Raw genomic sequence first — 144179 nt, 5'->3', positions numbered from 1 at the left:
TCCTCCGTCTGGCAGTTACCCGTGTTGAAGCAAGGAAATGGTTTGCGAAGAGCAGCTGGGAGGGGAGCAGCGTATGGCCTTTCAGTGAAGGTGTGCCTTGAATGGTTTACTAATCAAGTCGCCATCAGACCCCTCCTTTCCCAGGGCAGCCCGTCATGCGCTCCTTGGCTCTTACACGCCACAGCCTCCTCCTGAAATGCTTCTGTCTGGCTAAGTAAGTCCTGTTTAACATTGGTTACTTCCAGCAACGTGCCCAAAATTAAAAGCAGGTTTGTTTGGTTTTGGGGTTTTTTTTTAAAAAAGAAGAAAGAACACGCCTGCCCCAAGATCTGGGGTGTTTATCTCATGGCTGGTTTTAGAGTGAAAATCTTTGGTTCTCCCTGTCAAGGACTTTGAAACGACACAAGTCTGAGCTGCTTTGACGTGGCTCGGTGCCTTCACTGGCATCTTTTATTTCTGTAAGAATTTCTTATAAAAACAAAGTGAAAACAAGAAACTCTAATGTAGTTAGAAGTAGACAGGATATTCTGTCATCTGAACCCATGAGAGCTTTGATATTCTATTGTGGACCCTTAACCAAGGGCTACGTTATTGCCAGTTTACCCAAGCTTAAAAGCCCCTGGCGGGTCTTGTCGGGGCATTGCTGGCAGAGAGGTGTGTGAGTAACAAGTCTTAAAGATGACAAGAAGGGGAAAACATCAGATGCAGAAGGCCAGAGGTTAAGGTGTCTGGCCGCGACGCCCGTTACTGGGAAACTCGCCTGAGCCGCGGCGCCGTACTGCTGCTCCCACTCCTTCCGGGCTTCCTCCAGCCGGGACTCCCACGTCGCCTGCGGACTCCGCATCAGCCAGCAAAAACCGCACCTCTTGTGAACAGAGAGACAGCTTTAACCAGGGTATCGACGTGTAAAAGAGCAAACGCCATGAGAGACGAGGACCAGCAGCGAGGGAGCCGCGCGCTGGGAGGTGGTCTGGCCTCTTGCAGAGCAAGCCCTTCCTAGCTGAACCTCCTAGGGACCGTGTGGCACGCGGGGACATAAACCCACCCTGCTGCCAAACAGCCGAGATGTTTGCTGCTGCTGCTGTCAGCATCCCGAACTGGAAATGAAAGCCGCGCTCTTCCTTGTCCTCTTCTAACCAGAAGGTGATCAATAAAATACTGTGGCCAGAGCATGCACAGGAACCAACCCAGGTCAATCCTCTTTAAAGGGATTTGCAAATACTTGCCAACTGCAACCGCTTCCACCTCTTTCTTCAGCTCTGATGTTTGCCCGCTCTTGTCCTGTTAGAGCATTCCTTACTTTTAAAGTTGAAACATTTTTCACTCCTGCCTGCAATATCCTTGCTTACACTTGTTTGGGGCTTTTGCCTTGAGCAAACCATCAACACTTGACAAGGGAACTGACTTTGAGCAACTGGATGTGCCCATGCCAGTGCTGCAAACGAGTATAGGGACCATTTCTCAAAGGCAGAGGTTTGGGGTTTTTTTCTTTTTAAGTTCTTAAAAGCAATGTGTCTGGGGAGAAAAAAAAGCCTGTGGAAAAAATCCCGTCACAGACTAGTAAGTACTACTCCCATATCGACAGGCAGAAACACAGCAGTGCTGTTAGGCTGCCTTAATAAAGCAGAGCACGAGCTGGCCAGCGGGCGGTAAGGGGAGAGCATCCACCTTCGGGGAGTGCCCCCCCGGGACAAGGCTCCTGGAGGCCTTGGTTCTCACGTGCCTCCTCTCAGCGTCAGATGGAGTCCTAATCCAGACAGGGGTGGGGTGGCACAACAAGGCGTGTGCTCCTGCACGTGTGTCAGGGCTGAGCAGGAGCAATGCAGGTCTCCTCTCTCCCTCCCAAGTATTCTGAAATACTTGAAATGGGCATACCGGCGTTAATATTTTGTAAAACGCCTCTGATACGAGAGGCTGCATGAGAAATGGAAATGGAAATCTTACGTTCCCGTGTGTATCGCCGTACACAAACAGGGTAACTACAAGGTTTAACTCAGAGATTGTTCAAAATGGTCTCTGCCACCCACTTTGTCAGAAATTCACCTGCGGACCTACCTCAGCTGCATTCCCACCATACTTCTTCAACGTTACAGATTACCAAAAATGCCTCCTGACAACGTTTTGGGAAGTTAAAATCTACTTGCTCTTTGTAGCTATATTCATGCTGAAATACGTACGTGTTTCATCGGCTATTGGTCGCCCCGTGCTCCCGAGCCCAGCCAGTCTGGGCAACACTCTGTTATTTTCAGCCTTCAAGTTCGCTTATAAGCTGCTCACTGGGACTTGCGTTTGCCACTGCTTTGTTCCTGACCTTTTTTGTCCTTTTCAATATGAAAATACACAAAAGACAAAAAAGAAGCTGTTACCCAGACAATCCCAGCAAACAGCAAGATTTCCTGTCGAACATGACTTTCCCCCCGACCCCCCCGACCCCTCCTTCTTTTGTTCTTTTCCCTGTTCAGAAATATCCCATGTAGCTCTGGAACTTCACAAGTGAAAAAGTCTCGCGGCCACTTTGCTCCTCGGGTGGAAGCATCTGATGCCCTCTCTTGTACTGCTACCAGCAATCACAGCAATCACAGCCTGGTTTGGTTTTACCCCCTGCCAGCCCAGGAACATCCTCCTCTTCTCCAGCTAAGCCTAACTTGCAGCAATGTAGCCATAGCTGTTGGGCCTCTGGTATGTGGGGCCTTAAAACCAGAGCTCATCCACTGTAACTGCGGGTACGCCAGGTAGGCAGACAAATCCACTGAAGAGACAACTCCAGCCGCCCCTGCATGGAGCTGGCTCAGGCGTGGGGAGTTTGTTGGTCTGCGTTCGTCGGCACGTGAAAGCAACTCCGCTCTTTGCGGGACTGAACTGGGGCCGGAAACATTAGATCTTCCGCTCCTGACACCCGCTAACAGCCAGGCTGCTGCGGCTACAAGGTCACTGAGCCATGACCCGCTTTGCCATAACTGACGTGTGAGCGCCTGACCTCTTTTTACGGGAGCTGGAATAAGGAGGAATTAGTGCTGGAGTCCCAGCGAAAGCCTCCCTGAACGGACTGCAAAGAGAGCGGTTTTCAGTCCTGAGCCCCAGAAAGGGCAGGAGGAGAGCAAAGGGAAGGAGGGAGGGAACCTTCTCCTCCAGAAGGAGCCGACGGACTGGGAAAGTGGCCGGGAAGCAAGCTGCTCCTGGGCAGGAAGGAATAGCTCTGTGTGGCACTATGGCTGGGATCTGGGACTGGGAAGCAGAGACGACAAACGCCTGGCAGCAGGGATCACCTGTACGCTCTACGTTTCAACCACGTTTGGTCCGGGGGACCCCAAACTACAGCTTAGTTTTAGAGGTGCTGCATTACTGGGAGAGAAAGGGAAGGAAAGAAGCTGAATTAAGTAAGTCACACGTATGAGAGCGAGCCAGAATTCTCAGGAAGAATCGTTACCTCTGTCATACAATTTAGTTGGAAAAATATATGCCGTTTGCTAACAAGAATAAAGAATAAGCTCTCGATATGCGTGCTGCCCTTGCTCATTGACAGATTCACTCTGTCTTCATCCCGAGCCGTCAGTCACTTTGAACTGGTATCTTTTGTCACTTTGCCCAGCACCTGACTGCAATTTGCACCAAGACCGGAGAGGGACAAATTATGAAAGTGTACCTGTCAGCGTAGCCTAAGGTTGACAAAGTTTCTTCGTAGCAGGTGTCTGCTGGACTCACGGCCGCAATCTGTAAGCCTATGAAAAGTATTAACTGACATTAGATTTTGAAGGAGGTTTTTCCAAACACCTTTAAACGCTACCAAAAATCAGATAAGGATTAACACGGAAAAATAGGCCATTAAGTCCTTAAACATAAAGGGAGAACCCTAGTGTCTTAGCAATCTGGCTAGAAATTAACTCTTTTTAACACTTTTGCAAGAAACGAGAAAGAAAAAAAGACAGAAAGAAAGATGAGAAGATACAGGTAGTTGTTGCAAAAATTAATACTGAAGGCGCTTGAATCCTGGTAACGCTGGCTTACGCTAGCATCAACGCAAAAAAACCTCCCAAAGACGCTTTGATGGTATTTGTACGAGTAACAGTTGAAGAGTCTGTCCTTAAATTCGTTCAAAACCTCCTCGATGAATTACGGAAGTCAGCACGTGAAGAAACCCAGGTAAGCTGTTTTAAGAATACCGGCATTTCCAGTCGACATTTCCACGTGGGCACATTTTCTACTCATATTCTTCCATCTTTCACTTAATTGCACTGTCTTTGAAAAAGTACCTCTTCAGAGATGCTGGAGTATACCGCTAATTCAGCTGAGACAAAGAAGAACCTATGGGAGTTTCATCTTCTTGAGGAATGCAACATCTGGTGCACAGCACAAACAATACTCTCAGAATGCAGGAAAAACAATAGTTGTTTCGTAATACTGCCTAGTTTCATGTAAAGAACATGGCTTTTATATAAAACAGGTGCTTATGAGTTTCAGAGCTACATTTACCTATATCTAGATAAATTTTTACAAATACGCAGAAAACTCTTTCAGAAGAAATGGGGTTTCTATCTCTAACGGGGGGGGGAGAGAGAGAGATTTTGTGCCAGCCACCTGTCTGTTCCGAAAAGAGAAGTGCCCTCCATTTGAGTAACGCGTTTAGTAGGGGCAAGAAACTTTTGGCCAGCAGAAGGGTTCTCACCTTTATGTTGCATAGAAAGCAATCTTCACTTTTAAACTACACCCACTTCCACCCATGTCAGAGCCATGCAATTCTATTTCAACAGGTAAACTGGGTTATAAATTCAAGAACCCATTGACCATGATGGTCCTGCTCTTTCCCCCCAGAGCAGACCGCAGGAGTTTCGTCAGGACCGAGCCCCTGTGTGGGATATGCAGCACTTTCTTTCCTGTAGCAACCTCAGCCAGAGCACTAAGGGAAAATAAAGTGAACCGATGTGAACGATATAAGCGTAACTATCAAAATCAAATTTACATTCATTTCTAAATAAATCTAAATCGAAAAAAAAGCTACCGGATTAGATACTTCAGTATATTCGTGCGTATGTACACGCTTCAGTATATTCGTGCCTACCTACATCCCAGGCTTCATTCATTTAAGTAATTTCATTAACCACACAGCAAGGAATCCTGAATGGAGGAAAGGTGGGTGGGTTTTTATATAGATAAAATATATATATAAAAAATATATTTTTATATATATGTATTTTTTTATATATATATATATATAAAAAATGTATTTTTTACTTCACAGGAAAGGATTTTAAAAACAATACCTGATGACACTGCCTAACGTGGTTAGACTTAGATTTACACGCGTTCCTTCCTTCAGTCTGTCTCTTTCAGATCCTGAGGATTTTTGCCTTTCGCTTCCTGCCAAGTCCACCAGATTGGTAACTGACTGACTGGTGATCGCTTCATCGAGAAAAATCCATTAACATACGGTATCAACAGCAGGAAAGATTGCCAAATCAATAGCTCAGACATTATCAAGTAAGACAGAGAAAACAACGCTCTGCAGAAACGCAGAGGAAATAGGTTGTGAGAGTTACCAGTATTGGTAACGCCAATCCTGGTCTCACAACTTCCTTCCCGGTGGGATTCGGGCGCACGTGGCCCTCTGGCCTCATGTCTTTGCAGCTGCCCCACTGCAGCGCTCCCTGACGCGGGTCGGGGATAAGTCTGTGCCACAGGCTGCCCCACACTTGCGCCGCGCTGTATGAGCTTGCTCGCTATAGGGCCGCTTGTTATACCCAGCCCAGGAGTTCTGCATAGCGCTAACGGGCAAGCAGCAGCTACCAGAGACAAACGGTGACCGTAGGTTGTTTCTGGACACCAGTGAGAGATTTTCAAAGACCACTTGTAATATTTGGGACATGGAGAATCATAGAATCATAGATCATAGAATCATTAAGGTTGGAAAAGACCTCTAAGATCATCGAGTCCAACCGTCAACCCAACACCACCAGGCCCACTAAACCATGTCCCTAAGCGCCTCATCTACACGTCTTTGAAATACGGCCAGGGATGGTGACTCCACCACTTCCCTGGGCAGCCTGTTCCAATGTTTCACCACTCTTTCAGTAAAGAAATTTGCGGAAAGTGAAGGATCTTACACACGGAGTCAACCTGCAAGCAGGCAGTGGTTTAGGACACCTCTGCCTCTGGCGAGCCTCACTCCGAGAGCAGCAGTGGTGGACAGGGCGCGAGCGCCAAAAATGTGGGCTGGCAAGGCTGACCCTGCAGCCCAGGGTGAGGAAACCCAACTTGCTCTCATCCGCTCGCTGTCACGGAGGTGGCAATAAACAACGATGGGTCTAGGTAAATCAGAGCCACCCTGGATTTTGTGCCTGCATAAACTTCCACGAGTTCGTTTTATGCTGCACCTAACGGGACTAAATTCATTAAGAGCGCTAAACAGCTATACTGAACAGTGGAAACAGTGCCTGCGCGCTACACCTGTTTGAATTGGATGGTGATGACCGTGTGAGACCGACTGCTCACCACTGGTGGCATTGATGGCAGTCGTAGCTGTTGTTCTCGTCTTCTTCCCTTGTTCCACCAACCTCTCGATCTGTGCGTAATTATCTACAAGGCACCAGCTTCAAACCGTCCACATAAAAACCTTGCTGCTGGTCTTCTCTAATCTTGAGCCCGCCAGGCTTCCTGGTTTTAGAGAGTGAGTCTGTTACCTGGGGAGAGACATCGGTAGTCAAAATTTTTTACTAAAATAAGAAAAAAATTGCGACACTTAGTAAGGATAGAACAAAAATTAAGATAGACTGCGGCTGAGCACGGGGTAGTTACTCTGGCTTCACCGTGTTCAGAAACTCATTCCCAGAGAGTCCCACTTTCCAGGTAAACTTAATCTACATGGAGAGCTCACATGTGTAGACTTAAGACGCTTGCACAATTCAGGATACAGGCGCTATTTCCCTCTGCTTCTGTTACCATCATTGGATGAGGAGTTTAACAAAGCTTATTCCGTGAGCTGCTAAAACTAATGAAGTTTGTTCTCCTGAGTATTCATTTTTTTCCTATCATCTCTCCCGCCCATTGCATCAAATTTGTCTGAAACTGGCCACATGGCTCAAAACCAGCGAGGAGCAAGGTACAGGGGAAAGGAGTTCACAAACAAGTGGCAAACTGTATAAACCTTAGAAGGAAAGCTAAAAACTCCACCCTCTGAGACACAGACCACCTTCAAAATCCCCTCCCAGCTTAAGAGAAACAGATTCCCCGTTTTCAATTAGTAATGAGTCCTGTGTCTGCCGACACAGGAGACAAACAAGAAGAGGAACACGGGGGCGGGGGCGGGGGCGGGGGCGGGGGAGTGAATAAACCCGCTAACTTTCTTCTTCACCCCTTTTTTCTTCAAAAAGGAGCAAAACACAGAAAGGAGAAAGAGGAAAAGTACTACAAGGGATGAAACAACTTAGCCAGCGGTACGGCAGAGCAGCCGGGTAGCTCAAGCAGCAAAAAGATGCTGTTAGGTCCAGGTAGCACCCACACACTTCAGCCAACATGCCCAGAAGGATCACGTGAAGACAGCATAAAGGATGATTTTCAAATTACAGTAAGCAAAAAAGAAATAAATGTACACAGAAAACTACGATTTATTAATACTGAAACAAAGCGAGTTCGTTACCTGCTTGTTATAAATTTCCAGCATACTGCAAGCAATCTGTAAAGACAAGAAGTAACTCAAAGGTAAAACGCCTTTGAAAAAACCCCACAAACTTAATGGACTGTCATCCCACTGCAAAAATAACGCAGGTTGCACGGATCAAAACTTCCCTTCCTCCCAAGCCATTACATAAGCTTAATGCATGCAGGTATTTATCAGATCCATCCTGTTTCATCACAACTCTCTTTCTTCTCCAGCATTTCGTCAGCCTACCCTTACGTGCATAATCCTTACTGCTGCCTAGGCAGACTCCATCATGAGATGCGTTTCAATAAATCCTTTTACTTAGATACTAAGGTATTAAGCGTCTAGGCAGCATTGTAGAGAATTCAAGAACGGCAAATGTTAATTTTTGACAGCTGGGCAGGGTGGTTCAACCCGTATTTATTTTCAAGGCTATTAAGATAGAAAGAAAAAGCCAGTATTTCTGGTTTCTGAACTAACAGCTGTGGCCGTGTGTATGACCTGCGTAAGGGTACGTGTAACGTGAGAGCATCTGCTACGTTGCGGTGATCAGATGGTACGAGGGTCCCAGTGCCAGCAACCGGTGGGACCACAGGTCATGGGGCGAGTTAAGCGTCAGCAGCCGAAGTCAGGTCACGGGTGACCGGGGCCCGTCTGTCTGTGGTGTCAGCAAGTGGGGCGGTGAGGGTCTCAGTGCCAGCAGCTGGACTGGGGACCACAGTCACGGGGCACATGTGTCCAAGGTGCCAGCAAGGGGAGGGAGCAGGGTGGTTGTGCTGTCCCCTAGCCACATGGGCACGTGTAAATTGCTAGCAGACTTCAGGGTGGGCTAGCCAGCGAGTAGGAGGAAACCCCGTCTCTGGAAAGACTCAGCCAGAGGTGAGGGAGGGAGCCCAGGGCCCGGGCACAGAGGGTAGCTGGGCCGGAGGCTGTGCTGATCTTCTGGGGCTCTGCAAACGTGGGTGTGCGTGGGAACCTACAGAGTGACAGCGTGCCTCTGCTGTCACTCGTGAGCTTAAGTTGCAACAAGCCGGAGAGGAGGCTTTCGGTGAGTTGCCATAGTGCCAGGCGGGGGGTGTTAAAGGCATGGCCCCGCCTCTGGCAGCCTGCGTAGCCAGCCATGTTGTTGTCATGCCTGCGCGTGGTTCACGCTCAGCCTCGCTGCTGGCCTGACCTGCAAACGGGAAAGCAGCAGCCACATCCACGGGTCTGGGACAGAGACACCCCCAGGTCTGGGGTGCACCAGGCCGGGCTCCTGCGGCCAGGAGGGAGGAAGCCCTGGGTTAGCAGATTTGTAACATGCCTTCGCTGCTTGGCAGGCACTGGCCTCAAACGTTAAGCTTCGCAACAATAAACCCACTAACTTAAAAAAGAAACCTCTTCCGTAACAGTAAGGCTATGGCTAAGATTAAAAGGAACAATAAAGATCCAGGACATGAGTTTTTCCCTCTGTCCAAGAACTGTCTGTAATAGCAGTGCCTCGACTTCAAAGAGGGTTTTGCATTTCCACGTTGGTATGGCGAGCGAGATGGGAAGGAATGAGTTTTCACTCCTGTGTTTATCACAGGGGCGCACAGTGGATGATGCCAAAGGAAAACAGAAACCTGTTCGCAAATGGCATCCCTGCATCCTTTCTGCTGGCACAGAGCTGGGGAGGCTGGTTAGGGAAAACAAAGGGCTCTTTCTTACGGGAAGTAACACAGGAGTAAATCACAAGCAGCCTTCAGTAATCAGGGTGGCATTTTTGTAGACAGAAGGCACTACTGCACGGGAGCGAAGCTTTCTGCTTACAGCAGTGCTAGAATCCACTGGACTACAGGCGCAGAAGGATGCTGGTGGAGTGGGAGCATCCAGCAGCTACAAAAGCTGTACTGCAAGGCTAAAAACATCGCTCCTACTGTGTAGGAGAGGTACGGCACCCTAAAGCTTCTGAACACTATAAGGGCGTGCAGAAGAAAGCATGGATTTTCTTTACTGAGGTGCTGGAAAGACTTTCTCATGAATACCCTCTGCAAGAGTGAAGCTAGGAAGCATAACGGAGATTAAAGACCAGCTCACTTTATGGGAGGTAAAGGAAGATCAGTGTTTGAACAGTTGTTAAAAAAGGGGTCTACTAAAAACTAACATTTTTGGTTCTCATGTTAGGGATCCATTAACTACACCTGCGACAAATTATCATTTTAGGGTTTATCTGTAAATCGAGCTGTACTACATCAACTTTTTATTCAACGCTGTTTTATAGGATCCACTACGGCTCGTACTGTAAGTTGCTCCATATAGCCACAGTTTCTGGTTCCGCTGATTTGAAATTAACTGAGTCTTTTCAAGTACAACCTGGAAAGATCTTGGAAGTAAATGACACTTTGTGCCAATCCCACCTGGTACTGCTTGTTCTTGGCCCGATTCCGGGTGGCTTTGAAGAGCTCTTCGCACACAACGGGCACCAGGCCTCTGTTTGCACCGTACCCGATCATCGAATAGCTCTTCCCTCAGCCGGTCTGACCGTACGCCAGCAGAGTAGCATTATAACCTTGCCAGGCGTTCTCCAGCACTCCTTGACCAAGATCACGAGGGACCTCTCTCTCAAAAACGATCAAGTGCACCCTCTTCATAGATGAGCAAGCAAATGCATACGCAAGCACCGCTGTCCGGTAGGAGCGCCCCCACTAATAGTTTAAATTAGGAATCAAGATTTGCAAGCACGCTTGCAAGTAATACTGACTTCCAGGATGACAGAAACGTAGAAAAAATCCAGGTAACGCTTCAAACCAGTAAACTGATAAATGCCAGTCATTGGCATTACACTACACTGACATGACTGCTAATAATGGGAGACAAACAAACTGACCAGTCTACAACTGTGTATTAGCTAAGACTGCTTTTAGCTGGTTCTTTGAATAAAATCTTACCTGGCCTGCGTAACTGTTGGATGCGGCTGAGACGAGCATACCATTCTCGTCCTTTAGGAAGCTACTGTGAGACCAGTGGGCTAGATCAAAAGTAAAGGTTTTCCTGTGCCCTGGGTTCCTAGGGACATATACGCTTGTGCTGTTGGTGTTCATAGAAATCACACACCTGCTTCCTGCATCCTTCTCTCTCTCTCTCCCTGTATCAAAATTACAGTTGGTGTACCAAAATACAAGCAGTCAGTCATTCGCTAATAATTCATGCTTTAGTCTGGATTTAAACCAAGTTCAACAGCAATGCACACCACACCAATGACTGCTGCGGGATAAGCCCCCTCTTGAACCATGCCAGGTGATACACAGCCAAGGAGTAAGTGACCTGAACGAACGGACACATCAGTGACTGTAACTTGCGTTGTTCCCTCTATGTTACACCTTGGTCATCCGCACAGCACAGTGCATTGGAAAATGCATTTTATTTTAGGAACAGCTTTAATGCAAAAGGAACCACAGTACCTTTGGTACCAAGCATACCAAAGAGACTCATTGTCTTGACTGCTTTGGTGAAAAAAGCATTCCTGGAATGGAAAGCTGGAAGTTTTGCACAGAAGACAAAAGCACAAACAAAATAAGAAACAAATGCTATCTTATTACTGGAAATTCTGTTATTTCATAGTATTTTCAGATTGGCCTAGACTAATAGGTTACAAGCATTGCCGAACAACTCACGAGAAACTATGGATTGGCTTCTGCCTGCAGCTTGTTTCTTCCCCACCAGACATCAACAACTTAGTTGTTGATTAGTTACACGGGAACCGATGAAATTGCAGCAAATAAATTTGTTGCGCTGACAACCCTGAGAGTAGTCTTCCATGAGAGGAAGTTCTGACGGGGGATTAAACTACTTTGTTATCTGCGGCCTTGTTTGCACACTGGGCATGTTCTTGTAATATAATCTGTTAAAATTTTAAGCAAAGGACTGCCACCAGGTCCTTGGGGGAAGGCCTCCTCCCCGGTGCTCTCCTCAAATATCGATCGTCTCTTTCTGCCCCGACGTCCTGTCCTTACTGTAGTCCCGGCTGTGGCTGATTCCTCGTTTGGCTGCGCAGGTGTTGGCTCATGAGTACCCGTTTTTCCTGGTTTAGCGTGTGCAGCTCTTCTTGTTCTTCTCCCAGCAGTATCAAGGACTTCCACTTTCCCACCCGAATGTATGTCTTCCTGCGTAGCGACAGATTCTGCGTCTGCCAAGAGATTTTGTGCCCCCTTCCTCGCACTTCTTCTAGGAGTGACAGGAAGTTTAAATCCTGTTGGAGGAAGCGATGGTTTAGACAGATCAAGGCCAGAATTTTCTGAAACTTCTGAGGAACTCATCTTTCTCCTTCTGCCTCTTTTAGTTGGCACAGGTAAGAGGAGTTGGTCACTAGGCTGCACCTCTTGATCCTTGACCATATTTAACGGAGGGTCTCCCACTTCCGTTTCACCTTCTTCACCTTCCCAGACTAAAGTAAAATTACTCTGAGATGTAAAAAGCTCTCCATCTCCCTCAGCCGCATCACATTCACCATCTTCATTATCAGGCAAATCACATGCAAACTGTTGCTCGATAGTATCATAGCTGTATTGAAGAGCGCCCGATGGCTGCAGTTCACTATATGGTGATGGTTCAGGTGCCTCCTCTGAGGTTTGTGCCTTAACCGCACTATCTTCAATAACCTGAAGTTAAAAAGTGTCTGTTAATGCACTATTAATTACCAAACAGACTAACTTCAAACTGAGGACAGTGAAATGCTGCTTCTCCTTTCAGATCACCACTGCATGTGAAGTTAGAAACCTACGATGGACTCCCTACTACAGATGAAAGTTAATGCGTTTAAGGGACAGAGAAGAGAGCATTCAGTGTATGCAATCCCATGCTCCATTTCTGATACTTCTGTTCACGACTAACGATTTGCCACCACCCGTGAGCAAAGGGAGCAGTTTTACAGTACAAGCTGTGTACACAACTGGCAGTAATCACCACACTGCAGTGCTTTCTGGACTGACTGCAGATCCACACAGAGTGACCGGCTCTGCATCTAACAGGCTAAAATACAGTTATGTCCCCAAAGTTTAACGTTTCAGTCACGACAGTTGTGACGGCAACAGGTAGTCAAAGTGGCCACGTATCACACGCGACAACTCAGCGCTGCACTTTAAGGAATCACTTGGATTGCATGAGACAGCACATACACTCTAAATACCTCCATCTCATGTTTTGTAGTTCCCTGTACCGAGCAATTATTCTTGCCTTCTAGATCCACATGAGATACTCAAGCTCTTACGCTGAGCACAAAAGCAGTATCTGTTACGTCTGCCAAGTGACTCAAACGGTCAAGCTAATTTAATCAATGCGTAAAGACCTTCGCCCAGCCCTCTAAGTTCTAGTGCTAGCCAACGATGGCAGAAGGAAGAAGCCACTCAACAGGAGTCTCCGTAGAATCTGCTCATTTTCTTGCCTCCTGCCTTGTCAAAAGTTGCTGAGCATCATAGTATAGCAACGTGTCATGCCTCAAAACTCAGTTCAAGAAATACTAGTCTCCATAAACTTTCCCTTTATGCTTACAAAGCTACGAACAAGAGAGCAGTAAGAAGTTTGTCCCAAATTCAGTGAAGGTAGACAAGCCAAAACCAGATGTTTACATACAAATCCGTAAGAACCAGTTACAACGAAAGCAGAAAAACCTTCACTGTACTGCTACCTGAATGACTGCAGAAGCTTTGTGACCGTCTCCTGTCCCTGCTCCCTTCTTCCCATCACAAATTTTCCACTTACTCCCTCCCATAAGTGATTTATGTATTCCCAAGTCTAGAAGCATCTTCTCTACAGCGTTGTCCTAAATCCCAAAGCTGAGACGAGCTAAAGAAGTGACTGCCTATTTAACTTCACTGGAAACCTGGAACGCTGAAAAGCGTTTTCTCTTCCTTAAGACCAACCAATTTGTGGTACGCCTACCTTTCACTTTGTGTTTCACTCCAACTACTGTTGATTCCTGTGAGTATAAGCCTACAGGAAATTGACAGTATGCTCTATATGGTACTTAGAGGACATCCACAAAGAATCCAGATAACTCACCAGCCCCAGTAGAAGAAAGAACAATGGGGGAAAACCTGGGACACCTGGAGAACCTCTAGTTCCAATTTTCAGTCCATGTCAACAAGCTTTTAACATTCGTATTTTGCAGAGTTTAGATGTTAAAAGAACGTGGTTTTACAAAAAAAAAAAAAAAAAAAAAAAAAGAACAAAAGAAAAGAGTTTGAAGAAGCTGGAAATATCCCTTCCAACTTGTATGCACTACTAAAGTCTTTTAGTGTTCACGATGCCTGTAGCAGGGAACACGTAAATTAACCTGGCCACACTGCATTGTTGGCAAGAACTTCAGACAGGAGAGCGAGCCTCTTGTTACAATTGAGCAGCTCTTTGTATCAGGCAATAAAAGGTATAATAAAAACAGAGTATGGCAATTTGTTAGTACACGTACGGAAAGCTCATACGTGTAGATACTAGCACATGCCCCTGTTCTGCCCCTGATTTTGGAACGTCACGTCGGCAACTGCACCATGAGCTGAGTCAGGGAATCCAACTGACAGAGCAAAAGGAGGAGTAGAAGGGGGCAACTTTCAGAGGGACCAAATTCATTTGACAACTCGGCGAACACTGTCCCTGGTGCAAGGCAAGAAACAAAACCGAGAACTTTAGGGCTAGAGAACAGACAACAGTACAGCTCTCTTCATCAGGAGTCTCTTTTTACCATAATTCAAGTAAACCCAGCCTGGCAAAAAGAGAGACTGAAAGTAAATGCAGCTCATGACTTCTGTTGCTTTCAAAGATGTTGAATTCACAAAGCTTAACAAACCCAAGCAACTGGCTCAATCTATATTCCTTACCTTCCTGCCATACCACCGTTTGAAAAGGTATAGCGGGAAGCTCAACTACCAATTTGGAACAATCACAGCTCCTAACACCGCTTGAGGAAAAAACGCCAAGGTCACTGGCATTTATTATGAGCGGGTTCCTGCAGGCACCTGATGTTACAGAAGGTCTAACACAACCGTTTTTGACCAAATTCAAGTCCCCCGTTCTGATTTGCAATTCCAATTCTCAATAGAAGGAGGTTTTGGCAAGCTTAAAAACAAAACAAAACAAAACCTTAGTCAAATCACAGTCTATAAAGCCGTTAACGGTAAAAATCACTAACTACAGCCCAGCTTACCCCAGCAGTCCATTCTGCATTCGAGTTCTCTTCCCTGAAAGATACTCCACGTTCCTTTGCTCGTAGAGGAGGAGTAACTGATCGTCCCGGAGATGCAGAGGGAGTCGCTAGGGGTGTGGTGCGAAGGCTGGATCTGAGAATAGACCGAGGAGTAAACCCAGGAAAACCAGAAGCAGATGTGGCCAAAACTTTCGCTCTCTATGAAAAGAAATAAAAACATTTAATTTAAAACCAGTTAAATCTGCAAAACAGACGACTTCCCGTGTCAGAAGTGTTAGCTTAAATTACTAACTGAGTTTGGACCAGCAGGGAGGACAAAGTTTAGCCTCCGCACTGCTCTTTTTCCAAAGGTACGGAAATCTACATGAGAAAACCTCACGCTTTTCATGTGTCTTTTGGCTTCTGGGGCTTTTTTTAATGCCAGCATCAAATGGTATTTTTCAAATTAATTTCCCGAAGAAACAAGGATAGGGCATCTTGTTGTCTGCAATGTCATCTCCCACCCCAGGAAATTTTGCAGTTTCTACTCCCCTCTTCTAAAAGGCGTACAACTTCAAATGTTACCCCAGATACAGCGACTGAAACCCTGCCATGCGAAATGGCGATCAGCAAAGCAACAGCGATATAGCTTATTTTTTCACTAATTAATCAATCCGCGCACTAGACTGAATTAAGTGACGCTGCTGTGAAAACACCTACACATCTTCACCTAGAAGCGTTCAGGTCTGCTTACCTCAGCTCAAGAAAGATTTTACAGTATTGACAGGGTTTAAAAGGAGGAGGATGAAACTAGCTTAATGATACGGACAGTATTTGATAAGAAGAAAGAGGTTACGACTCAGAGAGATCACAACTGTGTTGTTCAGGTAGGCAACGGCAAAAAGGTCGGCACCAAGAAGATGATAGGCCCAACGTTACTTCCTTGCATGATAAGAGTTTGATGGCAGTGAATGGAAATACAGTTTAACACAAACAATCAGTAACTAAAATTACTGCAAAAAGCCATCACGGAATTTGACAGAGACTGATGCCACTTAGCTGACATCACTTAGTTGTCATTCACTTAACTGGATGAAGAAACTGAAGCATACACGTTCTTGCTTGTAGGTATGCAAGTCAAACTATAGAGAGGGATTGAGCACTTAAACAATGAGATGGTTAAGCTGCAAATCGCATCTTTACGTACCTAAGCATATTGAAAAGTCCAATTTTAACTGACTTTGTTCCGTGCAATAAACACAAGTGTATTTCACAAAGCTATGGGACAACGTGCGTCCTGCAATTAACTTAGAACTAAACTTGCCCTCTTCAAGACTGTTCCTGACGTACTGCTTCCAAACGGACACTGTATACAAGAACCACACGCAGGCTGAAAACATTCCACAATTCGCATCCAACGCTGCTTGTGTTAACTACTTGGGTGGTTTCATTTTCAACGACGTTTACAGGCTTTTGGTTTGGTTGGTTCTTAACTGATTCTTAAAAATACAAACCTTAACCACAAGAGGAGTCTCCAGTAAATTCAGCTCCGATGCTCTTGCAAAAGTCGTTTGTGAGACGGAACCATGCGTATTTGATTTCAGTGGGCTGGATGCCGTGAATGAAGTAGAAGCTCTGCATGGTGACTGCGCTGCAGAACATGAAGGAACCGGGTGAACCACCAAATCCAGTGATCTGTTAAGACACACAATTTAAAATATGAACATAAATAAAGAAATGAAAAAAAAAAAAAAAATCACGCTGCGTTCAAGAAATCTGAGGCAGAACAAAAACATTCCATGAACAAGAAATACAGGGGAACCCTCACTGGTGGGGTGATGTATCAGGCCCATGAACAAGTTGCAGGCATTTTCTTTTTTTTCATGATTTCTTCACGTTTCCTACTTAGTTTCCTAAATCGCTGCCTCGGAGGCAAGAGTAATCCAATTTTAAGTTGCACTAGTGATGTAATTCTCACAGCAGAAGAAAATTTGTCTACGTTTCAGTGCTGGGACCACTTCAAGTTCTCCACTTAGTTGTGTCCCTAAGTTGACCTTGTCTTTAACAGATTGTCCTGGTTTCGGCAGGGATAGAGTTAATTTCCTTTCTAGTAGCTGGTATGGTGTTTTGGATTTAAGATGAGAACAAAGTTGATAACGCACCGATGTTTTAGTTGTTGCTAGGTAGTGCTTACACTAGCCAAGGACTTTTCAGCTTCCCATGCTCTACTGACTGAGAAGGCTGGAGGTGCACAAGAAGCTGGGAGGGGGCACAGCCAAACTGGCCAAAGGGACATTCCATACCATGTGACGTCATGCTCAGTACATAAACTGGGGAAAGCTGGCCGGGGGGGGGCCGCTGCTCGGGGACTGGCTGGGCATCGGTCGGCGGGTGGTGAGCAATTGTACTGTGCATCACTTGTTTTGTGTATTATTATTATTATCATATTATTATTATCATCATTTTATTTCAATTATTAAACTGTTTTTATCTCAACCCACGAGTTTTTCTAACTTGTGCTCTTCCAATTCTCTCCCCCATCCCACCGGGTGGGGGGGAGTGAGCGAGCGGCTGCGTGGTGCTCAGTTGCCGACTGAGATTAAACCACGACAGTCCTTTTTGGCGCCCAACGTGGGGCACGAAGGGTTTGAGATAATAACAGATTAACCGGAGTGTATTAAGGAACTTATATCTGTTAGTAGTTGTGGGTCACAATGTTGGTTTCTCTGTTCTCGATTTTAATTTGTATAATCTGCATCGCGCTCTTTTTCCTGCTGTACATGTTAAAGATTGGTGTTGGGTTTTGCAGTTTGCTGTGGTCTGCAGTGAATAGTAATGTTTCGCTTGTGAGGTTTGTTTTTAGAACATTGACCTTGACGTTAGTGTGGTATGTAAACTTCGCAATGAAGCCGTTACTGTACCATGGATACCATTTCGTGGAGACAACTAGCAATTGCAGTAACTTTTCTGAGAGTTTCTTTTCGGAGGAAATACAGAATGGCAGTGTCACTACCTTCTTCTATGATGTTTCCTCCTTCATTACAGTAACTTTTCAGTATTTTGAGCATCCTTGGGCAGTTAAGATACTTCTATTAATACTTCTTGGGAATATTGTTTCGGTTTTGTCTAAAGTTGGTAAGCAATTTAAGAATATCATCCAGAGATCTGCCCCAAGGCTGAATAATTATGAGTGGCAGGGTGTGTGGGACAAGATGGGCAAGTACCTAGGCCAATGGGCACCCCCAGTGTTTTGGAACTTCACCCCTGAGCAAATGCAGAATCCTGAAAAGTTAGTAGAATATTTGGAAAAAGTATGCTGTCACCCTGGCAACTCCAGAGAGATGCAGCTCATTGCAACGTGCTGGGGCCTGGCCCATGCCTACCGAGCCCTGTTCACTGATGGGTCCTGTCGTCTTGTGGGAAAGCATCGGAGGTGGAAAGCTGCTGTATGGAGTCCTATGCGACAAGTTGTAGAAACGGCTGAAGGAGAAGGTGAATCAAGCCAATTTGCAGAAGTAAAGGCCACCCAGCTGGCTTTAGACATTGCTGACCGAGAAAAGTGGCCAGTGCTCTCTCTCTACACTGACTCATGGATGGTGGCAAATGCCCTGTGGGGGTGGTTGCAGCAATGGAAGCAGAGCAACTGGCAGCGCAGAGGCAAACCCATCTGGGCTGCCGCATTGTGGCAAGATATTGCTGCCCGGGTGGAGAACCTGGTTGTAAAAGTCCGTCACGTAGATGCTCACGTACCCAAGAGTCGGGCCACTGAAGAACATCAAAACAACCAGCAGGTGGATCAGGCTGCTAAGATTGAAGTGGCTCAGGTGGATCTGGACTGGCAACATAAGGGTGAATTATTTCTAGCTCGGTGGGCCCATGACACCTCAGGTCACCAAGGAAGAGATGCAACATACAGATGGGCTCGTGATCGAGGGGTGGACTTGACCATGGACACTATAGCCCAGGTTATCCATGAATGCGAAACATGTGCTGCAATCAAGCAAGCCAAGCGGTTAAAGCCTCTGGTATGGAGGACGATGGTTGAAATATAAATATGGGGAGGCCTGGCAGATCGATTATTTCACACTCCCACAAACCCGCCAAGGCAAGCGCCACGTGCTTACAATGGTGGAGGCAACCACCGGATGGCTGGAAACATATCCCGTGCCCCATGCTACTGCCCGGAACACTATCCTGGGCCTTGAAAAGCAAGTCCTATGGCGACATGGCACCCCAGAAAGAATTGAGTCAGACAAGGGGACTCATTTCCGAAACAACCTCATAGGCACCTGGGCCAAAGAGCACGGCATTGAGTGGGTGTATCACATCCCCTATCATGCACCAGCTTCTGGGAAAATTGAACGATACAATGGACTGTTAAAGACTACGCTGAGAGCAATGGGTGGTGGGACGTTCAAACATTGGGATACGCATTTAGCAAAGGCCACCTGGTTAGTCAACACTCGGGGATCTGCCAATCGAGCAGGCCCTGCCCAGTCAGAACTTTTACGTACTGTAGATGGGAATAAAGTCCCTGTAGTGCACATAAAAAATATGCTGGGGAAGACAGTCTGGGTTATTCCTGCCTCGGGCAGAGGCAGACCCATCCGTGGGATTGCTTTTGCTCAAGGACCTGGGTTGCACTTGGTGGATAATGCGGAAGGATGGGGAAGCCCGATGTGTGCCTCAAGGGGATTTGATTTTGGGTGAGAATAGCCAATGATCTGAATTATGTGATGTTAAGTACTAATTATAGTTATAATAGTTATACTAATAATACACAGATATACTAATAATACTAATAATATTATATGCCATACTAATGTTATTACAATAAGAACCACCCAGATTAATGAAGAATAACTTCAGTGAAACCAAGCAAAGCACAGTGATGATGGTACCAGAACTGACTTCAACATGAAACAATCCAACACCACATACCATCTCCATTTTTCCTGCCCTGAAAGATTATTATGACAGATGGAGCCTGAAGTCATGGACTAAATTAACTCACCGAACATTTTAGAGGGATGGCCCACAGATGAAGGGAATGATATCTGTGTGTGTGTGTGTGTGTGTGTATATATATATATATATATATAAAAGGGGGTGGTGATTAATGAAAATGTACTGGAAAATATGAGACTTGAGCATGACGCAGATGGTATAGAATAAGGGGTGGATATTGTCCTGGTTTCGGCAGGGATAGAGTTAATTTCCTTTCTAGTAGCTGGTATGGTGTTTTGGATTTAGGATGAGAACAAAGTTGATAACGCACCCATGTTTTAGTTGTGGCCAGAACGTTTCTGTGAAAATTTTGTAACTGGTGGCCCAACAAATGCATCGCGCAACTCTGCTAGCTTGATGGTAATCACAGTTTTGGTTTCAGCTATCTTAAATTCTGTAAACACGTTGACCGTAACGTAAACACGTGTATTTGCATGAATAACATTATCACAGCAGAAAAACTCTCTCTCCAAATACTACTTACGATGTATGGATCCTTAAATGTTATCTACTGCGTGCGCAAAAAAGCCAAACAAGGCTTTATTCAGGTGCACCTTCCCTCCAAAACACTGTCATAAGTCAAACGGATCTCTCTCTCTCTCTCGCCAAACATGCAGCTCAACACTAAGCTTTGTCAAAAGGCTGCTTACCTATCATATTGTGAGAGACTCGTCTTCTGCTCATGTCCTACCCGTACTTCTCCAATTGTGGACAACACGTTCTTGATGAAAGTTACTTTTGCACGCACATTTCCTGTATTAGCTCCTTGTGGTACTGTTGATAATGGCTTTGGTCTTGCGACTGTAAAGCAAGAGGGAAAGCATATCAGCCTTGTGTAACCAAAGTGATGGTTAGCTGTCCATTACATTTCTCCCCCCTAAAAATTACCTTCTCTTAAGACCGATGAAGGCAAATGGTAAGGCTTGGCTCTCTCTACAGCCAGCGTCCTTTGAACTCTAGGAAGGATCTTGCCGTATTGGTCTAATCCAGAATTTCTGGCAACTGCTCTCTCTCTCAAGCGAGGATCACGGTCATTCTGAGGAATGAAAAGCGTAAAGCAAAGCGTTAACTCCTTTCAAGAAGTTCACTGCACAGAACTGTCTGTGCCGTTTCTAATTAGTGACTAAATTTCCTCTACAGACACAGGAAAAACCATCCACTGCACAGAGCAGCAGCAAGTTCTACCCATCAGCACACGCCAATTTCACCCGGTATTTTTAGCAAAGCGGAAGGAAGACTAGAATAACAACAGAACCTACACCTTGGAGGTAGAACAATTCTGGCACCCTGCAGAACCTCATTCTGATGTGCTTGTTGCCACCTGCAATTTCCAAATGGCTTACAAAATAGCAGGCCTTCCCTTGTTTTTCCTGAAACACCAGTGTCCGAGATGACTGAATATACAGGGCAACTGCAAATTACGTTGGACAAAAGGATGCCAATTTTAATACGAGTAAGCAGCAGCTACCTACACACGCCTTCTGGCTGCATGAAAGCTTTCAAATGCAGGCTCTAAAACTTCCCAAACCACCTGATAAGTTTCATTCACTGGAAAACTGTGGTCCCGGAAAAGAGCAAATGCATCACAGATTCATAACAGAAGTCCACATAAGACAAAATTTAGGCTGGCTATTTTGAGAAAGCTGGAAATATCCCTTCCAACTTGTATGCACTACTAAAGTCTTTTAGTGTTCACGATGCCTGTAGCAGGGAACACGTAAATTAACCTGGCCACACTGCATTGTTGGCAAGAACTTCAGACAGGAGAGCGAGCCTCTTGTTACAATTGAGCAGCTCTTTGTATCAGGCAATAAAAGGTATAATAAAAACAGAGTATGGCAATTTGTTAGTACACGTACGGAAAGCTCATACGTGTAGATACTAGCACATGCCCCTGTTCTGCCCCTGATTTTGGAACGTCACGTCGGCAACTGCACCATGAGCTGAGTCAGGGAATCCAACTGACAGAGCAAAAGGAGGAGTAGAAGGGGGCAACTTTCAGAGGGACCAAATTCTTTTGACAACTCGGCGAACACTGTCCCTGGTGCAAGGCAAGAAACAAAACCGAGAACTTTAGGGCTAGAGAACAGACAACAGTACAGCTCTCTTCATCAGGAGTCTCTTTTTACCATAATTCAAGTAAACCCAGCCTGGCAAAAAGAGAGACTGAAAGTAAATGCAGCTCATGACTTCTGTTGCTTTCAAAGATGTTGAATTCACAAAGCTTAACAAACCCAAGCAACTGGCTCAATCTATATTCCTTACCTTCCTGCCATACCACCGTTTGAAAAGGTATAGCGGGAAGCTCAACTACCAATTTGGAACAATCACAGCTCCTAACACCGCTTGAGGAAAAAACGCCAAGGTCACTGGCATTTATTATGAGCGGGTTCCTGCAGGCACCTGATGTTACAGAAGGTCTAACACAACCGTTTTTGACCAAATTCAAGTCCCCCGTTCTGATTTGCAATTCCAATTCTCAATAGAAGGAGGTTTTGGCAAGCTTAAAAACAAAACAAAACAAAACCTTAGTCAAATCACAGTCTATAAAGCCGTTAACGGTAAAAATCACTAACTACAGCCCAGCTTACCCCAGCAGTCCATTCTGCATTCGAGTTCTCTTCCCTGAAAGATACTCCACGTTCCTTTGCTCGTAGAGGAGGAGTAACTGATCGTCCCGGAGATGCAGAGGGAGTCGCTAGGGGTGTGGTGCGAAGGCTGGATCTGAGAATAGACCGAGGAGTAAACCCAGGAAAACCAGAAGCAGATGTGGCCAAAACTTTCGCTCTCTATGAAAAGAAATAAAAACATTTAATTTAAAACCAGTTAAATCTGCAAAACAGACGACTTCCCGTGTCAGAAGTGTTAGCTTAAATTACTAACTGAGTTTGGACCAGCAGGGAGGACAAAGTTTAGCCTCCGCACTGCTCTTTTTCCAAAGGTACGGAAATCTACATGAGAAAACCTCACGCTTTTCATGTGTCTTTTGGCTTCTGGGGCTTTTTTTAATGCCAGCATCAAATGGTATTTTTCAAATTAATTTCCCGAAGAAACAAGGATAGGGCATCTTGTTGTCTGCAATGTCATCTCCCACCCCAGGAAATTTTGCAGTTTCTACTCCCCTCTTCTAAAAGGCGTACAACTTCAAATGTTACCCCAGATACAGCGACTGAAACCCTGCCATGCGAAATGGCGATCAGCAAAGCAACAGCGATATAGCTTATTTTTTCACTAATTAATCAATCCGCGCACTAGACTGAATTAAGTGACGCTGCTGTAAAAACACCTACACATCTTCACCTAGAAGCGTTCAGGTCTGCTTACCTCAGCTCAAGAAAGATTTTACAGTATTGACAGGGTTTAAAAGGAGGAGGATGAAACTAGCTTAATGATACGGACAGTATTTGATAAGAAGAAAGAGGTTACGACTCAGAGAGATCACAACTGTGTTGTTCAGGTAGGCAACGGCAAAAAGGTCGGCACCAAGAAGATGATAGGCCCAACGTTACTTCCTTGCATGATAAGAGTTTGATGGCAGTGAATGGAAATACAGTTTAACACAAACAATCAGTAACTAAAATTACTGCAAAAAGCCATCACGGAATTTGACAGAGACTGACGCCACTTAGCTGACATCACTTAGTTGTCATTCACTTAACTGGATGAAGAAACTGAAGCATACACGTTCTTGCTTGTAGGTATGCAAGTCAAACTATAGAGAGGGATTGAGCACTTAAACAATGAGATGGTTAAGCCGCAAATCGCATCTTTACGTACCTAAGCATATTGAAAAGTCCAATTTTAACTGACTTTGTTCCGTGCAATAAACACAAGTGTATTTCACAAAGCTATGGGACAACGTGCGTCCTGCAATTAACTTAGAACTAAACTTGCCCTCTTCAAGACTGTTCCTGACGTACTGCTTCCAAACGGACACTGTATACAAGAACCACACGCAGGCTGAAAACATTCCACAATTCGCATCCAACGCTGCTTGTGTTAACTACTTGGGTGGTTTCATTTTCAACGACGTTTACAGGCTTTTGGTTTGGTTGGTTCTTAACTGATTCTTAAAAATACAAACCTTAACCACAAGAGGAGTCTCCAGTAAATTCAGCTCCGATGCTCTTGCAAAAGTCGTTTGTGAGACGGAACCATGCGTATTTGATTTCAGTGGGCTGGATGCCGTGAATGAAGTAGAAGCTCTGCATGGTGACTGCGCTGCAGAACATGAAGGAACCGGGTGAACCACCAAATCCAGTGATCTGTTAAGACACACAATTTAAAATATGAACATAAATAAAGAAATGAAAAAAAAAAAAAAAATCACGCTGCGTTCAAGAAATCTGAGGCAGAACAAAAACATTCCATGAACAAGAAATACAGGGGAACCCTCACTGGTGGGGTGATGTATCAGGCCCATGAACAAGTTGCAGGCATTTTCTTTTTTTTCATGATTTCTTCACGTTTCCTACTTAGTTTCCTAAATCGCTGCCTCGGAGGCAAGAGTAATCCAATTTTAAGTTGCACTAGTGATGTAATTCTCACGGCAGAAGAAAATTTGTCTACGTTTCAGTGCTGGGACCACTTCAAGTTCTCCACTTAGTTGTGTCCCTAAGTTGACCTTGTCTTTAACAGATTGTCCTGGTTTCGGCAGGGATAGAGTTAATTTCCTTTCTAGTAGCTGGTATGGTGTTTTGGATTTAAGATGAGAACAAAGTTGATAACGCACCGATGTTTTAGTTGTTGCTAGGTAGTGCTTACACTAGCCAAGGACTTTTCAGCTTCCCATGCTCTACTGACTGAGAAGGCTGGAGGTGCACAAGAAGCTGGGAGGGGGCACAGCCAAACTGGCCAAAGGGACATTCCATACCATGTGACGTCATGCTCAGTACATAAACTGGGGAAAGCTGGCCGGGGGGGGGCCGCTGCTCGGGGACTGGCTGGGCATCGGTCGGCGGGTGGTGAGCAATTGTACTGTGCATCACTTGTTTTGTGTATTATTATTATTATCATATTATTATTATCATCATTTTATTTCAATTATTAAACTGTTTTTATCTCAACCCACGAGTTTTTCTAACTTGTGCTCTTCCAATTCTCTCCCCCATCCCACCGGGTGGGGGGGAGTGAGCGAGCGGCTGCGTGGTGCTCAGTTGCCGACTGAGATTAAACCACGACAGTCCTTTTTGGCGCCCAACGTGGGGCACGAAGGGTTTGAGATAATAACAGATTAACCGGAGTGTATTAAGGAACTTATATCTGTTAGTAGTTGTGGGTCACAATGTTGGTTTCTCTGTTCTCGATTTTAATTTGTATAATCTGCATCGCGCTCTTTTTCCTGCTGTACATGTTAAAGATTGGTGTTGGGTTTTGCAGTTTGCTGTGGTCTGCAGTGAATAGTAATGTTTCGCTTGTGAGGTTTGTTTTTAGAACATTGACCTTGACGTTAGTGTGGTATGTAAACTTCGCAATGAAGCCGTTACTGTACCATGGATACCATTTCGTGGAGACAACTAGCAATTGCAGTAACTTTTCTGAGAGTTTCTTTTCGGAGGAAATACAGAATGGCAGTGTCACTACCTTCTTCTATGATGTTTCCTCCTTCATTACAGTAACTTTTCAGTATTTTGAGCATCCTTGGGCAGTTAAGATACTTCTATTAATACTTCTTGGGAATATTGTTTCGGTTTTGTCTAAAGTTGGTAAGCAATTTAAGAATATCATCCAGAGATCTGCCCCAAGGCTGAATAATTATGAGTGGCAGGGTGTGTGGGACAAGATGGGCAAGTACCTAGGCCAATGGGCACCCCCAGTGTTTTGGAACTTCACCCCTGAGCAAATGCAGAATCCTGAAAAGTTAGTAGAATATTTGGAAAAAGTATGCTGTCACCCTGGCAACTCCAGAGAGATGCAGCTCATTGCAACGTGCTGGGGCCTGGCCCATGCCTACCGAGCCCTGTTCACTGATGGGTCCTGTCGTCTTGTGGGAAAGCATCGGAGGTGGAAAGCTGCTGTATGGAGTCCTATGCGACAAGTTGTAGAAACGGCTGAAGGAGAAGGTGAATCAAGCCAATTTGCAGAAGTAAAGGCCACCCAGCTGGCTTTAGACATTGCTGACCGAGAAAAGTGGCCAGTGCTCTCTCTCTACACTGACTCATGGATGGTGGCAAATGCCCTGTGGGGGTGGTTGCAGCAATGGAAGCAGAGCAACTGGCAGCGCAGAGGCAAACCCATCTGGGCTGCCGCATTGTGGCAAGATATTGCTGCCCGGGTGGAGAACCTGGTTGTAAAAGTCCGTCACGTAGATGCTCACGTACCCAAGAGTCGGGCCACTGAAGAACATCAAAACAACCAGCAGGTGGATCAGGCTGCTAAGATTGAAGTGGCTCAGGTGGATCTGGACTGGCAACATAAGGGTGAATTATTTCTAGCTCGGTGGGCCCATGACACCTCAGGTCACCAAGGAAGAGATGCAACATACAGATGGGCTCGTGATCGAGGGGTGGACTTGACCATGGACACTATAGCCCAGGTTATCCATGAATGCGAAACATGTGCTGCAATCAAGCAAGCCAAGCGGTTAAAGCCTCTGGTATGGAGGACGATGGTTGAAATATAAATATGGGGAGGCCTGGCAGATCGATTATTTCACACTCCCACAAACCCGCCAAGGCAAGCGCCACGTGCTTACAATGGTGGAGGCAACCACCGGATGGCTGGAAACATATCCCGTGCCCCATGCTACTGCCCGGAACACTATCCTGGGCCTTGAAAAGCAAGTCCTATGGCGACATGGCACCCCAGAAAGAATTGAGTCAGACAAGGGGACTCATTTCCGAAACAACCTCATAGGCACCTGGGCCAAAGAGCACGGCATTGAGTGGGTGTATCACATCCCCTATCATGCACCAGCTTCTGGGAAAATTGAACGATACAATGGACTGTTAAAGACTACGCTGAGAGCAATGGGTGGTGGGACGTTCAAACATTGGGATACGCATTTAGCAAAGGCCACCTGGTTAGTCAACACTCGGGGATCTGCCAATCGAGCAGGCCCTGCCCAGTCAGAACTTTTACGTACTGTAGATGGGAATAAAGTCCCTGTAGTGCACATAAAAAATATGCTGGGGAAGACAGTCTGGGTTATTCCTGCCTCGGGCAGAGGCAGACCCATCCGTGGGATTGCTTTTGCTCAAGGACCTGGGTTGCACTTGGTGGATAATGCGGAAGGATGGGGAAGCCCGATGTGTGCCTCAAGGGGATTTGATTTTGGGTGAGAATAGCCAATGATCTGAATTATGTGATGTTAAGTACTAATTATAGTTATAATAGTTATACTAATAATACACAGATATACTAATAATACTAATAATATTATATGCCATACTAATGTTATTACAATAAGAACCACCCAGATTAATGAAGAATAACTTCAGTGAAACCAAGCAAAGCACAGTGATGATGGTACCAGAACTGACTTCAACATGGAACAATCCAACACCACATACCATCTCCATTTTTCCTGCCCTGAAAGATTATTATGACAGATGGAGCCTGAAGTCATGGACTAAATTAACTCACCGAACATTTTAGAGGGATGGCCCACAGATGAAGGGAATGATATCTCTGTGTGTGTGTGTGTGTGTGTGTGTGTATATATATATATATAAAAGGGGGTGGTGATTAATGAAAATGTACTGGAAAATATGAGACTTGAGCATGACGCAGATGGTATAGAATAAGGGGTGGATATTGTCCTGGTTTCGGCAGGGATAGAGTTAATTTCCTTTCTAGTAGCTGGTATGGTGTTTTGGATTTAGGATGAGAACAAAGTTGATAACGCACCCATGTTTTAGTTGTGGCCAGAACGTTTCTGTGAAAATTTTGTAACTGGTGGCCCAACAAATGCATCGCGCAACTCTGCTAGCTTGATGGTAATCACAGTTTTGGTTTCAGCTATCTTAAATTCTGTAAACACGTTGACCGTAACGTAAACACGTGTATTTGCATGAATAACATTATCACAGCAGAAAAACTCTCTCTCCAAATACTACTTACGATGTATGGATCCTTAAATGTTATCTACTGCGTGCGCAAAAAAGCCAAACAAGGCTTTATTCAGGTGCACCTTCCCTCCAAAACACTGTCATAAGTCAAACGGATCTCTCTCTCTCTCTCGCCAAACATGCAGCTCAACACTAAGCTTTGTCAAAAGGCTGCTTACCTATCATATTGTGAGAGACTCGTCTTCTGCTCATGTCCTACCCGTACTTCTCCAATTGTGGACAACACGTTCTTGATGAAAGTTACTTTTGCACGCACATTTCCTGTATTAGCTCCTTGTGGTACTGTTGATAATGGCTTTGGTCTTGCGACTGTAAAGCAAGAGGGAAAGCATATCAGCCTTGTGTAACCAAAGTGATGGTTAGCTGTCCATTACATTTCTCCCCCCTAAAAATTACCTTCTCTTAAGACCGATGAAGGCAAATGGTAAGGCTTGGCTCTCTCTACAGCCAGCGTCCTTTGAACTCTAGGAAGGATCTTGCCGTATTGGTCTAATCCAGAATTTCTGGCAACTGCTCTCTCTCTCAAGCGAGGATCACGGTCATTCTGAGGAATGAAAAGCGTAAAGCAAAGCGTTAACTCCTTTCAAGAAGTTCACTGCACAGAACTGTCTGTGCCGTTTCTAATTAGTGACTAAATTTCCTCTACAGACACAGGAAAAACCATCCACTGCACAGAGCAGCAGCAAGTTCCACCCATCAGCACACGCCAATTTCACCCGGTATTTTTAGCAAAGCGGAAGGAAGACTAGAATAACAACAGAACCTACACCTTGGAGGTAAAACAATTCTGGCACCCTGCAGAACCTCATTCTGATGTGCTTGTTGCCACCTGCAATTTCCAAATGGCTTACAAAATAGCAGGCCTTCCCTTGTTTTTCCTGAAACACCAGTGTCCGAGATGACTGAATATACAGGGCAACTGCAAATTACGTTGGACAAAAGGATGCCAATTTTAATACGAGTAAGCAGCAGCTACCTACACACGCCTTCTGGCTGCATGAAAGCTTTCAAATGCAGGCTCTAAAACTTCCCAAACCACCTGATAAGTTTGATTCACTGGAAAACTGTGGTCCCGGAAAAGAGCAAATGCATCACAGATTCATAACAGAAGTCCACATAAGACAAAATTTAGGCTGGCTATTTTGAGAAACGGAAGTTAGAGAAGAATTTCTGCCATGAAAGTGGGAAAATGAAAGCTCTGGAATACATCCGCGTGTGAATAACTGAATGATAAGCTTGGCTGAGGGAAAAGATATCTATTTATTGCTCAGATGCAAACAAAGTATTTTAAGTGGAGTCAACAATGGCCTGTAACATTTGATTTACAACTTCACAGAGTACCTTTGGAGTAGTGAAATAGTTTGTTCAACCTTTAGGTTCAGCTGCGACTTAAGGTGTAGGAACTTATTCCTAGTATTTCAAAGAGTGGAACAAAAAAGAAAGCAGGGGTTTTATTGAGTACTATCAAAAGCGGTTGGTAACACCTAACAGAAACTTGCACACTTGGCAGAACTTCTACGCTTACCGTAAGATTAACCTTCATCGACCGATTCAACTGTAGGGCTGGGATATAGCTGGCACGCTGCAGGTGGTGGACTAAAAGAAATTCATGATTCTGAACACCCGCATTGGTCTGTAAAAACTTCTCCAAACACTCCTATGAGAAATAACACATTTCAAAAATCTATTATGATTCTGCCTCTTCTCTTTTCAAAGGGACGATTAAGATTTTTCTTCTCGTCCACACTTACTTGTTCAGTGTCTGTGAAAGGCAGCTTCAGTAAGTCTTCCATTAGTCCCATCTCCTGACAGATTTCATACATGTGCTTTAGCAGCTCTTCTATATTTGACCTAGTGGTATGTCGCTGCAACAGACCCCAAGCCTCCACCACGCACCTGCAATTAGTTTTTTTGAGATGTGAAGGAATAGTAATAGTATAACCAAAAAGATGCCCCAAAAGTATTGCATTCAAAGTTGAAAGGGAATTTAGGGAATCGTGATTTATATTATTTGTTCTCCACCTTTCACAACATTTGAATGCCAAAATGGTGGCATATCTTCCTTTACCTATTGGACAGCAACACAGTGAGGAAAAGCCGCACTTCACTACTGCTTGACGTGGATGGCTTCATCACCTGTATGTATCTGAGGGCTCGCCTATGCTCTCCTTGGCACATGAGGGACTGAAGAATTCTCCGATGTTGCCATGACACAGTTTTGACTGTAGCTGGATGAAAGAGCAGGGCCAGTGAACTCTGTGGGAGGTAGAGATCGGGTTTATTAAGCTACATACATACATACACGCAGGCAACAAAAATATTCAAAAGCTTCTTAAGTAAGGGTGAATGTGTGTTAAATACGCTTAGATGACTAACTAATGAAACGCTTGATACAGGACATGTAAATAACAACGCTTAAGTATTTGCAGGAAAAAAAATTCAGTTAGCCATACCGAACAAAGCGAGTGCTTTAAAAGGAGTAATTCACACTTTCCTAGGTTAACCAAGTCGCTGTATACAAACACCACTTTTTATAAACACATTACTAAATCATAAGCTACTCTCCCAGACAAACAGATAACATCAACATCGTGACAGGCAAAGAGCAACCTTCAGCATCCAAAAGAACGTGAACTGGGCTGAACAGTCACTTTTGCGGTCTTCTGTCTCAAATCCTGCTGCTATGATCATAGTTTTAATATTTAAAGTACCTAAACCACTGTTTTTGAGAAAGCGCTCGACTGGTCTGCTGAAAACAACCTAAACGGATGGCTTTGAAAGTTCAAATATCAAGCATTCTTAAAGTTGATGTCTTCTTTTTTAATCAAATTCCTGTCAAAGTAATTAAACCAACATTTCAAATCTTAATTTATTGCTGAAGATGTCGTAGCAGTATTACAAAGAAGCTTCTAGTGTTTTATCACCTGTTATTAGCCAAGCACCAAATTTTAAAATCCTTTTCTAGATTATAGCTTTGTACTGCAATGTATGTCTAACTAAGCGGTAACTTACGTACTTCATAATCATTGTGATCGAGAAGCCAAAAACCTTGAATAAGCCTAACAAGACCCCAAGGGATAGCAAAGGCAGTTGGGAAGGAGCCGACTGAAGTTTCCGTTTTCTTCGGAAAGGAATGCATGATATCCAGCAGCAAGTAAATTGTCTGATATCAAGTACCGAATTAAGGCTAATAGATTTCTAAGACCAAAAATTTATCACACCGCATTTAGAAAAACATAATGAAGCAAGACTATAAAAGCGGTAGGAAGCAGAAGAGACTAATGCGTTAGTTTTACCATTTTAAGCTATTATAACCTGAAGATAGTCAGGTCCTAACCACAGAACTGCACTCCGAATAAATAACCCAAAAGAAAGACTCTTTGGTTTCTGTAAGGCATTCAGAAAGGTTAACTTTAGGTATGTAAATACTTCAGTTATAAACTCGGGCTCCCTCTTTAGTCAGTGGAGCTACCTGTCGGACATTCAAAGCATTTGAACATCCAATGCTTAGTTATTAAAGCAAAGAAATGCTACAGTTGGTTTTTTCCAGAGGATATAAAACGATGTAAATTATGGCGTCCTTACAATACAACTTCGCTCTGAATGACTAAAACTGGATTTAAAGCAGTATGTGGATCACCCATCGGTAGTGTCATTTTCTCTTTCCGACATCCGTTCTCAGGGACACGTTCTAAGAAGGCAGCTCTGGGGTACAACAGCTAGCAAACCCCTTGCCCTCTAGGCTCCCCTCTCAGGTTAGGCAACAAACAGCAAAAGCAGTTCTGTCCGTTTCGGCAGCTTAAAAATTAAGTTTCTGCCCAGTGACTTTTCTCTTCTCTCTGCTTATTATTCTGTGTGCCTGCACTTTTAAGAGAACAAAAGCAAGCACTGCTGGAAAACGGATGATTTTGGCAAAAATCAGGTCCTGGTAAACCACCGTTAGAAACCCTTTTGCTCTGAAGCAGCACGTTTTAGCGCATCATGCTAGTAAGTAGCCATTTGCTACGGGTACGGGTGCTTTAAAAAATTAAAACCTGTGTTTAAGCTTTGAGAAAAACTACAGAGGCTTTTTATCTTTAACGTTTCGTAGTAAACCTGCTTTCTCACATCAGAAGAGACTTTGCAACAAAACATTAAAAAAAAACCAACGTAAAAAATCCGCAGTCCAAAGAAATAAAACAATGCTTCTGCCTACGACTTAATTCTAAACTAACTGTTTTCGCTTGCATTGTGTTTGAAGCATAAATTCAAAAGTGTCATTAAACACGTAGGCGACAAACATTTAAGAACATTTATGTGCATATACTGAAGGTGTAGTAAAAACAACTGGAAAGGATACAATTGCATGTTTGTAGCTTTCTTCAATGTTTTCTAGCAAATAGAGATCCAGCAGTGCCTGAAATAAAAAATTAGGTGGTCTTTAAAAACCCCTGTCTTGCATAAATCACTGGCTCTTGGGTGGGGTTGGGGGGGGGGCGTTGTTGTTGTTGTTGTTGTTGTTGTTGTTTTCAGTGAACACCACACTCACATGTAAAGTAGCAGGTGGATATTTCCCAGTTCCTCCTTCATCTCTCCGCCACAACTTCTCAACTTGGTCTCCTAACTGGGAAACCATTCCATCAATCATCAAGCAGTCAGAATCCCATTTTCCTCTGGAACAAAAGGTAGCAAGGGTTTGGACAGAGTAAAACACTAATTCCAGCCTCTCCGTGTAACAAATTTCCTCCAGTCAAAACAAAAAATAAGCCAGTCAAAGAAAGGAACAAACATACAAAGGCGTGATTACGACTCGAAATGCACATGGAAAAAATTTCTGAGTCAGATGGAAGACAGAGGTCCCTTCCAACCCAAACTATTCTATGATTCCATGATTCAACGACCGTTAGGAGACATTCAGCTATTAAAGGAGTTCAAAATAGAACTACAATTACGGATGGCTGAACTTTTAAGAATTACGCTCTTCAAAAGCCCTTCACAGTCTTCTGCCGACTGCGACGCTACCCTTTACTTTCCCGCCGATAAAAAGCAGAAAAAGCACGCTAGAGGCTGTATGCTTCTAAGGAACACATGAGCCTGTAGGTAAGTTACTTGCGACGTAAGCTAAGTCAGAGGAACTTTCAAGTCAATACCTAATCCACTGCAGCTTCCACCTTAACTCACCTGGCAGCATCTTGTTCACAGTGCCATAGCCTAAGCTTGTTTAGGTCTTTATTTAGCTCTCAGTACAACTGCCAAAGAAAAATCTATTATCATCTAATCCAAGGCATATCACCTATATGCCAGCAAGCTAGTCCAGGAAAGAGAGTTTACAGTAGGAAGCGACTTCTAGCCAATAGCCAGTAGAGTGCTAGGTGTGCCAACGACGTGTAACTCTGACTATCTTATTAAATCACACAAAGGTACTTGTGAGTAGGGGATTTAGGCCAATACAATTTTTACCATCCATTACTAGTCAAGAAGAGAGAGGATTTTTTTCCACAACACGCTTTCTTCTGTGCCCAGAACAACTGTTCTGTGAACGCCGTGCTTTGCTGAGCTGGAGATGACTGAGCCTCTCCTAATCACACGATCTTCTTCAGGAGTAACAAATTATACAGATTAGCCAATGAGTTAAGTACGCCACAAAAAACTGATGATACCAGCAAATGGTACTAAGCAGAGGTGTGTGTAAACATTTTAACACAGGAGAGTAAGCTCTGCGTTCAACAGAACACACGCATCACCGCAGTCAAGAGTATTGCCGGCAAAGGCATTAAGCGTGGCAAATACAACCGTCGATACAAAAGCCATTCACTTCCACTTCCGAATTGGCAGTGGAAGCGTTCTAGAGTTTTCCAGTAAGTCCTACCTCGATAAACGCTCAAGTTTCTGCCGATGACCAGTATAGTAGCTCTGAATCAGAGGATAATTGTAGAAAGGTCTAGACAAACGCGTCTCGTCATCTACAGGCAATAAAGTAAAAGCAAGTTAAAGAAGCAATATCACATTTTTAATCTAAAATTTTTGACTAAAAAGACAGACGATCGTACAAGCTAAGCATCAAGAAGCCTCCAACTCTGAAAGCAGCCAGTCCTGTTTCTGCCTTTGCTAAAGGAGACGTAGGACACGAGACTCAATTCCTTCCTGTCTCAAGTGCCATTTCAAGTTTACAGTTGACGCCGCATTCAGAACATGTGGTGTAAGCTGGAGTTCACTATAAGAAAAAACAGTTCTCCGAGGGAATGGTTTTTTCAACGTGTCACGTGAGCATTTGTAAGACAGTTAAGGCTGGCGACAGAATTTATAATCCATCCAAGGAAAGAAGTATTTCCGAGGTGTAGATTTCCCTCAAGCAATAAAGACAAAGTTCAAAACATGCAGGTAATGCTTTTACTGTAAAAACAAGCACTCCAGTATTGGTTGTTCCACAGTTATTTGTTTCAAATCCCAAGTATTTCAAGCTGTGGACACAAGCAACTCCTTGAATAGCAACAGAGGCTTGTTGCTATTTCCAAAACACATCCCGGAAAGAAACCGCTTGCATTACGCTACACTAGGTGCCTGAAAAACCTGTAAAATCTCCGTTTCACCAACGGAACGTCAGCACACGCTGTCGCTGGACCGACACGACGTGTTACGGACAAAACATTTACCAAAGCATGGCTAAGCATGTGTTCGTAGGAATCACTTCCTGGAGAGTCTCCTCGTTACAAACGTGTTACAGTTTATGCTTACCTAAACCCTCTGGAAGGAGGCTGGATCGACAGAACCAGGTGACCACTTGTGCATACAAAGAAATGAGGCTAGTTACCACCTGCTTGTTTGTCAAGTCTGCAAAACCTGAAAAAAGGCATAGAAGATGATTCTTGTGATGCAATTCCTCCCATTTTTACAAAACTCCCTTCATCATACTGAACAGAAAGTATAAAAATAACACGGTAGAAATCTTTGCCTTTGCAGTTTTCACTCTCTGTCACTTCCTCCTTTGAAGAAAAACCCCACACAATCGCCACCAAAACAAAAAGCAACCCCTACAAAGAAGCACATTCACTAAAGGTTAGAGTAACAAAAATAAAGCCTGAACTAATAAATGCACTCACGAACAAGACCTCGGGTTTTCACGTAGCAGAGATTTGTACTACAGCAAAGGGATACGCCTCTTTTTTCTCAACATGCCAAGGACAGTTTATAATATAAAAAGCTACAGAAACCCAAGTAACTTACAAGTTACTCATTTCTGCTTCCTTCATACGTTTCAGTCATTTGCAATACCAGACTTGCATGCAATTACAAATTGCTAGCTAAGAATTAAAGAGAATACTTTTCGGCATTAGCACATTCAGTTGCTGTAATGTCGACCCAGTTGCTTACATCGCTTCTTGCTGAATGTAGCCTCCCCTAGCCACTTGCATGAACTCCACAACAAACTGTTTCCCTGAACTCAGGGCATGTTAAGTGGTCCTCCCAGCTTCTCAGATTTAAGCCCCTTCTCCCAGCTAAATTTGGCTTTGGCTGTCTTCCAACCATCAAAAACAACAAAAGCTCATGCTTCCACAACTGCAACCCAAGCATAATTCCAAACCTTAATAAAACGTGCCAAAGGCTTAGTAATACTCTTACACACCTTTTTCAGTAAGCTCCTGTGCTTCCGTTAGAAAACAGTTTAAGACTGTGCTAAGGTTGCTCAGGAGCAACTGGCAGTGCTGAAGAGACTGTAATGTCTGTGGGTCAATGAAGTTGCAAGAGCCATCAAACAGCGGAACACCTTTTTAAAGAACAAATATTAAAGCGTTAGCCGGCAGAGCAATTTCAGAGTTTCAAAGTACACTTAAAGAACCGCGTGCAATATCCTATACCAGCAGATTACTGAACAAGCTCAGTTAGAAAGAATGGTTTTATGTTTGCAGAATGACTACACTAGGACTCACATGTTTGGTCCAGTTCGTCTTTTGTATAGATCACTTTGTTCCACGTCCACTCAAGAACAAACCGTAAATTAGCAGCAGAACTTGGCTGCTCTTTAAAAAAAGAGAACAAAAAAGAACTGAATCAACAATTTCAAACCAAAAAATACGTAACATCAAAACAACATAAGAAGCGTTACCTTCAGATGTCCAATGCTTAATGCATCCAGTCAGAAGTTCTAAAGAACCTGCCTGGACAGCAGCTGACAATACCGCTTCTAACTGCTCCTCCTAAACGTAACAGACAAACTAAAATGAGCATCTCACATGCTGTCAATACCTGAACCATCAACAGGACGTGTTTGCTTCTAACCGTATACTCATTCAGACGTCACAAAGGCAGTGAGTACACATGCAACTAATTCCACATTCTTTTTCTTAATTCTAGCCACGGGCTGGACTGCTGCTTGGTCTGAGGAACACATTAAACTTTTCCTCTGCCAGTTCAACTTACTGAAGGCTGATTCTAACCTTTATTTGCATGCCTCTGCATTGTAGTCTCAGTTTACTGAGTTCCAACTAACTGTTGTCGGTAACATCCTCTGCTAGACCCACTACGCGTTTTGTGCGTGAAGCTTGCCATCAGGAATGCATGAAGGGGACAGACCAAATACACTCTTTGCGTGGAAACAGTGAAGCTAAGGGCAAGCAGCTTTCTAGACTATGAAGGCGTCAAGCAGTTCTGACGCCCAAAACGTTAAGTTACAGTTTTCTAAAATGACAGGAAAGAAGTGAGACATTTAAAGTCTAATAGGTTTACATTTTAGGCCGTTCCAACACTGTATTACAGCGTAGCGGTAATCCTTTAGAAGGATAATGCACAGGTGTGCACAGACATGCGATGTTAAGTAGCAGCTTATTTCAGCTGGTGTTCTGATACTTCTTTCAGGTGAAACGATCCTTCATAAAATTTTACTTGCTTGCTTGTTTGCTTGTTTGGTTTTTTTAAACACATTCAAAACTATCTTTCCCTTCTAGGTAAAATCATTCCAGTCAAAGCCATTTCTACACATTGGAATACACATGTGATAGTTCCACCTTTGTCTGAAAAGTGGTTGCAGACAAGGAAACACACCAAATGCTACTTACGGTGGCAAACAAAACTCCAAAGCAAGCTTCTTGACCCGAACCCTGAAATTTGTCTTACTGACATGCAAACGAAATCCCTGCTCAAATGCCTAACAAGTCTCTGAACGAGATAGTCCCAGTTCAGCAAAGGTTATTAGAAAAACTTCTTGATTTCCCAAGTTATTTCCAAACTGGAGTTGACGCCAGAACATCTAATCTGAATGCAAGAGTCTACATCAGGCTTGCAAAATAAACAGTCTATGGGCTAGGCCAACTTGCCAAGAAATTTACTTTAGCTACCGCACTGTGCAGAAGCGTTACTTGCCCTAACACGCTTCCACAAATCCGGTGAAGAATCCAGTAGACAGGAAGATGAGGGCAGTGGGAAGACTGCTCTCCCCTCCCCACTAACTGCTCCACTGTGGGATGACTAGCTAGCTGATCCCTTAGCTTAGATCCTGCCTGGGTGAAGACGCTCCATCTCTCACGAAACTCTTTGCATGAGAGAGAGAGGTTGGTGCACTGCAAACGGGAAACCTACGAAAGAGGCGGGTGAAGTCACTATGGTGGGATAAAGCAGGTAGAAGGTAGTGGGTGTCATGAGATAAAGGTGATTAAGGTGTTGCAGCAACAAGAGGGCACTCTAAGAGGAGTAAATTGGGCTACTGTAGCACAAGGCAAAGGCTACAGAGGTGAAGATCTGCTTTGAGAGGATGCAGAAGCGCCTACTGATGAAGGGAAAATGAGCGGAAGCGGTGATGAAAGTCTCAGGTAGAGCTGACCACAGTAATTGTTTACCACAGCCCACTTCCTTGGAAGCAAATGGTCACGTATCGTGCAGCAAGCTGATGTCTGCAATAGCTTGCATCCGAGCGAGACACCCCCTTCGTCAGCTACTGCACTGAACCTCGTGCTTTGAGAAGCTGACGGGGATGAAGGTTGTTCTGAGGGAAGGGTGCTTTCTGCTGCGCATGACCAGCACTGACTGCACGCGTCCTTGTGCGTATCTGGGGCACAGAATGAAGAGAGGGGTCTCTAAAGACTGTTCCCAGTCAACCTCAGTAGTTTGGATCGAAGACTACTACTACTTCTGCTAACTAAAGTCAAGCCCTGCATTTCAGTGCAGCTTGCAAATAACAGGAAAATCAGATCATCATGTCCTGTAGCCTCTACAGCCCCGTCAGACAAGAGGGATGTATTTCCCCCTTGATTCCCTGATACGCACTCACCTGGCTCAAACTGGATGGCTGGGCATCAACTAGCCTTGGAGACAGCAAGCCAGCTACAAGACACCTATTGTAGCTGTCATGAATGGCTTCGCTTATCGAAGGACCAGATTTCTTTAAAAAATTCAAGGTCTGAAACACCAATCAAAAACTACAGGTTAAGACAGCATTATTAGGCAGTCGCTAAGGTTCTGGATAACCACTAAGAGAACTAATACAAACGTTCACTTAAACTGTCAGAAAGCTTGCATCAATAATGTGCTTTAGGTTGGCAATCTGAGCAAGCGTTACTAGGGAGAGTCTTAAAGACGGCAGCCAAACTAACAGTTACAGTTTCTAAACCAAATCCTGTAAAACACAATAGCAGCCCTTGCAATGCTTAAGTATTTTCGAGCTGCTCTGTCACGACACAGGCCTTTCTCTTTCCCTGAACACTGACGCAAAATACATTCTCTACAAGCTAGAACTAACGCACAACTTCAAATCACACTTTGGAAGACCCTTTCTGTGCTTCTTTGTGCAGAAGCTGGTTTATGTTGGAAATATTTGGCGAGCTGAAACTTACTTCAAAATTATTTGTTACAATCCGTGCAGTGGCTCGGAAGTTACAATTTGGCCAAGTTTGGGAGAAAAAACAAATTCATTTCTTCTTAAACAGTTAAGTAATTTCTCATTTTCTCCACTCTGTCCTCCTTTTTCAAGTTAATCAGGGGTCAAAACCCTAAAACTCGGGACTATGCAGGCAGTTCGACTGATGGGTAATAAAGCAGTAACAGCTTTCCCCGACTTCCACAACATTTTTGTTCTTGCCCTACAGCAACGTTCTACTCCTTTCTAGACATTCAATCCCTGATCGTGCTTCAACAGGAGACAATGGTAGTTTTACAGTCCCGAGAGTGGACCTGAAACATGACCGTTTGCATAAAACTGGCAGGATACGATTGCAATTATGCGTGCGGATGGGCAGGATGAGCGTAAAACGGTCTCTGACACCGAAAGCAGTGCCACAGAAAACTTAGAAGAGGTACATCTCTTGACAGTCTCAATAAAGACACAGTAAAAGATCACCTCCTTCTGGAAGCCGGTGCAAGTCATGCGAACGACTCCGGAGTTCAGCAAGCACGTACCATCTGCAGAAACAACGAACGTTTGACAGCACTCCGTACTCTCACAGTTATGTTATGACCAGTTCACATTTTCGAAATAGCCGTATCGGGAAAGATATAACTGAGTACCCATTTTCTTCATCACATCACTTACAAACTTGTTAAAAAAAATTACTGCGTGTAGGAATTTTCTCTCTAGCGCTGCCGAGGTGCTGTGCTTTCAGCTTCAGTTCAAAGTCGTTTCATTTTATAACCATCGCCACTTCACAGGCTACGTTACAAAAGCACCCAAACCCAAAACGCAGCAGACCGTCAGATATGTTTCACAACACTAAATGCTTTCTTAGTACAACGTCATCAGAGTTGGGTTTGTGGGGGGTTGGGGTGTTTTGGCTTGGTTTGGGTTTTGAGTGACAAACAACGAACAAGAGAACCAATAAATGGCATTTGACCTCTGTTTAAGCTTATCGCTATTAAAAGCGGTGAAATACCTACCAAAATTATAGGTGCTTGGATGAAAAAACTGCTCAGGTGGTGGATAAGAAGGAGGAACTCCCCGGCTTAGACTCCGCTCACGTACCAGAATATCCAAAATGAGGTTTGGAGAAGTCACGCTTACCACAGTATCCAGCGACCACAATGCGAAATAGGGGCAATCGTGAAGGAATTCTTCTGGCCTTAAAGAAAACAAGCACATAAGCTGAACGCCCACTTTCAAACGAATTGTTTGTAGGGATATTGAAAACAACTTAACAAAAATCTACCTTAGCGAATCTGGCATTTGAGCATGGTACCAGCGATTAATGTCAAATACACCCAAATAAGTAGATGGTCTTCCCTGACCATGTGTATTCACTTGCCAACTGAAGATTGATACGCTGGTCTCAGGAGACACTACTGTAAAAGACAAGACATGGTTTCTTATTTGTAGAAAAGACGATAAACCTGATAGTTTTAAAACACCGCTTTCTGTTTTGGCTTGATTCTGTTCCATCACTCATGAAACACAGCACTTACTAAGAATAATAAAAAAAAAAAAGTACAGAATAGCAAACAGCTCCGTGATAGCTTTCAGTCATACTGCCCCTTTTTCTTGATCCAATTGTATCAGTTCCAAGCCAAACCAAACACACAGTTACCAGCTAATTAAGTTTTCCATCCATCAAGAGCGGATCAAGACGTTTAGCTAGATGAATAGTTTAGCAAAAAAACTATGCTAGGGACACGTACATTGCTACTTTTAGAAAGCATACCAGTCATTATCGTATACACTTGTATCACTCAGCTGGCATTATTAATTTCCAGATTTGACGCAATTACAAGTCTTAAGAATAGCTCCTTTCCAGCACATTCAGAGGGAAAGAACACAATTAGCACACAAAATACGTAATAAAAACCCCAAAACCAACAAAGAGGAAATTGGAATGAAGTCTTTAACATAAGACGTTCACAATGGTATACTCCGGTTCTCTCAACGAGTGGCATGGTCTGTCTTCTCTGGGGAGAGTGCCTTCTCCAGGTGGAAGCAAAGAATGTGGTATACCATTTGCCCTAACAGAGTAAGGAAGAAGGAGACAGCTTGTTTGGCAAAATGTTTCTCTGTTCTCTGTTGAATTCATCATTACCGTTTAGGGATCCTCACACACTTTACTATGTTTCATTGTGAGCTCCTGTGCCATTTCACTTTTGTTAGCCGCTGAATCTGCCTTTGAAGATATCCATGATTTTCACAATTCAGAAGACAGCTTCATTGCCAGCCTCAACCCACATCCAACAGAAGCTCACGAATGCCTAGAACTTAACTTGAACAGAACCTGAAGAAAAGCTAATTAGAAACCATGCGAAAAATCACAGGTATTTCTCCATGCCTCATACTTGGTAAAAAGGAGACAGAAAGGCATTTTTGTTGTTGTTGTTGTTGTTTTGGGTTTGGGTTTTTTTTTCTTTGGGGGTGGGGGGTGTTGCTTGTTTGTTTTTAACAAGTTTTTAGAAGGCACTCTCCTCAGAAACATGACACAAGTGGAGAAAATCCAAAGGCGTTTTTGTTAGATTTTGACACACGGTTGATAGAGGATGGCATCACAGAAGAGGTGGAAGTTGCCACTTCAGGACTAAATCAAAGACAATAAACAGAAATAGCCTAGAATGATCATGCAAGTGTCTTCCTTCCAACATCAGACATACGTTAAGGCCAGAGAGGGAAGGTGAATAACGCAGTCAAAACAAAAGGCTATGAAAGTTCTCGCTGCAGCAGGCTCAAAGATATGGTCAGAGCATAACTGAATTTGTAAACCCAGAGATGTATGTTGACTTATTGCAAGGTAAGGAAAGACATCGTAAGAGTTTTAACTGTGTATATGGACAAGGAAAGCTGCTGCTTTAAGAACTCGTGTACTCCTAATAGGTGCAGGAACCTATTAGGTTTAGGAGAGGACAAACTGGACAGGCAGATCATAGAACTATACAACGATTCAGGTTGGAAAAGACCCTTAAGATCATCAAGCCCAACCGTAAACCTAACGCTGCCAAGTCCACCACTAAACCATGTCCCTAAGTGCCACGTCTCCACGTCTTTTAAATACCTCCAGGGGTGGTGACTCCACCACTTCCCTGGGCAGCCTGTTCCAATGTTTAACCACTCTTTCAGTAAAGAATTTTTTCCTCATGTCCAATCTAAACCTCCCCTGGCGCAACTTCAGGCCATTTCCTCTCGTCCTATCGCTTGTTACCTGGGAGAAGGGACTGACACCCACCTCGCCACAACCTCCTTTCGGGTAGTTGTAGAGAGCGACAAGGTCTCCCCTCAGCCTCCTTTTCTCCAGGCTAAACAACCCCAGGTCCCTCAGCCGCTCCTCATAAGACTTGTTCTCCAGACCCTTCACCAGCTTCATTGCTCTTCTCTGGACACGCTCCAGCACCTCGACGTCCTCCTTGTAGTGAGGGGCCCAAAACTGAACACAGTATTCGAGGTGCGGCCTCATCAGTGCCGAGTACAGGGGCACGATCACTTCCCTACTCCTGCTGGCCCCACTGTTTCTGATACAAGCATACTGATGCCATTGGCCTTCTTGGCCACCCGGGCACACTGCCGGCTCACATTCAGCCGGCTGTTGACCAACACCCCCAGGTCCTTTTCCACCAGGCAGCTTTCCAGCCACTCTTCCCCAAGCCTCTAGCGTTGCATGGGGTTCTTGTGACCCAAGTGCAGGACCCGGCACTTCGCCTTGCTGACCCTCATGCAGTTGGCCTCGGCCCATCGATCCAGCCTCTCCAGATCCCTCTGCAGAGCCTTCCTACCCTCGAGCAGATCAACACTCCCGCCCAACTTGGTGTCGTCTGCAAACTTACTGAGGGTGCACTCGATCCCCTCATCCAGATCACCGATAATTATTTCAAACAGAAACTGACCGGCCACCAACTGGATGCAGATGCAGACATAGGTTTGCACAGGAAAAAAAACATTCAGGTAACATTCCTAAGCAATGGAGAGGATGATCTTATTGCTCAAAGAAGACAGCTGGAGGAATAAAACGACTGACAAGCATTACACAGATGACCCCACCATACGTCGCTGTAGCGTGTCAGCAAGCATAAAATAAAACCTATTTTGTCCTTTAAAGCAGCCCCACGTAACTTAAGCACCCAATTTGCCTTTTTCAAGAAGCCCAACAAGCTAGTCTATACAGATATTTAAGACTTTCACACTGCGGGTACAGAACAGCGTTCATTGCTTGGATTCTAAAACCGTTTCTTTTAGAATAGCCAAACACGGACATCAGAACAAACCTTCATTAACGCTATCCTCTCTGTCAACGTGGTTGCGAAATTTTTCTACAGTCTGGCAGCTGAGTAATTTGGCATTGCTGGTCTGCCCTCTCAAGGGAAAGACTCCACCCGTGAGATCTAAACTGTACCTTTCATCACAGTATTCCAAACCCTGCAGAAAAAATAAAAGGAGAGAGAAAAGGTCATTTGGGGCTAAAAACATACGTTATACCGAAACATGAAAGAACGTATACCTCTAGTAGAATATGCACAGTACAGCGTGTATTTCCCATGAGCTTATTTCTGATGGCCAATAGAAACGACATCTGACGTGCAAGAGAACTAAGTGTCAAATCGTAACGGGCAAGTTTGGCTGTAAAGGCTTTGCACATTTTCAAAATCTAGCATTTCCCTAACGTTATTCAGTTCTAAACATGTTTTGCAGAATTCCTTGCAACATCAAGGTTCCTTTACAAACCTAAACATATGTCTACAAAGAGATATCTGAAATAGCGTAACACATAAGCACGCAAAGCTCTTTGCTCCGTGTCTTGATTACAGAACTGATGAAGTTAGAGAAGTCATGGCATTACAGCAGCTAAAGCTCTGTCGAGAGGTATTATTATCCGTAGGCACACCACTAGAGCGAAAATGCATCTCTCTCTAGTAGCTATGAGAACTTCTTCCTGGTTAACGATCTTCTTTCAAACCGCGTAAGCTCTTACCAGCTCCTCCTCTAATCTTGCCAGAGACTAATGGGTGAAATATCCCTCAGCTCCTCCACCAAGCACAGCCAACAGCAAAAGCAGAACACAGAGGGGACGTGGGATGCACATGGGCAACGCGTTTAGGATCACAAATTACTACTGAGTCAGCAAACTACTTTGAGATATATACAAACTCCAGCAGGGTTGTGTTGAACCTCCGATACCACCATTTTCTAAGTAAGCATTAACTGAAATACTGTCTTTCCAAATACAGCATACATTCAAACTGTCTACAATGCAACACATGAATTGTGTGTGTTGTGGACAAACAGCAGCTCTACAATTAAAAAAACCCAACAAGCAAACCACCAAACAAAATCAAAAACCAACAAAAAAACACCACCAAACAAAAACCAACCAAAAATCCATCGTACCACATTCGACCCAAGTTTCCCAAACTTTCAGAGCTCTAAAATGAACTGGCACGACACAACACATTCTCATATGATTTGATGTGATACCTCCAATTCACCTAATCTGAGAAGAGACAAGCTTTCTCTCAACCGTTCTAGGAAATGTTACCTATAAATATCGAGACTGGCTTTAAAAAAAACAAAAAATTCTGACATGACTAAAAAGAAAAATGCTAAATTTTGCTCTGAAGCATGCACAGTTCATTCTATTTTATCAAGTACCTTTGGACATAACAGACACGTGCAGAGTAGATAAGAAAAATCTAAACCGCCTCTTTGAAAAACTAGCATGAAGCCCAAGCAAAGAACCTCATTTTTATTGTAGAAGGAATAATCACTAAAGCCAATTTTAATAAAAGTTGTCCTGAACAAGTCCACCATTCGAAAGACCGCTTCATCAGATGAAGTACTAAAACTCCATAAACCTGTTAGAGGTGAATTTTCACTGCTAGAAATTTCAACTTTTATTCACATAGAAATGTTGGGGGGGAGCCAGTCCCCCCCAGAGTTGGGGCGGAGGGGAAGGGGGAAATAATATCAAACAAGTCCTGCCTAAGACAGCTTCTAAAGCAAACCAGTATAGTTTACATTTTCCACGCTGGGGCAAGCAAATCTCAGTTAAGGAACCCCACTGTATGGAAGATGTTCAGTAACGACTTTACTGACCAGTAAAATACGAAGACACTTCGCAAATGAGGTGCACTGGTCAGACTCTGATACGAAAGTAGGGGCTGTACACTCTGTCCATCCGCAAGCATTGTGTAGGACAAAGGTAAAGATGTGCTCCGTGACCATGACTGGATGCACGAGATTTAGCAGCTGCCGAGGTGGTATAAAAAAGATCTTTGAAAGCACAACTTAAACACACCCTTAGGTTGATTTCTTGAGCACAGACTTAAACCAGCCTTGAAGGCAATGGAGACAGAAGTTTGAGGCTCATTTACAAAAAGACAGTGCCACATGTTCCAAAAGTCCTATTTGTGACCTTTTACCACGACACAAAGTCAAAGATGCGCTGCTTCATAGCCTCAAGTCTGATTCCTGGAAAGTAAAGCACTGCTGTAGTAGAAAAGTCTTTCAAGCTCCCATGAACTCTATTCAATGAACGAGGGTCAACAGTAGTCCTCCTTGTTTACTCAGACTTGGCCTGGCAATTGGGAACACCTCTTAAATTTTCTGCCACGGAAGACAGACAAGAAACTTGACTCAGCCAGTCATGCAGGCAGACAGCCACGTAGTACTGAGCAATCTGTGACTACAAGCAAGTATTCTGAGACCAAAAGTGTCCGCTGTGGAGCACAGATCCTGTCCTAATGCATCTTTTGGGGGTTTGGGGGGGCTGGGAGTTAGTTTTGGGGGTTTTTGGCAGTAGCTGTTATCAGGTCTTGGTATGAAGCTACATGTGTAAGTGGCTCATCCGGAAGCGAGCTGAAGAGCCCGTCTTTTTGCCCCAGAGGGTCCAGCTGTTTAGTTCTCTCTTCAACTACCTCGTAAGATTGGTTCCTGTTTCAGTCTTCCACAACACTCATCACAGGGAAGCAGAAACAGCAGGGGAGTGAAATATCTCAAATCCAGAGACTGGTGCCTGACACCTCTTATAAGCCTGTGAATGCATTACTGGTTGCATAGTCTGTAGAGGGTTAAAAGCCTCACATTAACTACACCACAGCTTTCTCAGGTCACAAACACAACAACAACAACAACAGTATTTAATCACTTTGTGTGCTTTTTTAAAAGAGTGGCAACGGGAATTTCTAGGAGACGCATGTTTAGAAGCTGCTTTTAAACATTTCAGCCTTCTGAGGTGGAAGCTGACACTCGTCACGTCTTACTCAGGAAAATAAGATGACCAAGAATTGCTGCATAGTAAAAGGTCCCACACTTTAACATTAAAGTGTTGAGACAGAACAAAGCAGCCACGAGAGAAACGGCTATAGACCAATGGGGTTTTTTCCAAAGAAGCACACAGTACAAGGTACGGTCTTTGCCGCTGCTAAGGCTGTAGCTACAAGTAACTTTAAAAGAGGATAGCCCCGTCTTCTCTTCCTACGTGCCATTAATTTGGTGTTTAAATGAAGAATAATTTTATTTGTAAAAGCTGCTTCCTCTTCAGGAATTGAATTCAGTTGGGCTCTTTGCAGGTGAATCCAGTTGGAACACTCAACACTGCAGTATGAAATTGTACGACTTGTTTTCAAAACCTATGGACAAAGGCCATGCCCAAGAAGACTCAGCAAGAGATTACTTCCTTTTCATTCATCTGTGAATTTTGATGGTAAATATTACCCCTGCCAGCTTAACTGATACTCACTTCGAGAAAATTTAGTACTAGTTTCATCCTTCCACACACATGCACGTCTTACCTCGTACATGACTTGTCCTGATGCCAAGCGTTTTCTGTCACCAAATGCTAACTGCAACAGATGTAAACTCACAACATCACCTTCACTGAAAAAGGTATAAATTATGACATTTGATTACAAAGCTGCTTTATAGTCCTCATTACCATTTTATTAGATCGAGACTGAAGTTTTCCTAATAGCATGCTCTTGCTGAAAAGAAAAACAGCACTTCCCAAAACATGGCAGTCGGTCACATTTGGACGCTAAAACATAGAGGAGGAAATTTTGACACTAACAGCTTCAGGGGCAAATGCTAACCATACAGTTTGAAAGCTTTTAGATGTTGTATGGACTAAACCTTGTTGGAAAGAGCTCTGCACAGTGAAGAGTTCTCGATCAAAGCTGCTTTAAGGTCAAACCTAAAAAGATTGCCACGCTGTGAACAGCTGAGCTGATGAAATAGCTTGCTGATGCTGAAGGAGGGAGATCTTTCTCCCCTTCCCTTACCACCAAAGTCCCAGTCCCTCTCTTGCATACGCTGCACCCTTCCACACGCTCATGTGATTCATCAGCCCAGCAGGAAACCATTGACTTTTCTGCTGAACAGCGATCGTGCTCTGCCACGTGAGCTGAACTGGCTCATGAAGGCTCCAAAGACTGCTAAAGTTGGCACAAGGTAATCGGCAATACCCTCACCTCCCTCCTTTAGGGGCAGGTTGGCAGGCTGTCACATTGGCACGTCTAGTGTGTCTAGATCTGCAGCCTCAACTACTTTTAATGGTATTTTAATACCACGGTACGAACAGCAAACAAATCGTGAAGCAGTCATCAAGAAACAAGAAGTCATTTAAGAAGGCAAGCACAAAACTACAGCCACTGTTGCTTTGCCTTCTGTCAGAAGGTAGGAACTAGGAGGTCCCTCTTCACGTCTGTTAAATCCTGTAAAAAACGGCATCGTAGGCTTAACACCTTCCGTACCCGAGAGAATCTCCTGCACAGCTAAATAAACAAAACAAATACACATGTATTAACTGTATGGGAACAAGTATATATAAAAAAGAAGAATTCAGTGGCTTATACAAAGTTTTTATTCACCTTTCTTGCGTAGACTGGACAGCCCACAAGTAGCAACAATTGCGAGGATCATTCTCAGGCTCTTGAAAAGTAACAGCATAGACAGGAATCCGTCCTCCTTCAAGCTGAGAGTGGTGCCTACGGGTTTAAAAAAGAAAAAGAAAAAAGGTGAGCCTACTGGCCCTAACTGTTTGTAGACGGGTAGAAGCATCTTCTGAGAAAAGAGCACCTTACATGCTTATCCTCAAAGTACAGAAGGTCATACTTGCATCTCAAACAAGTGAGTCAAGGAAGCGAGAGGTGAGGAAATTACTGACCGTCAAATGCAATAACCTGGGCTTATGCCCTCCTCTGCCGGAGGAGGAGGAGGAGAAACATAAACGATCACTTCAGCTGCCAGGCAAAAGATTGTCCAAACTGTTGTAGCCTACTCCAATATCGAACTTAAAATGCAGCATATCTTCTGTGCACAAAGTTAAACCAGCGCCAAACAGAAGTAGTTTCTCGTTGCTTTACTTGGACTATGTAAAGCATTTTTCTTCCAGACTTCTGAACCTTATTTGTACCTTCACAATCTATTCTTGCCACCTAATTACTGCTCCACTCTCTCTCTTTATGCATCCAATAGTTTCTGGAGAGTCACTGCAGATTTGCTCAAGTGAATCCCTATCTCAATTTGGTCAAATATTTCAAGTGAGATTGCTCTTTGGCAGATTTAAAATCGTCTCTTAGTTTTTCTGCTGCTTACAAATTCACATGTCCCTTGTGCTCATCTCCAAGTGTCCCAAGCAAACTTTCATTCACATGCATCGTTGCCTGAAACGTAGGAAAGAATATATTTTCCGGCACACATCAGCTATTGATTTTTCATGTCTCACTAGTTTCATCCTGGACACTTTAGAGAATATTGTCACCAAAATCACGTTATTGGCATACTTAAGCCTTCCAATGTATGCCCTAATTGCAGGAACTGGTCCTGAAAAATAGTTTTTAAAACCGGTTTCATCGAAATACGCACATTGCCTGCTTTCACTGAATACCACGGGTAGAACAAACGGTCTCATACAAATCAGCTCTGTCACATCCTCGCTGCTTGACACAACCCAAAGCAGCATGCTTTCCACAATTCCTCAATCCACAGGCACACTAAGGAAAACAGTCCTAGTCCACTGGGGAGAAGGCGGTCCACTTAATCCATGTGTGACTTAATAGTTGTTCCACAAGAGGATTTCTAAACATTCCAAGATTATACTCAAAATTCCAGTCCCTGAAAAAGTTCTCTTGACATTAACATGCTTCCTTAGGCAAAAAATTGAGACGCCGGCACCTCCAGGCATGGCCAAGTGTAAAGGCCTACTTACTCCCTCTCCAAAGTTTTCATATCCCATAGTGACAGGTAGCCGTCCGAAAAACCCACAACGAGCTGATTGCTTCTGCTTATGTAGCATAGGGTTGATATCGCTGTTCCTGAAGGATTTTGTAATTGAAAACAGAGATGTCTCCCTTCTCTGGTCACCGTTTCTCTTCTTTGTGGAACTTCAGCAGGAATTCTGGTGACAACTTCTAGACCTACACACACAAAACCACGCAATAAATGAACGTGTTATGCCATTTAGGTTGCATTTTAAACGTGATAACACGCATAAATTTATGCAACACTTTTTTTCCTATCTCCATTTTGTATGTATTCAAAGACCATAAGAACTCTCCGACTGGACAGGTATTCTCACTCGTCTTTCAAAACCAGGTAAAAGTGTAACCTTCACAGGCAAATTCTTCTTGGACTCTGTAAGTCAGGACTTTGGGCCTCATGACGAAGCTCTCTGAAGTGGCATCAGCTCCTGAAGCCACTGTTGTAATGGCCAAAACAGCGTATGCAAGCTGAATACACAAATTAGAGATCTCATTCACCCGAATGCATGACTTTTGGTAAGTCGGATTTATTTCAAAAAACAAGACTAAAATTTGCCCCGAGCCAATTAACAGAAGCAGAAGAACATTCCCAAGAAATAGGGCACCTCTGACACAACTTCCTATCAGGCAGCTGCACGGACTCAGACGGTAAAATTCCCACACCTCACTGGCAAGAATCAGAGTGACACAGGGATCTTGGTGGCAGGGGGGCATTTCCAGCATTAGAAGGAGTATTAAGCCACTCCCATTTTTAGTCAGTTCAGGACTGTAAGGTGTCAAACCGCCACCTGCAATCAGGGGTCATAAATGTCTGCACACTCGTATCTTCAAGGTGGGGGGCATATTGTTTATTTACAAGGCACAAGTTTTCTTACTTCTAAATTCAAGTTGAAAAACTGCAAGCTTACCCGATGCTTCTGTTTCATTCTGACTGCAAGCTAAATCATCCAAACAAAGGTCAACCAGAAGTAGGTGACCAACATCTGTAGCCACTGCTGCCACTCCAAAGAGCCATCGCAGACTCTGATGTAGGTGCTGAGTGCTCACACTGGGTCCTCCGTGATTAGTTATGGGTTCTATAGCAGTTACCTACAGGAAAACTACAAGTTACTGTTTAAGCTGCTTGACAAGCCAAAGAGAAATCACTCAAGAGTGGAGCCAGAATTAGCACATCGGAAACAAGAAAGTACATACAGGATCATAAGACATAAAAACAAAGCATTGTTCCCAATTGTATCAAGGCGGGGGCGGGGGCGGGAGGGAAGCCCTGCACAAAAATCTGTTACTGCCTTCCATTTACTAGATTTCCTACAGTTATTTAACTGAACTAACTTCAACTTCAATGGTGCATTCTAGTATTACAGCTTACCAATTTCCATTTCCTACCTAGAAACAATTAGCTCTAAGAAACTTAGAAAACCAGTTATATGCCAGAAACTTTACCATATTTAAGGGACTTAAGTTTAAGAAAGACAAAACTACATCTAGTTCTCCCACTGCTCACAGCCCACCAGCACTGTGATGCAGTCTATGCCTTCTTTGCCAAACAGGTATTAGGATGCGTGGTGGCGGTAAGTCAGGCGGGACAGCGGCCAAGTCGCACGGTAGACACACCACTTCCACGGGGACGAAACATTTTCAGAAAGTGTTGAAGGGACACGCTGCCCTAGTGAAATTTACACTCGTCCTCATTTAGAAGAAAAATAACCACCAGAGAAAGTAAAAAAGGTTTTAAATGCGCACCAGCACTTTTATGAATGTGAACAAAAATTTAAAAAGCCAGCCTAAAACAACCTGTGTCCTGTCTATGCTGATCTAACTAATCTAATAGGAAAAAGATAGGAAGCAAAATGAAAGCAACAGACCAAACGTGCTTGGAATCAAGAGCATTCAGGGCAGAAGAGCAGAAATTCAGGTAAGCTTTGGCTTTATTCCAATATTCATAACCTTTACCACACAACAGCCAACTTCCCCCCCCCACCCCCAAGGCTTCTTCATATTTTCTCCTGAACCATCTTTTTGTGGTGTAGACAAACTCCCCAACACAAGTGATAGTTATAACCACGTTCTATTCCAAATCACTGCTGCAGACACAGATCCAATATGTGACGTGATCCTTCTTAACCTTTCCTTTTCCTATTCCCAGCTTACTTAGATTTAAGAAAGAAAACCTAACAAAGCTATGTCATTTTTCACAGCCACAATTTACTTACTGATTATAGGCTTATGTCAGCACACAGCTTGCCTCTCCGTCTGAAACGCCCAGATTTACCCAGATGATAGGCAAACTAACACAGAGGAGCACCAACCCGGCTCCTATCTTCAGAAATTACCACCGTACAAATGCTTACTACTGGTAACCGCACTGTAGCATTACAAACAAACAAAACTCCACCTGTATGCTAGCAAGTCAAACCAAATCACGTTAGGGAAAGCTGAGTAATAAGTAAGTATTTATTTGTTGCCGATGCTGAGAGGATAAAGATGGAGTGAATCTTGATGTTCTATTAACTTACGCTGGTTCTTGTTTACATGAAGATAATGAGACTAGGGGACATTACATCATTGGAGTTTACGGGTTATAGAAGACAGAAAAAATTAGTAACGTCACACCAGTGTATCCCACCTACACAAACACAGTCGTCAATAAGCAGAGATTCAAGGACTGCAGACTGAAAGTCGATCTTTCAACAGTCTGTCGGATAACTCTCTAAAGGCTCTTTTTTCCTACCCGAACTCAACAGAAAAATGTGTTCTGCTCTCAAGTCACCTGCTTGCTAGCCTGAGATTCATGGGAATGTGTCTAAGTCACGCACAGCTCAGCTACGGAGGTTTGAGATATTTTAAAGAAAGACGGTATTTCTGACAGAAATTAACCGTTTAGGAAAAGTATGTTACAGGCTCTTTAAAGAGTGGGGTCTTCCTCTTTTCACTCTGGCCCAAAAAAGGTATCTTTCAATGCCTTTTTGTGGAAGGGGAGAATTAGGTAACTACGTGCTCTACCACAAAACCAGAAAACTTCTTTTACGATCAGTAAGCTCAAAAGACAATGGTGCCGTTAAGGCCGAGATTTTACATCAAGGCTCTCTTGACTGGATCCTCTGAAGTGGCAGTATGTTAGTGCAATATAGAAAAAATACCTCCTACAAAGAGACGCTCCAAAGCTTTTCCCGAAACAGGATTATGCAGCGCCTAACAACATAAAGGCTTCGTTTCTCCAATTAAAAAGGACGTACCCTTCCTGGAAGAACAACTGCTTTAGCCACTCTTGATATTCCAAGGTCGTACAGACAGAGAACACTTCCCTCTGCTTCTTCCAACCCAACCAGCAGTCCAGTTCTCTTCTGCCAGGAAAACTCCTTTACCACACGAACAGTGGGAGGCTGTTCATTTACTCCACTGAAACGATATGCAGAGCGCCGCTCTCCTGTCACAGAGTTCACTACCTCGAGTTGAGGACCACGCGCCAGCCATGCTAGGCCATTTCTCCCTGTAAGAGAAAAGAAAGCTGACTAAAGCAAATTTCCAACAGAAGATGGAAACAACTGAAAAAATCACAGTCACCGCCCCTTCCCTTCAATAAAAGTACCTAACAGAGGAAGACCGACTTACCTAATTCTGGTCCATTATTTAAAATCACCCATTGAAATCCTCAAGCAATACATCTTAAAATTAACAACCTTATTACTTTGCATCTCTACTTGTCATTCCTGCACTGAAGAACTGTGGTGGTTTGGGATAAAGATTACAATACCTTGATCTATACTCTTATACCGTTATACTCTTATACTCTTATACCGTTTTCGGCTTGTTTTTGCTGGAAATCCTCTCAATCCCTACGGGAATACAAGCATATTTCAAAGCATACTTCAGATATAACCAATCTAAGCCAATTCATTTCTAGTGTATTAATTTTACTTGACACATGCCGACTTTGGGCAGGGATTTGGACTTCAACAGGAAATTATCTTAAAATGGGCACCGTGTTAGTAAATTTAAACTCTTACACGTGCTGATTACAGAAAGAAATTAACACATTTTGTTCCACTGACCTACTTCAAACTCAAAGGAAGTATTAACTCGATCACTGCCCTTACAGTCAGGCAGAGAGACTCTACCTGGTCTCAACAGAAGCCTAGACATCCCGGTAGGCACCCAGCTCTACTTTCAGGTCACCCAGAAAGTCAACTCCCTAACCTGCTTAGCCACCTTCAGCAACTCTCACTGGGTACTCATCTGCATCCTGTCAAATACTTTGGAAATACGGCTGCAGCGCTTAACAGTGCTATCCTCTTCCTTCTGTTTTTAGTCAGACTCAAAAGGAAAAACCAGGGGGGGTTGCCTCTGTAACACTGTAGAAGAACTATTCCTGCGTGCGATGGCATGACGGTCACAGAGCTTGAGCTGGTGCAAATAAATAGGGCCCAAAGCAACGCTTTTACCTTTTTGAAAACTGCCTTTTGTTTCTTTAGAAATTGAGGAGGGCTCACTGACTCAGCATGTTTAAGTAAACTATTTTCATAGCACAAGATTGGTGCGGGTGGTTGTAATGTCAAAGTTCAACTCTACTAACATTTTAATATTAGCATTTTTAATAGTTAAAACATCCTTTTTGTTCTCTCGATACCTGATGCATCTTAACAGCACCACCCGGACACAGCTGATACTATGACCCTATGCTTCAGGTAACCTCCGGGCAATAACAACTTCATACCAAGACCGAAGTTAAAGGAAAATGCTCACCTCCAGAAAACTTCCCGCGCAGCACAGAGTCGAGGCTTATCTCATCTTCCCCAAGTGCCTGAATAGTCCCCTCTGGAAACCGCAGCAGACTGCTCGTTACCTGAGCCGTTAGGTCTCGCATTCTTCACTGTAAATAAGGAAACAAATGCAAAAATAGACTCCTGCCAGCCACAACTATTTCTGAGATTGACAGACGTTCCATCAGTCTGCAGTGAATAATCTCCTATCCATCTCCTGTAGCTCTTTTCCTTAAAAAAGTGGCACTCAGGACGGTTTTTGATCTCACAGCAGAGCAAAAGGAGAATCCTTGGCTTTTCTGATGCCTATGAGATCACCAACAAGAAGTGATGCAGAGGTATCGACAAGACAAATAACAGGGGAAAATAACCCCAATAGACTGGGTTCAAGTCGACTCACATAGGTTAGTAAGAGGCGATCTGAGAAAAACCGTATTTTAAAAAGCTTCTCGGCAACAGGTATAAGTCTCCATTTGTGCTTTCCCTTGATTTTATACTTCATTATTTATTGTCAATTGTCTTCTAGCAGATTTCACGCATCATTTACGTCTTGTCCGCTTTTTGCGTGTTTATTTTGCACATTAAGGAATACCGAGTTCTTAACTACCTGCATTCTCAAATTCTTCCAGAAAATGTACTCTTGAGATGTTCACGTTACAAGCGATACAGACTTTCACAGCTCATCAAGCAGAGAGTAGTTTTCCACACACTTATGACGTAAACACCACACAAGCACTTTAAAACACTGATTTTCTTCTATACTTAAACCCTCCTATTCCTTACTCCAGTCCTTTCCTTCCTATTGCCTGTCCTTATCACATCTCTGCAGTCTTCTGCAAAAATTTCTAGGCCTTTCAGCCAGTTTCCACACTTCTGTAGGTGCTCCACAAAGAGGTCACCTTTCAGCATGTCAAGAGAGATGCTTTTTGTGGAAAAACTTAAAAGCTGAAGTGATTTGCAAGACTAAAGAGGTGGCTAAATAAGAGATATTCCATACGCATGGAAATACAAACCACTTTAAGTAGCAGTGTTTTGCAAGTTCTGTGGGTTATTGAAAAAGCCTCTGGAAGACAAGACAGATTTAGTTATCTTGTTCAAACAGCACCGCTTTCGTCATGAAGCCTCAAAAGGAAGATAGTAGACGTAGTTCGCTGTTCCTGGGTGTTAGGCATGCCGACCAGCTCAGGCATCAAACAGAACCCTTACCCTGTGCTACAAACCAGTACAGCCAGCCACTTCAATGTGCACACAAAGCCTACTGCATTAACTGTACCATACATGTTCTCCTGCAAAGAAAGTTTTATGATTGTTTCTTCCAGCGTGCACTAATTGGAATTGGCATTGGGATCTGCTGTACTTCAAGTCACAAGCACTCCATTTGAGACTCTGTTCAGTAACTTCTGCCAGCACGGAAACAACGAGCGCGTGAAACGCAGGAAGAGTAAGTCAGGGTCCGCGCTAAGCACAAGTCAACATTTGGAAAAAACTGTTGCCGATGGCAAAGCCAGTATTGCAGGACGCGGCTGCAGCCGGCCAGCCTGACCACTGCCAGCAGCCACAGCTGGCACAGGTCAAGTTCCAAGCGGGACAACTTCTTTGCAGTAGTTTTGCTGGGTTTGCTTTTTGGTACTTGTCATCATTTCAAAGCGACAGCGGGACGAACTTTTGCACTGCCTCTAGGGGCTCCAGAGAGTAAAAAGCCCCACAATTTGATCAGCACGCTGGCTTAGCTTAGTTGGAATGCTTTAATGAATATGTTTTACGAGTAACCCTTAGTACCAAATACTAATACAGATCTATCGGGTTGGTGAAGAGCGTCTTTTAAATGTTTCCGCTTGTGCCCATTGCCTCTGGTCCTGTCACTGGGCACCCCTGGAAAGTACTTGGCTCCGTCTTCTTTACCCCCTCCCTTCGGGTATTTAGATGCATTGATGAGATCCGCCCTGAGCCTCCTCTTCTCCAGGCTGAATAGTCCCAGCTCTCCCAGCCTTTCATCACAGGAGAGATGCTCCAGTCCCCTCTAACCATCTTTGTAGCCCTTCGCTGGGCCCTCTCCAGGACCTCCATCTCTCTCTTGTGAGACTGGGGAGCCCAGGCCTGGACACAGCACTTCAGGTGTGGCCTCACCAGTGCTGACGGGAGGAAGGGTCACCTCCCTCCACCTGCTGGCAACGCTCCTCCTCAGGCAGCCCGGGATACCGTCAGCCGCCTTTGCCGCAAGGGCACGTTGCTGCCTCACGGTCAACTTGGTGTCCACCAGGACGCCCAGGGGCTTTTCTGCCAAGCTGCTTTCCAGCTGGGCAGCCCCCGGCATATACTGGTGCATGGGCTTGTTCTTCCCCAGGTGCAGGACTTTGCACTTCCCCTTGTTGAACTGCACGAGGCTCCCGTCAGCCCGTTTCTCCAGCCTGCCGAAGCCCCTCTGGATGGCAGCACGACCCACTGGTGTACCGCCACTCTTCCCGGTTTCCTATCATCAGCCAGCTTGCTGCGGGTACACTCTGCCCCATCATCCAGATCGTCAATGAAAACACTGAACAATTAACGCCCCCTCCCCGCCCCCGCCAAAGTAGCCTACTTTCAAATATTCGGTTCGTCAGTCCGGCTTTAAGGGAGAACACTGACTATGACAACGTACATGAAGGAATTTTAGGCAACAGCACAAAATTCCACAAAGAGCACCTATGATTGCAGTGAATTAAAAACAAATGAACCTTTTTTGTAAATAAGCACGGAGATGTCTGAAAAACAAGTCTGTGTGGTAAGTACTTCATGAGTGCTACTGTAATATATTACAGTAGAAGCAAGAGAGTTTTAAGAAAAAGAGTGAACAAGTATCTTCCCGTAGGGCAGGTCATAGCATTCCCGGAAACTTCTCATCCGCATGCTCCCCAGGAGTCACCCCGAGTCACCCTGCCTTTGCCACTGCCTACCTCAACAGGCCAGGAGCACAGAACTTTGTGTGGCCAAATTGGAAATCAAACTCTACTGGGGAGATTTGAGTTTAAAACCAAACCACTCACCACCCCAAACTCCCCACCAAAGCAGAAAGAATTCTTCTCTGGCGGATTCTGGTTTACTCCTGAACACAGCTCGCACCTTGACACAGCGTAGTCCCGTCTACAGTGCACGTCGAATGTGCTTATCAGTCCAATACCACCGCTAAGAACCATCAAATAAGTAACACTCCAACACCTGGACCATTCACGTCACTTTACATTTAATCATGCTGCAGTTATTAACTGCGTATAAAAGCGTGTGAAAGTATAAAAGCTGGAGCATCAGGCACGCCCAGGCTTCCGAAGCTAGTAAGCCAACGGGCGTTTTAAACATTTTTTCTCTGGACACCTGGCTTGGCAATAGGGAGCCAGGAAGGTAAAATCCATGACAAATTATGAACAATAGAGATATACATATAGCAATCTGGTTCTTAGGATGTCTGACTTGCATCATTCTGCTAAGTTAAACCAAGGATGAGTGGGAAATCAAAACAGTGGGAAAATAGTTAGATGGCGATAGGTTAAAGGCATGAAGCCTCTCCTTTAAGAGATCTATCCAACACTAACGGCTTTTCTGCTCTCTTTGAAAACAATGACTGCAACCACATTCCTATTCCTGTCTCTTAGACATCAGATTAGTCTAAAGCGCCACAGGCTTACTCCATGTTGAGGGGTAAACCAGAATCCAACCTCCCAGCTGTATCCTATACCAAAGTGGTCTGTGTACAACTTGCCAAAATGACCATTCTTCTTTACCCTAGGTGCTTATGACTTCCAAACATCGTGAACCATTTCCAAAGAAAGGAACATGCCACCGCTCGTAGACTGATGATTGACTTTTGGATTAAAAAGCTCCAGGGAAAAAAAAAAAATTGAGAAATTACACATTCAAGCAGAATCACGTACAGCCATGACGGTAGTACACGAAAATCAGTTTCAAAGGCCAACAGTGTCATAGGCTCACTGAAGGAAAAGCTAGAAATGTGGTCAGTCGCAGCTGAAGGTATGATTTCACAAAACACGTTGACTTCCCTGCCACCAAAAGAGAGGCCTTGCTGCCGCCTCCCATCTCTCCCTCTGCTCCTTTGTTCTACTACTGTATTCCTGTGGCTTACCTTGCACCGACTTGAACGCTTTTTAGAGCACTTCATGAGCCAAGTTAGCTCCCTAAGCAGGCAGGAAACTAACCCGGAAAAGTAGATCGTTTTCCACCAGCTTAGAGAGTTAAACTGGCTCGCAGAGAGAACTAGCAAGCATAAAAGTTGGCACAAGGAAGGAGGCAGGACAATGCCTTGGGAAGAAGGAGAGGGAATTCGTCCGTCTCCGTTTTGTGGCAGTAAGCCGTTATGCTAGCTCATACACCTGTGAAACTACACACTCGCTTTGCAAGGAGAGCTAAAGCCCCTTTGCTTTTAGAAAGGACGCTGCCCAAGACACGGTCAGTCAACTTTGAATGCCCTCTTGCACGTAGAGACTCACTAAGCTGCAGCTGACAGGCGTCATTCTTTCATTCAGCCAGATGTGGAAGCTAAAGTGATTTCAGGGAAGTGTTACTTGGTGATCAGAGGACAGACAACATTGCGTGACACTCTTCAGATCACACTTTCTAAGGAAACAGGACAAAGAGCGGGAAGAAGCCAAAGAAGAAGCAGCAGAAATGGAAGAAAAGCTAAGTTCTTTTGAGGAAAACGGCATCCCCTTTGTTGAATAACAGGTGAAGATGACAGTTACAGGGTGTTTTGAATTATTATAAATGACTGGTTCAATGACATCTTCCCCAGAAACACAGGAAGCAACTCACAAGCACTGGAGGAGCAGTAGGTGGAAAAGACACTTTCTGCACCTTAGTAGTCAGGTTCAGTGAATTAGCGCTTTGCCATAGTTTACTCCTGCAGAAGGAGGATGTAGCGAGCGAGTTAGCAGGTGATTGCGTGAGTACCCCTGGGTCCTTCCTTTCTTTCCCGCTTCGGCAGAAAACCTCCCCCCGATGCTTTAGGCAAAAACCCTACATTTAATCCAAAACCTAAGCTGGAGTCTAAAAAGCCACTGGCACAACAGAGACGGTCTGTCTCAGAATTCTACAACCAGGCTTTTCTCACTCAAGTGCAGCCTACAGATTGTCTTGCAGAGTTTGCGCGGGTGCTCCACAAGCTCTCCGAGAAGCACGAACCTACAGCAGAAGGTGAGAAGAAGAAAGAATTTCAGCTCTCTATCCCAACAGCCCCCAACAGCTGAGATCCTGTATCTGATGCAGACCATAGATTTGATTTCCCTTTCAATGGAAACACAAACAGACCCAACACAGATCAGAACTTGACGCTAGAGCCAGTTTCCCCAGCTACCTCCTACGGCCATTCTCTAACACGACTATACTTTCAGTCAAGACTTGCGGTCCCGGTCTAACGTGGTGGCTAAGCTAGCAAAAGTTCCTACAGTCAGTTCTGAAATTATGCTCTTTTTTACATTGCTTGGCGTACCTGGACAGGCAGACGTAGGTGCTAAGTGTCCCAGTACAGAACGCACACGCAGCCTCCCTAATAGAGGGAGACGGGAGTTAGCAAGACATTTCCAGCATACCACACCGGTCTGCCATCACACCGCTTGCCGCTGCCAGCACAAATTCCAGAATCACGGAATCACAATGAAGAGAAAGGCCTTCCAGAATCACTGGAGGTCATCTGGTCCAACCCCCCTGCTCAAGCAGGGTCACCTCGAGCAGGCTGCCCAGGACCATGTCCCGACGGCTTTTGGGTATCTAGTTCTGAAACATGCTTTTACAAACAGCAGCCTGACAAGCTGAACTGCAAAAGCGCTTGCAACACAGGCGACAGGCCCAGGTTTTTGGCGACTCTCTCCTACCAATTTAAGCATTCTCTCCACCACACAAGTAAAACAATACCACACCAGCAAAGGCTTCTCACCATTGTTTCTCTAAAGCTATATCCGACAGCTCGCTAGGTAGAAGACACAAAATTAATAGAAGCCTGATTAAGCTCATCTCACTGTCTTAAAAAAGCAAACCCCAGGCAAATCAACGCAGGAGAACGAGTTGATGCGGTAAGTGAATGAGGAGCTGTCCTCAGCAGAACAGGATACAGTACTGTGTGCCCAAGCGCATGTGACAGCTGCCAGCCAAGGCTGATACGATCGTCCAGACCGATGCGCCTAAGGCGGCACTTGAACTACCACCTTTAGCCATACACCCCAAACGGGGTTCAGCATTCCCGACAGAATTAAGTCCCTAAATTTCCCAGCATTTTACCAAACGTGATCAGGAAGCAATTATTAGACCCGGAAGACCGACACCACGCTGCTTTCTCTTGGCAGAAGCTCCAGACCTGGAGTCACGGATCATTAAGGAAGAAATCAAGCACTTTTGGTTAAGTCAGCAACTTTGCTGCGTGATGCATGCTTCATGCAGACATCAAGAGACCCCCACAAAACGCGCTGGATTCCTCTAAAGCTGTGCTCTCCCCGTTAAGCCCAGCCCTCTTCCCGCGGTCGCCGCTCTACGCAGGTAGCGAATTTCCCGCCTCCTCCGTCTGGCAGTTACCCGTGTTGAAGCAAGGAAATGGTTTGCGAAGAGCAGCTGGGAGGGGAGCAGCGTATGGCCTTTCAGTGAAGGTGTGCCTTGAATGGTTTACTAATCAAGTCGCCATCAGACCCCTCCTTTCCCAGGGCAGCCCGTCATGCGCTCCTTGGCTCTTACACGCCACAGCCTCCTCCTGAAATGCTTCTGTCTGGCTAAGTAAGTCCTGTTTAACATTGGTTACTTCCAGCAACGTGCCCAAAATTAAAAGCAGGTTTGTTTGGTTTTGTTTTTTTTTTTTAAAAAGAAGAAAGAACACGCCTGCCCCAAGATCTGGGGTGTTTATCTCATGGCTGGTTTTAGAGTGAAAATCTTTGGTTCTCCCTGTCAAGGACTTTGAAACGACACAAGTCTGAGCTGCTTTGACGTGGCTCGGTGCCTTCACTGGCATCTTTTATTTCTGTAAGAACTTCTTATAAAAACAAAGTGAAAACAAGAAACTCTAATGTAGTTAGAAGTAGACAGGATATTCTGTCATCTGAACCCATGAGAGCTTTGATATTCTATTGTGGACCCTTAACCAAGGGCTACGTTATTGCCAGTTTACCCAAGCTTAAAAGCCCCTGGCGGGTCTTGTCGGGGCATTGCTGGCAGAGAGGTGTGTGAGTAACGAGTCTTAAAGATGACAAGAAGGGGAAAACATCAGATGTAGAAGGCCAGAGGTTAAGGTGTCTGGCCGCGACGCCCGTTACTGGGAAACTCGCCTGAGCCGCGGCGCCGTACTGCTGCTCCCACTCCTTCCGGGCTTCCTCCAGCCGGGACTCCCACGTCGCCTGCGGACTCCGCATCAGCCAGCAAAAACCGCACCTCTTGTGAACAGAGAGACAGCTTTAACCAGGGTATCGACGTGTAAAAGAGCAAACGCCATGAGAGACGAGGACCAGCAGCGAGGGAGCCGCGCGCTGGGAGGTGGTCTGGCCTCTTGCAGAGCAAGCCCTTCCTAGCTGAACCTCCTAGGGACCGTGTGGCACGCGGGGACATAAACCCACCCTGCTGCCAAACAGCCGAGATGTTTGCTGCTGCTGCTGTCAGCATCCCGAACTGGAAATGAAAGCCGCGCTCTTCCTTGTCCTCTTCTAACCAGAAGGTGATCAATAAAATACTGTGGCCAGAGCGTGCACAGGAACCAACCCAGGTCAATCCTCTTTAAAGGGATTTGCAAATACTTGCCAACTGCAACCGCTTCCACCTCTTTCTTCAGCTCTGATGTTTGCCCGCTCTTGTCCTGTTAGAGCATTCCTTACTTTTAAAGTTGAAACATTTTTCACTCCTGCCTGCAATATCCTTGCTTACACTTGTTTGGGGCTTTTGCCTTGAGCAAACCATCAACACTTGACAAGGGAACTGACTTTGAGCAACTGGATGTGCCCATGCCAGTGCTGCAAACGAGTATAGGGACCATTTCTCAAAGGCAGAGGTTTGGGGTTTTTTTCTTTTTAAGTTTTTAAAAGCAATGTGTCTGGGGAGAAAAAAAAGCCTGTGGAAAAAATCCCAAGTCACAGACTAGTAAGTACTACTCCCATATCGACAGGCAGAAACACAGCAGTGCTGTTAGGCTGCCTTAATAAAGCAGAGCACGAGCTGGCCAGCAGGCGGTAAGGGGAGAGCATCCACCTTCGGGGAGTGCCCCCCCGGGACAAGGCTCCTGGAGGCCTTGGTTCTCACGTGCCTCCTCTCAGCGTCAGATGGAGTCCTAATCCAGACAGGGGTGGGGTGGCACAACAAGGCGTGTGCTCCTGCACGTGTGTCAGGGCTGAGCAGGAGCAATGCAGGTCTCCTCTCTCCCTCCCAAGTATTCTGAAATACTTGAAATGGGCATACCGGCGTTAATATTTTGTAAAACGCCTCTGATACGAGAGGCTGCATGAGAAATGGAAATGGAAATCTTACGTTCCCGTGCGTATCGCCGTACACAAACAGGGTAACTACAAGGTTTAACTCAGAGATTGTTCAAAATGGTCTCTGCCACCCACTTTGTCAGAAATTCACCTGCGGACCTACCTCAGCTGCATTCCCACCATACTTCTTCAACGTTACAGATTACCAAAAATGCCTCCTGACAACGTTTTGGGAAGTCAAAATCTACTTGCTCTTTGTAGCTATATTCATGCTGAAATACGTACGTGTTTCATCGGCTATTGGTCGCCCTGTGCTCCCGAGCCCAGCCAGTCTGGGCAACACCGTGTTATTTTCAGCCTTCAAGTTCGCTTATAAGCTGCTCACTGGGACTTGCGTTTGCCACTGCTTTGTTCCTGACCTTTTTTGTCCTTTTCAATATGAAAATACACAAAAGACAAAAAAGAAGCTGTTACCCAGACAATCCCAGCAAACAGCAAGATTTCCTGTCGAACATGACTTCCCCCCCGACCCCCCCCCCCCCGCCCCCTCCTTCTTTTGTTCTTTTCCCTGTTCAGAAATATCCCATGTAGCTCCGGAACTTCACAAGTGAAAAAGTCTCGCGGCCACTTTGCTCCTCGGGTGGAAGCATCCGATGCCCTCTCTTGTACTGCTACCAGCAATCACAGCAATCACAGCCTGGTTTGGTTTTACCCCCTGCCAGCCCAGGAACATCCTCCTCTTCTCCAGCTAAGCCTAACTTGCAGCAATGTAGCCATAGCTGTTGGGCCTCTGGTATGTGGGGCCTTAAAACCAGAGCTCATCCACTGTAACTGCGGGTACGCCAGGTAGGCAGACAAATCCACTGAAGAGACAACTCCAGCTGCCCCTGCATGGAGCTGGCTCAGGCGTGGGGAGTTTGTTGGTCTGCGTTCGTCGGCACGTGAAAGCAACTCCGCTCTTTGCGGGACTGAACTGGGGCTGGAAACATTACATCTTCCGCTCCTGACACCCGCTAACAGCCAGGCTGCTGCGGCTACAAGGTCACTGAGCCATGACCCGCTTTGCCATAACTGACGTGTGAGCGCCTGACCTCTTTTTACGGGAGCTGGAATAAGGAGGAATTAGTGCTGGAGTCCCAGCGAAAGCCTCCCTGAACGGACTGCAAAGAGAGCGGTTTTCAGTCCTGAGCCCCAGAAAGGGCAGGAGGAGAGCAAAGGGAAGGAGGGAGGGAACCTTCTCCTCCAGAAGGAGCCGACGGACTGGGAAAGTGGCCGGGAAGCAAGCTGCTCCTGGGCAGGAAGGAATAGCTCTGTGTGGCACTATGGCTGGGATCTGGGACTGGGAAGCAGAGACGACAAACGCCTGGCAGCAGGGATCACCTGTACGCTCTACGTTTCAACCACGTTTGGTCCGGGGGACCCCAAACTACAGCTTAGTTTTAGAGGTGCTGCATTACTGGGAGAGAAAGGGAAGGAAAGAAGCTGAATTAAGTAAGTCACACGTATGAGAGCGAGCCAGAATTCTCAGGAAGAATCGTTACCTCTGTCATACAATTTAGTTGGAAAAATATATGCCATTTGCTAACAAGAATAAAGAATAAGCTCTCGATATGCGTGCTGCCCTTGCTCATTGACAGATTCACTCTGTCTTCATCCCGAGCCGTCAGTCACTTTGAACTGGTATCTTTTGTCACTTTGCCCAGCACCTGACTGCAATTTGCACCAAGACCGGAGAGGGACAAATTATGAAAGTGTACCTGTCAGCGTAGCCTAAGGTTGACAAAGTTTCTTCGTAGCAGGTGTCTGCTGGACTCACGGCCGCAACCTGTAAGCCTATGAAAAGTATTAACTGACATTAGATTTTGAAGGAGGTTTTTCCAAACACTTTTAAACGCTACCAAAAATCAGATAAGGATTAACACGGAAAAATAGGCCATTAAGTCCTTAAACATAAAGGGAGAACCCTAGTGTCTTAGCAATCTGGCTAGAAATTAACTCTTTTTAACACTTTTGCAAGAAACGAGAAAGAAAAAAAGACAGAAAGAAAGATGAGAAGATACAGGTAGTTGTTGCAAAAATTAATACTGAAGGCGCGTGAATCCTGGTAACGCTGGCTTACGCTAGCATCAACGCAAAAAAACCTCCCAAAGACGCTTTGATGGTATTTGTACGAGTAACAGTTGAAGAGTCTGTCCTTAAATTCGTTCAAAACCTCCTCGATGAATTACGGAAGTCAGCACGTGAAGAAACCCAGGTAAGCTGTTTTAAGAATACCGGCATTTCCAGTCGACATTTCCACGTGGGCACATTTTCTACTCATATTCTTCCATCTTTCACTTAATTGCACTGTCTTTGAAAAAATACCTCTTCAGAGATGCTGGAGTATACCGCTAATTCAGCTGAGACAAAGAAGAACCTATGGGAGTTTCATCTTCTTGAGGAATGCAACATCTGGTGCACAGCACAAACAATACTCTCAGAATGCAGGAAAAACAATAGTTGTTTCGTAATACTGCCTAGTTTCATGTAAAGAACATGGCTTTTATATAAAACAGGTGCTTATGAGTTTCAGAGCTACATTTACCTATATCTAGATAAATTTTTACAAATACGCAGAAAACTCTTTCAGAAGAAATGGGGTTTCTATCTCTAACGGGGGGGGGAGAGAGAGAGATTTTGTGCCAGCCACCTGTCTGTTCCGAAAAGAGAAGTGCCCTCCATTTGAGTAACGCGTTTAATAGGGGCAAGAAACTTTTGGCCAGCAGAAGGGTTCTCACCTTTATGTTGCATAGAAAGCAATCTTCACTTTTAAACTACACCCACTTCCACCCATGTCAGAGCCATGCAATTCTATTTCAACAGGTAAACTGGGTTATAAATTCAAGAACCCATTGACCATGATGGTCCTGCTCTTTCCCCCCAGAGCAGACCGCAGGAGTTTCGTCAGGACCGAGCCCCTGTGTGGGATATGCAGCACTTTCTTTCCTGTAGCAACCTCAGCCAGAGCACTAAGGGAAAATAAAGTGAACCGATGTGAACGATATAAGCGTAACTATCAAAATCAAATTTACATTCATTTCTAAATAAATCTAAATCGAAAAAAAAGCTACCGGATTAGATACTTCAGTATATTCGTGCGTATGTACACGCTTCAGTATATTCGTGCCTACGTACATCCCAGGCTTCATTCATTTAAGTAATTTCATTAACCACACAGCAAGGAATCCTGAATGGAGGAAAGGTGGGTGGGTTTTTATATAGATAAAATATATATATAAAAAATATATTTTTATATATATATGTATTTTTTTGATATATATATATAAAAAAATGTATTTTTTACTTCACAGGAAAGGATTTTAAAAACAATACCTGATGACACTGCCTAACGTGGTTAGACTTAGATTTACACGCGTTCCTTCCTTCAGTCTGTCTCTTTCAGATCCTGAGGATTTTTGCCTTTCGCTTCCTGCCAAGTCCACCAGATTGGTAACTGACTGACTGGTGGTCGCTTCATCGAGAAAAATCCATTAACATACGGTATCAACAGCAGGAAAGATTGCCAAATCAATAGCTCAGACATTATCAAGTAAGACAGAGAAAACGACGCTCTGCAGAAACGCAGAGGAAATAGGTTGTGAGAGTTACCAGTATTGGTAACGCCAATCCTGGTCTCACAACTTCCTTCCCGGTGGGATTCGGGCGCACGTGGCCCTCTGGCCTCATGTCTTTGCAGCTGCCCCACTGCAGCGCTCCCTGACGCGGGTCGGGGATAAGTCTGTGCCACAGGCTGCCCCACACTTGCGCCGCGCTGTATGAGCTTGCTCGCTATAGGGCCGCTTGTTATACCCAGCCCAGGAGTTCTGCATAGCGCTAACGGGCAAGCAGCAGCTACCAGAGACAAACGGTGACCGTAGGTTGTTTCTGGACACCAGTGAGAGATTTTCAAAGACCACTTGTAATATTTGGGACATGGAGAATCATAGAATCATAGATCATAGAATCATTAAGGTTGGAAAAGACCTCTAAGATCATCGAGTCCAACCGTCAACCCAACACCACCAGGCCCACTAAACCATGTCCCTAAGCGCCTCATCTACACGTCTTTGAAATACGGCCAGGGATGGTGACTCCACCACTTCCCTGGGCAGCCTGTTCCAATGTTTCACCACTCTTTCAGTAAAGAAATTTGCGGAAAGTGAAGGATCTTACACACGGAGTCAACCTGCAAGCAGGCAGTGGTTTAGGACACCTCTGCCTCTGGCGAGCCTCACTCCGAGAGCAGCAGTGGTGGACAGGGCGCGAGCGCCAAAAATGTGGGCTGGCAAGGCTGACCCTGCAGCCCAGGGTGAGGAAACCCAACTTGCTCTCATCCGCTCGCTGTCACGGAGGTGGCAATAAACAACGATGGGTCTAGGTAAATCAGAGCCACCCTGGATTTTGTGCCTGCATAAACTTCCACGAGTTCGTTTTATGCTGCACCTAACGGGACTAAATTCATTAAGAGCGCTAAACAGCTATACTGAACAGTGGAAACAGTGCCTGCGCGCTACACCTGTTTGAATTGGATGGTGATGACCGTGTGAGACCGACTGCTCACCACTGGTGGCATTGATGGCAGTCGTAGCTGTTGTTCTCGTCTTCTTCCCTTGTTCCACCAACCTCTCGATCTGTGCGTAATTATCTACAAGGCACCAGCTTCAAACCGTCCACATAAAAACCTTGCTGCTGGTCTTCTCTAATCTTGAGCCCGCCAGGCTTCCTGGTTTTAGAGAGTGAGTCTGTTACCTGGGGAGAGACATCGGTAGTCAAATTTTTTTACTAAAATAAGAAAAAAATTGCGACACTTAGTAAGGATAGAACAAAAATTAAGATAGACTGCGGCTGAGCACGGGGTAGTTACTCTGGCTTCACCGTGTTCAGAAACTCATTCCCAGAGAGTCCCACTTTCCAGGTAAACTTAATCTACATGGAGAGCTCACATGTGTAGACTTAAGACGCTTGCACAATTCAGGATACAGGCGCTGTTTCCCTCTGCTTCTGTTACCGTCATTGGATGAGGAGTTTAACAAAGCTTATTCCGTGAGCTGCTAAAACTAATGAAGTTTGTTCTCCTGAGTATTCATTTTTTTCCTATCATCTCTCCCGCCCATTGCATCAAATTTGTCTGAAACTGGCCACATGGCTCAAAACCAGCGAGGAGCAAGGTACAGGGGAAAGGAGTTCACAAACAAGTGGCAAACTGTATAAACCTTAGAAGGAAAGCTAAAAACTCCACCCTCTGAGACACAGACCACCTTCAAAATCCCCTCCCAGCTTAAGAGAAACAGATTCCCCGTTTTCAATTAGTAATGAGTCCTGTGTCTGCCGACACAGGAGACAAACAAGAAGAGGAACACGGGGGCGGGGGCGGGGGGGAGGGGAGAAGTGAATAAACCCGCTAACTTTCTTCTTCACCCCTTTTTTCTTCAAAAAGGAGCAAAACACAGAAAGGAGAAAGAGGAAAAGTACTACAAGGGATGAAACAACTTAGCCAGCGGTACGGCAGAGCAGCCGGGTAGCTCAAGCAGCAAAAAGATGCTGTTAGGTCCAGACAGCACCCACACACTTCAGCCAACATGCCCAGAAGGATCACGTGAAGACAGCATAAAGGATGATTTTCAAATTACAGTAAGCAAAAAAGAAATAAATGTACACAGAAAACTACGATTTATTAATACTGAAACAAAGCGAGTTCGTTACCTGCTTGTTATAAATTTCCAGCATACTGCAAGCAATCTGTAAAGACAAGAAGTAACTCAAAGGTAAAACGCCTTTGAAAAAACCCCACAAACTTAATGGACTGTCATCCCACTGCAAAAATAACGCAGGTTGCACGGATCAAAACTTCCCTTCCTCCCAAGCCATTACATAAGCTTAATGCATGCAGGTATTTATCAGATCCATCCTGTTTCATCACAACTCTCTTTCTTCTCCAGCATTTCGTCAGCCTACCCTTACGTGCATAATCCTTACTGCTGCCTAGGCAGACTCCATCATGAGATGCGTTTCAATAAATCCTTTTACTTAGATACTAAGGTATTAAGCGTCTAGGCAGCATTGTAGAGAATTCAAGAACGGCAAATGTTAATTTTTGACAGCTGGGCAGGGTGGTTCAACCCGTATTTATTTTCAAGGCTATTAAGATAGAAAGAAAAAGCCAGTATTTCTGGTTTCTGAACTAACAGCTGTGGCCGTGTGTATGACCTGCGTAAGGGTACGTGTAACGTGAGAGCATCTGCTACGTTGCGGTGATCAGATGGTACGAGGGTCCCAGTGCCAGCAACCGGTGGGACCACAGGTCATGGGGCGAGTTAAGCGTCAGCAGCCGAAGTCAGGTCACGGGTGACCGGGGCCCGTCTGTCTGTGGTGTCAGCAAGTGGGGCGGTGAGGGTCTCAGTGCCAGCAGCTGGACTGGGGACCACAGTCACGGGGCACATGTGTCCAAGGTGCCAGCAAGGGGAGGGAGCAGGGTGGTTGTGCTGTCCCCTAGCCACATGGGCACGTGTAAATTGCTAGCAGACTTCAGGGTGGGCTAGCCAGCGAGTAGGAGGAAACCCCGTCTCTGGAAAGACTCAGCCAGAGGTGAGGGAGGGAGCCCAGGGCCCGGGCACAGAGGGTAGCTGGGCCGGAGGCTGTGCTGATCTTCTGGGGCTCTGCAAACGTGGGTGTGCGTGGGAACCTACAGAGTGACAGCGTGCCTCTGCTGTCACTCGTGAGCTTAAGTTGCAACAAGCCGGAGAGGAGGCTTTCGGTGAGTTGCCATAGTGCCAGGCGGGGGGTGTTAAAGGCATGGCCCCGCCTCTGGCAGCCTGCGTAGCCAGCCATGTTGTTGTCATGCCTGCGCGTGGTTCACGCTCAGCCTCGCTGCTGGCCTGACCTGCAAACGGGAAAGCAGCAGCCACATCCACGGGTCTGGGACAGAGACACCCCCAGGTCTGGGGTGCACCAGGCCGGGCTCCTGCGGCCAGGAGGGAGGAAGCCCTGGGTTAGCAGATTTGTAACATGCCTTCGCTGCTTGGCAGGCACTGGCCTCAAACGTTAAGCTTCGCAACAATAAACCCACTAACTTAAAAAAGAAACCTCTTCCGTAACAGTAAGGCTATGGCTAAGATTAAAAGGAACAATAAAGATCCAGGACATGAGTTTTTCCCTCTGTCCAAGAACTGTCTGTAATAGCAGTGCCTCGACTTCAAAGAGGGTTTTGCATTTCCACGTTGGTATGGCGAGCGAGATGGGAAGGAATGAGTTTTCACTCCTGTGTTTATCACAGGGGCGCACAGTGGATGATGCCAAAGGAAAACAGAAACCTGTTCGCAAATGGCATCCCTGCATCCTTTCTGCTGGCACAGAGCTGGGGAGGCTGGTTAGGGAAAACAAAGGGCTCTTTCTTACGGGAAGTAACACAGGAGTAAATCACAAGCAGCCTTCAGTAATCAGGGTGGCATTTTTGTAGACAGAAGGCACTACTGCACGGGAGCGAAGCTTTCTGCTTACAGCAGTGCTAGAATCCACTGGACTACAGGCGCAGAAGGATGCTGGTGGAGTGGGAGCATCCAGCAGCTACAAAAGCTGTACTGCAAGGCTAAAAACATCGCTCCTACTGTGTAGGAGAGGTACGGCACCCTAAAGCTTCTGAACACTATAAGGGCGTGCAGAAGAAAGCATGGATTTTCTTTACTGAGGTGCTGGAAAGACTTTCTCATGAATACCCTCTGCAAGAGTGAAGCTAGGAAGCATAACGGAGATTAAAGACCAGCTCACTTTATGGGAGGTAAAGGAAGATCAGTGTTTGAACAGTTGTTAAAAAAGGGGTCTACTAAAAACTAACATTTTTGGTTCTCATGTTAGGGATCCATTAACTACACCTGCGACAAATTATCATTTTAGGGTTTATCTGTAAATCGAGCTGTACTACATCAACTTTTTATTCAACGCTGTTTTATAGGATCCACTACGGCTCGTACTGTAAGTTGCTCCATATAGCCACAGTTTCTGGTTCCGCTGATTTGAAATTAACTGAGTCTTTTCAAGTACAACCTGGAAAGATCTTGGAAGTAAATGACACTTTGTGCCAATCCCACCTGGTACTGCTTGTTCTTGTCCCGATTCCGGGTGGCTTTGAAGAGCTCTTCGCACACAACGGGCACCAGGCCTCTGTTTGCACCGTACCCGATCATCGAATAGCTCTTCCCTCAGCCGGTCTGACCGTACGCCAGCAGAGTAGCATTATAACCTTGCCAGGCGTTCTCCAGCACTCCTTGACCAAGATCACGAGGGACCTCTCTCTCAAAAACGATCAAGTGCACCCTCTTCATAGATGAGCAAGCAAATGCATACGCAAGCACCGCTGTCCGGTAGGAGCGCCCCCACTAATAGTTTAAATTAGGAATCAAGATTTGCAAGCACGCTTGCAAGTAATACTGACTTCCAGGATGACAGAAACGTAGAAAAAATCCAGGTAACGCTTCAAACCCGTAAACTGATAAATGCCAGTCATTGGCATTACACTACACTGACATGACTGCTAATAATGGGAGACAAACAAACTGACCAGTCTACAACTGTGTATTAGCTAAGACTGCTTTTAGCTGGTTCTTTGAATAAAATCTTACCTGGCCTGCGTAACTGTTGCATGCGGCTGAGACGAGCATACCATTCTCGTCCTTTAGGAAGCTACTGTGAGACCAGTAGGCTAGATCAAAAGTAAAGGTTTTCCTGTGCCCTGGGTTCCTAGGGACATATACGCTTGTGCTGTTGGTGTTCATAGAAATCACACACCTGCTTCCTGCATCCTTCTCTCTCTCTCTCCCTGTATCAAAATTACAGTTGGTGTACCAAAATACAAGCAGTCAGTCATTCGCTAATAATTCATGCTTTAGTCTGGATTTAAACCAAGTTCAACAGCAATGCACACCACACCAATGACTGCTGCGGGATAAGCCCCCTCTTGAACCATGCCAGGTGATACACAGCCAAGGAGTAAGTGACCTGAACGAACGGACACATCAGTGACTGTAACTTGCGTTGCTCCCTCTATGTCACACCTTGGTCATCCGCACAGCACAGTGCATTGGAAAATGCATTTTATTTTAGGAACAGCTTTAATGCAAAAGGAACCACAGTACCTTTGGTACCAAGCATACCAAAGAGACTCATTGTCTTGACTGCTTTGGTGAAAAAAGCATTCCTGGAATGGAAAGCTGGAAGTTTTGCACAGAAGACAAAAGCACAAACAAAATAAGAAACAAATGCTATCTTATTACTGGAAATTCTGTTATTTCATAGTATTTTCAGATTGGCCTAGACTAATAGGTTACAAGCATTGCCGAACAACTCACGAGAAACTATGGATTGGCTTCTGCCTGCAGCTTGTTTCTTCCCCACCAGACATCAACAACTTAGTTGTTGATTAGTTACACGGGAACCGATGAAATTGCAGCAAATAAATTTGTTGCGCTGACAACCCTGAGAGTAGTCTTCCATGAGAGGAAGTTCTGACGGGGGATTAAACTACTTTGTTATCTGCGGCCTTGTTTGCACACTGGGCATGTTCTTGTAATATAATCTGTTAAAATTTTAAGCAAAGGACTGCCACCAGGTCCTTGGGGGAAGGCCTCCTCCCCGGTGCTCTCCTCAAATATTGATCGTCTCTTTCTGCCCCGACGTCCTGTCCTTACTGTAGTCCCGGCTGTGGCTGATTCCTCATTTGGCTGCGCAGGTGTTGGCTCATGAGTACCCGTTTTTCCTGGTTTAGCGTGTGCAGCTCTTCTTGTTCTTCTCCCAGCAGTATCAAGGATTTCCACTTTCCCACCCGAATGTATGTCTTCCTGCGTAGCGACAGATTCTGCGTCTGCCAAGAGATTTTGTGCCCCCTTCCTCGCACTTCTTCTAGGAGTGACAGGAAGTTTAAATCCTGTTGGAGGAAGCGATGGTTTAGACAGATCAAGGCCAGAATTTTCTGAAACTTCTGAGGAACTCATCTTTCTCCTTCTGCCTCTTTTAGTTGGCACAGGTAAGAGGAGTTGGTCACTAGGCTGCACCTCTTGATCCTTGACCATATTTAACGGAGGGTCTCCCACTTCCGTTTCACCTTCTTCACCTTCCCAGACTAAAGTAAAATTACTCTGAGATGTAAAAAGCTCTCCATCTCCCTCAGCCGCATCACATTCACCATCTTCATTATCAGGCAAATCACATGCAAACTGTTGCTCGATAGTATCATAGCTGTATTGAAGAGCGCCCGATGGCTGCAGTTCACTATATGGTGATGGTTCAGGTGCCTCCTCTGAGGTTTGTGCCTTAACCGCACTATCTTCAATAACCTGAAGTTAAAAAGTGTCTGTTAATGCACTATTAATTACCAAACAGACTAACTTCAAACTGAGGACAGTGAAATGCTGCTTCTCCTTTCAGATCACCACTGCATGTGAAGTTAGAAACCTACGATGGACTCCCTACTACAGATGAAAGTTAATGCGTTTAAGGGACAGAGAAGAGAGCATTCAGTGTATGCAATCCCATGCTCCATTTCTGATACTTCTGTTCACGACTAACGATTTGCCACCACCCGTGAGCAAAGGGAGCAGTTTTACAGTACAAGCTGTGTACACAACTGGCAGTAATCACCACACTGCAGTGCTTTCTGGACTGACTGCAGATCCACACAGAGTGACCGGCTCTGCATCTAACAGGCTAAAATACAGTTATGTCCCCAAAGTTTAACGTTTCAGTCACGACAGTTGTGACGGCAACAGGTAGTCAAAGTGGCCACGTATCACACGCGACAACTCAGCGCTGCACTTTAAGGAATCACTTGGATTGCATGAGACAGCACATACACTCTAAATACCTCCATCTCATGTTTTGTAGTTCCCTGTACCGAGCAATTATTCTTGCCTTCTAGATCCACATGAGATACTCAAGCTCTTACGTTGAGCACAAAAGTAGTATCTGTTACGTCTGCCAAGTGACTCAAACGGTCAAGCTAATTTAATCAATGTGTAAAGACCTTCGCCCAGCCCTCTAAGTTCTAGTGCTAGCCAACGATGGCAGAAGGAAGAAGCCACTCAACAGGAGTCTCCGTAGAATCTGCTCATTTTCTTGCCTCCTGCCTTGTCAAAAGTTGCTGAGCATCATAGTATAGCAACGTGTCATGCCTCAAAACTCAGTTCAAGAAATACTAGTCTCCATAAACTTTCCCTTTATGCTTACAAAGCTACGAACAAGAGAGCAGTAAGAAGTTTGTCCCAAATTCAGTGAAGGTAGACAAGCCAAAACCAGATGTTTACATACAAATCCGTAAGAACCAGTTACAACGAAAGCAGAAAAACCTTCACTGTACTGCTACCTGAATGACTGCAGAAGCTTTGTGACCGTCTCCTGTCCCTGCTCCCTTCTTCCCATCACAAATTTTCCACTTACTCCCTCCCATAAGTGATTTATGTATTCCCAAGTCTAGAAGCATCTTCTCTACAGCGTTGTCCTAAATCCCAAAGCTGAGACGAGCTAAAGAAGTGACTGCCTATTTAACTTCACTGGAAACCTGGAACGCTGAAAAGCGTTTTCTCTTCCTTAAGACCAACCAATTTGTGGTACGCCTACCTTTCACTTTGTGTTTCACTCCAACTACTGTTGATTCCTGTGAGTATAAGCCTACAGGAAATTGACAGTATGCTCTATATGGTACTTAGAGGACATCCACAAAGAATCCAGATAACTCACCAGCCCCAGTAGAAGAAAGAACAATGGGGGAAAACCTGGGACACCTGGAGAACCTCTAGTTCCAATTTTCAGTCCATGTCAACAAGCTTTTAACATTCGTATTTTGCAGAGTTTAGATGTTAAAAGAACGTGGTTTTACAAAAAAAAAAAAAAAAAAAAAAAAGAACAAAAGAAAAGAGTTTGAAGAAGCTGGAAATATCCCTTCCAACTTGTATGCACTACTAAAGTCTTTTAGTGTTCACGATGCCTGTAGCAGGGAACACGTAAATTAACCTGGCCACACTGCATTGTTGGCAAGAACTTCAGACAGGAGAGCGAGCCTCTTGTTACAATTGAGCAGCTCTTTGTATCAGGCAATAAAAGGTATAATAAAAACAGAGTATGGCAATTTGTTAGTACACGTACGGAAAGCTCATACGTGTAGATACTAGCACATGCCCCTGTTCTGCCCCTGATTTTGGAACGTCACGTCGGCAACTGCACCATGAGCTGAGTCAGGGAATCCAACTGACAGAGCAAAAGGAGGAGTAGAAGGGGGCAACTTTCAGAGGGACCAAATTCATTTGACAACTCGGCGAACACTGTCCCTGGTGCAAGGCAAGAAACAAAACCGAGAACTTTAGGGCTAGAGAACAGACAACAGTACAGCTCTCTTCATCAGGAGTCTCTTTTTACCATAATTCAAGTAAACCCAGCCTGGCAAAAAGAGAGACTGAAAGTAAATGCAGCTCATGACTTCTGTTGCTTTCAAAGATGTTGAATTCACAAAGCTTAACAAACCCAAGCAACTGGCTCAATCTATATTCCTTACCTTCCTGCCATACCACCGTTTGAAAAGGTATAGCGGGAAGCTCAACTACCAATTTGGAACAATCACAGCTCCTAACACCGCTTGAGGAAAAAACGCCAAGGTCACTGGCATTTATTATGAGCGGGTTCCTGCAGGCACCTGATGTTACAGAAGGTCTAACACAACCGTTTTTGACCAAATTCAAGTCCCCCGTTCTGATTTGCAATTCCAATTCTCAATAGAAGGAGGTTTTGGCAAGCTTAAAAACAAAACAAAACAAAACCTTAGTCAAATCACAGTCTATAAAGCCGTTAACGGTAAAAATCACTAACTACAGCCCAGCTTACCCCAGCAGTCCATTCTGCATTCGAGTTCTCTTCCCTGAAAGATACTCCACGTTCCTTTGCTCGTAGAGGAGGAGTAACTGATCGTCCCGGAGATGCAGAGGGAGTCGCTAGGGGTGTGGTGCGAAGGCTGGATCTGAGAATAGACCGAGGAGTAAACCCAGGAAAACCAGAAGCAGATGTGGCCAAAACTTTCGCTCTCTATGAAAAGAAATAAAAACATTTAATTTAAAACCAGTTAAATCTGCAAAACAGACGACTTCCCGTGTCAGAAGTGTTAGCTTAAATTACTAACTGAGTTTGGACCAGCAGGGAGGACAAAGTTTAGCCTCCGCACTGCTCTTTTTCCAAAGGTACGGAAATCTACATGAGAAAACCTCACGCTTTTCATGTGTCTTTTGGCTTCTGGGGCTTTTTTTAATGCCAGCATCAAATGGTATTTTTCAAATTAATTTCCCGAAGAAACAAGGATAGGGCATCTTGTTGTCTGCAATGTCATCTCCCACCCCAGGAAATTTTGCAGTTTCTACTCCCCTCTTCTAAAAGGCGTACAACTTCAAATGTTACCCCAGATACAGCGACTGAAACCCTGCCATGCGAAATGGCGATCAGCAAAGCAACAGCGATATAGCTTATTTTTTCACTAATTAATCAATCCGCGCACTAGACTGAATTAAGTGACGCTGCTGTAAAAACACCTACACATCTTCACCTAGAAGCGTTCAGGTCTGCTTACCTCAGCTCAAGAAAGATTTTACAGTATTGACAGGGTTTAAAAGGAGGAGGATGAAACTAGCTTAATGATACGGACAGTATTTGATAAGAAGAAAGAGGTTACGACTCAGAGAGATCACAACTGTGTTGTTCAGGTAGGCAACGGCAAAAAGGTCGGCACCAAGAAGATGATAGGCCCAACGTTACTTCCTTGCATGATAAGAGTTTGATGGCAGTGAATGGAAATACAGTTTAACACAAACAATCAGTAACTAAAATTACTGCAAAAAGCCATCACGGAATTTGACAGAGACTGATGCCACTTAGCTGACATCACTTAGTTGTCATTCACTTAACTGGATGAAGAAACTGAAGCATACACGTTCTTGCTTGTAGGTATGCAAGTCAAACTATAGAGAGGGATTGAGCACTTAAACAAGGAGATGGTTAAGCTGCAAATCGCATCTTTACGTACCTAAGCATATTGAAAAGTCCAATTTTAACTGACTTTGTTCCGTGCAATAAACACAAGTGTATTTCACAAAGCTATGGGACAACGTGCGTCCTGCAATTAACTTAGAACTAAACTTGCCCTCTTCAAGACTGTTCCCGACGTACTGCTTCCAAACGGACACTGTATACAAGAACCACACGCAGGCTGAAAACGTTCCACAATTCGCATCCAACGCTGCTTGTGTTAACTACTTGGGTGGTTTCATTTTCAACGACGTTTACAGGCTTTTGGTTTGGTTGGTTCTTAACTGATTCTTAAAAATACAAACCTTAACCACAAGAGGAGTCTCCTGTAAATTCAGCTCCGATGCTCTTGCAAAAGTCGTTTGTGAGACGGAACCATGCGTATTTGATTTCAGTGGGCTGGATGCCGTGAATGAAGTAGAAGCTCTGCATGGTGACTGCGCTGCAGAACATGAAGGAACCGGGTGAACCACCAAATCCAGCGATCTGTTAAGACACACAATTTAAAATATGAACATAAATAAAGAAATGAAAAAAAAAAAAAAAATCACGCTGCGTTCAAGAAATCTGAGGCAGAACAAAAACATTCCATGAACAAGAAATACAGGGGAACCCTCACTGGTGGGGTGATGTATCAGGCCCGTGAACAAGTTGCAGGCATTTTCTTTTTTTTCATGATTTCTTCACGTTTCCTACTTAGTTTCCTAAATCGCTGCCTCGGAGGCAAGAGTAATCCAATTTTAAGTTGCACTAGTGATGTAATTCTCACGGCAGAAGAAAATTTGTCTACGTTTCAGTGCTGGGACCACTTCAAGTTCTCCACTTAGTTGTGTCCCTAAGTTGACCTTGTCTTTAACAGATTGTCCTGGTTTCGGCAGGGATAGAGTTAATTTCCTTTCTAGTAGCTGGTATGGTGTTTTGGATTTAAGATGAGAACAAAGTTGATAACGCACCGATGTTTTAGTTGTTGCTAGGTAGTGCTTACACTAGCCAAGGACTTTTCAGCTTCCCATGCTCTACTGACTGAGAAGGCTGGAGGTGCACAAGAAGCTGGGAGGGGGCACAGCCAAACTGGCCAAAGGGACATTCCATACCATGTGACGTCATGCTCAGTACATAAACTGGGGAAAGCTGGCCGGGGGGGGGCCGCTGCTCGGGGACTGGCTGGGCATCGGTCGGCGGGTGGTGAGCAATTGTACTGTGCATCACTTGTTTTGTGTATTATTATTATTATCATATTATTATTATCATCATTTTATTTCAATTATTAAACTGTTTTTATCTCAACCCACGAGTTTTTCTAACTTGTGCTCTTCCAATTCTCTCCCCCATCCCACCGGGTGGGGGGGAGTGAGCGAGCGGCTGCGTGGTGCTCAGTTGCCGACTGAGATTAAACCACGACAGTCCTTTTTGGCGCCCAACGTGGGGCACGAAGGGTTTGAGATAATAACAGATTAACCGGAGTGTATTAAGGAACTTATATCTGTTAGTAGTTGTGGGTCACAATGTTGGTTTCTCTGTTCTCGATTTTAATTTGTATAATCTGCATCGCGCTCTTTTTCCTGCTGTACATGTTAAAGATTGGTGTTGGGTTTTGCAGTTTGCTGTGGTCTGCAGTGAATAGTAATGTTTCGCTTGTGAGGTTTGTTTTTAGAACATTGACCTTGACGTTAGTGTGGTATGTAAACTTCGCAATGAAGCCGTTACTGTACCATGGATACCATTTCGTGGAGACAACTAGCAATTGCAGTAACTTTTCTGAGAGTTTCTTTTCGGAGGAAATACAGAATGGCAGTGTCACTACCTTCTTCTATGATGTTTCCTCCTTCATTACAGTAACTTTTCAGTATTTTGAGCATCCTTGGGCAGTTAAGATACTTCTATTAATACTTCTTGGGAATATTGTTTCGGTTTTGTCTAAAGTTGGTAAGCAATTTAAGAATATCATCCAGAGATCTGCCCCAAGGCTGAATAATTATGAGTGGCAGGGTGTGTGGGACAAGATGGGCAAGTACCTAGGCCAATGGGCACCCCCAGTGTTTTGGAACTTCACCCCTGAGCAAATGCAGAATCCTGAAAAGTTAGTAGAATATTTGGAAAAAGTATGCTGTCACCCTGGCAACTCCAGAGAGATGCAGCTCATTGCAACGTGCTGGGGCCTGGCCCATGCCTACCGAGCCCTGTTCACTGATGGGTCCTGTCGTCTTGTGGGAAAGCATCGGAGGTGGAAAGCTGCTGTATGGAGTCCTATGCGACAAGTTGTAGAAACGGCTGAAGGAGAAGGTGAATCAAGCCAATTTGCAGAAGTAAAGGCCACCCAGCTGGCTTTAGACATTGCTGACCGAGAAAAGTGGCCAGTGCTCTCTCTCTACACTGACTCATGGATGGTGGCAAATGCCCTGTGGGGGTGGTTGCAGCAATGGAAGCAGAGCAACTGGCAGCGCAGAGGCAAACCCATCTGGGCTGCCGCATTGTGGCAAGATATTGCTGCCCGGGTGGAGAACCTGGTTGTAAAAGTCCGTCACGTAGATGCTCACGTACCCAAGAGTCGGGCCACTGAAGAACATCAAAACAACCAGCAGGTGGATCAGGCTGCTAAGATTGAAGTGGCTCAGGTGGATCTGGACTGGCAACATAAGGGTGAATTATTTCTAGCTCGGTGGGCCCATGACACCTCAGGTCACCAAGGAAGAGATGCAACATACAGATGGGCTCGTGATCGAGGGGTGGACTTGACCATGGACACTATAGCCCAGGTTATCCATGAATGCGAAACATGTGCTGCAATCAAGCAAGCCAAGCGGTTAAAGCCTCTGGTATGGAGGACGATGGTTGAAATATAAATATGGGGAGGCCTGGCAGATCGATTATTTCACACTCCCACAAACCCGCCAAGGCAAGCGCCACGTGCTTACAATGGTGGAGGCAACCACCGGATGGCTGGAAACATATCCCGTGCCCCATGCTACTGCCCGGAACACTATCCTGGGCCTTGAAAAGCAAGTCCTATGGCGACATGGCACCCCAGAAAGAATTGAGTCAGACAAGGGGACTCATTTCCGAAACAACCTCATAGGCACCTGGGCCAAAGAGCACGGCATTGAGTGGGTGTATCACATCCCCTATCATGCACCAGCTTCTGGGAAAATTGAACGATACAATGGACTGTTAAAGACTACGCTGAGAGCAATGGGTGGTGGGACGTTCAAACATTGGGATACGCATTTAGCAAAGGCCACCTGGTTAGTCAACACTCGGGGATCTGCCAATCGAGCAGGCCCTGCCCAGTCAGAACTTTTACGTACTGTAGATGGGAATAAAGTCCCTGTAGTGCACATAAAAAATATGCTGGGGAAGACAGTCTGGGTTATTCCTGCCTCGGGCAGAGGCAGACCCATCCGTGGGATTGCTTTTGCTCAAGGACCTGGGTTGCACTTGGTGGATAATGCGGAAGGATGGGGAAGCCCGATGTGTGCCTCAAGGGGATTTGATTTTGGGTGAGAATAGCCAATGATCTGAATTATGTGATGTTAAGTACTAATTATAGTTATAATAGTTATACTAATAATACACAGATATACTAATAATACTAATAATATTATATGCCATACTAATGTTATTACAATAAGAACCACCCAGATTAATGAAGAATAACTTCAGTGAAACCAAGCAAAGCACAGTGATGATGGTACCAGAACTGACTTCAACATGGAACAATCCAACACCACATACCATCTCCATTTTTCCTGCCCTGAAAGATTATTATGACAGATGGAGCCTGAAGTCATGGACTAAATTAACTCACCGAACATTTTAGAGGGATGGCCCACAGATGAAGGGAATGATATCTCTGTGTGTGTGTGTGTGTGTGTGTGTGTATATATATATATATAAAAGGGGGTGGTGATTAATGAAAATGTACTGGAAAATATGAGACTTGAGCATGACGCAGATGGTATAGAATAAGGGGTGGATATTGTCCTGGTTTCGGCAGGGATAGAGTTAATTTCCTTTCTAGTAGCTGGTATGGTGTTTTGGATTTAGGATGAGAACAAAGTTGATAACGCACCCATGTTTTAGTTGTGGCCAGAACGTTTCTGTGAAAATTTTGTAACTGGTGGCCCAACAAATGCATCGCGCAACTCTGCTAGCTTGATGGTAATCACAGTTTTGGTTTCAGCTATCTTAAATTCTGTAAACACGTTGACCGTAACGTAAACACGTGTATTTGCATGAATAACATTATCACAGCAGAAAAACTCTCTCTCCAAATACTACTTACGATGTATGGATCCTTAAATGTTATCTACTGCGTGCGCAAAAAAGCCAAACAAGGCTTTATTCAGGTGCACCTTCCCTCCAAAACACTGTCATAAGTCAAACGGATCTCTCTCTCTCTCTCGCCAAACATGCAGCTCAACACTAAGCTTTGTCAAAAGGCTGCTTACCTATCATATTGTGAGAGACTCGTCTTCTGCTCATGTCCTACCCGTACTTCTCCAATTGTGGACAACACGTTCTTGATGAAAGTTACTTTTGCACGCACATTTCCTGTATTAGCTCCTTGTGGTACTGTTGATAATGGCTTTGGTCTTGCGACTGTAAAGCAAGAGGGAAAGCATATCAGCCTTGTGTAACCAAAGTGATGGTTAGCTGTCCATTACATTTCTCCCCCCTAAAAATTACCTTCTCTTAAGACCGATGAAGGCAAATGGTAAGGCTTGGCTCTCTCTACAGCCAGCGTCCTTTGAACTCTAGGAAGGATCTTGCCGTATTGGTCTAATCCAGAATTTCTGGCAACTGCTCTCTCTCTCAAGCGAGGATCACGGTCATTCTGAGGAATGAAAAGCGTAAAGCAAAGCGTTAACTCCTTTCAAGAAGTTCACTGCACAGAACTGTCTGTGCCGTTTCTAATTAGTGACTAAATTTCCTCTACAGACACAGGAAAAACCATCCACTGCACAGAGCAGCAGCAAGTTCTACCCATCAGCACACGCCAATTTCACCCGGTATTTTTAGCGAAGCGGAAGGAAGACTAGAATAACAACAGAACCTACACCTTGGAGGTAGAACAATTCTGGCACCCTGCAGAACCTCATTCTGATGTGCTTGTTGCCACCTGCAATTTCCAAATGGCTTACAAAATAGCAGGCCTTCCCTTGTTTTTCCTGAAACACCAGTGTCCGAGATGACTGAATATACAGGGCAACTGCAAATTACGTTGGACAAAAGGATGCCAATTTTAATACGAGTAAGCAGCAGCTACCTACACACGCCTTCTGGCTGCATGAAAGCTTTCAAATGCAGGCTCTAAAACTTCCCAAACCACCTGATAAGTTTCATTCACTGGAAAACTGTGGTCCCGGAAAAGAGCAAATGCATCACAGATTCATAACAGAAGTCCACATAAGACAAAATTTAGGCTGGCTATTTTGAGAAAGCTGGAAATATCCCTTCCAACTTGTATGCACTACTAAAGTCTTTTAGTGTTCACGATGCCTGTAGCAGGGAACACGTAAATTAACCTGGCCACACTGCATTGTTGGCAAGAACTTCAGACAGGAGAGCGAGCCTCTTGTTACAATTGAGCAGCTCTTTGTATCAGGCAATAAAAGGTATAATAAAAACAGAGTATGGCAATTTGTTAGTACACGTACGGAAAGCTCATACGTTTAGATACTAGCACATGCCCCTGTTCTGCCCCTGATTTTGGAACGTCACGTCGGCAACTGCACCATGAGCTGAGTCAGGGAATCCAACTGACAGAGCAAAAGGAGGAGTAGAAGGGGGCAACTTTCAGAGGGACCAAATTCATTTGACAACTCGGCGAACACTGTCCCTGGTGCAAGGCAAGAAACAAAACCGAGAACTTTAGGGCTAGAGAACAGACAACAGTACAGCTCTCTTCATCAGGAGTCTCTTTTTACCATAATTCAAGTAAACCCAGCCTGGCAAAAAGAGAGACTGAAAGTAAATGCAGCTCATGACTTCTGTTGCTTTCAAAGATGTTGAATTCACAAAGCTTAACAAACCCAAGCAACTGGCTCAATCTATATTCCTTACCTTCCTGCCATACCACCGTTTGAAAAGGTATAGCGGGAAGCTCAACTACCAATTTGGAACAATCACAGCTCCTAACACCGCTTGAGGAAAAAACGCCAAGGTCACTGGCATTTATTATGAGCGGGTTCCTGCAGGCACCTGATGTTACAGAAGGTCTAACACAACCGTTTTTGACCAAATTCAAGTCCCCCGTTCTGATTTGCAATTCCAATTCTCAATAGAAGGAGGTTTTGGCAAGCTTAAAAACAAAACAAAACAAAACCTTAGTCAAATCACAGTCTATAAAGCCGTTAACGGTAAAAATCACTAACTACAGCCCAGCTTACCCCAGCAGTCCATTCTGCATTCGAGTTCTCTTCCCTGAAAGATACTCCACGTTCCTTTGCTCGTAGAGGAGGAGTAACTGATCGTCCCGGAGATGCAGAGGGAGTCGCTAGGGGTGTGGTGCGAAGGCTGGATCTGAGAATAGACCGAGGAGTAAACCCAGGAAAACCAGAAGCAGATGTGGCCAAAACTTTCGCTCTCTATGAAAAGAAATAAAAACATTTAATTTAAAACCAGTTAAATCTGCAAAACAGACGACTTCCCGTGTCAGAAGTGTTAGCTTAAATTACTAACTGAGTTTGGACCAGCAGGGAGGACAAAGTTTAGCCTCCGCACTGCTCTTTTTCCAAAGGTACGGAAATCTACATGAGAAAACCTCACGCTTTTCATGTGTCTTTTGGCTTCTGGGGCTTTTTTTAATGCCAGCATCAAATGGTATTTTTCAAATTAATTTCCCGAAGAAACAAGGATAGGGCATCTTGTTGTCTGCAATGTCATCTCCCACCCCAGGAAATTTTGCAGTTTCTACTCCCCTCTTCTAAAAGGCGTACAACTTCAAATGTTACCCCAGATACAGCGACTGAAACCCTGCCATGCGAAATGGCGATCAGCAAAGCAACAGCGATATAGCTTATTTTTTCACTAATTAATCAATCCGCGCACTAGACTGAATTAAGTGACGCTGCTGTAAAAACACCTACACATCTTCACCTAGAAGCGTTCAGGTCTGCTTACCTCAGCTCAAGAAAGATTTTACAGTATTGACAGGGTTTAAAAGGAGGAGGATGAAACTAGCTTAATGATACGGACAGTATTTGATAAGAAGAAAGAGGTTACGACTCAGAGAGATCACAACTGTGTTGTTCAGGTAGGCAACGGCAAAAAGGTCGGCACCAAGAAGATGATAGGCCCAACGTTACTTCCTTGCATGATAAGAGTTTGATGGCAGTGAATGGAAATACAGTTTAACACAAACAATCAGTAACTAAAATTACTGCAAAAAGCCATCACGGAATTTGACAGAGACTGATGCCACTTAGCTGACATCACTTAGTTGTCATTCACTTAACTGGATGAAGAAACTGAAGCATACACGTTCTTGCTTGTAGGTATGCAAGTCAAACTATAGAGAGGGATTGAGCACTTAAACAAGGAGATGGTTAAGCTGCAAATCGCATCTTTACGTACCTAAGCATATTGAAAAGTCCAATTTTAACTGACTTTGTTCCGTGCAATAAACACAAGTGTATTTCACAAAGCTATGGGACAACGTGCGTCCTGCAATTAACTTAGAACTAAACTTGCCCTCTTCAAGACTGTTCCCGACGTACTGCTTCCAAACGGACACTGTATACAAGAACCACACGCAGGCTGAAAACGTTCCACAATTCGCATCCAACGCTGCTTGTGTTAACTACTTGGGTGGTTTCATTTTCAACGACGTTTACAGGCTTTTGGTTTGGTTGGTTCTTAACTGATTCTTAAAAATACAAACCTTAACCACAAGAGGAGTCTCCTGTAAATTCAGCTCCGATGCTCTTGCAAAAGTCGTTTGTGAGACGGAACCATGCGTATTTGATTTCAGTGGGCTGGATGCCGTGAATGAAGTAGAAGCTCTGCATGGTGACTGCGCTGCAGAACATGAAGGAACCGGGTGAACCACCAAATCCAGCGATCTGTTAAGACACACAATTTAAAATATGAACATAAATAAAGAAATGAAAAAAAAAAAAAAAATCACGCTGCGTTCAAGAAATCTGAGGCAGAACAAAAACATTCCATGAACAAGAAATACAGGGGAACCCTCACTGGTGGGGTGATGTATCAGGCCCGTGAACAAGTTGCAGGCATTTTCTTTTTTTTCATGATTTCTTCACGTTTCCTACTTAGTTTCCTAAATCGCTGCCTCGGAGGCAAGAGTAATCCAATTTTAAGTTGCACTAGTGATGTAATTCTCACGTCAGAAGAAAATTTGTCTACGTTTCAGTGCTGGGACCACTTCAAGTTCTCCACTTAGTTGTGTCCCTAAGTTGACCTTGTCTTTAACAGATTGTCCTGGTTTCGGCAGGGATAGAGTTAATTTCCTTTCTAGTAGCTGGTATGGTGTTTTGGATTTAAGATGAGAACAAAGTTGATAACGCACCGATGTTTTAGTTGTTGCTAGGTAGTGCTTACACTAGCCAAGGACTTTTCAGCTTCCCATGCTCTACTGACTGAGAAGGCTGGAGGTGCACAAGAAGCTGGGAGGGGGCACAGCCAAACTGGCCAAAGGGACATTCCATACCATGTGACGTCATGCTCAGTACATAAACTGGGGAAAGCTGGCCGGGGGGGGGCCGCTGCTCGGGGACTGGCTGGGCATCGGTCGGCGGGTGGTGAGCAATTGTACTGTGCATCACTTGTTTTGTGTATTATTATTATTATCATATTATTATTATCATCATTTTATTTCAATTATTAAACTGTTTTTATCTCAACCCACGAGTTTTTCTAACTTGTGCTCTTCCAATTCTCTCCCCCATCCCACCGGGTGGGGGGGAGTGAGCGAGCGGCTGCGTGGTGCTCAGTTGCCGACTGAGATTAAACCACGACAGTCCTTTTTGGCGCCCAACGTGGGGCACGAAGGGTTTGAGATAATAACAGATTAACCGGAGTGTATTAAGGAACTTATATCTGTTAGTAGTTGTGGGTCACAATGTTGGTTTCTCTGTTCTCGATTTTAATTTGTATAATCTGCATCGCGCTCTTTTTCCTGCTGTACATGTTAAAGATTGGTGTTGGGTTTTGCAGTTTGCTGTGGTCTGCAGTGAATAGTAATGTTTCGCTTGTGAGGTTTGTTTTTAGAACATTGACCTTGACGTTAGTGTGGTATGTAAACTTCGCAATGAAGCCGTTACTGTACCATGGATACCATTTCGTGGAGACAACTAGCAATTGCAGTAACTTTTCTGAGAGTTTCTTTTCGGAGGAAATACAGAATGGCAGTGTCACTACCTTCTTCTATGATGTTTCCTCCTTCATTACAGTAACTTTTCAGTATTTTGAGCATCCTTGGGCAGTTAAGATACTTCTATTAATACTTCTTGGGAATATTGTTTCGGTTTTGTCTAAAGTTGGTAAGCAATTTAAGAATATCATCCAGAGATCTGCCCCAAGGCTGAATAATTATGAGTGGCAGGGTGTGTGGGACAAGATGGGCAAGTACCTAGGCCAATGGGCACCCCCAGTGTTTTGGAACTTCACCCCTGAGCAAATGCAGAATCCTGAAAAGTTAGTAGAATATTTGGAAAAAGTATGCTGTCACCCTGGCAACTCCAGAGAGATGCAGCTCATTGCAACGTGCTGGGGCCTGGCCCATGCCTACCGAGCCCTGTTCACTGATGGGTCCTGTCGTCTTGTGGGAAAGCATCGGAGGTGGAAAGCTGCTGTATGGAGTCCTATGCGACAAGTTGTAGAAACGGCTGAAGGAGAAGGTGAATCAAGCCAATTTGCAGAAGTAAAGGCCACCCAGCTGGCTTTAGACATTGCTGACCGAGAAAAGTGGCCAGTGCTCTCTCTCTACACTGACTCATGGATGGTGGCAAATGCCCTGTGGGGGTGGTTGCAGCAATGGAAGCAGAGCAACTGGCAGCGCAGAGGCAAACCCATCTGGGCTGCCGCATTGTGGCAAGATATTGCTGCCCGGGTGGAGAACCTGGTTGTAAAAGTCCGTCACGTAGATGCTCACGTACCCAAGAGTCGGGCCACTGAAGAACATCAAAACAACCAGCAGGTGGATCAGGCTGCTAAGATTGAAGTGGCTCAGGTGGATCTGGACTGGCAACATAAGGGTGAATTATTTCTAGCTCGGTGGGCCCATGACACCTCAGGTCACCAAGGAAGAGATGCAACATACAGATGGGCTCGTGATCGAGGGGTGGACTTGACCATGGACACTATAGCCCAGGTTATCCATGAATGCGAAACATGTGCTGCAATCAAGCAAGCCAAGCGGTTAAAGCCTCTGGTATGGAGGACGATGGTTGAAATATAAATATGGGGAGGCCTGGCAGATCGATTATTTCACACTCCCACAAACCCGCCAAGGCAAGCGCCACGTGCTTACAATGGTGGAGGCAACCACCGGATGGCTGGAAACAATTCCCGTGCCCCATGCTACTGCCCGGAACACTATCCTGGGCCTTGAAAAGCAAGTCCTATGGCGACATGGCACCCCAGAAAGAATTGAGTCAGACAAGGGGACTCATTTCCGAAACAACCTCATAGGCACCTGGGCCAAAGAGCACGGCATTGAGTGGGTGTATCACATCCCCTATCATGCACCAGCTTCTGGGAAAATTGAACGATACAATGGACTGTTAAAGACTACGCTGAGAGCAATGGGTGGTGGGACGTTCAAACATTGGGATACGCATTTAGCAAAGGCCACCTGGTTAGTCAACACTCGGGGATCTGCCAATCGAGCAGGCCCTGCCCAGTCAGAACTTTTACATACTGTAGATGGGAATAAAGTCCCTGTAGTGCACATAAAAAATATGCTGGGGAAGACAGTCTGGGTTATTCCTGCCTCGGGCAGAGGCAGACCCATCCGTGGGATTGCTTTTGCTCAAGGACCTGGGTTGCACTTGGTGGATAATGCGGAAGGATGGGGAAGCCCGATGTGTGCCTCAAGGGGATTTGATTTTGGGTGAGAATAGCCAATGATCTGAATTATGTGATGTTAAGTACTAATTATAGTTATAATAGTTATACTAATAATACACAGATATACTAATAATACTAATAATATTATATGCCATACTAATGTTATTACAATAAGAACCACCCAGATTAATGAAGAATAACTTCAGTGAAACCAAGCAAAGCACAGTGATGATGGTACCAGAACTGACTTCAACATGAAACAATCCAACACCACATACCATCTCCATTTTTCCTGCCCTGAAAGATTATTATGACAGATGGAGCCTGAAGTCATGGACTAAATTAACTCACCGAACATTTTAGAGGGATGGCCCACAGATGAAGGGAATGATATCTGTGTGTGTGTGTGTGTGTGTGTATATATATATATATATATATAAAAGGGGGTGGTGATTAATGAAAATGTACTGGAAAATATGAGACTTGAGCATGACGCAGATGGTATAGAATAAGGGGTGGATATTGTCCTGGTTTCGGCAGGGATAGAGTTAATTTCCTTTCTAGTAGCTGGTATGGTGTTTTGGATTTAGGATGAGAACAAAGTTGATAACGCACCCATGTTTTAGTTGTGGCCAGAACGTTTCTGTGAAAATTTTGTAACTGGTGGCCCAACAAATGCATCGCGCAACTCTGCTAGCTTGATGGTAATCACAGTTTTGGTTTCAGCTATCTTAAATTCTGTAAACACGTTGACCGTAACGTAAACACGTGTATTTGCATGAATAACATTATCACAGCAGAAAAACTCTCTCTCCAAATACTACTTACGATGTATGGATCCTTAAATGTTATCTACTGCGTGCGCAAAAAAGCCAAACAAGGCTTTATTCAGGTGCACCTTCCCTCCAAAACACTGTCATAAGTCAAACGGATCTCTCTCTCTCTCTCGCCAAACATGCAGCTCAACACTAAGCTTTGTCAAAAGGCTGCTTACCTATCATATTGTGAGAGACTCGTCTTCTGCTCATGTCCTACCCGTACTTCTCCAATTGTGGACAACACGTTCTTGATGAAAGTTACTTTTGCACGCACATTTCCTGTATTAGCTCCTTGTGGTACTGTTGATAATGGCTTTGGTCTTGCGACTGTAAAGCAAGAGGGAAAGCATATCAGCCTTGTGTAACCAAAGTGATGGTTAGCTGTCCATTACATTTCTCCCCCCTAAAAATTACCTTCTCTTAAGACCGATGAAGGCAAATGGTAAGGCTTGGCTCTCTCTACAGCCAGCGTCCTTTGAACTCTAGGAAGGATCTTGCCGTATTGGTCTAATCCAGAATTTCTGGCAACTGCTCTCTCTCTCAAGCGAGGATCACGGTCATTCTGAGGAATGAAAAGCGTAAAGCAAAGCGTTAACTCCTTTCAAGAAGTTCACTGCACAGAACTGTCTGTGCCGTTTCTAATTAGTGACTAAATTTCCTCTACAGACACAGGAAAAACCATCCACTGCACAGAGCAGCAGCAAGTTCTACCCATCAGCACACGCCAATTTCACCCGGTATTTTTAGCGAAGCGGAAGGAAGACTAGAATAACAACAGAACCTACACCTTGGAGGTAGAACAATTCTGGCACCCTGCAGAACCTCATTCTGATGTGCTTGTTGCCACCTGCAATTTCCAAATGGCTTACAAAATAGCAGGCCTTCCCTTGTTTTTCCTGAAACACCAGTGTCCGAGATGACTGAATATACAGGGCAACTGCAAATTACGTTGGACAAAAGGATGCCAATTTTAATACGAGTAAGCAGCAGCTACCTACACACGCCTTCTGGCTGCATGAAAGCTTTCAAATGCAGGCTCTAAAACTTCCCAAACCACCTGATAAGTTTCATTCACTGGAAAACTGTGGTCCCGGAAAAGAGCAAATGCATCACAGATTCATAACAGAAGTCCACATAAGACAAAATTTAGGCTGGCTATTTTGAGAAAGCTGGAAATATCCCTTCCAACTTGTATGCACTACTAAAGTCTTTTAGTGTTCACGATGCCTGTAGCAGGGAACACGTAAATTAACCTGGCCACACTGCATTGTTGGCAAGAACTTCAGACAGGAGAGCGAGCCTCTTGTTACAATTGAGCAGCTCTTTGTATCAGGCAATAAAAGGTATAATAAAAACAGAGTATGGCAATTTGTTAGTACACGTACGGAAAGCTCATACGTTTAGATACTAGCACATGCCCCTGTTCTGCCCCTGATTTTGGAACGTCACGTCGGCAACTGCACCATGAGCTGAGTCAGGGAATCCAACTGACAGAGCAAAAGGAGGAGTAGAAGGGGGCAACTTTCAGAGGGACCAAATTCATTTGACAACTCGGCGAACACTGTCCCTGGTGCAAGGCAAGAAACAAAACCGAGAACTTTAGGGCTAGAGAACAGACAACAGTACAGCTCTCTTCATCAGGAGTCTCTTTTTACCATAATTCAAGTAAACCCAGCCTGGCAAAAAGAGAGACTGAAAGTAAATGCAGCTCATGACTTCTGTTGCTTTCAAAGATGTTGAATTCACAAAGCTTAACAAACCCAAGCAACTGGCTCAATCTATATTCCTTACCTTCCTGCCATACCACCGTTTGAAAAGGTATAGCGGGAAGCTCAACTACCAATTTGGAACAATCACAGCTCCTAACACCGCTTGAGGAAAAAACGCCAAGGTCACTGGCATTTATTATGAGCGGGTTCCTGCAGGCACCTGATGTTACAGAAGGTCTAACACAACCGTTTTTGACCAAATTCAAGTCCCCCGTTCTGATTTGCAATTCCAATTCTCAATAGAAGGAGGTTTTGGCAAGCTTAAAAACAAAACAAAACAAAACCTTAGTCAAATCACAGTCTATAAAGCCGTTAACGGTAAAAATCACTAACTACAGCCCAGCTTACCCCAGCAGTCCATTCTGCATTCGAGTTCTCTTCCCTGAAAGATACTCCACGTTCCTTTGCTCGTAGAGGAGGAGTAACTGATCGTCCCGGAGATGCAGAGGGAGTCGCTAGGGGTGTGGTGCGAAGGCTGGATCTGAGAATAGACCGAGGAGTAAACCCAGGAAAACCAGAAGCAGATGTGGCCAAAACTTTCGCTCTCTATGAAAAGAAATAAAAACATTTAATTTAAAACCAGTTAAATCTGCAAAACAGACGACTTCCCGTGTCAGAAGTGTTAGCTTAAATTACTAACTGAGTTTGGACCAGCAGGGAGGACAAAGTTTAGCCTCCGCACTGCTCTTTTTCCAAAGGTACGGAAATCTACATGAGAAAACCTCACGCTTTTCATGTGTCTTTTGGCTTCTGGGGCTTTTTTTAATGCCAGCATCAAATGGTATTTTTCAAATTAATTTCCCGAAGAAACAAGGATAGGGCATCTTGTTGTCTGCAATGTCATCTCCCACCCCAGGAAATTTTGCAGTTTCTACTCCCCTCTTCTAAAAGGCGTACAACTTCAAATGTTACCCCAGATACAGCGACTGAAACCCTGCCATGCGAAATGGCGATCAGCAAAGCAACAGCGATATAGCTTATTTTTTCACTAATTAATCAATCCGCGCACTAGACTGAATTAAGTGACGCTGCTGTAAAAACACCTACACATCTTCACCTAGAAGCGTTCAGGTCTGCTTACCTCAGCTCAAGAAAGATTTTACAGTATTGACAGGGTTTAAAAGGAGGAGGATGAAACTAGCTTAATGATACGGACAGTATTTGATAAGAAGAAAGAGGTTACGACTCAGAGAGATCACAACTGTGTTGTTCAGGTAGGCAACGGCAAAAAGGTCGGCACCAAGAAGATGATAGGCCCAACGTTACTTCCTTGCATGATAAGAGTTTGATGGCAGTGAATGGAAATACAGTTTAACACAAACAATCAGTAACTAAAATTACTGCAAAAAGCCATCACGGAATTTGACAGAGACTGATGCCACTTAGCTGACATCACTTAGTTGTCATTCACTTAACTGGATGAAGAAACTGAAGCATACACGTTCTTGCTTGTAGGTATGCAAGTCAAACTATAGAGAGGGATTGAGCACTTAAACAAGGAGATGGTTAAGCTGCAAATCGCATCTTTACGTACCTAAGCATATTGAAAAGTCCAATTTTAACTGACTTTGTTCCGTGCAATAAACACAAGTGTATTTCACAAAGCTATGGGACAACGTGCGTCCTGCAATTAACTTAGAACTAAACTTGCCCTCTTCAAGACTGTTCCCGACGTACTGCTTCCAAACGGACACTGTATACAAGAACCACACGCAGGCTGAAAACGTTCCACAATTCGCATCCAACGCTGCTTGTGTTAACTACTTGGGTGGTTTCATTTTCAACGACGTTTACAGGCTTTTGGTTTGGTTGGTTCTTAACTGATTCTTAAAAATACAAACCTTAACCACAAGAGGAGTCTCCTGTAAATTCAGCTCCGATGCTCTTGCAAAAGTCGTTTGTGAGACGGAACCATGCGTATTTGATTTCAGTGGGCTGGATGCCGTGAATGAAGTAGAAGCTCTGCATGGTGACTGCGCTGCAGAACATGAAGGAACCGGGTGAACCACCAAATCCAGCGATCTGTTAAGACACACAATTTAAAATATGAACATAAATAAAGAAATGAAAAAAAAAAAAAAAATCACGCTGCGTTCAAGAAATCTGAGGCAGAACAAAAACATTCCATGAACAAGAAATACAGGGGAACCCTCACTGGTGGGGTGATGTATCAGGCCCGTGAACAAGTTGCAGGCATTTTCTTTTTTTTCATGATTTCTTCACGTTTCCTACTTAGTTTCCTAAATCGCTGCCTCGGAGGCAAGAGTAATCCAATTTTAAGTTGCACTAGTGATGTAATTCTCACGTCAGAAGAAAATTTGTCTACGTTTCAGTGCTGGGACCACTTCAAGTTCTCCACTTAGTTGTGTCCCTAAGTTGACCTTGTCTTTAACAGATTGTCCTGGTTTCGGCAGGGATAGAGTTAATTTCCTTTCTAGTAGCTGGTATGGTGTTTTGGATTTAAGATGAGAACAAAGTTGATAACGCACCGATGTTTTAGTTGTTGCTAGGTAGTGCTTACACTAGCCAAGGACTTTTCAGCTTCCCATGCTCTACTGACTGAGAAGGCTGGAGGTGCACAAGAAGCTGGGAGGGGGCACAGCCAAACTGGCCAAAGGGACATTCCATACCATGTGACGTCATGCTCAGTACATAAACTGGGGAAAGCTGGCCGGGGGGGGGCCGCTGCTCGGGGACTGGCTGGGCATCGGTCGGCGGGTGGTGAGCAATTGTACTGTGCATCACTTGTTTTGTGTATTATTATTATTATCATATTATTATTATCATCATTTTATTTCAATTATTAAACTGTTTTTATCTCAACCCACGAGTTTTTCTAACTTGTGCTCTTCCAATTCTCTCCCCCATCCCACCGGGTGGGGGGGAGTGAGCGAGCGGCTGCGTGGTGCTCAGTTGCCGACTGAGATTAAACCACGACAGTCCTTTTTGGCGCCCAACGTGGGGCACGAAGGGTTTGAGATAATAACAGATTAACCGGAGTGTATTAAGGAACTTATATCTGTTAGTAGTTGTGGGTCACAATGTTGGTTTCTCTGTTCTCGATTTTAATTTGTATAATCTGCATCGCGCTCTTTTTCCTGCTGTACATGTTAAAGATTGGTGTTGGGTTTTGCAGTTTGCTGTGGTCTGCAGTGAATAGTAATGTTTCGCTTGTGAGGTTTGTTTTTAGAACATTGACCTTGACGTTAGTGTGGTATGTAAACTTCGCAATGAAGCCGTTACTGTACCATGGATACCATTTCGTGGAGACAACTAGCAATTGCAGTAACTTTTCTGAGAGTTTCTTTTCGGAGGAAATACAGAATGGCAGTGTCACTACCTTCTTCTATGATGTTTCCTCCTTCATTACAGTAACTTTTCAGTATTTTGAGCATCCTTGGGCAGTTAAGATACTTCTATTAATACTTCTTGGGAATATTGTTTCGGTTTTGTCTAAAGTTGGTAAGCAATTTAAGAATATCATCCAGAGATCTGCCCCAAGGCTGAATAATTATGAGTGGCAGGGTGTGTGGGACAAGATGGGCAAGTACCTAGGCCAATGGGCACCCCCAGTGTTTTGGAACTTCACCCCTGAGCAAATGCAGAATCCTGAAAAGTTAGTAGAATATTTGGAAAAAGTATGCTGTCACCCTGGCAACTCCAGAGAGATGCAGCTCATTGCAACGTGCTGGGGCCTGGCCCATGCCTACCGAGCCCTGTTCACTGATGGGTCCTGTCGTCTTGTGGGAAAGCATCGGAGGTGGAAAGCTGCTGTATGGAGTCCTATGCGACAAGTTGTAGAAACGGCTGAAGGAGAAGGTGAATCAAGCCAATTTGCAGAAGTAAAGGCCACCCAGCTGGCTTTAGACATTGCTGACCGAGAAAAGTGGCCAGTGCTCTCTCTCTACACTGACTCATGGATGGTGGCAAATGCCCTGTGGGGGTGGTTGCAGCAATGGAAGCAGAGCAACTGGCAGCGCAGAGGCAAACCCATCTGGGCTGCCGCATTGTGGCAAGATATTGCTGCCCGGGTGGAGAACCTGGTTGTAAAAGTCCGTCACGTAGATGCTCACGTACCCAAGAGTCGGGCCACTGAAGAACATCAAAACAACCAGCAGGTGGATCAGGCTGCTAAGATTGAAGTGGCTCAGGTGGATCTGGACTGGCAACATAAGGGTGAATTATTTCTAGCTCGGTGGGCCCATGACACCTCAGGTCACCAAGGAAGAGATGCAACATACAGATGGGCTCGTGATCGAGGGGTGGACTTGACCATGGACACTATAGCCCAGGTTATCCATGAATGCGAAACATGTGCTGCAATCAAGCAAGCCAAGCGGTTAAAGCCTCTGGTATGGAGGACGATGGTTGAAATATAAATATGGGGAGGCCTGGCAGATCGATTATTTCACACTCCCACAAACCCGCCAAGGCAAGCGCCACGTGCTTACAATGGTGGAGGCAACCACCGGATGGCTGGAAACATATCCCGTGCCCCATGCTACTGCCCGGAACACTATCCTGGGCCTTGAAAAGCAAGTCCTATGGCGACATGGCACCCCAGAAAGAATTGAGTCAGACAACAGAACAGGTTTGTTTCCGAAACAACCTCATAGGCACCTGGGCCAAAGAGCACGGCATTGAGTGGGTGTATCACATCCCCTATCATGCACCAGCTTCTGGGAAAATTGAACGATACAATGGACTGTTAAAGACTACGCTGAGAGCAATGGGTGGTGGGACGTTCAAACATTGGGATACGCATTTAGCAAAGGCCACCTGGTTAGTCAACACTCGGGGATCTGCCAATCGAGCAGGCCCTGCCCAGTCAGAACTTTTACATACTGTAGATGGGAATAAAGTCCCTGTAGTGCACATAAAAAATATGCTGGGGAAGACAGTCTGGGTTATTCCTGCCTCGGGCAGAGGCAGACCCATCCGTGGGATTGCTTTTGCTCAAGGACCTGGGTTGCACTTGGTGGATAATGCGGAAGGATGGGGAAGCCCGATGTGTGCCTCAAGGGGATTTGATTTTGGGTGAGAATAGCCAATGATCTGAATTATGTGATGTTAAGTACTAATTATAGTTATAATAGTTATACTAATAATACACAGATATACTAATAATACTAATAATATTATATGCCATACTAATGTTATTACAATAAGAACCACCCAGATTAATGAAGAATAACTTCAGTGAAACCAAGCAAAGCACAGTGATGATGGTACCAGAACTGACTTCAACATGAAACAATCCAACACCACATACCATCTCCATTTTTCCTGCCCTGAAAGATTATTATGACAGATGGAGCCTGAAGTCATGGACTAAATTAACTCACCGAACATTTTAGAGGGATGGCCCACAGATGAAGGGAATGATATCTGTGTGTGTGTGTGTGTGTGTGTATATATATATATATATATAAAAGGGGGTGGTGATTAATGAAAATGTACTGGAAAATATGAGACTTGAGCATGACGCAGATGGTATAGAATAAGGGGTGGATATTGTCCTGGTTTCGGCAGGGATAGAGTTAATTTCCTTTCTAGTAGCTGGTATGGTGTTTTGGATTTAGGATGAGAACAAAGTTGATAACGCACCCATGTTTTAGTTGTGGCCAGAACGTTTCTGTGAAAATTTTGTAACTGGTGGCCCAACAAATGCATCGCGCAACTCTGCTAGCTTGATGGTAATCACAGTTTTGGTTTCAGCTATCTTAAATTCTGTAAACACGTTGACCGTAACGTAAACACGTGTATTTGCATGAATAACATTATCACAGCAGAAAAACTCTCTCTCCAAATACTACTTACGATGTATGGATCCTTAAATGTTATCTACTGCGTGCGCAAAAAAGCCAAACAAGGCTTTATTCAGGTGCACCTTCCCTCCAAAACACTGTCATAAGTCAAATGGATCTCTCTCTCTCTCTCGCCAAACATGCAGCTCAACACTAAGCTTTGTCAAAAGGCTGCTTACCTATCATATTGTGAGAGACTCGTCTTCTGCTCATGTCCTACCCGTACTTCTCCAATTGTGGACAACACGTTCTTGATGAAAGTTACTTTTGCACGCACATTTCCTGTATTAGCTCCTTGTGGTACTGTTGATAATGGCTTTGGTCTTGCGACTGTAAAGCAAGAGGGAAAGCATATCAGCCTTGTGTAACCAAAGTGATGGTTAGCTGTCCATTACATTTCTCCCCCCTAAAAATTACCTTCTCTTAAGACCGATGAAGGCAAATGGTAAGGCTTGGCTCTCTCTACAGCCAGCGTCCTTTGAACTCTAGGAAGGATCTTGCCGTATTGGTCTAATCCAGAATTTCTGGCAACTGCTCTCTCTCTCAAGCGAGGATCACGGTCATTCTGAGGAATGAAAAGCGTAAAGCAAAGCGTTAACTCCTTTCAAGAAGTTCACTGCACAGAACTGTCTGTGCCGTTTCTAATTAGTGACTAAATTTCCTCTACAGACACAGGAAAAACCATCCACTGCACAGAGCAGCAGCAAGTTCTACCCATCAGCACACGCCAATTTCACCCGGTATTTTTAGCAAAGCGGAAGGAAGACTAGAATAACAACAGAACCTACACCTTGGAGGTAGAACAATTCTGGCACCCTGCAGAACCTCATTCTGATGTGCTTGTTGCCACCTGCAATTTCCAAATGGCTTACAAAATAGCAGGCCTTCCCTTGTTTTTCCTGAAACACCAGTGTCCGAGATGACTGAATATACAGGGCAACTGCAAATTACGTTGGACAAAAGGATGCCAATTTTAATACGAGTAAGCAGCAGCTACCTACACACGCCTTCTGGCTGCATGAAAGCTTTCAAATGCAGGCTCTAAAACTTCCCAAACCACCTGATAAGTTTGATTCACTGGAAAACTGTGGTCCCGGAAAAGAGCAAATGCATCACAGATTCATAACAGAAGTCCACATAAGACAAAATTTAGGCTGGCTATTTTGAGAAACGGAAGTTAGAGAAGAATTTCTGCCATGAAAGTGGGAAAATGAAAGCTCTGGAATACATCCGCGTGTGAATAACTGAATGATAAGCTTGGCTGAGGGAAAAGATATCTATTTATTGCTCAGATGCAAACAAAGTATTTTAAGTGGAGTCAACAATGGCCTGTAACATTTGATTTACAACTTCACAGAGTACCTTTGGAGTAGTGAAATAGTTTGTTCAACTTTTAGGTTCAGCTGCGACTTAAGGTGTAGGAACTTATTCCTAGTATTTCAAAGAGTGGAACAAAAAAGAAAGCAGGGGTTTTATTGAGTACTATCAAAAGCGGTTGGTAACACCTAACAGAAACTTGCACACTTGGCAGAACTTCTACGCTTACCGTAAGATTAACCTTCATCGACCGATTCAACTGTAGGGCTGGGATATAGCTGGCACGCTGCAGGCGGTGGACTAAAAGAAATTCATGATTCTGAACACCCGCATTGGTCTGTAAAAACTTCTCCAAACACTCCTATGAGAAATAACACATTTCAAAAATCTATTATGATTCTGCCTCTTCTCTTTTCAAAGGGACGATTAAGATTTTTCTTCTCGTCCACACTTACTTGTTCAGTGTCTGTGAAAGGCAGCTTCAGTAAGTCTTCCATTAGTCCCATCTCCTGACAGATTTCATACATGTGCTTTAGCAGCTCTTCTATATTTGACCTAGTGGTATGTCGCTGCAACAGACCCCAAGCCTCCACCACGCACCTGCAATTAGTTTTTTTGAGATGTGAAGGAATAGTAATAGTATAACCAAAAAGATGCCCCAAAAGTATTGCATTCAAAGTTGAAAGGGAATTTAGGGAATCGTGATTTATATTATTTGTTCTCCACCTTTCACAACATTTGAATGCCAAAATGGTGGCATATCTTCCTTTACCTATTGGACAGCAACACAGTGAGGAAAAGCCGCACTTCACTACCGCTTGACGTGGATGGCTTCATCACCTGTATGTATCTGAGGGCTCGCCTATGCTCTCCTTGGCACATGAGGGACTGAAGAATTCTCCGATGTTGCCATGACACAGTTTTGACTGTAGCTGGATGAAAGAGCAGGGCCAGTGAACTCTGTGGGAGGTAGAGATCGGGTTTATTAAGCTACATACATACATACATACACGCAGGCAACAAAAATATTCAAAAGCTTCTTAAGTAAGGGTGAATGTGTGTTAAATACGCTTAGATGACTAACTAATGAAACGCTTGATACAGGACATGTAAATAACAACGCTTAAGTATTTGCAGGAAAAAAAATTCAGTTAGCCATACTGAACAAAGCGAGTGCTTTAGAAGGAGTAATTCACACTTTCCTAGGTTAACCAAGTCGCTGTATACAAACACCACTTTTTATAAACACATTACTAAATCATAAGCTACTCTCCCAGACAAACAGATAACATCAACATCGTGACAGGCAAAGAGCAACCTTCAGCATCCAAAAGAACGTGAATTGGGCTGAACAGTCACTTTTGCGGTCTTCTGTCTCAAATCCTGCTGCTATGATCATAGTTTTAATATTTAAAGTACCTAAACCACTGTTTTTGAGAAAGCGCTCGACTGGTCTGCTGAAAACAACCTAAACGGATGGCTTTGAAAGTTCAAATATCAAGCATTCTTAAAGTTGATGTCTTCTTTTTTAATCAAATTCCTGTCAAAGTAATTAAACCAACATTTCAAATCTTAATTTATTGCTGAAGATGTCGTAGCAGTATTACAAAGAAGCTCCTAGTGTTTTATCACCTGTTATTAGCCAAGCACCAAATTTTAAAATCCTTTTCTAGATTATAGCTTTGTACTGCAATGTATGTCTAACTAAGCGGTAACTTACGTACTTCATAATCATTGTGATCGAGAAGCCAAAAACCTTGAATAAGCCTAACAAGACCCCAAGGGATAGCAAAGGCAGTTGGGAAGGAGCCGACTGAAGTTTCCGTTTTCTTCGGAAAGGAATGCATGATATCCAGCAGCAAGTAAATTGTCTGATATCAAGTACCGAATTAAGGCTAATAGATTTCTAAGACCAAAAATTTATCACACCGCATTTAGAAAAACATAATGAAGCAAGACTATAAAAGCGGTAGGAAGCAGAAGAGACTAATGCGTTAGTTTTACCATTTTAAGCTATTATAACCTGAAGATAGTCAGGTCCTAACCACAGAACTGCACTCCGAATAAATAACCCAAAAGAAAGACTCTTTGGTTTCGGTAAGGCATTCAGAAAGGTTAACTTTAGGTATGTAAATACTTCAGTTATAAACTCGGGCTCCCTCTTTAGTCAGTGGAGCTACCTGTCGGACATTCAAAGCATTTGAACATCCAATGCGTAGTTATTAAAGCAAAGAAATGCTACAGTTGGTTTTTTCCAGAGGATATAAAACGATGTAAATTATGGCGTCCTTACAATACAACTTCGCTCTGAATGACTAAAACTGGATTTAAAGCAGTATGTGGATCACCCATCGGTAGTGTCATTTTCTCTTTCCGACATCCGTTCTCAGGGACACGTTCTAAGAAGGCAGCTCTGGGGTACAACAGCTAGCAAACCCCTTGCCCTCTAGGCTCCCCTCTCAGGTTAGGCAACAAACAGCAAAAGCAGTTCTGTCCGTTTCAGCAGCTTAAAAATTAAGTTTCTGCCCAGTGACTTTTCTCTTCTCTCTGCTTATTATTCTGTGTGCCTGCACTTTTAAGAGAACAAAAGCAAGCACTGCTGGAAAACGGATGATTGTGGCAAAAATCAGGTCCTGGTAAACCACCGTTAGAAACCCTTTTGCTCTGAAGCAGCACGTTTTAGCGCATCATGCTAGTAAGTAGCCATTTGCTACGGGTACGGGTGCTTTAAAAAATTAAAACCTGTGTTTAAGCTTTGAGAAAAACTACAGAGGCTTTTTATCTTTAACGTTTCGTAGTAAACCTGCTTTCTCACATCAGAAGAGACTTTGCAACAAAACATTAAAAAAAAACCAACGTAAAAAATCCGCAGTCCAAAGAAATAAAACAATGCTTCTGCCTACGACTTAATTCTAAACTAACTGTTTTCGCTTGCATTGTGTTTGAAGCATAAATTCAAAAGTGTCATTAAACACGTAGGCGACAAACATTTAAGAACATTTATGTGCATATACTGAAGGTGTAGTAAAAACAACTGGAAAGGATACAATTGCATGTTTGTAGCTTTCTTCAATGTTTTCTAGCAAATAGAGATCCAGCAGTGCCTGAAATAAAAAATTAGGTGGTCTTTAAAAACCCCTGTCTTGCATAAATCACTGGCTCTTGGGTGGGGTTGGGGGGGGGGGCGTTGTTGTTGTTGTTGTTGTTGTTGTTTTCAGTGAACACCACACTCACATGTAAAGTAGCAGGTGGATATTTCCCAGTTCCTCCTTCATCTCTCCGCCACAACTTCTCAACTTGGTCTCCTAACTGGGAAACCATTCCATCAATCATCAAGCAGTCAGAATCCCATTTTCCTCTGGAACAAAAGGTAGCAAGGGTTTGGACAGAGTAAAACACTAATTCCAGCCTCTCCGTGTAACAAATTTCCTCCAGTCAAAACAAAAAATGAGCCAGTCAAAGAAAGGAACAAACATACAAAGGCGTGATTACGACTCGAAATGCACATGGAAAAAATTTCTGAGTCAGATGGAAGACAGAGGTCCCTTCCAACCCAAACTATTCTATGATTCCATGATTCAACGACCGTTAGGAGACATTCAGCTATTAAAGGAGTTCAAAATAGAACTACAATTACGGATGGCTGAACTTTTAAGAATTACGCTCTTCAAAAGCCCTTCACAGTCTTCTGCCGACTGCGACGCTACCCTTTACTTTCCCGCCGATAAAAAGCAGAAAAAGCACGCTAGAGGCTGTATGCTTCTAAGGAACACATGAGCCTGTAGGTAAGTTACTTGCGACGTAAGCTAAGTCAGAGGAACTTTCAAGTCAATACCTAATCCACTGCAGCTTCCACCTTAACTCACCTGGCAGCATCTTGTTCACAGTGCCATAGCCTAAGCTTGTTTAGGTCTTTATTTAGCTCTCAGTACAACTGCCAAAGAAAAATCTATTATCATCTAATCCAAGGCATATCACCTATATGCCAGCAAGCTAGTCCAGGAAAGAGAGTTTACAGTAGGAAGCGACTTCTAGCCAATAGCCAGTAGAGTGCTAGGTGTGCCAACGACGTGTAACTCTGACTATCTTATTAAATCACACAAAGGTACTTGTGAGTAGGGGATTTAGGCCAATACAATTTTTACCATCCATTACTAGTCAAGAAGAGAGAGGATTTTTTTTCACAACACGCTTTCTTCTGTGCCCAGAACAACTGTTCTGTGAACGCCGTGCTTTGCTGAGCTGGAGATGACTGAGCCTCTCCTAATCACACGATCTTCTTCAGGAGTAACAAATTATACAGATTAGCCAATGAGTTAAGTACGCCACAAAAAACTGATGATACCAGCAAATGGTACTAAGCAGAGGTGTGTGTAAACATTTTAACACAGGAGAGTAAGCTCTGCGTTCAACAGAACACACGCATCACCGCAGTCAAGAGTACTGCCGGCAAAGGCATTAAGCGTGGCAAATACAACCGTCGATACAAAAGCCATTCACTTCCACTTCCGAATTGGCAGTGGAAGCGTTCTAGAGTTTTCCAGTAAGTCCTACCTCGATAAACGCTCAAGTTTCTGCCGATGACCAGTATAGTAGCTCTGAATCAGAGGATAATTGTAGAAAGGTCTAGACAAACGCGTCTCGTCATCTACAGGCAATAAAGTTAAAGCAAGTTAAAGAAGCAATATCACATTTTTAATCTAAAATTTTTGACTAAAAAGACAGACGATCGTACAAGCTAAGCATCAAGAAGCCTCCAACTCTGAAAGCAGCCAGTCCTGTTTCTGCCTTTGCTAAAGGAGACGTAAGACACGAGACTCAATTCCTTCCTGTCTCAAGTGCCATTTCAAGTTTACAGTTGACGCCGCATTCAGAACATGTGGTGTAAGCTGGAGTTCACTATAAGAAAAAACAGTTCTCCGAGGGAATGGTTTTTTCAACGTGTCACGTGAGCGTTTGTAAGACAGTTAAGGCTGGCAACAGAATTTATAATCCATCCAAGGAAAGAAGTATTTCCGAGGTGTAGATTTCCCTCAAGCAATAAAGACAAAGTTCAAAACATGCAGGTAATGCTTTTACTGTAAAAACAAGCACTCCAGTATTGGTTGTTCCACAGTTATTTGTTTCAAATCCCAAGTATTTCAAGCTGTGGACATAAGCAACTCCTTGAATAGCAACAGAGGCTTGTTGCTATTTCCAAAACACATCCCGGAAAGAAACCGCTTGCATTACGCTACACTAGGTGCCTGAAAAACCTGTAAAATCTCCGTTTCACCAACGGAACGTCAGCACACGCTGTCGCTGGACCGACACGACGTGTTACGGACAAAACATTTACCAAAGCATGGCTAAGCATGTGTTCGTAGGAATCACTTCCTGGAGAGTCTCCTCGTTACAAACGTGTTACAGTTTATGCTTACCTAAACCCTCTGGAAGGAGGCTGGATCGACAGAACCAGGTGACCACTTGTGCATACAAAGAAATGAGGCTAGTTACCACCTGCTTGTTTGTCAAGTCTGCAAAACCTGAAAAAAGGCATAGAAGATGATTCTTGTGATGCAATTCCTCCCATTTTTACAAAACTCCCTTCATCATACTGAACAGAAAGTATAAAAATAACACGGTAGAAATCTTTGCCTTTGCAGTTTTCACTCTGTCACTTCCTCCTTTGAAGAAAAACCCCACACAATCGCCACCAAAACAAAAAGCAACCCCTACAAAGAAGCACATTCACTAAAGGTTAGAGTAACAAAAATAAAGCCTGAACTAATAAATGCACTCACGAACAAGACCTCTGGTTTTCACGTAGCAGAGATTTGTACTACAGCAAAGGGATACGCCTCTTTTTTCTCAACATGCCAAGGACAGTTTATAATATAAAAAGCTACAGAAACCCAAGTAACTTACAAGTTACTCATTTCTGCTTCCTTCATACGTTTCAGTCATTTGCAATACCAGACTTGCATGCAATTACAAATTGCTAGCTAAGAATTAAAGAGAATACTTTTCGGCATTAGCACATTCAGTTGCTGTAATGTCGACCCAGTTGCTTACATCGCTTCTTGCTGAATGTAGCCTCCCCTAGCCACTTGCATGAACTCCACAACAAACTGTTTCCCTGAACTCAGGGCATGTTAAGTGGTCCTCCCAGCTTCTCAGATTTAAGCCCCTTCTCCCAGCTAAATTTGGCTTTGGCTGTCTTCCAACCATCAAAAACAACAAAAGCTCATGCTTCCACAACTGCAACCCAAGCATAATTCCAAACCTTAATAAAACGTGCCAAAGGCTTAGTAATACTCTTACACACCTTTTTCAGTAAGCTCCTGTGCTTCCGTTAGAAAACAGTTTAAGACTGTGCTAAGGTTGCTCAGGAGCAACTGGCAGTGCTGAAGAGACTGTAATGTCTGTGGGTCAATGAAGTTGCAAGAGCCATCAAACAGCGGAACACCTTTTTAAAGAACAAATATTAAAGCGTTAGCCGGCAGAGCAATTTCAGAGTTTCAAAGTACACTTAAAGAACCGCGTGCAATATCCTATACCAGCAGATTACTGAACAAGCTCAGTTAGAAAGAATGGTTTTATGTTTGCAGAATGACTACACTAGGACTCACATGTTTGGTCCAGTTCGTCTTTTGTATAGATCACTTTGTTCCACGTCCACTCAAGAACAAACCGTAAATTAGCAGCAGAACTTGGCTGCTCTTTAAAAAAAGAGAACAAAAAAGAACTGAATCAACAATTTCAAACCAAAAAATACGTAACATCAAAACAACATAAGAAGCGTTACCTTCAGATGTCCAATGCTTAATGCATCCAGTCAGAAGTTCTAAAGAACCTGCCTGGACAGCAGCTGACAATACCGCTTCTAACTGCTCCTCCTAAACGTAACAGACAAACTAAAATGAGCATCTCACATGCTGTCAATACCTGAACCATCAACAGGACGTGTTTGCTTCTAACCGTATACTCATTCAGACGTCACAAAGGCAGTGAGTACACATGCAACTAATTCCACATTCTTTTTCTTAATTCTAGCCACGGGCTGGACTGCTGCTTGGTCTGAGGAACACATTAAACTTTTCCTCTGCCAGTTCAACTTACTGAAGGCTGATTCTAACCTTTATTTGCATGCCTCTGCATTGTAGTCTCAGTTTACTGAGTTCCAACTAACTGTTGTCGGTAACATCCTCTGCTAGACCCACTACGCGTTTTGTGCGTGAAGCTTGCCATCAGGAATGCATGAAGGGGACAGACCAAATACACTCTTTGCGTGGAAACAGTGAAGCTAAGGGCAAGCAGCTTTCTAGACTATGAAGGCGTCAAGCAGTTCTGACGCCCAAAACGTTAAGTTACAGTTTTCTAAAATGACAGGAAAGAAGTGAGACATTTAAAGTCTAATAGGTTTACATTTTAGGCCGTTCCAACACTGTATTACAGCGTAGCGGTAATCCTTTAGAAGGATAATGCACAGGTGTGCACAGACATGCGATGTTAAGTAGCAGCTTATTTCAGCTGGTGTTCTGATACTTCTTTCAGGTGAAACGATCCTTCATAAAATTTTACTTGCTTGCTTGTTTGCTTGTTTGGTTTTTTTAAACACATTCAAAAGTATCTTTCCCTTCTAGGTAAAATCATTCCAGTCAAAGCCATTTCTACACATTGGAATACACATGTGATAGTTCCACCTTTGTCTGAAAAGTGGTTGCAGACAAGGAAACACACCAAATGCTACTTACGGTGGCAAACAAAACTCCAAAGCAAGCTTCTTGACCCGAACCCTGAAATTTGTCTTACTGACATGCAAACGAAATCCCTGCTCAAATGCCTAACAAGTCTCTGAACGAGATAGTCCCAGTTCAGCAAAGGTTATTAGAAAAACTTCTTGATTTCCCAAGTTATTTCCAAACTGGAGTTGACGCCAGAACATCTAATCTGAATGCAAGAGTCTACATCAGGCTTGCAAAATAAACAGTCTATGGGCTAGGCCAACTTGCCAAGAAATTTACTTTAGCTACCGCACTGTGCAGAAGCGTTACTTGCCCTAACACGCTTCCACAAATCCGGTGAAGAATCCAGTAGACAGGAAGATGAGGGCAGTGGGAAGACTGCTCTCCCCTCCCCACTAACCGCTCCACTGTGGGATGACTAGCTAGCTGATCCCTTAGCTTAGATCCTGCCTGGGTGAAGACGCTCCATCTCTCACGAAACTCTTTGCATGAGAGAGAGAGGTTGGTGCACTGCAAATGGGAAACCTACGAAAGAGGCGGGTGAAGTCACTATGGTGGGATAAAGCAGGTAGAAGGTAGTGGGTGTCATGAGATAAAGGTGATTAAGGTGTTGCAGCAACAAGAGGGCACTCTAAGAGGAGTAAATTGGGCTACTGTAGCACAAGGCAAAGGCTACAGAGGTGAAGATCTGCTTTGAGAGGATGCAGAAGCGCCTACTGATGAAGGGAAAATGAGCGGAAGCGGTGATGAAAGTCTCAGGTAGAGCTGACCACAGTAATTGTTTACCACAGCCCACTTCCTTGGAAGCAAATGGTCACGTATCGTGCAGCAAGCTGATGTCTGCAATAGCTCGCATCCGAGCGAGACACCCCCTTCGTCAGCTACTGCACTGAACCTCGTGCTTTGAGAAGCTGACGGGGATGAAGGTTGTTCTGAGGGAAGGGTGCTTTCTGCTGCGCATGACCAGCACTGACTGCACGCGTCCTTGTGCGTATCTGGGGCACAGAATGAAGAGAGGGGTCTCTAAAGACTGTTCCCAGTCAACCTCAGTAGTTTGGATCGAAGACTACTACTACTTCTGCTAACTAAAGTCAAGCCCTGCATTTCAGTGCAGCTTGCAAATAACAGGAAAATCAGATCATCATGTCCTGTAGCCTCTACAGCCCCGTCAGACAAGAGGGATGTATTTCCCCCTTGATTCCCTGATACGCACTCACCTGGCTCAAACTGGATGGCTGGGCATCAACTAGTCTTGCAGACAGCAAGCCAGCTACAAGACACCTATTGTAGCTGTCATGAATGGCTTCGCTTATCGAAGGACCAGATTTCTTTAAAAAATTCAAGGTCTGAAACACCAATCAAAAACTACAGGTTAAGACAGCATTATTAGGCAGTCGCTAAGGTTCTGGATAACCACTAAGAGAACTAATACAAACGTTCACTTAAACTGTCAGAAAGCTTGCATCAATAATGTGCTTTAGGTTGGCAATCTGAGCAAGCGTTACTAGGGAGAGTCTTAAAGACGGCAGCCAAACTAACAGTTACAGTTTCTAAACCAAATCCTGTAAAACACAATAGCAGCCCTTGCAATGCTTAAGTATTTTCGAGCTGCTCTGTCACGACACAGGCCTTTCTCTTTCCCTGAACACTGACGCAAAATACATTCTCTACAAGCTAGAACTAACACACAACTTCAAATCACACTTTGGAAGACCCTTTCTGTGCTTCTTTGTGCAGAAGCTGGTTTATGTTGGAAATATTTGGCGAGCTGAAACTTACTTCAAAATTATTTGTTACAATCCGTGCAGTGGCTCGGAAGTTACAATTTGGCCAAGTTTGGGAGAAAAAACAAATTCATTTCTTCTTAAACAGTTAAGTAATTTCTCATTTTCTCCACTCTGTCCTCCTTTTTCAAGTTAATCAGGGGTCAAAACCCTAAAACTCGGGACTATGCAGGCAGTTCGACTGATGGGTAATAAAGCAGTAACAGCTTTCCCCGACTTCCACAACATTTTTGTTCTTGCCCTACAGCAACGTTCTACTCCTTTCTAGACATTCAATCCCTGATCGTGCTTCAACAGGAGACAATGGTAGTTTTACAGTCCCGAGAGTGGACCTGAAACATGACCGTTTGCATAAAACTGGCAGGATACGATTGCAATTATGCGTGCGGATGGGCAGGATGAGCGTAAAACGGTCTCTGACACCGAAAGCAGTGCCACAGAAAACTTAGAAGAGGTACATCTCTTGACAGTCTCAATAAAGACACAGTAAAAGATCACCTCCTTCTGGAAGCCGGTGCAAGTCATGCGAACGACTCCGGAGTTCAGCAAGCACGTACCATCTGCAGAAACAACGAACGTTTGACAGCACTCCGTACTCTCACAGTTATGTTATGACCAGTTCACATTTTCGAAATAGCCGTATCGGGAAAGATATAACTGAGTACCCATTTTCTTCATCACATCACTTACAAACTTGTTAAAAAAAATTACTGCGTGTAGGAATTTTCTCTCTAGCGCTGCCGAGGTGCTGTGCTTTCAGCTTCAGTTCAAAGTCGTTTCATTTTATAACCATCGCCACTTCACAGGCTACGTTACAAAAGCACCCAAACCCAAAACACAGCAGACCGTCAGATATGTTTCACAACACTAAATGCTTTCTTAGTACAACGTCATCAGAGTTGGGTTTGTGGGGGGTTGGGGTGTTTTGGCTTGGTTTGGGTTTTGAGTGACAAACAACGAACAAGAGAACCAATAAATGGCATTTGACCTCCGTTTAAGCTTATCGCTATTAAAAGCGGTGAAATACCTACCAAAATTATAGGTGCTTGGATGAAAAAACTGCTCAGGTGGTGGATAAGAAGGAGGAACTCCCCGGCTTAGACTCCGCTCACGTACCAGAATATCCAAAATGAGGTTTGGAGAAGTCACGCTTACCACAGTATCCAGCGACCACAATGCGAAATAGGGGCAATCGTGAAGGAATTCTTCTGGCCTTAAAGAAAACAAGCGCATAAGCTGAACGCCCACTTTCAAACGAATTGTTTGTAGGGATATTGAAAACAACTTAACAAAAATCTACCTTAGCGAATCTGGCATTTGAGCATGGTACCAGCGATTAATGTCAAATACACCCAAATAAGTAGATGGTCTTCCCTGACCATGTGTATTCACTTGCCAACTGAAGATTGATACGCTGGTCTCAGGAGACACTACTGTAAAAGACAAGACATGGTTTCTTATTTGTAGAAAAGACGATACACCTGATAGTTTTAAAACATCGCTTTCTGTTTTGACTTAATTCTGTTCCATCACTCATGAAACACAGCACTTTTCACAAATTTTTAGAAGGCACTCTCCTCAGAAACATGACACAAGTGGAGAAAATCCAAAGGCATTTTTATTAGATTTTGACACACGGTTGATAGAGGATGGCATCACAGAAGAGGTGGAAGTTGCCACTTCAGGACTAAATCAAAGACAATAAACAGAAATAGCCTAGAATGATCATGCAAGTGTCTTCCTTCCAACATCAGACATACGTTAAGGCCAGAGAGGGAAGGTGAATAACGCAGTCAAAACAAAAGGCTATGAAAGTTATCACTGCAGCAGGCTCAAAGATGTGGTCAGAGCATAACTGAATTTGTAAACCCAGAGATGTATGTTGACTTATTGCAAGGTAAGGAAAGACATCGTAAGAGTTTTAACTGTGTATATGGACAAGGAAAGCTGCTGCTTTAAGAACTCGTGTACTCCTAATAGGTGCAGGAACCTATTAGGTTTAGAGAGGACAAACTGGACAGGCAGATCATAGAACTATACAACGATTCAGGTTGGAAAAGACCCTTAAGATCATCAAGCCCAACCGTAAACCTAACGCTGCCAAGTCCACCACTAAACCATGTCCCTAAGCGCCACGTCTCCACGTCTTTGAAATACCTCCAGGGGTGGTGACTCCACCACTTCCCTGGGCAGCCTGTTCCAATGTTTAACCACTCTTTCAGAGAAGAATTTTTTCCTCATGTCCAATCTAAACCTCCCCTGGCGCAACTTCAGGCCATTTCCTCTCGTCCTATCGCTTGTTACCTGGGAGAAGGGACTGACACCCACCCCACCACAACCTCCTTTCGGGTAGTTGTAGAGAGCGACAAGGTCTCCCCTCAGCCTCCTTTTCTCCAGGCTAAACAACCCCAGGTCCCTCAGCCGCTCCTCATAAGACTTGTTCTCCAGACCCTTCACCAGCTTCATTGCTCTTCTTTGGACACGCTCCAGCACCTCGACGTCCTTCTTGTAGTGAGGGGCCCAAAACTGAACACAGTATTCGAGGTGCGGCCTCACCAGTGCCGAGTACAGGGGCACGATCACTTCCCTCCTCCTGCTGGCCCCACTGTTTCTGATACAAGCATACTGATGCCATTGGCCTTCTTGGCCACCCGGGCACACTGCCGGCTCACATTCAGCCGGCTGTTGACCAACACCCCCAGGTCCTTTTCCACCAGGCAGCTTTCCAGCCACTCTTCCCCAAGCCTCTAGCGTTGCATGGGGTTCTTGTGACCCAAGTGCAGGACCCGGCACTTCGCCTTGCTGAACCTCATGCAGTTGGCCTCGGCCCATCGATCCAGCCTCTCCAGATCCCTCTGCAGAGCCTTCCTACCCTCGAGCAGATCAACACTCCCGCCCAACTTGGTGTCGTCTGCAAACTTACTGAGGGTGCACTCGATCCCCTCATCCAGATCACCGATAATTATTTCAAACAGAAACTGACCGGCCACCAACTGGATGCAGATGCAGACATAGGTTTGCACAGGAAAAAAAACATTCAGGTAACATTCCTAAGCAATGGAGAGGATGATCTTATTGCTCAAAGAAGACAGCTGGAGGAATAAAACGACTGACAAGCATTACACAGATGACCCCACCATACGTCGCTGTAGCGTGTCAGCAAGCATAAAATAAAACCTATTTTGTCCTTTAAAGCAGCCCCACGTAACTTAAGCACCCAATTTGCCTTTTTCAAGAAGCCCAACAAGCTAGTCTATACAGATATTTAAGACTTTCACACTGCGGGTACAGAACAGCGTTCATTGCTTGGATTCTAAAACCGTTTCTTTTAGAATAGCCAAACACGGACATCAGAACAAACCTTCATTAACGCTATCCTCTCTGTCAACGTGGTTGCGAAATTTTTCTACAGTCTGGCAGCTGAGTAATTTGGCATTGCTGGTCTGCCCTCTCAAGGGAAAGACTCCACCCGTGAGATCTAAACTGTACCTTTCATCACAGTATTCCAAACCCTGCAGAAAAAATAAAAGGAGAGAGAAAAGGTCATTTGGGGCTAAAAACATACGTTATACCGAAACATGAAAGAACGTATACCTCTAGTAGAATATGCACAGTATAGCGTGTATTTCCCATGAGCTTATTTCTGATGGCCAATAGAAACGACATCTGACGTGCAAGAGAACTAAGTGTCAAATCGTAACGGGCAAGTTTGGCTGTAAAGGCTTTGCACATTTTCAAAATCTAGCATTTCCCTAATGTTATTCAGTTCTAAACATGTTTTGCAGAATTCCTTGCAACATCAAGGTTCCTTTACAAACCTAAACATATGTCTACAAAGAGATATCTGAAATAGCGTAACACATAAGCACGCAAAGCTCTTTGCTCCGTGTCTTGATTACAGAACTGATGAAGTTAGAGAAGTCATGGCATTACAGCAGCTAAAGCTCTGTCGAGAGGTATTATTATCCGTAGGCACACCACTAGAGCGAAAATGCATCTCTCTCTAGTAGCTATGAGAACTTCTTCCTGGTTAACGATCTTCTTTCAAACCGCGTAAGCTCTTACCAGCTCCTCCTCTAATCTTGCCAGAAACTAATGGGTGAAATATCCCTCAGCTCCTCCACCAAGCACAGCCAACAGCAAAAGCAGAAAACAGAGGGGACGTGGGATGCACATGGGCAACGCGTTTAGGATCACAAATTACTACTGAGTCAGCAAACTACTTTGAGATATATACAAACTCCAGCAGGGTTGTGTTGAACCTCCGATACCACCATTTTCTAAGTAAGCATTAACTGAAATACTGTCTTTCCAAATACAGCATACATTCAAACTGTCTACAATGCAACACATGAATTGTGTGTATTGTGGACAAATAGCAGCTCTACAATTAAAAAAACCCAACAAGCAAACCACCAAACAAAATCAAAAACCAACAAAAAAACACCACCAAACAAAAACCAACCAAAAATCCATCGTACCGCATTCGACCCAAGTTTCCCAAACTTTCAGAGCTCTAAAATGAACTGGCACGACACAACACATTCTCATATGATTTGATGTGATACCTCCAATTCACCTAATCTGAGAAGAGACAAGCTTTCTCTCAACCGTTCTAGGAAATGCTACCTATAAATATCGAGACTGGCTTTAAAAAAAAAAAAAAAATTCTGACATGACTAAAAAGAAAAATGCTAAATTTTGCTCTGAAGCATGCACAGTTCATTCTATTTTATCAAGTACCTTTGGACATAACAGACACGTGCAGAGTAGATAAGAAAAATCTAAACCGCCTCTTTGAAAAACTAGCATGAAGCCCAAGCAAAGAACCTCATTTTTATTGTAGAAGGAATAATCACTAAAGCCAATTTTAATAAAAGTTGTCCTGAACAAGTCCACCATTCGAAAGACCGCTTCATCAGATGAAGTACTAAAACTCCATAAACCTGTTAGAGGTGAATTTTCACTGCTAGAAATTTCAACTTTTATTCACATAGAAATGTTGGGGGGGAGCCAGTCCCCCCCAGAGTTGGGGCGGAGGGGAAGGGGGAAATAATATCAAACAAGTCCTGCCTAAGACAGCTTCTAAAGCAAACCAGTATAGTTCACATTTTCCACGCTGGGGCAAGCAAATCTCAGTTAAGGAACCCCACTGTATGGAAGATGTTCAGTAACGACTTTATTGACCAGTAAAATACGAAGACACTTCGCAAATGAGGTGCACCGGTCAGACTCTGATACGAAAGTAGGGGCTGTACACTCTGTCCATCCGCAAGCATTGTGTAGGACAAAGGTAAAGATGTGCTCCGTGACCATGACTGGATGCACGAGATTTAGCAGCTGCCGAGGTGGTATAAAAAAGATCTTTGAAAGCACAACTTAAACACACCCTTAGGTTGATTTCTTGAGCACAGACTTAAACCAGCCTTGAAGGCAATGGAGACAGAAGTTTGAGGCTCATTTACAAAAAGACAGTGCCACATGTTCCAAAAGTCCTATTTGTGACCTTTTACCACGACACAAAGTCAAAGATGCGCTGTTTCATAGCCTCAAGTCTGATTCCTGGAAAGTAAAGCACTGCTGTAGTAGAAAAGTCTTTCAAGCTCCCATGAACTCTATTCAATGAACGAGGGTCAACAGTAGTCCTCCTTGTTTACTCAGACTTGGCCTGGCAATTGGGAACACCTCTTAAATTTTCTGCCACGGAAGACAGACAAGAAACTTGACTCAGCCAGTCATGCAGGCAGACAGCCACGTAGTACTGAGCAATCTGTGACTACAAGCAAGTATTCTGAGACCAAAAGTGTCCGCTGTGGAGCACAGATCCTGTCCTAATGCACCTTTTGGGGGTTTGGGGGGGCTGGGAGTTAGTTTTGGGGGTTTTTGGCAGTAGGTGTTATCAGGTCTTGGTATGAAGCTACATGTGTAAGTGGCTCATCCGGAAGCGAGCTGAAGAGCCCGTCTTTTTGCCCCAGAGGGTCCAGCTGTTTAGTTCTCTCTTCAACTACCTCGTAAGATTGGTTCCTGTTTCAGTCTTCCACAACACTCATCACAGGGAAGCAGAAACAGCAGGGGAGTGAAATATCTCAAATCCAGAGACTGGTGCCTGACACCTCTTAGAAGCCTGTGAATGCATTACTGGTTGCATAGTCTGTAGAGGGTTAAAAGCCTCACATTAACTACACCACAGCTTTCTCAGGTCACAAACACAACAACAACAACAACAGTATTTAATCACTTTGTGTGCTTTTTTAAAAGAGTGGCAACGGGAATTTCTAGGAGACGCATGTTTAGAAGCTGCTTTTAAACATTTCAGCCTTCTGAGGTGGAAGCTGACACTCGTCACGTCTTACTCAGGAAAATAAGATGACCAAGAATTGCTGCATAGTAAAAGGTCCCACACTTTAACATTAAAGTGTTGAGACAGAACAAAGCAGCCACGAGAGAAACGGCTATAGACCAATGGGGTTTTTTCCAAAGAAGCACACAGTACAAGGTACGGTCTTTGCCGCTGCTAAGGCTGTAGCTACAAGTAACTTTAAAAGAGGATAGCCCCGTCTTCTCTTCCTACGTGCCATTAATTTGGTGTTTAAATGAAGAATAATTTTATTTGTAAAAGCTGCTTCCTCTTCAGGAATTGAATTCAGTTGGGCTCTTTGCAGGTGAATCCAGTTGGAACACTCAACACTGCAGTATGAAATTGTACGACTTGTTTTCAAAACCTATGGACAAAGGCCATGCCCAAGAAGACTCAGCAAGAGATTACTTCCTTTTCATTCATCTGTGAATTTTGATGGTAAATATTACCCCTGCCAGCTTAACTGATACTCACTTCGAGAAAATTTAGTACTAGTTTCATCCTTCCACACACATGCACGTCTTACCTCGTACATGACTTGTCCTGATGCCAAGCGTTTTCTGTCACCAAATGCTAACTGCAACAGATGTAAACTCACAACATCACCTTCACTGAAAAAGGTATAAATTATGACATTTGATTACAAAGCTGCTTTATAGTCCTCATTACCATTTTATTAGATCGAGACTGAAGTTTTCCTAATAGCATGCTCTTGCTGAAAAGAAAAACAGCACTTCCCAAAACATGGCAGTCGGTCACATTTGGACGCTAAAACATAGAGGAGGAAATTTTGACACTAACAGCTTCAGGGGCAAATGCTAACCATACAGTTTGAAAGCTTTTAGATGTTGTATGGACTAAACCTTGTTGGAAAGAGCTCTGCACAGTGAAGAGTTCTCGATCAAAGCTGCTTTAAGGTCAAACCTAAAAAGATTGCCACGCTGTGAACAGCTGAGCTGATGAAATAGCTTGCTGATGCTGAAGGAGGGAGATCTTTCTCCCCTTCCCTTACCACCAAAGTCCCAGTCCCTCTCTTGCATACGCTGCACCCTTCCACACGCTCATGTGATTCATTAGCCCAGCAGGAAACCATTGACTTTTCTGCTGAACAGCGATCGTGCTCTGCCACGTGAGCTGAACTGGCTCATGAAGGCTCCAAAGACTGCTAAAGTTGGCACAAGGTAATCGGCAATACCCTCACCTCCCTCCTTTAGGGGCAGGTTGGCAGGCTGTCACATTGGCACGTCTAGTGTGTCTAGATCTGCAGCCTCAACTACTTTTAATGGTATTTTAATACCATGGTACGAACAGCAAACAAATCGTGAAGCAGTCATCAAGAAACAAGAAGTCATTTAAGAAGGCAAGCACAAAACTACAGCCACTGTTGCTTTGCCTTCTGTCAGAAGGTAGGAACTAGGAGGTCCCTCTTCACGTCTGTTAAATCCTGTAAAAAACGGCATCGTAGGCTTAACACCTTCCGTACCCGAGAGAATCTCCTGCACAGCTAAATAAACAAAACAAATACACATGTATTAACTGTATGGGAACAAGTATATATAAAAAAGAAGAATTCAGTGGCTTATACAAAGTTTTTATTCACCTTTCTTGCGTAGACTGGACAGCCCACAAGTAGCAACAATTGCGAGGATCATTCTCAGGCTCTTGAAAAGTAACAGCATAGACAGGAACCCGTCCTCCTTCAAGCTGAGAGTGGTGCCTACGGGTTTAAAAAAGAAAAAGAAAAAAGGTGAGCCTACTGGCCCTAACTGTTTGTAGACGGGTAGAAGCATCTTCTGAGAAAAGAGCACCTTACATGCTTATCCTCAAAGTACAGAAGGTCATACTTGCATCTCAAACAAGTGAGTCAAGGAAGCGACTACTTCTTACGCAACAGTCAAGAGGTGAGGAAATTACTGACCGTCAAATGCAATAACCTGGGCTTATGCCCTCCTCTGCCGGAGGAGGAGGAGGAGAAACATAAACGATCACTTCAGCTGCCAGGCAAAAGATTGTCCAAACTGTTGTAGCCTACTCCAATATCGAACTTAAAATGCAGCATATCTTCTGTGCACAAAGTTAAACCAGCGCCAAACAGAAGTAGTTTCTCGTTGCTTTACTTGGACTATGTAAAGCATTTTTCTTCCAGACTTCTGAACCTTATTTGTACCTTCACAATCTATTCTTGCCACCTAATTACTGCTCCACTCTCTCTCTTTATGCATCCAATAGTTTCTGGAGAGTCACTGCAGATTTGCTCAAGTGAATCCCTATCTCAATTTGGTCAAATATTTCAAGTGAGATTGCTCTTTGGCAGATTTAAAATCGTCTCTTAGTTTTTCTGCTGCTTATAAATTCACATGTCCCTTGTGCTCATCTCCAAGTGTCCCAAGCAAACTTTCATTCACATGCATCGTTGCCTGAAACGTAGGAAAGAATATATTTTCCGGCACACATCAGCTATTGATTTTTCATGTCTCACTAGTTTCATCCTGGACACTTTAGAGAATATTGTCACCAAAATCACGTTATTGACATACTTAAGCCTTCCAATGTATGCCCTAATTGCAGGAACTGGTCCTGAAAAATAGTTTTTAAAACCGGTTTCATCGAAATACACACATTGCCTGCTTTCACTGAATACCACGGGTAGAACAAACGGTCTCATACAAATCAGCTCTGTCACATCCTCGCTGCTTGACACAACCCAAAGCAGCATGCTTTCCACAATTCCTCAATCCACAGGCACACTAAGGAAAACAGTCCTAGTCCACTGGGGAGAAGGCGGTCCACTTAATCCATGTGTGACTTAATAGTTGTTCCAGAAGAGGATTTCTAAACATTCCAAGATTATACTCAAAATTCCAGTCCCTGAAAAAGTTCTCTTGACATTAACATGCTTCCTTAGGCAAAAAATTGAGACGCCGGCACCTCCAGGCATGGCCAAGTGTAAAGGCCTACTTACTCCCTCTCCAAAGTTTTCATATCCCATAGTGACAGGTAGCCGTCCGAAAAACCCACAACGAGCTGATTGCTTCTGCTTATGTAGCACAGGGTTGATATCGCTGTTCCTGAAGGATTTTGTAATTGAAAACAGAGATGTCTCCCTTCTCTGGTCACCGTTTCTCTTCTTTGTGGAACTTCAGCAGGAATTCTGGTGACAACTTCTAGGCCTACACACACAAAACCACGCAATAAATGAACGTGTTATGCCATTTAGGTTGCATTTTAAACGTGACATAATCTAATTCTACCGTCCCAGGCAGAATACCCACTTATGCAACACTTTTTTTCCTATCTCCATTTTGTATGTATTCAAAGACCATAAGAACTCTCCGACTGGACAGGTATTCTCACTCGTCTTTCAAAACTAGGTAAAAGTGTAACCTTCACAGGCAAATTCTTCTTGGACTCTGTAAGTCAGGACTTTGGGCCTCATGACGAAGCTCTCTGAAGTGGCATCAGCTCCTGAAGCCACTGTTGTAATGGCCAAAACAGCATATGCAAGCTGAATACACAAATTAGAGATCTCATTCACCCGAATGCATGACTTTTGGTAAGTCGGATTTATTTCAAAAAACAAGACTAAAATTTGCCCCGAGCCAATTAACAGAAGCAGAAGAACATTCCCAAGAAATAGGGCACCTCTGACACAACTTCCTATCAGGCAGCTGCACGGACTCAGACGGTAAAATTCCCACACCTCACTGGCAAGAATCAGAGTGACACAGGGATCTTGGTGGCAGGGGGGCATTTCCAGCATTAGAAGGAGTATTAAGCCACTCCCATTTTTAGTCAGTTCAGGACTGTAAGGTGTCAAACCGCCACCTGCAATCAGGGGTCATAAATGTCTGCACACTCGTATCTTCAAGGTGGGGGGCATATTGTTTATTTACAAGACACAAGTTTTCTTACTTCTAAATTCAAGTTGAAAAACTGCAGGCTTACCCGATGCTTCTGTTTCATTCTGACTGCAAGCTAAATCATCCAAACAAAGGTCAACCAGAAGTAGGTGACCAACATCTGTAGCCACTGCTGCCACTCCAAAGAGCCATCGCAGACTCTGATGTAGGTGCTGAGTGCTCACACTGGGTCCTCCGTGATTAGTTATGGGTTCTATAGCAGTTACCTACAGGAAAACTACAAGTTACTGTTTAAGCTGCTTGACAAGCCAAAGAGAAATCACTCAAGAGTGGAGCCAGAATTAGCACATCGGAAACAAGAAAGTACATACAGGATCATAAGACATAAAAACAAAGCATTGTTCCCAATTGTATCGAGGCGGGGGCGGGGGCGGGAGGGAAGCCCTGCACAAAAATCTGTTACTGCCTTCCATTTACTAGATTTCCTACAGTTATTTAACTGAACTAACTTCAACTTCAATGGTGCATTCTAGTATTACAGCTTACCAATTTCCATTTCCTACCTAGAAACAATTAGCTCTAAGAAACTTAGAAAACCAGTTATATGCCAGAAACTTTACCATATTTAAGGGACTTAAGTTTAAGAAGGACAAAACTACATCTAGTTCTCCCACTGCTCACAGCCCACCAGCACTGTGATGCAGTCTATGCCTTCTTTGCCAAACAGGTATTAGGATTCGTGGTGGCGGTAAGTCAGGCGGGACAGCGGCCAAGTCGCACGGTAGACACACCCCTTCCACGGGGACGAAACATTTTCAGAAAGTGTTGAAGGGACACGCTGCCCTAGTGAAATTTACACTCGTCCTCATTTAGAAGAAAAATAACCACCAGAGAAAGTAAAAAAGGTTTTAAATGCGCACCAGCACTTTTATGAATGTGAACAAAAATTTAAAAAGCCAGCCTAAAACAACCTGTGTCCTGTCTATGCTGATCTAACTAATCTAATAGGAAAAAGATAGGAAGCAAAATGAAAGCAACAGACCAAACGTGCTTGGAATCAAGAGCATTCAGGGCAGAAGAGCAGAAATTCAGGTAAGCTTTGGCTTTATTCCAAAATTCATAACCTTTACCACACAACAGCCAACTTCCCCCCCACACCCCCAAGGCTTCTTCATATTTTCTCCTGAACCATCTTTTTGTGGTGTAGACAAACTCCCCAACACAAGTGATAGTTATAACCACGTTCTATTCCAAATCACTGCTGCAGACACAGATCCAATATGTGACGTGATCCTTCTTAACCTTTCCTTTTCCTATTCCCAGCTTACTTAGATTTAAGAAAGAAAACCTAACAAAGCTATGTCATTTTTCACAGCCACAATTTACTTACTGATTATAGGCTTATGTCAGCACACAGCTTGCCTCTCCGTCTGAAACGCCCAGATTTACCCAGATGATAGGCAAACTAACACAGAGGAGCACCAACCCGGCTCCTATCTTCAGAAATTACCACCGTACAAATGCTTACTACTGGTAACCGCACTGTAGCATTACAAACAAACAAAACTCCACCTGTATGCTAGCAAGTCAAACCAAATCACGTTAGGGAAAGCTGAGTAATAAGTAAGTATTTATTTGTTGCCGATGCTGAGAGGATAAAGATGGAGTGAATCTTGATGTTCTATTAACTTACGCTGGTTCTTGTTTACATGAAGATAATGAGACTAGGGGACATTACATCATTGGAGTTTACGGGTTATAGAAGACAGAAAAAATTAGTAACGTCACACCAGTGTATCCCACCTACACAAACACAGTCGTCAATAAGCAGAGATTCAAGGACTGCAGACTGAAAGTCGATCTTTCAACAGTCTGTCGGATAACTCTCTAAAGGCTCTTTTTTCCTACCCGAACTCAACAGAAAAATGTGTTCTGCTCTCAAGTCACCTGCTTGCTAGTCTGAGATTCATGGGAATGTGTCTAAGTCACGCACAGCTCAGCTACGGAGGTTTGAGATATTTTAAAGAAAGACGGTATTTCCGACAGAAATTAACCGTTTAGGAAAAGTATGTTACAGGCTCTTTAAAGAGTGGGGTCTTCTTCTTTTCACTCTGGCCCAAAAAAGGTATCTTTCAATGCCTTTTTGTGGAAGTGGAGAATTAGGTAACTACGTGCTCTACCACAAAACCAGAAAACTTCTTTTACGATCAGTAAGCTCAAAAGACAATGGTGCCGTTAAGGCCGAGATTTTACATCAAGGCTCTCTTGACTGGATCCTCTGTAGAAAAAATACCTCCTACAAAGAGACGCTCCAAAGCTTTTCCCGAAACAGGATTATGCAGCGCCTAACAACATAAAGGCTTCGTTTCTCCAATTAAAAAGGACGTACCCTTCCTGGAAGAACAACTGCTTTAGCCACTCTTGATATTCCAAGGTCGTACAGACAGAGAACACTTCCCTCTGCTTCTTCCAACCCAACCAGCAGTCCAGTTCTCTTCTGCCAGGAAAACTCCTTTACCACACGAACAGTGGGAGGCTGTTCATTTACTCCACTGAAACGATATGCAGAGCGCCGCTCTCCTGTCACAGAGTTCACTACCTCGAGTTGAGGACCACGCGCCAGCCATGCTAGGCCATTTCTCCCTGTAAGAGAAAAGAAAGCTGACTAAAGCAAATTTCCAACAGAAGATGGAAACAACTGAAAAAATCACAGTCACCGCCCCTTCCCTTCAATAAAAGTACCTAACAGAGGAAGACCGACTTACCTAATTCTGGTCCATTATTTAAAATCACCCATTGAAATCCTCAAGCAATACATCTTAAAATTAACAACCTTATTACTTTGCATCTCTACTTGTCATTCCTGCACTGAAGAACTGTGGTGGTTTGGGATAAAGATTACAATACCTTGATCTATACTCTTTATACCGTTTTCAGCTTGGTTTTGCTGGAAATCCTCTCAATCCCTACGGGAATACAAGCATATTTCAAAGCATACTTCAGATACAACCAATCTAAGCCAATTCATTTCTAGTGTATTAATTTTACTTGACACATGCCGACTTTGGGCAGGGATTTGGACTTCAACAGGAAATTATCTTAAAATGGGCACCGTGTTAGTAAATTTAAACTCTTACACGTGCTGATTACAGAAAGAAATTAACACATTTTGTTCCACTGACCTACTTCAAACTCAAAGGAAGTATTAACTCGATCACTGCCCTTACAGTCAGGCAGAGAGACTCTACCTGGTCTCAACAGAAGCCTAGACATCCCGGTAGGCACCCAGCTCTACTTTCAGGTCACCCAGAAAGTCAACTCCCTAACCTGCTTAGCCACCTTCAGCAACTCTCACTGGGTACTCATCTGCATCCTGTCAAATACTTTGGAAATATGGCTGCAGCGCTTAACAGTGCTATCCTCTTCCTTCTGTTTTTAGTCAGACTCAAAAGGAAAAACCAGGGGGGGTTGCCTCTGTAACACTGTAGAAGAACTATTCCTGCGTGTGATGGCATGACGGTCACAGAGCTTGAGCTGGTGCAAATAAATAGGGCCCAAAGCAACGCTTTTACCTTTTTGAAAACTGCCTTTTGTTTCTTTAGAAATTGAGGAGGGCTCACTGACTCAGCATGTTTAAGTAAACTATTTTCATAGCACAAGATTGGTGCGGGTGGTTGTAATGTCAAAGTTTAACTCTACTAACGTTTTAATTTTAGCATTTTTAATAGTTAAAACATCCTTTTTGTTCTCTCGATACCTGATGCATCTTAACAGCACCAACCAGACACAGCTGATACTATGACCCTATGCTTCAGGTAACCTCCGGGCAATAACAACTTCATACCAAGACCGAAGTTAAAGGAAAATGCTCACCTCCAGAAAACTTCCCGCGCAGCACAGAGTCGAGGCTTATCTCATCTTCCCCAAGTGCCTGAATAGTCCCCTCTGGAAACCGCAGCAGACTGCTCGTTACCTGCGCCGTTAGGTCTCGCATTCTTCACTGTAAGTAAGGAAACAAATGCAAAAATAGACTCCTGCCAGCCACAAGTATTTCTGAGATTGACAGACGTTCCATCAGTCTGCAGTGAATAATCTCCTATCCATCTCCTGTAGCTCTTTTCCTTAAAAAAGTGGCACTCAGGACGGTTTTTGATCTCACAGCAGAGCAAAAGGGGAATCCTTGGCTTTTCTGATGCCTATGAGATCACCAACAAGAAGTGATGCAGAGGTATTGACAAGACAAATAACAGGGGAAAAAAAAACCCAATAGACTGGGTTCAAGTCGACTCACATAGGTTAGTAAGAGGCGATCTGAGAAAAACCGTATTTTAAAAAGCTTCTCGGCAACAGGTATAAGTCTCCATTTGTGCTTTCCCTTGATTTTATACTTCATTATTTATTGTCAATTGTCTTCTAGCAGATTTCATGCATCATTTACGTCTTGTCCGCTTTTTGCGTGTTTATTTTTCACATTAAGGAATACCGAGTTCTTAACTACCTGCATTCTCAAATTCTTCCAGAAAATGTACTCTTGAGATGTTCACATTACAAGCGATACAGACTTTCACAGCTCATCAAGCAGAGAGTAGTTTTCCACACACTTATGACGTAAATACCACACAAGCACTTTAAAACACTGATTTTCTTCTACACTTAAACCCTCCTATTCCTTACTCCAGTCCTTTCCTTCCTATTGCCTGTCCTTATCACATCTCTGCAGTCTTTTGCAAAAATTTCTAGGCCTTTCAGCCAGTTTCCACACTTCTGTAGGTGCTCCACAAAGAGGTCACCTTTCAGCATGTCAAGAGAGATGCTTTTTGTGGAAAAACTTAAAAGCTGAAGTGATTTGCAAGACTAAAGAGGTGGCTAAATAAGAGATATTCCATACGCATGGAAATACAAACCACTTTAAGTAGCAGTGTTTTGCAAGTTCTGTGGGTTATTGAAAAAGCCTCTGGAAGACAAGACAGATTTAATTATCTTGTTCAAACAGCACCGCTTTCGTCATGAAGCCTCAAAAGGAAGATAGTAGACGTAGTTCGCTGTTCCTGGGTGTTAGGCATGCCGACCAGCTCAGGCATCAAACAGAACCCTTACCCTGTGCTACAAACCAGTACAGCCAGCCACTTCAATGTGCACACAAAGCCTACTGCATTAACTGTACCATACATGTTCTCCTGCAAAGAAAGTTTTATGATTGTTTCTTCCAGCGTGCACTAATTGGAATTGGCATTGGGATCTGCTGTACTTCAAGTCACAAGCACTCCATTTGAGACTCTGTTCAGTAACTTCTGCCAGCATGGAAACAACGAGCGCGTGAAACGCAGGAAGAGTAAGTCAGGGTCCGCGCTAAGCACAAGTCAACATTTGGAAAAAACTGTTGCCGATGGCAAAGCCAGTATTGCAGGACGCGGCTGCAGCCGGCCAGCCTGACCACTGCCAGCAGCCACAGCTGGCACAGGTCAAGTTCCAAGCGGGACAACTTCTTTGCAGTAGTTTTGCTGGGTTTGCTTTTTGGTACTTGTCATCATTTCAAAGCGACAGCGGGACGAACTTTTGCACTGCCTCTAGGGGCTCCAGAGAGTAAAAAGCCCCACAATTTGACCAGCATGCTGGCTTAGCTTAGTTGGAATGCTTCAATGAATATGTTTTACGAGTAACCCTTAGTACCAAATACTAATACAGATCTATCGGGTTGGTGAAGAGCGTCTTTTAAATGTTTCCGCTTGTGCCCATTGCCTCTGGTCCTGTCACTGGGCACCCCTGGAAAGTACTTGGCTCCGTCTTCTTTACCCCCTCCCTTCGGGTATTTAGATGCATTGATGAGATCCGCCCTGAGCCTCCTCTTCTCCAGGCTGAATAGTCCCAGCTCTCCCAGCCTTTCATCACAGGAGAGATGCTCCAGTCCCCTCTAACCATCTTTGTAGCCCTTTGCTGGGCCCTCTCCAGGACCTCCATCTCTCTCTTGTGAGACTGGGGAGCCCAGGCCTGGACACAGCACTTCAGGTGTGGCCTCACCAGTGCTGACGGGAGGAAGGGTCACCTCCCTCCACCTGCTGGCAACGCTCCTCCTCAGGCAGCCCGGGATACCGTCAGCCGCCTTTGCCGCAAGGGCACGTTGCTGCCTCACGGTCAACTTGGTGTCCACCAGGACGCCCAGGGGCTTTTCTGCCAAGCTGCTTTCCAGCTGGGCAGCCCCCGGCATATACTGGTGCATGGGCTTGTTCTTCCCCAGGTGCAGGACTTTGCACTTCCCCTTGTTGAACTGCACGAGGCTCCCGTCAGCCCGTTTCTCCAGCCTGCCGAAGCCCCTCTGGATGGCAGCACGACCCACTGGTGTACCGCCACTCTTCCCGGTTTCCTATCATCAGCCAGCTTGCTGCGGGTACACTCTGCCCCATCATCCAGATCGTCAATGAAAACACTGAACAATTAACGCCCCCTCCCCGCCCCCGCCAAAGTAGCCTACTTTCAAATATTCGGTTCGTCAGTCCGGCTTTAAGGGAGAACACTGACTATGACAACGTACATGAAGGAATTTTAGGCAACAGCACAAAATTCCACAAAGAGCACCTATGATTGCAGTGAATTAAAAACAAATGAACCTTTTTTGTAAATAAGCACGGAGATGTCTGAAAAACAAGTCTGTGTGGTAAGTACTTCATGAGTGCTACTGTAATATATTACAGTAGAAGCAAGAGAGTTTTAAGAAAAAGAGTGAACAAGTATCTTCCCGTAGGGCAGGTCATAGCATTCCCGGAAACTTCTCATCCGCATGCTCCCCAGGAGTCACCCCGAGTCACCCTGCCTTTGCCACTGCCTACCTCAACAGGCCAGGAGCACAGAACTTTGTGTGGCCAAATTGGAAATCAAACTCTACTGGGGAGATTTGAGTTTAAAACCAAACCACTCACCACCCCAAACTCCCCACCAAAGCAGAAAGAATTCTTCTCTGGCGGATTCTGGTTTACTCCTGAACACAGCTCGCACCTTGACACAGCGTAGTCCCGTCTACAGTGCACGTCAAATGTGCTTATCAGTCCAATACCACCGCTAAGAACCATCAAATAAGTAACACTCCAACACCTGGACGATTCACGTCACTTTACATTTAATCATGCTGCAGTTATTAACTGCGTATAAAAGCGTGTGAAAGTATAAAAGCTGGAGCATCAGGCACGCCCAGGCTTCCGAAGCTAGTAAGCCAACGGGCGTTTTAAACATTTTTTCTCTGGACACCTGGCTTGGCAATAGGGAGCCGGGAAGGTAAAATCCATGACAAATTATGAACAATAGAGATATACATATAGCAATCTGGTTCTTAGGATGTCTGACTTGCATCATTCTGCTAAGTTAAACCAAGGATGAGTGGGAAATCAAAACAGTGGGAAAATAGTTAGATGGCGATAGGTTAAAGGCATGAAGCCTCTCCTTTAAGAGATCTATCCAACACTAACGGCTTTTCTGCTCTCTTTGAAAACAATGACTGCAACCACATTCCTATTCCTGTCTCTTAGACATCAGATTAGTCTAAAGCGCCACAGGCTTACTCCATGTTGAGGGGTAAACCAGAATCCAACCTCCCAGCTGTATCCTATACCAAAGTGGTCTGTGTACAACTTGCCAAAATGACCATTCTTCTTTACCCTAGGTGCTTATGACTTCCAAACATCGTGAACCATTTCCAAAGAAAGGAACATGCCACCGCTCGTAGACTGATGATTGACTTTTGGATTAAAAAGCTCCAGGGAAAAAAAAAAAATTGAGAAATTACACATTCAAGCAGAATCACGTACAGCCATGACGGTAGTACACGAAAATCAGTTTCAAAGGCCAACAGTGTCATAGGCTCACTGAAGGAAAAGCTAGAAATGTGGTCAGTCGCAGCTGAAGGTATGATTTCACAAAACACGTTGACTTCCCTGCCACCAAAAGAGAGGCCTTGCTGCCACCTCCCATCTCTCCCTCTGCTCCTTTGTTCTACTACTGTATTCCTGTGGCTTACCTTGCACCGACTTGAACGCTTTTTAGAGCACTTCATGAGCCAAGTTAGCTCCCTAAGCAGGCAGGAAACTAACCCGGAAAAGTAGATCGTTTTCCACCAGGTTAGAGAGTTAAACTGGCTCGCAGAGAGAACTAGCAAGCATAAAAGTTGGCACAAGGAAGGAGGCAGGACAATGCCTTGGGAAGAAGGAGAGGGAATTCGTCCGTCTCCGTTTTGTGGCAGTAAGCCGTTATGCTAGCTCATACACCTGTGAAACTACACACTCGCTTTGCAAGGAGAGCTAAAGCCCCTTTGCTTTTAGAAAGGACGCTGCCCAAGACACGGTCAGTCAACTTTGAACGCCCTCTTGCACGTAGAGACTCACTAAGCTGCAGCTGACAGGCGTCATTCTTTCATTCAGCCAGATGTGGAAGCTAAAGTGATTTCAGGGAAGTGTTACTTGGTGATCAGAGGACAGACAACATTGCGTGACACTCTTCAGATCACACTTTCTAAGGAAACAGGACAAAGAGCGGGAAGAAGCCAAAGAAGAAGCAGCAGAAATGGAAGAAAAGCTAAGTTCTTTTGAGGAAAACGGCATCCCCTTTGTTGAATAACAGGTGAAGATGACAGTTACAGGGTGTTTTGAATTATTATAAATGACTGGTTCAATGACATCTTCCCCAGAAACACAGGAAGCAACTCACAAGCACTGGAGGAGCAGTAGGTGGAAAAGACACTTTCTGCACCTTAGTAGTCAGGTTCAGTGAATTAGCACTTTGCCATAGCTTACTCCTGCAGAAGGAGGATGTAGCGAGCGAGTTAGCAGGTGATTGCGTGAGTACCCCTGGGTCCTTCCTTTCTTTCCCGCTTCGGCAGAAAACCTCCCCCCGATGCTTTAGGCAAAAACCCTACATTTAATCCAAAACCTAAGCTGGAGTCTAAAAAGCCACTGGCACAACAGAGACGGTCTGTCTCAGAATTCTACAACCAGGCTTTTCTCACTCAAGTGCAGCCTACAGATTGTCTTGCAGAGTTTGCGCGGGTGCTCCACAAGCTCTCCGAGAAGCACGAACCTACAGCAGAAGGTGAGAAGAAGAAAGAATTTCAGCTCTCTATCCCAACAGCCCCCAACAGCTGAGATCCTGTATCTGATGCAGACCATAGATTTGATTTCCCTTTCAATGGAAACACAAACAGACCCAACACAGATCAGAACTTGACGCTAGAGCCAGTTTCCCCAGCTACCTCCTACGGCCATTCTCTAACACGACTATACTTTCAGTCAAGACTTGCGGTCCCGGTCTAACGTGGTGGCTAAGCTAGCAAAAGTTCCTACAGTCAGTTCTGAAATTATGCTCTTTTTTACATTGCTTGGCGTACCTGGACAGGCAGACGTAGGTGCTAAGTGTCCCAGTACAGAACGCACACGCAGCCTCCCTAATAGAGGGAGACGGGAGTTAGCAAGACATTTCCAGCATACCACACCGGTCTGCCATCACACCGCTTGCCGCTGCCAGCACAAATTCCAGAATCACGGAATCACAATGAAGAGAAAGGCCTTCCAGAATCACTGGAGGTCATCTGGTCCAACCCCCCTGCTCAAGCAGGGTCACCTCGAGCAGGCTGCCCAGGACCATGTCCCGACGGCTTTTGGGTATCTAATTCTGAAACATGCTTTTACAAACAGCAGCCTGACAAGCTGAACTGCAAAAGCGCTTGCAACACAGGCGACAGGCCCAGGTTTTTGGCGACTCTCTCCTACCAATTTAAGCATTCTCTCCACCACACAAGTAAAACAATACCACACCAGCAAAGGCTTCTCACCATTGTTTCTCTAAAGCTATATCCGACAGCTCGCTAGGTAGAAGACACAAAATTAATAGAAGCCTGATTAAGCTCATCTCACTGTCTTAAAAAAGCAAACCCCAGGCAAATCAACGCAGGAGAACGAGTTGATGCGGTAAGTGAATGAGGAGCTGTCCTCAGCAGAACAGGATACAGTACTGTGTGCCCAAACGCATGTGACAGCTGCCAGCCAAGGCTGATACGATCGTCCAGACCGATGCGCCTAAGGCGGCACTTGAACTACCACCTTTAGCCATACACCCCAAACGGGGTTCAGCATTCCCGACAGAACTAAGTCCCTAAATTTCCCAGCATTTTACCAAACGTGATCAGGAAGCAATTATTAGACCCGGAAGACCGACACCACGCTGCTTTCTCTTGGCAGAAGCTCCAGACCTGGAGTCACGGATCATTAAGGAAGAAATCAAGCACTTTTGGTTAAGTCAGCAACTTTGCTGCGTGATGCATGCTTCATGCAGACATCAAGAGACCCCCACAAAACGCGCTGGATTCCTCTAAAGCTGTGCTCTCCCCGTTAAGCCCAGCCCTCTTCCCGCGGTCGCCGCTCTACGCAGGTAGCGAATTTCCCGCCTCCTCCGTCTGGCAGTTACCCGTGTTGAAGCAAGGAAATGGTTTGCGAAGAGCAGCTGGGAGGGGAGCAGCGTATGGCCTTTCAGTGAAGGTGTGCCTTGAATGGTTTACTAATCAAGTCGCCATCAGACCCCTCCTTTCCCAGGGCAGCCCGTCATGCGCTCCTTGGCTCTTACACACCACAGCCTCCTCCTGAAATGCTTCTGTCTGGCTAAGTAAGTCCTGTTTAACATTGGTTACTTCCAGCAACGTGCCCAAAATTAAAAGCAGGTTTGTTTGGTTTTGTTTTTTTTTTTTAAAAAGAAGAAAGAACACGCCTGCCCCAAGATCTGGGGTGTTTATCTCATGGCTGGTTTTAGAGTGAAAATCTTTGGTTCTCCCTGTCAAGGACTTTGAAACGACACAAGTCTGAGCTGCTTTGACGTGGCTCGGTGCCTTCACTGGCATCTTTTATTTCTGTAAGAATTTCTTATAAAAACAAAGTGAAAACAAGAAACTCTAATGTAGTTAGAAGTAGACAGGATATTCTGTCATCTGAACCCATGAGAGCTTTGATATTCTATTGTGGACCCTTAACCAAGGGCTACGTTATTGCCAGTTTACCCAAGCTTAAAAGCCCCTGGAGGGTCTTGTCGGGGCATTGCTGGCAGAGAGGTGTGTGAGTAACGAGTCTTAAAGATGACAAGAAGGGGAAAACATCAGATGCAGAAGGCCAGAGGTTAAGGTGTCTGGCCGCGACGCCCGTTACTGGGAAACTCGCCTGAGCCGCGGCGCCGTACTGCTGCTCCCACTCCTTCCGGGCTTCCTCCAGCCGGGACTCCCACGTCGCCTGCGGACTCCGCATCAGCCAGCAAAAACCGCACCTCTTGTGAACAGAGAGACAGCTTTAACCAGGGTATCGACGTGTAAAAGAGCAAACGCCATGAGAGACGAGGACCAGCAGCGAGGGAGCCGCGCGCTGGGAGGTGGTCTGGCCTCTTGCAGAGCAAGCCCTTCCTAGCTGAACCTCCTAGGGACCGTGTGGCACGCGGGGACATAAACCCACCCTGCTGCCAAACAGCCGAGATGTTTGCTGCTGCTGCTGTCAGCATCCCAAACTGGAAATGAAAGCCGCGCTCTTCCTTGTCCTCTTCTAACCAGAAGGTGATCAATAAAATACTGTGGCCAGAGCGTGCACAGGAACCAACCCAGGTCAATCCTCTTTAAAGGGATTTGCAAATACTTGCCAACTGCAACCGCTTCCACCTCTTTCTTCAGCTCTGATGTTTGCCCGCTCTTGTCCTGTTAGAGCATTCCTTACTTTTAAAGTTGAAACATTTTTCACTCCTGCCTGCAATATCCTTGCTTACACTTGTTTGGGGCTTTTGCCTTGAGCAAACCATCAACACTTGACAAGGGAACTGACTTTGAGCAACTGGATGTGCCCATGCCAGTGCTGCAAACGAGTATAGGGACCATTTCTCAAAGGCAGAGGTTTGGGGTTTTTTTCTTTTTAAGTTTTTAAAAGCAATGTGTCTGGGGAGAAAAAAAAGCCTGTGGAAAAAATCCCAAGTCACAGACTAGTAAGTACTACTCCCATATCGACAGGCAGAAACACAGCAGTGCTGTTAGGCTGCCTTAATAAAGCAGAGCACGAGCTGGCCAGCGGGCGGTAAGGGGAGAGCATCCACCTTCGGGGAGTGCCCACCCGGGACAAGGCTCCTGGAGGCCTTGGTTCTCACGTGCCTCCTCTCAGGGTCAGATGGAGTCCTAATCCAGACAGGGGTGGGGTGGCACAACAAGGCGTGTGCTCCTGCACGTGTGTCAGGGCTGAGCAGGAGCAATGCAGGTCTCCTCTCTCCCTCCCAAGTATTCTGAAATACTTGAAATGGGCATACCGGCGTTAATATTTTGTAAAACGCCTCTGATACGAGAGGCTGCATGAGAAATGGAAATGGAAATCTTACGTTCCCGTGCGTATCGCCGTACACAAACAGGGTAACTACAAGGTTTAACTCAGAGATTGTTCAAAATGGTCTCTGCCACCCACTTTGTCAGAAATTCACCTGCGGACCTACCTCAGCTGCATTCCCACCATACTTCTTCAACGTTACAGATTACCAAAAATGCCTCCTGACAACGTTTTGGGAAGTCAAAATCTACTTGCTCTTTGTAGCTATATTCATGCTGAAATACGTACGTGTTTCATCGGCTATTGGTCGCCCCGTGCTCCCGAGCCCAGCCAGTCTGGGCAACACTCTGTTATTTTCAGCCTTCAAGTTCGCTTATAAGCTGCTCACTGGGACTTGCGTTTGCCACTGCTTTGTTCCTGACCTTTTTTGTCCTTTTCAATATGAAAATACACAAAAGACAAAAAAGAAGCTGTTACCCAGACAATCCCAGCAAACAGCAAGATTTCCTGTTGAACATGACTTTCCCCCCGACCCCCCCGACCCCTCCTTCTTTTGTTCTTTTCCCTGTTCAGAAATATCCCATGTAGCTCCGGAACTTCACAAGTGAAAAAGTCTCGCGGCCACTTTGCTCCTCGGGTGGAAGCATCCGATGCCCTCTCTTGTACTGCTACCAGCAACCACAGCAATCACAGCCTGGTTTGGTTTTACCCCCTGCCAGCCCAGGAACATCCTCCTCTTCTCCAGCTAAGCCTAACTTGCAGCAATGTAGCCATAGCTGTTGGGCCTCTGGTATGTGGGGCCTTAAAACCAGAGCTCATCCACTGTAACTGCGGGTACGCCAGGTAGGCAGACAAATCCACTGAAGAGACAACTCCAGCCGCCCCTGCATGGAGCTGGCTCAGGCGTGGGGAGTTTGTTGGTCTGCGTTCGTCGGCACGTGAAAGCAACTCCGCTCTTTGCGGGACTGAACTGGGGCTGGAAACATTACATCTTCCGCTCCTGACACCCGCTAACAGCCAGGCTGCTGCGGCTACAAGGTCACTGAGCCATGACCCGCTTTGCCATAACTGACGTGTGAGCGCCTGACCTCTTTTTACGGGAGCTGGAATAAGGAGGAATTAGTGCTGGAGTCCCAGCGAAAGCCTCCCTGAACGGACTGCAAAGAGAGCGGTTTTCAGTCCTGAGCCCCAGAAAGGGCAGGAGGAGAGCAAAGGGAAGGAGGGAGGGAACCTTCTCCTCCAGAAGGAGCTGACGGACTGGGAAAGTGGCCGGGAAGCAAGCTGCTCCTGGGCAGGAAGGAATAGCTCTGTGTGGCACTATGGCTGGGATCTGGGACTGGGAAGCAGAGACGACAAACGCCTGGCAGCAGGGATCACCTGTACGCTCTACGTTTCAACCACGTTTGGTCCGGGGGACCCCAAACTACAGCTTAGTTTTAGAGGTGCTGCATTACTGGGAGAGAAAGGGAAGGAAAGAAGCTGAATTAAGTAAGTCACACGTATGAGAGCGAGCCAGAATTCTCAGGAAGAATCGTTACCTCTGTCATACAATTTAGTTGGAAAAATATATGCCGTTTGCTAACAAGAATAAAGAATAAGCTCTCGATATGCGTGCTGCCCTTGCTCATTGACAGATTCACTCTGTCTTCATCCCGAGCCGTCAGTCACTTTGAACTGGTATCTTTTGTCACTTTGCCCAGCACCTGACTGCAATTTGCACCAAGACCGGAGAGGGACAAATTATGAAAGTGTACCTGTCAGCGTAGCCTAAGGTTGACAAAGTTTCTTCGTAGCAGGTGTCTGCTGGACTCACGGCCGCAATCTGTAAGCCTATGAAAAGTATTAACTGACATTAGATTTTGAAGGAGGTTTTTCCAAACACCTTTAAACGCTACCAAAAATCAGATAAGGATTAACACGGAAAAATAGGCCATTAAGTCCTTAAACATAAAGGGAGAACCCTAGTGTCTTAGCAATCTGGCTAGAAATTAACTCTTTTTAACGCTTTTGCAAGAAACGAGAAAGAAAAAAAGACAGAAAGAAAGATGAGAAGATACAGGTAGTTGTTGCAAAAATTAATACTGAAGGCGCTTGAATCCTGGTAACGCTGGCTTACGCTAGCATCAATGCAAAAAAACCTCCCAAAGACGCTTTGATGGTATTTGTACGAGTAACAGTTGAAGAGTCTGTCCTTAAATTCGTTCAAAACCTCCTCGATGAATTACGGAAGTCAGCACGTGAAGAAACCCAGGTAAGCTGTTTTAAGAATACCGGCATTTCCAGTCGACATTTCCACGTGGGCACATTTTCTACTCATATTCTTCCATCTTTCACTTAATTGCACTGTCTTTGAAAAAATACCTCTTCAGAGATGCTGGAGTATACCGCTAATTCAGCTGAGACAAAGAAGAACCTATGGGAGTTTCATCTTCTTGAGGAATGCAACATCTGGTGCACAGCACAAACAATACTCTCAGAATGCAGGAAAAACAATAGTTGTTTCGTAATACTGCCTAGTTTCATGTAAAGAACATGGCTTTTATATAAAACAGGTGCTTATGAGTTTCAGAGCTACATTTACCTATATCTAGATAAATTTTTACAAATACGCAGAAAACTCTTTCAGAAGAAATGGGGTTTCTATCTCTAACGGGGGGGGGAGAGAGAGAGATTTTGTGCCAGCCACCTGTCTGTTCCGAAAAGAGAAGTGCCCTCCATTTGAGTAACGCGTTTAGTAGGGGCAAGAAACTTTTGGCCAGCAGAAGGGTTCTCACCTTTATGTTGCATAGAAAGCAATCTTCACTTTTAAACTACACCCACTTCCACCCATGTCAGAGCCATGCAATTCTATTTCAACAGGTAAACTGGGTTATAAATTCAAGAACCCATTGACCATGATGGTCCTGCTCTTTCCCCCCAGAGCAGACCGCAGGAGTTTCGTCAGGACCGAGCCCCTGTGTGGGATATGCAGCACTTTCTTTCCTGTAGCAACCTCAGCCAGAGCACTAAGGGAAAATAAAGTGAACCGATGTGAACGATATAAGCGTAACTATCAAAATCAAATTTACATTCATTTCTAAATAAATCTAAATCGAAAAAAAAGCTACCGGATTAGATACTTCAGTATATTCGTGCGTATGTACACGCTTCAGTATATTCGTGCCTACCTACATCCCAGGCTTCATTCATTTAAGTAATTTCATTAACCACACAGCAAGGAATCCTGAATGGAGGAAAGGTGGGTGGGTTTTTATATAGATAAAATATATATAAAAAAAATATATTTTTATATATATATGTATTTTTTTGATATATATATATAAAAAAATGTATTTTTTACTTCACAGGAAAGGATTTTAAAAACAATACCTGATGACACTGCCTAACGTGGTTAGACTTAGATTTACACGCGTTCCTTCCTTCAGTCTGTCTCTTTCAGATCCTGAGGATTTTTGCCTTTCGCTTCCTGCCAAGTCCACCAGATTGGTAACTGACTGACTGGTGGTCGCTTCATCGAGAAAAATCCATTAACATACGGTATCAACAGCAGGAAAGATTGCCAAATCAATAGCTCAGACGTTATCAAGTAAGACAGAGAAAACGACGCTCTGCAGAAACGCAGAGGAAATAGGTTGTGAGAGTTACCAGTATTGGTAACGCCAATCCTGGTCTCACGACTTCCTTCCCGGTGGGATTCGGGCGCACGTGGCCCTCTGGCCTCATGTCTTTGCAGCTGCCCCGCTGCAGCGCTCCCTGACGCGGGTCGGGGATAAGTCTGTGCCACAGGCTGCCCCACACTTGCGCCGCGCTGTATGAGCTTGCTCGCTATAGGGCCGCTTGTTATACCCAGCCCAGGAGTTCTGCATAGCGCTAACGGGCAAGCAGCAGCTACCAGAGACAAACGGTGACCGTAGGTTGTTTCTGGACACCAGTGAGAGATTTTCAAAGACCACTTGTAATATTTGGGACATGGAGAATCATAGAATCATAGATCATAGAATCATTAAGGTTGGAAAAGACCTCTAAGATCATCGAGTCCAACCGTCAACCCAACACCACCAGGCCCACTAAACCATGTCCCTAAGCGCCTCATCTACACGTCTTTGAAATACGGCCAGGGATGGTGACTCCACCACTTCCCTGGGCAGCCTGTTCCAATGTTTCACCACTCTTTCAGTAAAGAAATTTGCGGAAAGTGAAGGATCTTACACACGGAGTCAACCTGCAAGCAGGCAGTGGTTTAGGACACCTCTGCCTCTGGCGAGCCTCACTCCGAGAGCAGCAGTGGTGGACAGGGCGCGAGCGCCAAAAATGTGGGCTGGCAAGGCTGACCCTGCAGCCCAGGGTGAGGAAACCCAACTTGCTCTCATCCGCTCGCTGTCACGGAGGTGGCAATAAACAACGATGGGTCTAGGTAAATCAGAGCCACCCTGGATTTTGTGCCTGCATAAACTTCCACGAGTTCGTTTTATGCTGCACCTAACGGGACTAAATTCATTAAGAGCGCTAAACAGCTATACTGAACAGTGGAAACAGTGCCTGCGCGCTACACCTGTTTGAATTGGATGGTGATGACCGTGTGAGACCGACTGCTCACCACTGGTGGCATTGATGGCAGTCGTAGCTGTTGTTCTCGTCTTCTTCCCTTGTTCCACCAACCTCTCGATCTGTGCGTAATTATCTACAAGGCACCAGCTTCAAACCGTCCACATAAAAACCTTGCTGCTGGTCTTCTCTAATCTTGAGCCCGCCAGGCTTCCTGGTTTTAGAGAGTGAGTCTGTTACCTGGGGAGAGACATCGGTAGTCAAAATTTTTTACTAAAATAAGAAAAAAATTGCGACACTTAGTAAGGATAGAACAAAAATTAAGATAGACTGCGGCTGAGCACGGGGTAGTTACTCTGGCTTCACCGTGTTCAGAAACTCATTCCCAGAGAGTCCCACTTTCCAGGTAAACTTAATCTACATGGAGAGCTCACATGTGTAGACTTAAGACGCTTGCACAATTCAGGATACAGGCGCTGTTTCCCTCTGCTTCTGTTACCGTCATTGGATGAGGAGTTTAACAAAGCTTATTCCGTGAGCTGCTAAAACTAATGAAGTTTGTTCTCCTGAGTATTCATTTTTTTCCTATCATCTCTCCCGCCCATTGCATCAAATTTGTCTGAAACTGGCCACATGGCTCAAAACCAGCGAGGAGCAAGGTACAGGGGAAAGGAGTTCACAAACAAGTGGCAAACTGTATAAACCTTAGAAGGAAAGCTAAAAACTCCACCCTCTGAGACACAGACCACCTTCAAAATCCCCTCCCAGCTTAAGAGAAACAGATTCCCCGTTTTCAATTAGTAATGAGTCCTGTGTCTGCCGACACAGGAGACAAACAAGAAGAGGAACACGGGGGCGGGGGCGGGGGGGAGGGGAGAAGTGAATAAACCCGCTAACTTTCTTCTTCACCCCTTTTTTCTTCAAAAAGGAGCAAAACACAGAAAGGAGAAAGAGGAAAAGTACTACAAGGGATGAAACAACTTAGCCAGCGGTACGGCAGAGCAGCCGGGTAGCTCAAGCAGCAAAAAGATGCTGTTAGGTCCAGACAGCACCCACACACTTCAGCCAACATGCCCAGAAGGATCACGTGAAGACAGCATAAAGGATGATTTTCAAATTACAGTAAGCAAAAAAGAAATAAATGTACACAGAAAACTACGATTTATTAATACTGAAACAAAGCGAGTTCGTTACCTGCTTGTTATAAATTTCCAGCATACTGCAAGCAATCTGTAAAGACAAGAAGTAACTCAAAGGTAAAACGCCTTTGAAAAAACCCCACAAACTTAATGGACTGTCATCCCACTGCAAAAATAACGCAGGTTGCACGGATCAAAACTTCCCTTCCTCCCAAGCCATTACATAAGCTTAATGCATGCAGGTATTTATCAGATCCATCCTGTTTCATCACAACTCTCTTTCTTCTCCAGCATTTCGTCAGCCTACCCTTACGTGCATAATCCTTACTGCTGCCTAGGTAGACTCCATCATGAGATGCGTTTCAATAAATCCTTTTACTTAGATACTAAGGTATTAAGCGTCTAGGCAGCATTGTAGAGAATTCAAGAACGGCAAATGTTAATTTTTGACAGCTGGGCAGGGTGGTTCAACCCGTATTTATTTTCAAGGCTATTAAGATAGAAAGAAAAAGCCAGTATTTCTGGTTTCTGAACTAACAGCTGTGGCCGTGTGTATGACCTGCGTAAGGGTACGTGTAACGTGAGAGCATCTGCTACGTTGCGGTGATCAGATGGTACGAGGGTCCCAGTGCCAGCAACCGGTGGGACCACAGGTCATGGGGCGAGTTAAGCGTCAGCAGCCGAAGTCAGGTCACGGGTGACCGGGGCCCGTCTGTCTGTGGTGTCAGCAAGTGGGGCGGTGAGGGTCTCAGTGCCAGCAGCTGGACTGGGGACCACAGTCACGGGGCACATGTGTCCAAGGTGCCAGCAAGGGGAGGGAGCAGGGTGGTTGTGCTGTCCCCTAGCCACATGGGCACGTGTAAATTGCTAGCAGACTTCAGGGTGGGCTAGCCAGCGAGTAGGAGGAAACCCCGTCTCTGGAAAGACTCAGCCAGAGGTGAGGGAGGGAGCCCAGGGCCCGGGCACAGAGGGTAGCTGGGCCGGAGGCTGTGCTGATCTTCTGGGGCTCTGCAAACGTGGGTGTGCGTGGGAACCTACAGAGTGACAGCGTGCCTCTGCTGTCACTCGTGAGCTTAAGTTGCAACAAGCCGGAGAGGAGGCTTTCGGTGAGTTGCCATAGTGCCAGGCGGGGGGTGTTAAAGGCATGGCCCCGCCTCTGGCAGCCTGCGTAGCCAGCCATGTTGTTGTCATGCCTGCGCGTGGTTCACGCTCAGCCTCGCTGCTGGCCTGACCTGCAAACGGGAAAGCAGCAGCCACATCCACGGGTCTGGGACAGAGACACCCCCAGGTCTGGGGTGCACCAGGCCGGGCTCCTGCGGCCAGGAGGGAGGAAGCCCTGGGTTAGCAGATTTGTAACATGCCTTCGCTGCTTGGCAGGCACTGGCCTCAAACGTTAAGCTTCGCAACAATAAACCCACTAACTTAAAAAAGAAACCTCTTCCGTAACAGTAAGGCTATGGCTAAGATTAAAAGGAACAATAAAGATCCAGGACATGAGTTTTTCCCTCTGTCCAAGAACTGTCTGTAATAGCAGTGCCTCGACTTCAAAGAGGGTTTTGCATTTCCACGTTGGTATGGCGAGCGAGATGGGAAGGAATGAGTTTTCACTCCTGTGTTTATCACAGGGGCGCACAGTGGATGATGCCAAAGGAAAACAGAAACCTGTTCGCAAATGGCATCCCTGCATCCTTTCTGCTGGCACAGAGCTGGGGAGGCTGGTTAGGGAAAACAAAGGGCTCTTTCTTACGGGAAGTAACACAGGAGTAAATCACAAGCAGCCTTCAGTAATCAGGGTGGCATTTTTGTAGACAGAAGGCACTACTGCACGGGAGCGAAGCTTTCTGCTTACAGCAGTGCTAGAATCCACTGGACTACAGGCGCAGAAGGATGCTGGTGGAGTGGGAGCATCCAGCAGCTACAAAAGCTGTACTGCAAGGCTAAAAACATCGCTCCTACTGTGTAGGAGAGGTACGGCACCCTAAAGCTTCTGAACACTATAAGGGCGTGCAGAAGAAAGCATGGATTTTCTTTACTGAGGTGCTGGAAAGACTTTCTCATGAATACCCTCTGCAAGAGTGAAGCTAGGAAGCATAACGGAGATTAAAGACCAGCTCACTTTATGGGAGGTAAAGGAAGATCAGTGTTTGAACAGTTGTTAAAAAAGGGGTCTACTAAAAACTAACATTTTTGGTTCTCATGTTAGGGATCCATTAACTACACCTGCGACAAATTATCATTTTAGGGTTTATCTGTAAATCGAGCTGTACTACATCAACTTTTTATTCAACGCTGTTTTATAGGATCCACTACGGCTCGTACTGTAAGTTGCTCCATATAGCCACAGTTTCTGGTTCCGCTGATTTGAAATTAACTGAGTCTTTTCAAGTACAACCTGGAAAGATCTTGGAAGTAAATGACACTTTGTGCCAATCCCACCTGGTACTGCTTGTTCTTGTCCCGATTCCGGGTGGCTTTGAAGAGCTCTTCGCACACAACGGGCACCAGGCCTCTGTTTGCACCGTACCCGATCATCGAATAGCTCTTCCCTCAGCCGGTCTGACCGTACGCCAGCAGAGTAGCATTATAACCTTGCCAGGCGTTCTCCAGCACTCCTTGACCAAGATCACGAGGGACCTCTCTCTCAAAAACGATCAAGTGCACCCTCTTCATAGATGAGCAAGCAAATGCATACGCAAGCACCGCTGTCCGGTAGGAGCGCCCCCACTAATAGTTTAAATTAGGAATCAAGATTTGCAAGCACGCTTGCAAGTAATACTGACTTCCAGGATGACAGAAACGTAGAAAAAATCCAGGTAACGCTTCAAACCAGTAAACTGATAAATGCCAGTCATTGGCATTACACTACACTGACATGACTGCTAATAATGGGAGACAAACAAACTGACCAGTCTACAACTGTGTATTAGCTAAGACTGCTTTTAGCTGGTTCTTTGAATAAAATCTTACCTGGCCTGCGTAACTGTTGGATGCGGCTGAGACGAGCATACCATTCTCGTCCTTTAGGAAGCTACTGTGAGACCAGTAGGCTAGATCAAAAGTAAAGGTTTTCCTGTGCCCTGGGTTCCTAGGGACATATACGCTTGTGCTGTTGGTGTTCATAGAAATCACACACCTGCTTCCTGCATCCTTCTCTCTCTCTCTCCCTGTATCAAAATTACAGTTGGTGTACCAAAATACAAGCAGTCAGTCATTCGCTAATAATTCATGCTTTAGTCTGGATTTAAACCAAGTTCAACAGCAATGCACACCACACCAATGACTGCTGCGGGATAAGCCCCCTCTTGAACCATGCCAGGTGATACACAGCCAAGGAGTAAGTGACCTGAACGAACGGACACATCAGTGACTGTAACTTGCGTTGTTCCCTCTATGTCACACCTTGGTCATCCGCACAGCACAGTGCATTGGAAAATGCATTTTATTTTAGGAACAGCTTTAATGCAAAAGGAACCACAGTACCTTTGGTACCAAGCATACCAAAGAGACTCATTGTCTTGACTGCTTTGGTGAAAAAAGCATTCCTGGAATGGAAAGCTGGAAGTTTTGCACAGAAGACAAAAGCACAAACAAAATAAGAAACAAATGCTATCTTATTACTGGAAATTCTGTTATTTCATAGTATTTTCAGATTGGCCTAGACTAATAGGTTACAAGCATTGCCGAACAACTCACGAGAAACTATGGATTGGCTTCTGCCTGCAGCTTGTTTCTTCCCCACCAGACATCAACAACTTAGTTGTTGATTAGTTACACGGGAACCGATGAAATTGCAGCAAATAAATTTGTTGCGCTGACAACCCTGAGAGTAGTCTTCCATGAGAGGAAGTTCTGACGGGGGATTAAACTACTTTGTTATCTGCGGCCTTGTTTGCACACTGGGCATGTTCTTGTAATATAATCTGTTAAAATTTTAAGCAAAGGACTGCCACCAGGTCCTTGGGGGAAGGCCTCCTCCCCGGTGCTCTCCTCAAATATCGATCGTCTCTTTCTGCCCCGACGTCCTGTCCTTACTGTAGTCCCGGCTGTGGCTGATTCCTCGTTTGGCTGCGCAGGTGTTGGCTCATGAGTACCCGTTTTTCCTGGTTTAGCGTGTGCAGCTCTTCTTGTTCTTCTCCCAGCAGTATCAAGGACTTCCACTTTCCCACCCGAATGTATGTCTTCCTGCGTAGCGACAGATTCTGCGTCTGCCAAGAGATTTTGTGCCCCCTTCCTCGCACTTCTTCTAGGAGTGACAGGAAGTTTAAATCCTGTTGGAGGAAGCGATGGTTTAGACAGATCAAGGCCAGAATTTTCTGAAACTTCTGAGGAACTCATCTTTCTCCTTCTGCCTCTTTTAGTTGGCACAGGTAAGAGGAGTTGGTCACTAGGCTGCACCTCTTGATCCTTGACCATATTTAACGGAGGGTCTCCCACTTCCGTTTCACCTTCTTCACCTTCCCAGACTAAAGTAAAATTACTCTGAGATGTAAAAAGCTCTCCATCTCCCTCAGCCGCATCACATTCACCATCTTCATTATCAGGCAAATCACATGCAAACTGTTGCTCGATAGTATCATAGCTGTATTGAAGAGCGCCCGATGGCTGCAGTTCACTATATGGTGATGGTTCAGGTGCCTCCTCTGAGGTTTGTGCCTTAACCGCACTATCTTCAATAACCTGAAGTTAAAAAGTGTCTGTTAATGCACTATTAATTACCAAACAGACTAACTTCAAACTGAGGACAGTGAAATGCTGCTTCTCCTTTCAGATCACCACTGCATGTGAAGTTAGAAACCTACGATGGACTCCCTACTACAGATGAAAGTTAATGCGTTTAAGGGACAGAGAACAGAGCATTCAGTGTATGCAATCCCATGCTCCATTTCTGATACTTCTGTTCACGACTAACGATTTGCCACCACCCGTGAGCAAAGGGAGCAGTTTTACAGTACAAGCTGTGTACACAACTGGCAGTAATCACCACACTGCAGTGCTTTCTGGACTGACTGCAGATCCACACAGAGTGACCGGCTCTGCATCTAACAGGCTAAAATACAGTTATGTCCCCAAAGTTTAACGTTTCAGTCACGACAGTTGTGACGGCAACAGGTAGTCAAAGTGGCCACGTATCACACGCGACAACTCAGCGCTGCACTTTAAGGAATCACTTGGATTGCATGAGACAGCACATACACTCTAAATACCTCCATCTCATGTTTTGTAGTTCCCTGTACCGAGCAATTATTCTTGCCTTCTAGATCCACATGAGATACTCAAGCTCTTACGTTGAGCACAAAAGTAGTATCTGTTACGTCTGCCAAGTGACTCAAACGGTCAAGCTAATTTAATCAATGCGTAAAGACCTTCGCCCAGCCCTCTAAGTTCTAGTGCTAGCCAACGATGGCAGAAGGAAGAAGCCACTCAACAGGAGTCTCCGTAGAATCTGCTCATTTTCTTGCCTCCTGCCTTGTCAAAAGTTGCTGAGCATCACAGTATAGCAACGTGTCATGCCTCAAAACTCAGTTCAAGAAATACTAGTCTCCATAAACTTTCCCTTTATGCTTACAAAGCTACGAACAAGAGAGCAGTAAGAAGTTTGTCCCAAATTCAGTGAAGGTAGACAAGCCAAAACCAGATGTTTACATACAAATCCGTAAGAACCAGTTACAACGAAAGCAGAAAAACCTTCACTGTACTGCTACCTGAATGACTGCAGAAGCTTTGTGACCGTCTCCTGTCCCTGCTCCCTTCTTCCCATCACAAATTTTCCACTTACTCCCTCCCATAAGTGATTTATGTATTCCCAAGTCTAGAAGCATCTTCTCTACAGCGTTGTCCTAAATCCCAAAGCTGAGACGAGCTAAAGAAGTGACTGCCTATTTAACTTCACTGGAAACCTGGAACGCTGAAAAGCGTTTTCTCTTCCTTAAGACCAACCAATTTGTGGTACGCCTACCTTTCACTTTGTGTTTCACTCCAACTACTGTTGATTCCTGTGAGTATAAGCCTACAGGAAATTGACAGTATGCTCTATATGGTACTTAGAGGACATCCACAAAGAATCCAGATAACTCACCAGCCCCAGTAGAAGAAAGAACAATGGGGGAAAACCTGGGACACCTGGAGAACCTCTAGTTCCAATTTTCAGTCCATGTCAACAAGCTTTTAACATTCGTATTTTGCAGAGTTTAGATGTTAAAAGAACGTGGTTTTACAAAAAAAAAAAAAAAAAAAAAAAAAAGAACAAAAGAAAAGAGTTTGAAGAAGCTGGAAATATCCCTTCCAACTTGTATGCACTACTAAAGTCTTTTAGTGTTCACGATGCCTGTAGCAGGGAACACGTAAATTAACCTGGCCACACTGCATTGTTGGCAAGAACTTCAGACAGGAGAGCGAGCCTCTTGTTACAATTGAGCAGCTCTTTGTATCAGGCAATAAAAGGTATAATAAAAACAGAGTATGGCAATTTGTTAGTACACGTACGGAAAGCTCATACGTGTAGATACTAGCACATGCCCCTGTTCTGCCCCTGATTTTGGAACGTCACGTCGGCAACTGCACCATGAGCTGAGTCAGGGAATCCAACTGACAGAGCAAAAGGAGGAGTAGAAGGGGGCAACTTTCAGAGGGACCAAATTCATTTGACAACTCGGCGAACACTGTCCCTGGTGCAAGGCAAGAAACAAAACCGAGAACTTTAGGGCTAGAGAACAGACAACAGTACAGCTCTCTTCATCAGGAGTCTCTTTTTACCATAATTCAAGTAAACCCAGCCTGGCAAAAAGAGAGACTGAAAGTAAATGCAGCTCATGACTTCTGTTGCTTTCAAAGATGTTGAATTCACAAAGCTTAACAAACCCAAGCAACTGGCTCAATCTATATTCCTTACCTTCCTGCCATACCACCGTTTGAAAAGGTATAGCGGGAAGCTCAACTACCAATTTGGAACAATCACAGCTCCTAACACCGCTTGAGGAAAAAACGCCAAGGTCACTGGCATTTATTATGAGCGGGTTCCTGCAGGCACCTGATGTTACAGAAGGTCTAACACAACCGTTTTTGACCAAATTCAAGTCCCCCGTTCTGATTTGCAATTCCAATTCTCAATAGAAGGAGGTTTTGGCAAGCTTAAAAAAAAAACAAAACAAAACCTTAGTCAAATCACAGTCTATAAAGCCGTTAACGGTAAAAATCACTAACTACAGCCCAGCTTACCCCAGCAGTCCATTCTGCATTCGAGTTCTCTTCCCTGAAAGATACTCCACGTTCCTTTGCTCGTAGAGGAGGAGTAACTGATCGTCCCGGAGATGCAGAGGGAGTCGCTAGGGGTGTGGTGCGAAGGCTGGATCTGAGAATAGACCGAGGAGTAAACCCAGGAAAACCAGAAGCAGATGTGGCCAAAACTTTCGCTCTCTATGAAAAGAAATAAAAACATTTAATTTAAAACCAGTTAAATCTGCAAAACAGACGACTTCCCGTGTCAGAAGTGTTAGCTTAAATTACTAACTGAGTTTGGACCAGCAGGGAGGACAAAGTTTAGCCTCCGCACTGCTCTTTTTCCAAAGGTACGGAAATCTACATGAGAAAACCTCACGCTTTTCATGTGTCTTTTGGCTTCTGGGGCTTTTTTTAATGCCAGCATCAAATGGTATTTTTCAAATTAATTTCCCGAAGAAACAAGGATAGGGCATCTTGTTGTCTGCAATGTCATCTCCCACCCCAGGAAATTTTGCAGTTTCTACTCCCCTCTTCTAAAAGGCGTACAACTTCAAATGTTACCCCAGATACAGCGACTGAAACCCTGCCATGCGAAATGGTGATCAGCAAAGCAACAGCGATATAGCTTATTTTTTCACTAATTAATCAATCCGCGCACTAGACTGAATTAAGTGACGCTGCTGTGAAAACACCTACACATCTTCACCTAGAAGCGTTCAGGTCTGCTTACCTCAGCTCAAGAAAGATTTTACAGTATTGACAGGGTTTAAAAGGAGGAGGATGAAACTAGCTTAATGATACGGACAGTATTTGATAAGAAGAAAGAGGTTACGACTCAGAGAGATCACAACTGTGTTGTTCAGGTAGGCAACGGCAAAAAGGTCGGCACCAAGAAGATGATAGGCCCAACGTTACTTCCTTGCATGATAAGAGTTTGATGGCAGTGAATGGAAATACAGTTTAACACAAACAATCAGTAACTAAAATTACTGCAAAAAGCCATCACGGAATTTGACAGAGACTGATGCCACTTAGCTGACATCACTTAGTTGTCATTCACTTAACTGGATGAAGAAACTGAAGCATACACGTTCTTGCTTGTAGGTATGCAAGTCAAACTATAGAGAGGGATTGAGCACTTAAACAAGGAGATGGTTAAGCTGCAAATCGCATCTTTACGTACCTAAGCATATTGAAAAGTCCAATTTTAACTGACTTTGTTCCGTGCAATAAACACAAGTGTATTTCACAAAGCTATGGGACAACGTGCGTCCTGCAATTAACTTAGAACTAAACTTGCCCTCGTCAAGACTGTTCCCGACGTACTGCTTCCAAACGGACACTGTATACAAGAACCACACGCAGGCTGAAAACATTCCACAATTCGCATCCAACGCTGCTTGTGTTAACTACTTGGGTGGTTTCATTTTCAACGACGTTTACAGGCTTTTGGTTTGGTTGGTTCTTAACTGATTCTTAAAAATACAAACCTTAACCACAAGAGGAGTCTCCAGTAAATTCAGCTCCGATGCTCTTGCAAAAGTCGTTTGTGAGATGGAACCATGCGTATTTGATTTCAGTGGGCTGGATGCCGTGAATGAAGTAGAAGCTCTGCATGGTGACTGCGCTGCAGAACATGAAGGAACCGGGTGAACCACCAAATCCAGCAATCTGTTAAGACACACAATTTAAAATATGAACATAAATAAAGAAATGAAAAAAAAAAAAAAAAATTACACTGCGTTCAAGAAATCTGAGGCAGAACAAAAACATTCCATGAACAAGAAATACAGGGGAACCCTCACTGGTGGGGTGATGTATCAGGCCCATGAACAAGTTGCAGGCATTTTCTTTTTTTTCATGATTTCTTCACGTTTCCTACTTAGTTTCCTAAATCGCTGCCTCGGAGGCAAGAGTAATCCAATTTTAAGTTGCACTAGTGATGTAATTCTCACGGCAGAAGAACATTTGTCTACGTTTCAATGCTGGGACCACTTCAAGTTCTCCACTTAGTTGTGTCCCTAAGTTGACCTTGTCTTTAACAGATACAAAACTAAATGCAAACAGAACGCTTTGCAAACACAGAAAGGATACACACACAAACACACGTATACACACATGTGAGAAGCAACACCTTTGTGGAGTACTCATTCTGTAGGTCTACTATACCTGGAACATTTTTGTGAAAATTTTGCAACTGGTGTCCCAACAAATGCATCGGGCAACTCTGCATCAGGGAGAGGACGCATTGTGCCTG

General features: G+C 44.5%; 3 protein-coding genes and 1 long non-coding RNA gene across 5 annotated transcripts in view; all 4 read right to left on the bottom strand.

The window, feature by feature from the left end:
* The window catches only part of LOC143173543 (protein ELYS-like), a 44036-nt gene extending 29207 nt beyond the window's left edge, over positions 1 to 14829 (bottom strand). Inside the window, exon 1 of the mRNA XM_076363788.1 lies at positions 14790 to 14829. The gene's annotated coding sequence lies outside the window, so the exon portion shown is untranslated. The remainder of the gene's footprint in view (positions 1 to 14789) is intronic.
* Positions 14830 to 20442: 5613 nt separating this feature from the next.
* Positions 20443 to 24003, bottom strand: LOC143173546 (uncharacterized). Its single transcript, XR_012997598.1, has 4 exons — positions 23860 to 24003; positions 22367 to 22564; positions 20664 to 20811; positions 20443 to 20576 (listed from the first exon to the last, which is right to left on the bottom strand). It is a non-coding gene; the product is annotated as an uncharacterized LOC143173546 (long non-coding RNA).
* Positions 24004 to 27998: 3995 nt separating this feature from the next.
* Positions 27999 to 53842, bottom strand: LOC143173545 (protein ELYS-like). The gene is made up of 24 exons (XM_076363789.1): positions 53705 to 53842; positions 52198 to 52451; positions 49870 to 50050; positions 48910 to 49117; positions 47570 to 47686; positions 46496 to 46580; positions 42974 to 43124; positions 39952 to 40084; positions 39683 to 39864; positions 39150 to 39211; positions 38085 to 38213; positions 35928 to 36018; positions 35752 to 35841; positions 35448 to 35588; positions 34559 to 34663; positions 33693 to 33786; positions 32373 to 32496; positions 32184 to 32240; positions 30861 to 31007; positions 29913 to 30100; positions 29596 to 29740; positions 29370 to 29501; positions 28241 to 28388; positions 27999 to 28153 (listed from the first exon to the last, which is right to left on the bottom strand). Exons 1-24 carry the CDS (start codon positions 53823 to 53825, stop codon positions 27999 to 28001), a joined length of 3240 nt encoding a protein of 1079 aa, XP_076219904.1. The 5' UTR covers positions 53826 to 53842.
* Positions 53843 to 66803: 12961 nt separating this feature from the next.
* LOC143173541 (protein ELYS-like) lies at positions 66804 to 141959 on the bottom strand. Of its 2 annotated transcripts, XM_076363786.1 has the most exons (37): positions 141920 to 141959; positions 120580 to 120706; positions 119096 to 119349; positions 116792 to 116972; positions 115809 to 116016; positions 114447 to 114563; positions 113373 to 113457; positions 109850 to 110000; positions 107789 to 107921; positions 107520 to 107701; positions 106987 to 107048; positions 105922 to 106050; positions 103765 to 103855; positions 103589 to 103678; positions 103285 to 103425; positions 102398 to 102502; positions 101532 to 101625; positions 100212 to 100335; positions 100025 to 100081; positions 98702 to 98848; positions 97750 to 97937; positions 97433 to 97577; positions 97207 to 97338; positions 96078 to 96225; positions 95840 to 95990; positions 91695 to 91875; positions 90202 to 90399; positions 88499 to 88646; positions 88261 to 88411; positions 84118 to 84298; positions 82625 to 82822; positions 80922 to 81069; positions 80684 to 80834; positions 76541 to 76721; positions 75048 to 75245; positions 67890 to 67925; positions 66804 to 66935 (listed from the first exon to the last, which is right to left on the bottom strand). In XM_076363786.1, exons 2-37 carry the CDS (start codon positions 120698 to 120700, stop codon positions 66828 to 66830), a joined length of 5115 nt encoding a protein of 1704 aa, XP_076219901.1. In that variant the 5' UTR covers positions 120701 to 120706; positions 141920 to 141959; the 3' UTR covers positions 66804 to 66827. The 2 variants fall into 2 exon arrangements, with proteins under 2 accessions (XP_076219901.1, XP_076219900.1); XM_076363785.1 differs by lacking the exons at positions 66804 to 66935; positions 67890 to 67925 and adding an exon at positions 71428 to 72511.
* Positions 141960 to 144179: the final 2220 nt, after the last annotated feature.

Source organism: Aptenodytes patagonicus, unplaced genomic scaffold (genome assembly GCF_965638725.1).
Source record: "Aptenodytes patagonicus unplaced genomic scaffold, bAptPat1.pri.cur scaffold_116, whole genome shotgun sequence".
In the NCBI taxonomy this organism is placed as follows: domain Eukaryota; kingdom Metazoa; phylum Chordata; class Aves; order Sphenisciformes; family Spheniscidae; genus Aptenodytes; species Aptenodytes patagonicus.
The sequence above is the reverse complement of the archived record's forward strand: the minus strand, read 5'-3'. Positions and strand labels throughout refer to the sequence as shown.

Coding starts and splice junctions, on each gene's coding strand:
- LOC143173545 (XM_076363789.1), bottom strand. CDS start 53,825: ATGCGAGACCTAACGGCTCAGGTAACGAGCAGTCTGCTGCGGTTTCCA. Junction 33,787..34,558: donor CCTCCTTCCAGAGGGTTTAG/GTAAGCATAAAC, acceptor TATTGCCTGTAG/ATGACGAGACGCGTTTGTCT. Junction 31,008..32,183: donor AAAGCTACAAACATGCAATT/GTATCCTTTCCA, acceptor ACTTGATATCAG/ACAATTTACTTGCTGCTGGA.
- LOC143173541 (XM_076363785.1), bottom strand. CDS start 120,700: ATGCGAGACCTAACGGCGCAGGTAACGAGCAGTCTGCTGCGGTTTCCA. Junction 110,001..113,372: donor CAGGACAAGTCATGTACGAG/GTAAGACGTGCA, acceptor TTTTTTCTGCAG/GGTTTGGAATACTGTGATGA. Junction 97,339..97,432: donor CTTTCACAGACACTGAACAA/GTAAGTGTGGAC, acceptor TATTTCTCATAG/GAGTGTTTGGAGAAGTTTTT.